Source organism: Urocitellus parryii, chromosome 7 (assembly GCF_045843805.1).
Source record: "Urocitellus parryii isolate mUroPar1 chromosome 7, mUroPar1.hap1, whole genome shotgun sequence".
Classification (NCBI taxonomy): domain Eukaryota; kingdom Metazoa; phylum Chordata; class Mammalia; order Rodentia; family Sciuridae; genus Urocitellus; species Urocitellus parryii.
The window spans coordinates 158,883,332-159,027,510 of NC_135537.1; the positions used below are offsets into that span (position 1 = coordinate 158,883,332).

A 144,179-nucleotide genomic window follows, 5' to 3' on the forward strand; every position below is an offset into this window, starting at 1 on the left:
TTGAGTCATTTGGACAATACCTATTTTTCCTAAATTTCCAGAGGCAGGAATGCTGACCCAGTGTCTTGAATCTGGAAGTGAGAAGATTCCTTAATACCTTCCTGGCTCTTTTCTAATCCACATATTAGAATTTCTAGTAAATCATCTCCCTGGGGTTGCCACCTGATTCTAAGCCCCTTTCTTCCCAATTTGCCCCACTTGGATTAAAGGGAAAAGGCACACTTCCTCTTTCTCCTTTCCCTCTGCACAAGCTACCTATGATCCCCTTCCATTCCTGCTGTTTCCTTCCTTCCCTTTCACAGCCCTCCTTTCCTCTGGTCCTTCTCTGTCTTTCCCCTCTCTCCACACTTTCTTGCTCTCCATTTCTGTGGTTCTGACAGTGAATCCTTTCCTTGGCACAGGCCCTCAACTGCTCACCAGCCCCGGTGGATATCTCTCCTTATTTCTGTAGATTCTTCCAATTATTTCTCTGGCCTCTTTGGGAGCCTTCCCCTCTGGCCACAGCAGCCTCCTGTGATGATCCAGAACTAATTTCCATTAGGGAGTGGGAGTGGGAAACCAGTTTGAATAAACTGGAAGCTGTTTGGCAGTCTGCTCTGCTCTGCTCCGAGGGCCTTACCAGAGTTAGGTGAAACTTAGGGAAGATGACACCATTGCATAGACTATTAAAAGCTACAGGATCTAGTTTTAATGAATGGAGGATCAAAGGCATTTTAGAGTTAGCCAGTCCTTAAAAACAAGGGTCAATGATGGGGAGGATCCGAGGCCCTTACCACAGAAAACAAAGCTGTGACTCAAAGCCATCATCAAGATGTTTCCTTGCTCATCCACGTTCCTGAGTTTAATGTTGTTGGCTTGGGAATTAACTTTGAGGCTTTCCAATGTAGATAAAAATAGAGCTCATAAATGCCATCAGAGGCACTTCCGATAAGGTGGCCTTTTAAGGGAAGACTGGCTCCCAGCAGAGGGTCTGAGTCAAGAAGCCTTTTGGAGGAGTGTTTGGGGCTCTTACAAGCTGCTGACCAGCCTGTGGCTGGCCAAACAATGGATGGATGCAGGAAGAGGAAGCTAAATGGAGGCTTTTGTGGCTGAAATTCCAGGAACAAAGTTCTTGAAAGGAATGTTTATTTCACTGATTCATTTATTCATTCCACATGCATTTATCTGAATACCTTTATGTGCTAGGAATGCTATTTGGTGCTGGAATCATGATAGAGAAAAAGGAGATCCCTGCTCCCAAGGAGCTTACTGCTATTTGAGGAACAGAGGGTGGGACTAGAGCAACTGCAGTGCAGGTGAGATGCAGGGAGGAGAAGCAAGGCAAGAACTAGCTCAGGGTTTGGGGACATCTGATAGCTTCCTAAAGGAATAGCAGAAGGAATTGAAACCTAAAAGATCAGCAAACTATTACAGGGGAGAGGTGGGATGAGGGCAGGGAAAGATGTAAAGAACACTGTTCTGAAGACAGGGACTGGGCTGGGGATGTGGCTCAAGCGGTAGCGCGCTTGCCTGGCATGCGTGCGGCCCAGGTTCTATCCTCAGCACCACATACCAACAAAGATGTTGTGTCCGCCAATAACTAAAAAATAAATAATAAAAAAATTCTGAAGACAGGGACTGTCCTTCTTTCATCAGGAACACCTTGACTTCCCTTTGGGAAATTCTGTCCTCTCTGTTCTCAGTACTGTGGTTTGGCTCCCAGGAGAGAAATACTGTGTGGCTTTGCCCAGTGCTGCTAACCCATCTCAGATGGCCCTCCCACTTGCTCTCCACACTCCAGTCTCAATTAATTTTCATATAATTTCTCAAAAATGCCATGCCCTCTCTGGCCTTAGGATCATTTTCTGAACTGTTTTTTCTTTCCCATTCGCCTTCTCCATCCCTTTTGTCTACTAACCTTCCATCCATGCCTCTAACCTTTGCCCAAGTCTTCTCTGCCATTCCAAGCAAAGTTCTGTTACATATTCATTCAGTAAGAATGTGCGGAGAACCTTCTGCCTATGTGTCAACTGCTTTGTGCTGGGTGTCAGGACATAATGCAGAGCAAAATAGACATGTCCCTGCCCCCATGGAGCTGACAATTTTGTAGGGGAAACTAGTTATAAACAAGGAATACACAAAACAATTACAGATTGTTGTTTGTGTTGTAAAGGAAGTAAACAGAGTTCCATGATAGAAAATAACAGGTCTTTATTTTATTTTATTTTAAGAGAGAGTGAGAGAGGAGAGAGAGAGAGAGAATTTTTTTTTTAATATTTATTTTTTAGTTCTCGGCGGACACAACATCTTTGTTGGTATGTGGTGCTGAGGATCGAACCCGGGCTGCACGCATGTCAGGCGAGCGCGCTACCCCTTGAGCCACATCCCCAGCCCACAGGTCTTTATTTTAGAGTATGGGGGGGGGTGATTAGAGAAGGCTCTCTGAGGATGTAACAATTAAGCTGACACCCGAAAGAAGAGGCAGAAGCAGCCACATGAAGATGGAGGAGAATAAGGGCAGAAGGAACAGTAATAGCAAATGCCTGTGGAGGCAAAGGGCTTGGTGGGTTCTAGGAACAGACAGATAGCCAGCATGGCTGGAGCAAGGACAAGAAACAAAGCAACATGATATGATTGAACATGAGGCCAAGCTCCTGTAGTTAGTGATACAAAGTTTGGATTTTATTCTTCGTACAATGGACATTCAAAAGATTTTAGATGGGCAGCAGCGTGATCTGACTTTAGTTTAGTCAGATTGTCCTGGTTACTAAGTGAAGGATGGATTAAAGTATACAAAAAGGATTAGGGAGACTAGTTAGGACCCTTCTTCTATGAGCAGCTAGAATTTGAATGGGTCAAGAAAGATGGAAAGAAGTGGCTAGATTCAAAAGATACTTTTTTTTTTTTTGGTATTGAGATTGAACTCAGGGGCTCTTAACCACTGAGCCACATCCCCAGCCCTTTTTAATATTTTATTTAGAGACAGAGGTCTTGCTGAGTCACTTAAGGTCTTAATAAGTTGCTGAGGCTGGCTTTGAACTTGCAATCCTCCTGCCTCAGCCTCCAGAGCTGCTGGGATTACAGGTGTGTGCCATCATGCCTGGCTCAAGAGATACTTTGAAACTAAAATTTATAGGAATTCCTGGTGGATTAGATGTGAGGCACTAGAGTAATAGAGAAATCAGGAATGATGTCAGATTTTTTAAAAATATTTTTTAGTTGTAGATGGACACAATATCTTAATTTTATTTATTTATTTATTTTATGTGGTGCTGAGGATGGAACCCAGTGCCTCACCCACATTAGGTAAGCACTCTACCTCTGAGCTACAACCCCAGATTTTAGACGGGCAGCAGCGTGATCTGACTTCAGTTTTAGTCAGATTGTCCTGGTTACTAAGTGAAGGATGGATTAAAGTATACAAAAAGGATTAGGGAGACTAGTTAGGACCCTTCTTCTATGAGCAGCTAGAATTTGAATGGGACAAGAAAGATGGAAAGAAGTGGCTAGATTCAAAAGTTACTTTTTTTGATATTGGGATTGAACTTAATGAACTTAAGATTTTTTAATGAATGGAAAGAGAATCAGGTTTGCTCCACTTGGCCTACCCTATCCCTATTAGACCCCCACTTCCTTGGAACCTCTGAGAAACTCTTCAGAAGCTCAGAGTTTGAGATACCAGCCTCATTTGAAAGTCAGTGGGTTGGAGAATCTCTAAAGTCCCTTCTAGTCCTAAAATTCTTTTATTCTGAACTGAGAAGTCTGTGAATAGGGACAATAGTTCTATTTCTTTTGACTCATCCTGTAGTATCCTGATGGAGCTCTGTACCCAGGGAGCATTCAGTAAGTGCTAGTTGACTTTTCACTTTGGCAGACATCTTCCATAATTGAATTTTAGATTAAATTCCTTTTTAAAAATAGGATTCGAATATAGAGTAAACTTTCAATTGAAATCAATTCACCCTGATAGAGTAGAATCACGGCAAAGAAAATCTAAAATTGTAAAATCCAAGGTAATTCCTATTTGAGTGGAAGCAGAAAAAAAAATGTTTTTTTGATAAACTAATTATCTACAATTAGGTAAATGTTATTTGGGGGCAAATGCCAATAGGTGGGGAATCAATCCCATTCCAAAAACAACTACTGAAAATAATTCACAACAGTGAATACAATCTCTTCTTGATAAGATATTCTTTTTTGAAAACAAATATTAACCTTCTAAAACTTATTTTGAAGTATGACTTCAGATAATTTTTAGACCAGTTTTAAAGGTGAATGAGATGGAGATGGAGTTGCATTGCCAGTCCAAGACAACAATCAAAAGCTAGGATTTAAACTTGCCATTTCTTGTGCTCTCCTGTTCTGCTGCTTTGCCTGCAGCTCCATCCTTCAGCGATGGTGTTTCCCAGCATTTCCCCAGGTCAAAAAATCAGAACATCAATGTCTGTAAGCACATTGATCAAATCTTTGGGTAAGTACATTTCAAACCTTTTGTTTTATTAAAGAGAAAAATAAAATGACAGAATGCTTTTTATATGCCAGGTTCTTTTGAATAAATGTGTCATTAAATGCTGTTTACTGCCTGATGATAAATGGCCCATTTTACTGATTAGATAAGGGGATTGGTGGTCCAGAATCTGACCCACTTTCTGTTTGGGACGAATCCCCTGCTGTAGATAGCATCAATGAGAAGGAAAGCTGAATATCACACTGTGGACACCACCATGGATACCATAGAAGTGAACCTTTCCCTGAAATGGACAGAATCCAGGATTAGCCAACAGGGTGCTGCTGCATATGAGGCACAAAGATGGAGAAAAGAGTAGATATCCTTTGAAGCAGTGGTGATATATCTGATGGTGGCACTTTGTGGCAGTGCCCAACAGTTGGACCTCTCCTGTCCAGCTAAGAAAAGGTTGTTTTTCTTTCTCTACAAACCCTTTGCTCACAGCTGAATTTCCAAGCCTGTTCCTTTAACTCCTGTCAATCTTGGGAGTCAGCAGTACAGTATTTCTTTGGTAAATTCCAGTTCTGGTTGATATAACCAGAGTTGGTGCAGTTCCTGCAACCAGGATCCCTGACTGATGCATGAGGAAATTGGCTCCAAGGTTGAAGAGCTTGCTCATTCAGGAATCATAGCAAGAGAAAGTATTCTGACTGAGAAGTCTTCTGTTTTCCTTGACTCCAGCTTCCCTGGAGAATTCTAAAGAAAGCACAGAGAGGGCTAGGGCTGCAGCTCAGCAGTAGCACGTGCAAGGCCCTGGGTTGGATCCTTACCACCATATAAAAATAAATAAATAAATAAATAGAAAAAAGAAAAAAGGTATTGTGAAAAAAAATTCTTAAAAAATAGCACAGAGACAAGGAATTAGCATGGTGTACAGTAGGAATTGAATACCAGTAAGTTTATGAACATTTACCCCTAAAATCCACATACAATGACACATCCATAAATAAGTGAGTCTCCTCTATGCCAAGGACCATGCTGTTTTCAAATATTATTTTAGTTCATCCTCACGCCAAGGAGATAAGGTGGGAATTGTTTCCATTGTTTCAGTGGAAAAACTAAGTCCCGAAGAAGTTTGTCCAAGTTTACATTACAGTGGTAGTGCTGGGATGAACTTGACTCTCCAGAGAAGAAAACTGTTCATTAATTAATCCACAGCTCCATTATGAAATTTAATCAATCAATAAGAACTTATCCACTGCCAATTTTCTATTAATCCCACTGTGGCCCTCACACAGCTTCATCGGTGTATTCTTGTTCTTTCTTTTTGTGTGGTCTATATCTGTCCCTGGGTGTGTCATTTGACTTTTTTCCTTTAGGCTGGGTGTCTGGACTATATCCCTACTGAGGTCTTCCTTCCTGTATATCCAACTCCAAAATCCACCATAGCAGTCACTGGAGCAGGCACCAATTGAAAGTTGGCCATTGACTGGTCAAGGAAGAACAGTACAGACAGAAAGACTTATCTTCCTAAAGAGTTTACAACCAAAATCGGAGTTTGTACTTATCTTCTGTGCCGTTCTGTTTGCCTCTTCCTCCCCTATAGCTCCCAGAAGAACCATGCCTTAACTTACTAGACTGTAAAATGGAGCAAAAGATCCTTGTTGGCAGAATAAATACCAGACATTTCAGGGTCTTTGGGGACAGATCCCTTGCCCAGACCTGGCTCACGACAGGCCAATGAACACTTCGTTGTTTGTGTTTTGGATTAAGAAAATGAGTTCTGCATGTTTCCTACCATCACAAGAAGCAGCGAATTGAATTGGTGCCATTGTAAGCTTGATTGTTGTTGCATAGATAAAAGCCTCATTAAGTCCCTCATGAGGAGAAAAGAATTTTATTTTGAGGAAAGAGGAGCAAGGAGGGCTTCTTGCTTATTGTGGTTACAACAACAAAACATTAAATTGAGGAAATAATTAAATAACTGCACTTTTTTTACCCTCGTCAAGAGACTGGGTGAGTTTTTAATTAGTGCTGCATTTTCAATAAATCCGTATCTGTACGTGGTGCCGATTCTTTCCTGGATAAGGAAAAGATAATAATGAGAATCCTATTTTTTCAGCTCACACTAAAGGGATGCCTGGTATATTTAATCATGCTGTAGAAATCCTGGCAGCTTTCTCTGAGCCCGGCCTCTGCTCTAATTACATTTCTAGATTTTAGTAAATTGAAAGGGAAAATGTAGGAACAAAATAATTAAAACCGAAGAGGAAGTGCATATTAAAAAGGAGAAGCTGTTTAAAATTCTTCCACATAGTGCTTCCAAGGACATCTACAATCATTTAATCAGCTCCACACCAAATCAAAGTCCTTTGTACAGAGGCTGGTAGGATCATATCTCAGGTGGGCGGTACAGTCCCTTCAGTAGAATGGGAGCCTCATGGCATGGAGCTACAGATGGGGATAAGGACCTCTTCCAGATGGGGATAGGAGCTATAGATGTGAATAGTGTTCTTTCATATCACTGGGGATTCAGACCCAGCCTGGATAAGCTGCTGGCATGAACTCACTTGTCCTGAGGAGCTCCTCCCAGATCCTGGGCAGAGCCTGACTAGGCTGCAGGGATTAGTTTCAATTGTGAGAAAGCTAAAGCAGGTTGTCAGTGTTTTAATTTTACCTCTTTCTGCATTGATACCCACCGCCATGCTCCTTTCTCCAAGGACTACCCTTTTCTTTCTTCCCTGTCTCCCTGTGATCTCTGGTTAAGAGTATAGGTAACTGAACAGTCTCAGGGACATGAGAAGCCAATTGTAACTGGTTATTACTGAGTTACCTCTGGGCCTTTCTGAATTTTCACAGGGACCAAAAACTTTGCTGGCTTTAGCTAGAGGAATGAATGAATATTTGTGGATAATGATAAATGAAATCTTAAAAAAATTAATAAGATTAGTGTAATCTAATTGAAAAGTTTCAAGTGTCAGCCTAATACACATGAACAAAAGCTCTCTTTGTTTTGAAGTGGAGCAGCACACTAACCACATCATTGTAGAATTTGAGATCTCCATCTTTTGGATCATTTTGGCTGAAATAAGGTTTGTGTAAGCTCTAGGAGTTTGGAGTATTTTTTCCATGATTCCTAGGAAGTTTTAAGATGTGGGATTATTGGGTCTACTTTTGCAGCTAAAAGTAAAAGACAGCCTGGCACTATTAGAGGTTTCTCTCCAAACCCCTGTGGCTTTGCTCCTGGGCTGCCAGCCTTCCCTGCTGAACAGGCTCACCAGCCAACTGATGCCAGCACGCATGTGGCAGGAGACAGCAAGCACTGTCTCCTGGAGACTCTCCCATAGGCCTGAGAGGCAGCAGGACTCCCAGAAGTTGTTCCCCAGACAGGGCCCACACTGTTACCCAATGACACACAGGTTGATCTCTTTCATCCTATGCTCTGGGAGTGTGTGTGTGTGTGTTGATACTATCTCAGTAGAGAAGAGGCAATGCAGGATTATTTGGTTTGATTCAGTAAGAATAATTTTTTAAGATTTAAGCTAAGGAAAAGAATCATAATGGGGCTGGGGATGCGGCTCAAGCGGTAGCGCAATCGCCTGGCATGCGTGCGGCCCAGGTTCGATCCTCAGCACCACATACAAACAAAGATGTTGTGTCCGCCGAGAACTAAGAAAACATATATAAATATTAAAAAAAAGAATCATAGCAATAAAATATATCCCATTACTGACATTATTACTCCCATACAGAGATTACTTTTCCCCCTTGCAGGGCCAAGATGCTGCGAGACTTTCTTTTACTTAACCCAGGAATTAGTGATGGTCCTTGGGAGCTAAAATGTGAGGCAAACTGGGGATCCAGGTGTCCAAGACCACAAATGTCAACTGAATCAACTTTCTTTCAGTTAGTTAGGCCACCTGCATACCCTGCCTTCCCCAGAAAGAATGGTCCTTCTTGGTTTTGTTTCGAAATGCTAAATTTTAAAAGATATTTTTAAAAGTCTCTATCATTGAGATAAAGTCCAAAAAATATTTTACTGAGTTGGTTTAACAAAAATGAGTGAATACATGTAAAAGTCATTGGTAATCCATAAACTGCTTTCAAACATAGGTTTTCATTGTGAAATGCCTTTAATATTATATTGCCCACCCCGTCCCTCGACTTGGTGCTCTTCCATCGGGTCCTCGCACCTCCGCGCGGCCTCCAGCACCTTACACAGGACCCCTTCCAAGTTCCCGCCTCTTTCTACTCAGGCCCCACCTTCTCCTTAAATTCCCGGGCCCTGGCGAGGCCCCGGGACGCATGCGCACCAGGGAAGGTAGGCGGAGTCTTGAGGAAGAGAGAGGAGGGGCAGGAGAGCTCAGGGAGGGGAGGGAGGAGAGGGAGAGGAGGAAGAGGAGGGGAGGGGAACAGAGGGGAGGAGGCCGCGCGGGGTGGGGCCCGGCGGGTACGCGCTCGCTGCGTCGACGTGCTGACGCCAGGACGCTCCGGCCGGTGTGTGTCGGTGTGTGTGTGTGTGTGTGTGTGTGAGTGTGGTGTGTGTGGTGTGTGTGTGGTGTGTGTGTGTGTGTGTGAGTGTGCGCGCTCGGAGTGTGTGTATTTGTGTATCGGCGGTCCCGGAGGTCCCGGATGTTGCGGACAGTATGAGGCGAGCGCAGGGGGACGGGGACCAGCAGCTGTCGCCGCCGCTCTCAGGTGAGTGGGGGGAGGAGTGTCGAGGGAGGGGGTTATCCTGCCGGGTGGGGGGGCGCCTCCCTTAAGACGTGACTAACCCCATTACTCCCCCACACACATATTCTCTGCCCCATTTCCTACTCCTTGGTTACTTGGCCTATGAATACCAGAACCTAGTCAACCGTCTCTTCTCCCTATCCCAAGCATTCAGAAGACACAAACGCGCCCCCTGCCTTCAGCCCCCCCAATCATTTCCCAGCCCCATCCCCCTTGCCAAATAGTGAGCTGTCGCCTGCGGCGAGATGGGTGATTGCGCATGCGCGAGTGTGAACGAGCTCGGGGTGCCTGTTCGCTGCCCTTGGGGCGCATGCGCATCACTGTGTTGCAGGGACCTACGGGATAAAGAGCCCCTTCACCACGCGCCCGCCTTCTTCCCAGGCAATGGGCTAGACTTGCTGCCCAGTAGTGACCCTGTTGCTAGTATCTGAGAGGGAGAATTTAAATTATGTGAGTGGCTTAAGGACAAAACACTATTCGCATCTGGTGTTGCCCTAGAGACTCCCTACCACGCCGCCCACAGCCAATATGTCCCATGCTGACCCTTCTTTTGAAACTACCATTGCAACTTCTGGTTCTAAGATTACTTTTCCTCTACTCATGTTGTATCTTTAGTGTAAACTTTCCCTAAATTTAGGAGTAGATGTCCCAACCCATTTATTCTGGCGGGGGATTTTGATAGCTTTGCTAAAAGAAATGAAGGGGAAATTCCTTTTAGTAAAATTCTTAATTACCCTCACAGAATTAGGTAAGGAAGGGCTGAAGAGCACGCACAAAAGCTTAGGTCACAAAAAGTAAATCAAGACTTAAGGATTCTCAGTTACCAGGGCTCCTACTTTGTGTGACCTGTTTGCCTCTTTTTTTTTTTTTTTTTTGTCAAAGATCTTCCTTAGAGCTTTTGTTTTAGCTGTACATTATTAATGCCCTGTGACCATCACATGAAAACAAAGGCAGTCTGAAACACTTGATGAACAATAATTTGTCCAGTGAAGGTTTTAATTTTAAATAATGAGTAAGATGTTTTCTTTCTCATTGGAAAATCATAAAAACAATTTAAAATAAAGAATTTTAAGGTACAATAATGTTCCAGTGAACTAGGACCTGGGTTTCAGTTGGCTTGTTATATTTGGTCCTTTAATTTGCTCCTGTGTTATGACTTTCTTGGATAGTTGGCTGCATCTTACCTCTGCCATCAGAAAGAAAAGATAAACTCTTTCTTAGCAGAAGACTTTGCTGAAGAGTGTTGAAATTGAATAGCTAAATTGTGGGGGGAGCACAAAGGGGAAGGAAGGGACATTTTCTGTTTTTCAGTTATCCTGCCAAACTTGTCTCCTAAGTGGATAAATGGAAATGGAAAGTAAGCCTTTCTAGTCTTTTCCTTTAATATTCTTTTCTCAAAGTCTCCCCATTCTTAAATCTAGGATCTCATGTTTTGAGGCCTTAAAGTATGTATGTGTGTATAAGTATGTAATGTGTGTGTGTGTGTGTGTGTGTGTTTTTTTTTTTCCACTTCCCCATTTAACCCTGGTCTTATTTGGTTCAGCTGTCTTTTGTGTCATTTCCTGTTGCCATAATACTGTTGGAGCCAAGAGATGAAATAAGAGAAACTACAGGGATTTGGGGTACATATATCATTCTGTGTGCTGGGAAAGAGCTAGAGACTCACCTTTTTTCCCCTCATGCTGAGAAGTATATGTTATTGTGACAGCCCCACACTTAGGATCCGAGTAGTTGGTATCCATTTGGTACTTTGATGATTTCTCCTTTTGGAGCAATCTGTATAGTGACTAGTTTTGTAGTTGGAAATACTTAATGTCACCCATGATCCAGACTTGGATCAAGGTTCTGGCAAAATCTAGAAGTGAGGTAATAAATTCTGTCTTCTCGGTAGGCTTCTGTCATCTGGGATGCTTTGTTCTTATCTGGAAACGTTTTATCTAGTGGAATTCATTGAAGCTTTGTTTAAATTTTTGATGGTAAAAAGACATGAAATGCTTTTAGGATTAAGATAAGTATTGTTAAATAATTTGTATTGGTGTAGAGCCTTGTTTAAAAAAATCACTCTTTAAAACAAAATGGGTAACACATGTACATACATATGAAATAAAATTCAGAAAGTACACAAAGAGAATGAAAAGCTTTTTAGCGCCATCCTCCTGTCCATCTAGTGACCCTCCCCAAAGTCAGTATCTTGTTTATCCTTCCAGAGAGAGTCTATGCAGTTTACAAGTACATATGCCTGTACTTTGGTTGGTTGGTTGGTTGGTTTTTGTTTTACACAATGATAGATACTGTACCTGTTATTCTGAAATTTTCCTTTTCACTTAGTTTTGTCTTGGTGATCATTTCATACAGTATATGCAGTATCTCCTTGTTTTTGAAAGATGGCAGGTATTGCATTTTTATAGAGGTATTTCAGCCAATTCTTACTATTGGACATTTGTTTCTAGAGCTGCAATTAATTCTTTATGTGTACTTGGATATCTGATTAAATTCCTAGAGAAGTGATAGATCAATGTGTGTGTGCATTTTTAACCTTAGATATTGCTAAATTGCTTTCTATAGAGGTTGTATGTGCAACAGTGCAAGTCTGCCTGTTTCCTCACCAGTACTGTTTTATCAAAATTTTTAATCTTTTGTGCATTCTTTATGATTTTGAAGTTAATTATGTAGCTTGTTACGCTTCATTACACAAAGGAGTTGTGAACAAATACAGTCACTGTTTTTTTCTTTTTTTAAATTTTTTTAGTTGTAGATGGACACAATATTTTTATTTATTTGTTTGTTTGTTTATTTATTTTATGTGGTGCTGAGGATCAAACCCAGGGCCTCATGTGTGCAAGGCAAGTGCTATACCACTGAGCTACAACACCAGCCCACAGTCACTGTTGTAAAGATCAAGGATGGTAGAAGAAATTGTGCAACTGAAAAATAATGCCATGAGAATGAAGCCATATATTTGGATAACTGCCACATCCTTGACAGTGCTAGGGAGGCATATAAGACCTATATTCTAATTTCTTCTCTTAACTCTTAGATGCTAGTTTCTTTTTTTAATTATTTTTTATTCTAATTTGTTATATTACACAATGCATTACAATTCATATTACACATATAGAGCACAATTTATCATATGTCTAGTTGTATATAGATGCTAGTTTCTTTATGTGAAACTCTTAAACCTTAAAGTGATGTTTTGTGATATCCTTTTGATAGCTGTGATGTGAGATTGATTATCCAAATGAATTGCTGTTCTCTTGAAGAACCAGTTAGTTAAGGTGCTTTACTGAGTGCCTACTGTTGGTATTTGCACTTTTAAAAGTCTGCTCATTACAGATTACTTCAGTATAAGCCATGAAGAAATAGAAAAGAATGAAAAGATGTCTGTGTTTGGAACTTATAATCTTACTAGGAAACCAGATCTACTGAATATATGAAATATAAGAGGACAGTTAGAAAATAGATGTGAATAGGATTATATTGGACTTTGTGCTAAAACAATCTTGCAAGGAAGTGATCAAAGGTATAGGAGAATTTGCTCAGGAGGACTTCTTGGAAGAAGTGCATTTTGAACCTTTTTACCCTTTTTTCTTTTGTAAACAACTGTTTAAGTAAAAATTAAATATACAGAAAAACGGAAAGAATAGTATAGATAACATCTTTATGCCCATCACTTTGATTTAGCTGTTGTTCACATTTCTGCTATACTTGCTTTATCTATCTATATATATACACATATGTGTTTAGATACATAATATGTACATTTTTGTACTGCAGATATCATGACACTTTACCCTTAAATACTTTAGATGTATCTCCTTGAAATACATTGTTCTATTGTCCTTACAGTACTTGTTACAGTTCAGGCAGTTAATAGTAATGCTGATTTTCAGTTTCTTTCAGATTTTCCCAGTTGCCTTGAACATGACATTTTTTTTTTTTTTAGCTGTTTATTTTCTTTCAAACATGTCTCTCTAGTCTTAAAAATACAGAAAAGTTTAGAAACCACACAACATGGGTTTTTTTGTTGTTGTCTTTAAGAAACAAGATCATTTATGTTGTAGCATATACCACTTCTGGAATTTTCCAGTTGTTTCCTAACTATTTAATTTCTTTATCCCTGTATTACCTATAAACTGGTATTAAGTCTAAAGGCTTGATTACATTATCATTAAACATTTTTGGTAAAAAATACTTCTCAGATGTTGTTCTGTTCCTCATGGCATCATATTAGGAAAAACATTAATGTCATAGCCCTGTAATGAATAATGTTAAGTTTGATCATTTGTGTTTCAGGTGATAAATAACAGATCTCTTCATGGTAAAGATGTTTTTCACTTTGTAATTAGCAAGTAATCTGTAGAGAGGTGCCCCTCTGGCACCATACTGTTAATACTTCTCCTGCATCCTTTAAAAGGATGGTCCTTGCCTGAATCAGTTAATTCACTGGTTGTTACAAAATGGTGATATCTAATTGTACCAGACCTTTTTACATTGGTTTTAGATTGGTTTTCAGTCTTCAATGAAGATTTTTCTCATCACTTTGGAATAAATTATAATTTCTACTAAATAGAGGATTTCTTAATTCTTTCAACGCTTTTCTAAGAAGGGAGATGGTCAGCTTTAATGGTGGTAAATGAATTTTCTTTTTCTCTCTTTTAGTATCATCATGAACTCATGGCTTTTAATTTATTGTGTTCTACCAACAATTACAATCTTTGTGATGCACAAGATGTTCCATATTTGGCCTGTGGGAGCCCTTTCAGCTCAGTGTGTGAGTGCTTCCTTGCTTTCTGGCATAAGTTGTTCCTGGCTCACTTTGTATTTTTCCTGTCCCAGATGTGAAACCCTCACTCTACCTTTATATATCTTCCCTTTCAATAAATTAGGTTTTTCATCTCCCTTATGGAGCTTCTGGAACCAAATTCTCAAAACTGAAGGTGCCTTTATTTAACCCAGTGGACTTAGTGTTTTACTTCTGTGCCACTGGCATTGCTGGATTCTAGATTTTAGAACTCACAGCTTCTTTGTCTTAAATATTGAATATTCTTTTCTACCCCCTGTACTGGAGATTGAACCCAGGGCCATTCTACCATTGAGCTACATCTCCAGCCTTTTTATTTTTACTTTTTTATTTTGAGACAGGTTCTGAGTTTCTGAGGCTAGTCTGGAACTTGTGATTTTCTTGCCTTAGCCTTTCAAGTAGCAGGGATTAGAAACATGTGCCACCAGGCTCTGCTCTCTTAAATATTCTTTGTAAAAGACAGGTAGTGTCTCTGAAGATAGCGGTGCTTTCCGCCCCACCTAAAAGTTTAGCTAGAAAGGACATGGGGATTTTTTTTTTTTCCTCATGAGAAACCCTGCTTTTTTCTGAGATAAAAAGTACACAGAATGAAAGAGACTGAAATTTGTATTTATAAGTTTTGTTGGGGGTGTGGCATTTTCATTGTTGTATAAAAACATCTTCGTATGTATATGCATGCATATGTTTTTCTTCTGTTTTCTTCATTTACATGCATTTCTTACATGGTTGGAGTATTATGTAAGATTATGCTGTAATAACACATTTTTTTCCATTATCATTAGATTTTCATCATAAAAAAGGAGTAAGACAAATTGTTCTTAATTAGGGAATAACTTCAGCTAGGTCGTGAACCCTGATATCCAATTGTCCTAACTTGGGTCTGGAACAATGCTGAATCCTGTGAATTTCTTTTGTGTACTGTAGACTCAGGAGAAATGTCAGTGCATCTGCAGTGTTTTCTGAAATTCACCATGCTAATGAAGGTTAATACAAATGAAAAAACAGAACTGCATTCTAAAGCTGGTTTCAGGGGCTAGACTAATTCCTGCCTTAGTTAAAAAAAAAAAAAAAGAGTCTTATTAAATTTTTCCCATGTATAGTGGTATTTTGAGTTTTGTCTTACTGATTTCAAGTTACTCAAAGTCAGATAATAACAGTATTCTGATACTTATCTGAAATTCATTTCTCAATTTCTTTTTTACTCTCTTGTCATATTTACAAGATTATTTATCTTCAACCTGGTTTCATAACATTACTGGCTCCATATTAATTCTGGTTGTGTATTCAGAGAAGCACACCTGTTTCTTGTATTTGTATTTATAAGGCATGGCTATGCTGACACATTTAATAGTAAGATCTAGTAGCTTCTTCCCCCCCCACCCTCACTCAGTGCCAGGAATTGAACCCAGGGCCTCGTGCATGAAAGGCAAATACTGTATCACTAAGCCATATTTTCAGCCCTTTTTTTACTTTTGTTTTTTTAATCCCTCCATATCAGGAAAAAAAAAATCCTTACAGACTCTTTAGGGAATGTAGAGGCTGTCATTCATAAAATTACTGTCAGGATTGGCAAGGAGTTGCCCAAGTGCTCTGTATGGCAGAGCTGGTCAAGGCAGCTTTGGGAGACCTGGGTACAGACCTTAGAGTGGGTGTAACCAATGTGATCCTGCAATCTGTACATGTGGTAAAAATAAGAATTCATACCCCACTTGAATCAAATGTATGAAATATGATATGTCAAGATCATTGTAATGTTTTGAGCAACCAATAAAAAAAATAGAGTGGGAATTAAATATTCAAACAATAACTCTTGTTTGGCTAGGGAGACCTTTGCTCTTGGATATTTCTTGCTACGAAGCTGTTGGCATAAATCTTCATGCTGTGGCGCCATTTACATCAGAACAGCCTGGAGTAGTTTTCTAAAGCCTCTGGTTTCTCCTGTCTGCCTGTTTATTTATTTGTAAGGGGAAAAATATGTGTGTAATCATTTTCTCCTTAAATTGAGATTTATATAATCCTTTACTTGATATCTAGAAATAGGTAAGTCACATAAAGTTTGCTGTAAATAGAAATGATCTTTTTAGTGTAGAACATCATTTGTGCTGTCTTAATTTTTAAAATAAGATGTGTTAAACAGTGGCACATGCCTGTAATCCCAATGACTCCAGAGGCTGAGGCAGGAGGATCTCGAGTTCAAAGCCAGCCTCAGTAAAAGTGAGGCACTAAGCAACTCAGTGAGACCCTGTCTCTAAATAAAATACAGAAAAGGGCTTAGAATGTGGCTCAGTGGTCCAGTGCCCCTGAGTTCAATCCCTAGTACCTTCCCCCACCAAAAAAAAGTAACACATCCTGAGGCATGATGTGCTGGAGAGTGACAGTGTCCAAATTATATTGTTATATTGTGTGCATGTATGAATATGTAACAACAAATCCCATCATGATGTACAACCATAATTGGCAAATAAAAAATGTGGGAAAAATAAATTAATTAGGGCTGGGGGTTGTGGCTCAGCAGTAGAGCTCTCGCCTAGCACGTGTGAGGCCCTAGGTTCGATCCTCAGCACCATATAAAAAAAAGATATTTTAAAAATTAATTAAAGTGCTGTGAAGGAATAGAAAAAATATGTATTAAATATTAAAAAAGACTTAACACTTTTCTGAATTTGGTTTTTATCAAATTCTAGCTTTGCTACAATTCAGTGTGCACCCTATAATTCTGTATATCATTCTTTAATATTTGTGTTTAATATGGTTTTTGAGATTTACTTGGTTTATGTATAACTGGAGTTCATTTTAATTGCTGTATGGTATTTTACTGTATGAATGTATTGTGTTAACCACTTATCCATTTCCTGCTAGTAAACATTTTAAGATATTTCTAATTTTTTGTTATTATGCACAATAACAAACATTTTTATTATATTTCCAACATAACCACTTTAAAGTGTACAATTCTGTAGTTGAAGTACATTCACAATGTTATTCAACAGTGTCTAGAACTTTTTCATCTTGTAATGCTGAAATGCTAAACAATATCCACCCCTCTACTTTCTATCTTTAGGAATTTGACCACTCTAGGTGCCACAGTAAGTGGGATCATATAGAATTTGTCTTTTTGGTGACTTTTTTCACTTAACATAATATTCTCAAAATTCATCTGTGTTGGGACAGGGTTGTGGCTCAGTGGTAGAGCTCTTGCCTAGCATGTGTGAGGCACTGGGTTCAATCCGCCCCGCACCACATAAAAATAATACAAAGTAAAGGTATTGTGTCCAAATACAACTAAAACAAAATTTTTAAAAATTCATCTGTGTTGTAGTATGTATCAAAATTACCTTTCTTTTAAAAGCTAATCGAGGGGCTGGGGAGGTGGCTCAAACGGTAGCAGTAGCGCGCTCGCCTGGAATGCATGCAGCCCAGGTTCAGTCCTCAGCACCACATACAAACAAAGATGTTGTGTCTGCCGAAAACTAAAAAATAAAATATTAAAATTCTCTCTCTCTCTCGCTCTCTCTCTCTCTCTCTCTCTCTCTCTCTCTCTCTCTCCCTCCCCTCCCCTCCCCCCCCCTCTCTCTCTCTCTCTCTCTCTCTCTCTCTCTATCTCACTCTCTCTTAAAAAAAAAAAGACTAATCGATATCCCATTGTATTTGTACACCATATATTGTTTATTCATTCATCAGTTGGTAAACATTTGGTTATTTCCAGCTTTTGGCTATTGTGAGTAATGCTACTGTGAACATGGATTTACAGTATCTCCTCAAGACCTTCCTTTTAATTCTTTTGAGTATATACCCAGTCTTAAAATTTCTAGAATATATGATGATTCTATTTTTAATTTTAACTTTTTGGTACTAGGAGTTGAACCCAGAGGTGTTTTATCACTGAACTACATCCCCAGCCCTTTTATTTATTTTTTAATTTTGAGACAGGGTAAGTTGCTTAGGGCCTAACATTGCTGAGGCTGACCTCAAACTTGCAATCCTCTTGTCTCAGACTCCCAAATTGCTGGGATCACAGGCACGTGGCACTGGCTTATTTGTAATTTTTTTTGAATATTAGTTTTAGGTGGACACAATATTTTATTTTTATGTGGTGCTGAGAATTGAAACCAGTGCCTCACGCATGCTAGGTGAGCGCACTACCACTTGAGCCACATCCCCAGCCCTTATTTGTAATTTTTAAAGGAAACTCCGAGGGGCTCAGGATATAGCTCAGTTGGTAGAGTGCTTGCCTTGCATGCACAAGGCCCTGGGTTCAATCCTCAGCACCACCAAAAAAAAAAAAAAAAAATTTGGGCTGGGGATGTGGCTCAAGCGGTAGCGCGCTCGCCTGGCATGCATGCAGGCCTGAGTTCGATCCTCAGCACCACATACAAAGATGTTGTGTCTGCCGAAAACTAGAAATAAGTATTAAAAATTCTCTTTCTCTAAAAAAAAAGGAAACTCCGCTCTGTCTTCCACAGTAATTGCCCCATTTTACTTTCCCTCCCTCCAACAGTGCACAAGTTTCAAGTTCGGTACATCCTCACTAACATTTTTTTTTGTTGTTTTTTAGTAGCCATCCTAATGGGTGTGTTTTAATTTGTTTTAAGTTTGTCTTTATTATTAAAGTTGAGTTTTAAGTTTTGGCATGATTAGATTTCTTTTTATGGCTTTTTAAAATGTTTTCTTTTTATGGCTTGTGTTTTTTGTGTCTTGATGAAGGAATACTCCATTCTACTGAGGTAACATTTTCGTCTAAAAAGTTTTAGATGGGCTGGGGATATAGCTCAGTTGGTAGAGTGCTTGCCTTGCATGCACAAGGCCCTGGGTTCAATCCCCAGCACTACCAAAAAAATAAAAAAAATTAGTTTTGCTTTTCACATTTTAACCCCTAATCTACCTGGAAATAATTAATTAATTAATTTTTTTTTAATAATTAAGGCATTTCAGTGATTTTTTTTTTTTTTTAATATTTATTTTTTATTTTTCGGCAGACACAACATCTTTGTTGGTATGTGGTGCTGAGGATCGAACCCGGGCCGCACGCATGCCAGGCGAGCGTGCTACCGCTGAGCCACATCCCCAGCCCTAATTAATTAATTTTTAAAAAGACTTTTTAGTTGTCAATGAACCTTTATTTTATTTATTTATGTGCAGTGCTAAGAATTGAACCCAGTGCCTCCCACATGCTAGGCAAGCACTGTATCACAGAGCCAAAACCCCAGCCCCCTGAAATTAATTTTGATGTTCAGTGTGAAGTAGGAATCAAAACTTTTTTCCCCCTCTAATATTAACCCTGAAGTATGGTTCTAAATTTCTTTTCTTTTTGTTTTTCATAAGGATAATCCAGTGACCCAGCATCATGTATTCGGTAGTCCATCTGCTTCGTTCTACTTTGTAATGCCACTTATATGTTTCCATACATAAAAGCGCTTGCATGTGTTTTGCCTCTTTTCTGTACCATTAGTCTGTTTGCTTTATTGTGCTGGGTGCTGCCTTAATTATCAGAATTTTATAATAATTGTTCTTATTTGGTAGAGCAAAATTCAGTACCTTTTGTTTTTCTGTTTATCAAGCTCCCTAAAAACCTTTGTCAGATTGGTACATTTTAATGAAGCCATTTGCTATCTAAATACATTCACATAAAAAAATAGGCTTGCCTTATCTAATTAGCAACTGATTATTCTGAATGAGCCTACAGTTTCCACTCAATTTTTAATTTTGTTGGAGTGATTTTCATTTTTACTTAGGAATATGATTCTTCAAATGGAAGATACCAAATAAAACAGTTTGGTATTGAGGTTTATGATGTTAAAGCTTTCTTGATCTTAAGAAAATGGAACCTATTTAAACTAGCTCATATAAAAAGATTTATCAAAAGGAAATATTAATTGTAGAATGCAAGGCAAAGTTGACCAACCAGATTTTCAAAAGAGCTGGAACGAAAACAGTTCCATAGACTTCAGCAATAAGAGCTGATGGAGTCTTGTTCTCTGCTATAAATAAACTTTAGTTTCTATGAGACTTTATTCAGATTCTTGAGGGAGATCTAATTTGGTCAAACTAAGACTTGATTTCCTCCAGGTTCACCCCAGTTGTGGAAGGGGAGAGGTAGATTTGGTACATACAGCAATTTGGGGGTTGGCTAGACTCAGAGACAGATATTCTTGAAGCAGGGATCTCAAACATTATTGGTCATAGGACTGTTTACACTCTTAAAAATTGAGTACACTAAGCTGGGTGTGGCAGCATATGCCTGTAATCCTAGTAACTTTGGGTGCGAAGGCAGGAGGATTACAAGTTCAAGACCACAAGACCAGCCCCTGTCTAAATATAAAAAGGACCGGGGTTGTAGCTCAGTGGTAACATGCCCTTCAGTTCAACCCCAAGTATCAAAAAACAAGAGCTTTTGTTTGGGTTATATCTGTTGATTTTTATCAAAGTAGAAATTGAGATGGAAAACATTTACAGAATATTTATTATTTAAAAATAACAATAAACCCATCTCATTAATGTAATATTCTTATGAAAAATAACTTCAAAAAATGAGTAAAAAGGGTGGTGGCACTTTTTCATTTTTGCAAATCTCTTAAATATCCAGCTTAATGGAATACCACTCGATTCTCATATCTGCTTTTAGATTCAATCTGATGTGATAGGTGGTTTTGATTGAGGTATTTAAAGAAATATGACTTCAAAGGATATGTAAAAAGTATATGAAGAAAATATGGCCTCAAAGTATAGTTGAAAAAGGGAGAAGTTTTTTGTTTGTTTGTTTGTTAGCATTTTCAGACAGTTGTGTACATTCTCTGATACCATACCAAAACTTGACAAGTGTTTCTTATAAGTTAAGTTACATTGTGGAATCTGAAATTGTATCATGTTATTGTTAAATTCAAATTCATTAGTCTTGTGTTGTGTTTGAATGCATTATTTATTTAATTTTTTCAGGAATGGGATCTCACTATGTTGCCCAGGCCAGCCCCAAACTGTTGAGCTCAAGTAAACCTCCTGCCTCAGCCTTTTGAGTAGCTGGGACTACAAGTGCATGGCTAAATGGATCTTTTACCCATACATGATTTTATAATAGTAGGCATTGATCATTTAGGAAATTTAGGAGTTAAGCAGATCTTCCATATGTTTAAACATTACACAATGCAATATTATTTATTTATTTGTGTTATTTAATTTTATTTACTTTTATATGGTGCTAAGGATCGAACCCAGTGCCTCACACATGGTAGACAAGTGTTCTGCCACTGAGCTACAGCCCCAGCCCCACAACGCAGTATTTTTAAAGTTCACATTAGTTAATATTACCATTCCATTTCATGAGAAAAGTTTGCTAGTACTGGGAAGATGTCAGGCAACTGTAAGTTTTCTAAAATTGTAAATTTTTTCATTAAGGCTCGGGTTTTATCATTGGCAACAAATACTGTCAGTTGTTTTCCTTTATGTGGCAGACTCCATTTTCAAGAAAATGTCTGCTAAATATTCTTGTCTGAATAACCAGTTTGTTCTTTGTTCCAAGAAAAAGTAGCATTCCATAGAAAAAGTGACCAATTGAGCTGACAACCCAGTCTTAAGTGCTTTTTTGAAATTATTGTGCTTGAGTATCCTGTGAAGTGCTTTCTTTCATTACACAGAATATTTAAAAGACCTATATTCAAAGGTTCAGATTTGATAAAATAATTTTTATTACTTCCATCAAGAAAGTCCTAGCTGGGTGCTGTGGTGCATGCCTGTAATCCCAGTGGCTTGGAAGGCTGAGGCAGGAGGATTGCAAATTCGAAGCCAGTTTTAGCAACTCCATGAGATCCCATCTCAAAATGGAAAATAAAAATGCCTGGGGATGTGGCTCAGTGGTTAAGTGCCTCTAATTTCAATCTGTGGTAGGAAAAACAAAACAAAAAGAAAGTGTTAGCACAATTGGCTCCCCACCCCCCATCACCTATGCATGGTGGTAATTCTAGTGCAGTTTGAACAATCAAAAAAAGGCAAGATTTTTTAGTATTACTATAAAATATTTTTGACTTAACAGACCTTTTAAAAGGGAATTTCAGGGATCTTTGGGGCATATTCTAAGAACTTATAGCCTTAGGAGAGGATGTGGTGGGGAGAAAAGGTCTGTACTTAGATATAACAAGCATTTCATATGTAATTTTAAAAAATATATTTATTTTTTAGTTGTAGTTGGACACAATACCTTTATTTTATTTATTTATTATTTTTATGTGGTGCTGAGGATGGAACCCAGGTCCTTGCATGTGCTAAGCGAGTGGTCTACCATTGAGCCACAACCCCAGTCCCTCATAATGTAATTTTACTGACTTGTTAGTGAAATCATTTAGCACACTTAATATGTCAAAATGAATGGAATATTTTAAAAGAGCATAAAAATCTTGAAATGTCAAATTGAATAGAAATGCATCCCTAGGAATTAATGTTTTCAAACACCAGAGTTTTAAGATTTTCAACCACGTAGTCTTTTTTTTTTTTTTTTTTTGAATTTTTTTTAACATTTATTTTTTAGTTCTCGGCGGACACAACATCTTTGTTGGTATGTGGTGCTGAGGATCGAACCCGGGTCGCACGCATGCCAGGCGAGCGCGCTACCGCTGAGCCACATCTCCAGCCCTCAACCACGTAGTCTTTCAAGTCTATAATAATATTAGAATAAACTGTCTTAATAAACATAAAATTTGTGTTATGTAGTAGTGCATAGAGTTTAACATTTTCCTATCTGCCTCTTTCTTCCTTCCTTCCCCCTCCCACCCCTTTCTCTCTGACAGGGTCTTATTATGTTGCCCAGGTTGCTCTTGAACTCCGAGCTCACATGATCCTCCTATCTCAGCCTTCCAAGTAGCTGGGACATAGAGGAACATGCCACCACACCTGACAATTTTACATATATATATATATATATATATATTTTTTTTTTTTTAATATTTATTTTTTAGTTGTAGTTGAACATAATACCTTTATTTATTTTATTTTTATGTGGTGCTGAGGATTGAACCCAGAGCCCTCTACTTGCTAGTCAAGCGCTCTACCGCTGAGCCACAGCCCCAACCCCTTAAGTATATTTTTTTAAATTGCATTTGAGAAAAATTTCTCTAAAAATTGTATTTAGGAAAGTAATACCTTTTCAGAAAACACATAAAAGAAGAAAAGTCCTGAAAGGAAAGTCGACCATACCAGCTTTATTATACCTTTTGGTCATTAAAGGGTCTTGCTAAAGAGAAACAGCCCCCACTTCCTTCCAACTATTTAAGTATGTTTTGTCACAGATAAGGGAGTAGTGTTGTTAACTGACTTCATTTCAGTGAATATCTATTAGTGACTAGGCAAAAGGTGTTAAAGAAGGTATGTTCTGAAACAGTGGAGCATTAAACCAGCATTATGTATTTGGTGTTTAGAAGAAGAAATCTGGGGTGAGAGGAAAGTCTCTGTGAAGGTTAATTTGCCCTGGGTTTTGAACAACAGGTATTTTGAAGGTTGGAATTTTGATTGCCTGAGATGGAGAAGGGAATTCAGGAAGAAGGTATGTCATAAGCAAAAATGTGGAGGAAGGGAATTTCTGTGTTTGTTAGTAGAGGATTTGTACTGGAAATCATGAGTGTAGTGTAGCTGAGGCAAAAGATATATGGGATTATGAGAGATAAGACTGAAAAGTAAATTGTCTGAGAACATGGAAGGTTTTCTACTATTGCCAGGCACTTGGGTTTAATGTGGCAAACCATGGGGGACATTGGAAATTTTTGAGTCGGGCATGGTGGTATATGCGTGTAATCCCAGGGATTTGGGAGGCTGAAGCAGGAGGATCTCAAGTTGGAGGCCAGCCTTGAAATTTAGCAAGACCCTGTCTCAAAATTAAAAGGTCTGGAGGTATAGCTTAGTGGTAAAGCTCCCCTGGGTCATGATAGCAGTGTACCTTCAGAAAATTTTTTTACTTCATTTATTTATTAATTATTGACTAGTTTTGAATAGTTATTCTGTACCATGTAAGCATGAGCCAAGGTATATATAATGGCCACCTGAACAGAAAATTTCTACTCAGAATTTGCAATTTAGGAGAGGAGTTTCAGCAAATAAACACAACTATAAATTATAAATGGTATGAAGGAATGGGATAAATTACTAATAGGATAATGGGGGAGATTAAATTTAATTTGGGGAGTCAGAGAAAGCTTGCTGAGACATTAAATATTGAGTTCCTACTAGGTACCAGATGCTGTTCTGGGTCCTGGGAATATAGTTAAAGAACAAAGCAGACAAAATCCCTCTCTCATGGAGCTCATATTCAGGCAGCAAATAGGATTCAATAAAGTATGTGGTATGTTAAAATGTGATCACAAGTCCCAAGAAGAGAAATTGATAGGAAATATTGTGTGGGAGTAGGAGTTGCATTGTTAGGTAGAATAGTGAAGGAAGGCCTTTCAAAATCACTACAAAGGTAATGTTTGAGTAAAGGTCTGTAGAAAGAGGAGGAGTGAACTAGCACTCTAGGTAGAGGCCTCAGAGAGGGCAAAAGCCATGAGGCATGTATAAGCCTGGCCTGTTCAAGGAACCAGCAAGTCCAGTATAGCTAGAGTTAAGTGAACAAGGGGAAAGTAGTAGATATTAAATCAAAGAAGTTGACTCCTATATAACAGTGAAGTCCAAATCCTGTAGTGTTAGAATCACCTGTGGAGCTTAAAAACTCATACCTGGGCTGCACTCATACCACTTAAACTAGAAACTGCTGGTGGGACTCAGGAGGTAAGAGATGGAGAGAAGTAGATATATTTGAGAAGTATGTTAAAGAATTAATTATAGATTGAATGTGGGGATTGAGGAAAAGAAAAGTGTCAAGAATGACTCCCAGGTTTCTGGCTCAAACAACTGGATGGGTAGAGGTGTCACTGAGATGGGGGTGGGAGATAAAGAGGAATAGGAGAAGTAGGTGTGGGATTTGGAGGGAAGATCAGAAATCAGGAGTTCAATTTTAGATACGAATAAAGCTAAGTATAAATATGTCGAGTAGGCAGATCTGTGAGTGGAGCTTCAAGTGAAAGCAGAGCTTGAGGTAATAAATTTGTATATCATATGCTTATTGATGGTCTTTAAATTGTCTTAATGACATCATATGGGCTAAATTTGATGGAGAAAGAAGTGGAGGTGTGGAAACTAGCTAGCCTATTCCAGTAATCAGAAGAAGAATTGGTGCTAGCATAAACTAGGATAATGTCAGTGGAACTGGAAATGAAGGAGTAGGTTGGGGATTTTAAGGACCTGTGGAACCTGTATTCAGTGGGGGTAGGCAGTAGGCAAGGAAATAAAGATAACATCAAGATGTCAAGCTTGGATGAATTGATGGGTCTATTAGCAGATATAAACTAGTCAGAATGAGCTGCTGTGGAGAAAAAAGTGCACTTGGTTTTGGATGTGTTGCCCTTTAGGACAGAGATCCCCTCCAGCAGGCAAGCAGTTGGATCTTTCATACTGAATTTTGGGAAAAGGAGGTGAGGTTTGAAACAGCTCTAGAAATTCATTTTCATACGTTGAAAATGAAACTTTTATGTACAATTGATGCACCATGGGAACAGCAAGATTTATGAAAATGACAACATCCACTCTTCATTATGACTTCTTAGGTCTTCTATTGTATGGTCCTTGCCTTTTTCTTGCATAATAGTGTTTCCCTTTGGTTGCCATGTATAAGCTTACTGCCTTTTTATTCTAGTATATCCATTCAAGTCTTCTCTTGGGACTTTTATACTTTTTGTTTTCTCATATTGACTCTTCCCTTCCTCTTGGTAGGGGGATAGAAATGCAGACATAATCCAGAAGTTAGTATCTGGGAAGTGGAGGAAGTCCAAGAGATCCTTGCTGAGGAATTGGAGTATGGATGAGCATCTGAAATGGAATGGCTCTGGAAACTTAGTAAATTGAAATCCAAACCCAAAGACACCAAGTGTTGGGCACCCCAATACTGTTGACTAGAGGTACCAAAGCAGTGGTGGTTCCCTAAACCTTGGTCAACTGTGATGATGTGGTGGTGGTGATGGTTGACATTTGGAATATAATTTGACTTGGTGATGACTTGACTCATTGCCATCTATCATGTTTACCACTTAGGGAAATATCTTCTCCATAAAGTAAAAACTTCCTTCAGGGAAAGTTATCATAAATTATTTCAGAAATTTCTGGCTTGAAGAAACAATATAATGACAACAGGGAATTTAGTTACATATCAGTTTTGACATATTTTTTAGTAGTTATAACTTTTTTTTTATTTTGGTACTGGGGATTAAACTCGGGCACTCAAATCACTGAGCCACATCCCCAGCCCTATTTTGTATTGGAGACAGGGTCTCACCGAGTTGCTTAGCACTTCGCTTTTGCTGAGGCTGACTTTGAACTCATGATCCTCCTGCCTCAGGCTCCTGAACTACTGGGATTACAGGCCTGTGCCACCATGCCCAGTGGGGTTATAACTCTTAATAAGCGAATTTGGCACTCTGAGTGGTGGTGATTGTAGTAAATGGGAGTAATACACTGTATACAGATCTTTAAAAAGAACTGCATGTAATTTAAAAACTTACACTGTATTTTTTCATAATAAAAGTTTTCATTTTCTGATTATAAAATAATTCATGGAAAAAATAGAAACATATAATGAAAAAAGGTAAAAAAAAAAATTGCCCCAAATACAACCAGGCAGTTTCTTTTTTAAAATATTTTTTTAGTTATAGATGGACACAATATCTTTATTTTTACGTGGTGCTGAGGATCAAACCCAGTGCCTCACATAGGCAAGTACTCTACCACTGAGCTACAACCCCAACCCCAGACAATTTATTATAGTTAACATTTTTCTGAATATTATTGGGTATTTCTCTAAATGTGTATTTGCATGTGTTGTTTATCAGTGTATTTTTTCATGCCAGTAAAAAAAGAAAAATCTCTTAAAGTGACTACATAGAATCTGTTGTATGGAAACATCATATTTTATTTGTCCAAGTGCATATTGTGGAACTTCTATAGTTTTTGTTTAAATAAATTATGCTGTCACTTATAGCCTTGTACATAAATCTATATACGCTGGTCAAATTGATTCCTTAGACTTAACTGCTGAAGTGGCACTACTGTGTTAAAGAGTGTGCAACGTTACATTTTTTTCTCAATCATTCCTTAGATTTTTTTTTTTTTTGTATAGGATATAAAGAAAAGTTTATTGTACAAAATTAAGGCCTTTGTATTTCATAGTTCACTAGGGTTAAAGAAAGAGTGGATGAATTTTTTTAAGTCCTTCGCAAAAATTTCACTTTCACTTATCCCCCACCTTGAACCATTAAAACGACTTGACTAAATGTTATCAAAGCAAACACTGTGGATAACATCAAGTCCATTAAAAATGACTATCCCAAGTGTTATTTCTTGGAATAGTTGATCATAGCATGGGATAGAGTGATCTTAAATCACCCCTGGCATCTCCAGCCTGCTTGTCATTTTCAAAATTGACAAAAGCAGTGTCATACCTTCCAAGTATCAGACTGTATTTCCTTAAAACCAGGGAACAGATTAAACAGCATGGATAACATCATCTTCTTCTCTTCTGGCAAATTATTAAGGAATAAAATACAGTTTTGAGGGTAATCAGGAATCTGAGGATTTGGTGTTGAATTTCCTTGGGTGTTAGCTGAATTTGGAATTTCCCGATCAGGCTTTTTGTTTGCAGTTGTTGCAGTCTGTTCCAGTTTTGGCTTTTTTCTTTTCTTTGTCAGCAAAAAGTGCCTCATATTTTAAATATCGTATCAGAATCTGTTTTTGCATACTGGGTTCACATTGGTTTACCATAAAATGGAAATCCTTGTAACTGTCTCAAAGCATTTGTAAATGAGCTCAGTTCCTTAAATAGAGCCCTGCCCTCTCATATAGAGATCTCTTCAGTTCTTAATTTTGTCATTCATATTATTGATATAAATTTATGATTTGGCTTAATATTGAAGTTTGGGTTAGGTTCTTCAAGTAGCTTTAGTGCCTCATCTGCTTCTGTTCAAACAGTGAAGAGGTGGGCCAGCCCAGTAGCCCCAGCAACTGTGAAGTACAAGTCACTCTAGTCCACCTAAGGCCTTCACTCCTTAGATATTATTTATTTATTTATTTTTTAAGTTATACATTGACACAGTATCTTTATTTTGTTTATTTTTATGTGGTGCTGAGGATTGAACCCAGGGTCTCACACGGGTGAGGCAAGCGCTCTACCGCTGAGCCACAATCCCAGCCCACTCCTTAGATATTTTTATAGTTGAAAAGATTTATCATCAGTAAAGGACTTTTTTAATTTTTTTTTTTTTTTAAGTAAAGGACTTTTTTTTGTGTATGGTGCTAGGGATTGAACCCAGGGCCTTGTGCATGCAGGGCAAGCACTCTATCAACTAGCTATAGAAGCCCCAGAAAGAACTTTTTAATAAAGGAAAAGTTACATTCTTATAGTAACTGTTCTTACCATCTGACAAATTGTGTTTTTTCAAAGTACTTATTCCTATGTCTCATTAGATCCATCAAGAGAATTTAAGGCCAGCTGCTATGGCATATGCCTATAATCTCAATGACTCAAGCCAATTTAGTGACTCCACAATTTAGTGAGACCCGGTCTCAAAATAGAAAATAAAAAGGGTTGGGGATATGGGTAAGTGGTAGAGTGCCCCTGGGTTCAATCCCAGTACTCCCCTGCATCCTCTCCTCTCTGCAAAAAAAAAAAAAAAAGAATTTTGGGATAAAGAAAGACATATACCGAAGGATTATAAGTCTGAGCATCCTATGTTCGTTGTCAGCTCATGGGTTCTAAGTAATAATTATTAACTGCTAAGAAGGTGACAGTAAGTATGATTGGAATTCAGAGTGTACTGGGGTGGCAGGGTAGAGCTTGATCTGAATCTGGAAATATAGTATTCAGATAAGAGGTAGGAGGATCTTCTTGGCTTTCAGAGGATATGAATAAATGAGAAAGGGATATAGTAATATGAATGAGCTGACCAACAAGTTAGAGTCAGCTAATTGTGGAGAGGAGAGTTTATGTTGTGATGTAGTGGAAAAGCATGTATGGGAATGAAGTTAGATCCCAGATGATTGCTTTTATTTTTATTTTATTTTTTTAATATTTTCTTATTTTTTTTGTACTGGGGATTGAACCCAGGAGGGGCTTTACCACTGAGTCACATCGCCAGCCCTTTTGATTTTTTTTTTTTTTTAACTTTGAGACAGTGTCTCACTAAGTTGCTTAGGGCCTCGTTAAGTTGCTGAGGCTGGCCTCAATCTTTTGATTGTCCTGCTTCAGCCTCCTGAGCTTCTGTGATTACAGGTGTGCCTGACTGCTTTTATTTTTACAACATCTTAATTTGTGCAGTATGGAACTATAAGATAAAGCAGATGTGTAGATATGGCCTCATTTTAAGCCAACTAGATATATTGAAGTAACTTTTTACAAGAAATGTAGGAGAAGGGTCACTTATTTATGTATTTATTTATTTTCATGCACTGATTTATTTATTTATTTATTTATTTTTACGTGGTGCTGAGGATCAAACCCAGTGCCTCACACATGCTAGGTGAGTGCTCTACTGCTGAGCCACAACCCCAGCCCCTGAAGGGTCATTTATTTATGTGTAAATTATTCAAATAACAAACTGTCCAATAATACGTATTTATTTTACCATGTAATTCAGTAGACATGTTGCAACTTTGTGGATCTTAGTGTCTTCTATAAAATCAAAGAGTTTAGGCAAGGTAGTCTCTGAAGTCCTTTTCTGACACTGAGATTATTACATAACTGTTGAAGAATAATATCTTGATTTTATGAATTAAGTTGGCCTGTGATCAGGTTGGTACCCACTTCTAGCTCTGTAGGTAAAATATAACCCCATATCTGTGGAAGCAAAATCCTCAACTGAATGATTCTGTAATGGCCTTGCAGATTTAATTTGATTCACCTTTGGAAATTCAGTTCTCATCTTTTATTTCTGAATGACAGTTATTCAGTTGAAAGAATGTTATGGCTAAGAGCCACAAGAGAATGCTGTGAAGTCAAGAGGGATTATTACATAATAGTCAGTTTTAACATTATCCTCATGTAAATTATCCCTCAAAATTTTCTCAGGTTGGCTTCCTGTTTTAGGTTCAATTCAGTCCCATGATATCTTTAATGTATGTCCAGACTATGTAAATAATTATTATAAGTTCAGACAAAAGATAATTTGGATGTAAATCTTTAGAAGAAATGACAGTGTATTCAAAAGTAAATTGTGTTAAGGATTTCTTTTTACTATATGTTTTGAATTATTCATATCACTTTTTACCTCCCTTAATACGAATAATTGAGAACTGACTAGTACTTTCTTAAATTCAAGGACTTGCTCTGTAAAGTACATAATCAAAGCTAGTTAATGGCATGCTTTGTGTATTTCTCTCCTAATGTAACATTCTTTTCAATACATTTTACTACTTTTGACCAAAATAGTACATTTTAAAGAGAACTGAGGTAAGGTGTCACAAGGTAACCAACTAGCTCTTCTGACAGGCTGTCTCAGGATGCCATTAACTTGGTGAGATCTTTAAGATTCAGGCTTCATTCTTCAATTTTGTTGGTAACTTCAGTTGCTTCAGTGTCACTAGAATTGATTGGTGTCAGGTAAAATAGCTTATTCACAGGAGCTGACAGAATGTCATTTTATTAATGTATTTAAAAAAAATTTTTTTAGTTGTAGTTGACACAATACCTTTATTTTATTTATTTATTTTTATGTGGTGCTGAGGATCGAACCCAGTGCCTCGCACGTGCTAGGCGAGCGCTCTACTGCTGAGCCACAACCCCAGCCCTTATTAATATGTTTTGAGAGGTAGTCTTTTCCATGGCCTAGAAAATATGTCATTACTGTCCATTCCCTTTCTAGAGTCAAGATACTACTTTAAAAGGAAGAATATCTAATATTTACTGAGCAAGTTACCATGTGTCAGGCATTTACATCTGTGTTGAACTCATTTAATCTTTAGAATAACCTTAAAGAGGAAGATAATCTCATCTGTATTTTATAGATGAGGAGTCTGTGGCACAGAAAGGTTCTTAAGTAATGTTCCTGAGATTTTACAGCTAGGAAACATACTGTACCATACAAATGAACAGATCACTTGGTGGGGCTGGGGATATAGTTCAGTGGTTGAGTGCGTGCCTGCCATGCACAGAGATCCTGGGTTTAGTCCCCATCATGGTGGGGCAGAGTGGGGCGGGGGTGGGAGAAAGTTTATTGGTAAGCATGGAATCTTATCTAAGAGAAATAAAATCCTTGATGCCATTTCATCTGGATCGTGTTAGAATCACTCATTCTTTTTTCAAGCATTTACTATTTGCAAGACACTTCCTAGACACCTGGCTTACCTTGGTTAATATAACATAGCAAGTGCACTCCAGGGACTCTCAGTCTAGTGGGAAAGAAAAATAATTACAACAGCAAGAAATCTACACACGGAGATTGAGAAGGAAGTATTTAATTCTATTTGGAGAGATCAGAGTTTACAAAGATGAGGGAGAGGCATTCTGGGGAGAGAAAACATACTCAAAAGATGTCAGCAAAAAATAGTTCATTCTGTTTGTAGGAATAGAAAAAGAAAATATAGCAATTAAAGTAATACTGCAGTGTGCTAATGTCAGGGACTTGACTGCTTGTGGTTGTGGGATGAAGAGAAATATGGGTTTGGGATGTATTTCTGAGGTAAAATTGGTAAGATGTGATGACTGCATTGTGGGATGGGAAGTAGAAGAGTGTATAGGGAGTGGGGTGGGGAATTGAGGCTGACTCCTAGGTTTCTAGTTTGAACACTTGAATGAATGATAGAATCATTGGAAAAATAATCAGGTTGTGGGAGGAAGTAGGGCTATCATTTTGGACTTGTTGAGTTTCATATGTTTATGGGATAGCCATGTTGAGATGTTTAGTAGTAGAAAGTTGGTTTATGGTACATAAGAGGTACAGAAGAGATAAGCAGGCATAGAAATCAATGAAATGATAATTGAAGAGTGGCTAGAAGGCAGGATCAAAAGAAAAGGACCATTATTTCTTTTCAGTAAATCCTTGCTTAACCTTTTAGATTTTGTTTTGCCTGCTTTTGACTTGGTAGAAATCTTTTCTTTTTAATTCGCAGAACTGTACACCAGAAAGTATAATTTTACTGTATGTAAAATTTTAAATAAACAAGGATATAGCTCAGTTGGTAGAGTGCTTGCCTCCCGTGCACAAGGCCCTAGGTTCAATTCCCAGCACCGCCCCCCCCCCAGAAAAAAAGTAAAAAATGCATCTAGAGTTTTTATCCCAGAATTCTGTGGATAATCTACTCTTTGCACTCTTAACAATATATGGGTAGGTCTTTTTGTAATGCAAAAACCTCATTTTATTTTATTTATTTAATTTTATTTTTTTGGTACTGGGGATTGAATCCAGGGTTGCTTAACCACTGAACCACATTCCCATTTCTTTTCATTTTTTATTTTGAGACAGAATGTCTCTAAGTTGCTTAATAGGACCTTACTAATTTCCTGAGGCTGGCCTCCCAACTTGTGATCCTCCTGCTTCAGCCTCCCCAGTCTCTTGGATTATAAGTGCACATCACAATGCCTGGCAAAAACCTCATTTTAACAAAATTATCTAGGCTTTTCCAACAATACTGTGACCATGTTTGCAAATAAGTAAATGTTGTTTATTTTGTCAGTTTTTCTTTTACTTGGTCATCAGTACTTAAGCAAGCAAGAAAGGACCTGAAGAGTCCTCAGACTGAAAGGCACAGTACTAATTCTACTCTTTTTCCAAACAAATTGTGAATGACTTTACCATACAAATCTGAGTTTTGTTTTATTTTTTTATTTTTTTTTGGAAATTTCCTCTTGAATAAGATTTTTAACATTAGCTATGGCAGGAACTGAAATAAAGATCATAGTTTCATTCCAGAGTAAAGAATAAAAATATCATCTTTTGCCAACTACAATATAAAGACATTGTGAATTAGCTAAATGAACATCAATTTTAAAAGTCAAAGTTTATAGAAGTAAATTATCTATAGAAGTGATTGGGTTAATTACAAGTAATATGAAAGTCTCAAGAATGTTGGACATCAATTTTGAAGCTGAATTTGAAAGTTATTTGCATCACATGATCTGATTGGATAAAATATTCTGGTTGCAATGTCAGTAACCAATAAGTGTGCACTTTGGTTACATGTCTGCAACCAATAATGACCTATTAATGGTTCTCTTTTATGTCATAATAGTTGGCATTTAACATAGCAACCCAACCAAACATTGCTTCAGTTTGTTCTTGACAGTGTAACTGGCAAGCTGTGTATTAAATTGAGTGTCTTTGGATTTGACTTTTGGACTAGTTTCAAGTAGTCATTGGTCCATTGCCACTTTATACTAATCTCTAATCCAAGAAACACATTCTTATGTATCTTGGAAAGAGTGGATAGTGTTGTTTGAGGCTTACCTCTTTTTTGTATGATTGAGATTTTTTTCTTTGGTGTAAAATTTTCACTTGGAAATTCTTTTTTTTTTTTTTTTTCACTTGAAAATTCTTAAAAATGTTATCCACTTACTTGTGTAGTTCAGTCTGATAAACTGGACATTGAACTCTGGTAAGTAGAATTTGTTAGCATCTAGAAGACTTTCATAATTTTTCAGTTACAATCAGTCTTAAAGGGCCTACCCATATACCTGCAGGTAAGGACTTATTTATATCATGGGTAGGACCCTTACCAAATAACCCTTATTTGACTTTTCATCCTATTAATGTCACTTCCTCTCCTTTTCTATTGATATCCTATTGGATGCCTAGAACTATTTGCTGTGAGCCCAATATCTTCAGCTGAGCCCTGACAATAATTTGTGGCATAGTTATAATAAGAGCTAGAAGACAAACCTTCTTTTTGAAAGATATTTCTGGCCTACGATCCTGATTGGCTAGTTTTATGTGTAGGTTTTTAAGGTTGGCCTTGATTCTGAGTGCTTCCTGTTAATGCTTAAAATCATAGGGTTTGTGCTTTAGTGATCACTGGGAGCTTAGTTTTCTCAAGAGATTTATTTATTTATTTATTTATTAGAGGGGAGAGAGAGAGAATTTTTTTTTTAATATTTATTTTTTAGTTCTCGGCGGACACAACATCTTTGTTGGTATGTGGTGCTGAGGATCGAACCCAGGCCGCACGCATGCCAGGCGAGCGCGCTACTGCCTGAGCCACATCCCCAGCCCTTTCTCAAGAGATTTAATATTGGATGCATCTGGTTTGAGTGAGGAAAGAATATGGTGGGAAGTCTTATGAGTTCATAAATTTTATTTTTTCACTTATAAATTTAAAGGAATGTCTGCTGAAAACATACAAATTGGATGTATGTTTCCCTGATTCTGTTTTTGTTTTGTTTGTTTGTTTGTTTTTGAGGTGCGAGTAACTGAAGCTTGAACTCAGGGCAATCAACCACTGAGCCATATCCCAGCCCTGTTTTGTATTTATTTAGAGACAGGTTCTCACTGAGTTACTTAGTGCCTCACCATTGCTGAACTCACCGTCCTCCTGCCTCAACCTCCTGAGCCTGCGGAATTATAGGCATGCACCATTGCACACAGCTCTGTTTTTTTTTGTTGTTGTTGTTTGTTTGTTTGTTTGTTTTTGGAGTGGGGAAGCAGGTACTGGGATTGAACCAGTGGGAGCGTAACTACTGAGTCACATCCCCAGTCCTTTTTTATATTTTTATTTAGAGACAGGATATCGCTGAGATGCGTAGCGCCTCAATAAGTTGCGCAGGCTGGCTTTGAACCTGTGATCCTCCTGCTTTAGCTTCCTGAGCTGCTGGGATTCCAGCTTGTGCCACTGCCTGGCTCTGATTCTGTAATATGCATTTGTTCACATTTCAGTGTAAGGACAAAATATTTTTAAATTTTGCATGATACAGTTGAAGTTGTAATAAATGTAATAGTTACAGGAAAGTAAAATGGGAACTTTGTGTATATTTATTTTGATTTTAGGAGATCATGGGAACCCACCCACACCCACACTCTTAGAGTTGCCTGTTGTTTACATGGTCCTTTGCAAATACTTTCTGTAAAATTAAGATGATAATTTCCAAAGTGGATACTATGAATTAATTTAAAAGTTGTTTACTGGGTATCTACTACATTATAGACGTTGTACCACTTGTTTAATTTAAAAATGTAAAATCATTCTAAGAGCTGCTTCCTGTGTGTTTCATTAACACATTTATCAGGTCTGATATCATGCACTATCCTTTTTAATTTGGGGATAAACAGTTGACTTAATGGGAATCTTGTCAATGACAAAGACAAGGAACTAAATTTACTTTTATGTGTGCTGATAACATTCTCTGAAAGCGGACAGATTATATGTGGAGGAATTTAGCCACTGCTTGTTTGCAAGGTTGTGAATTAAACCCAGGGTCTCAAGGCTGCTGTGCACGCCTTCTACAACTTGCACTACAGCCCCAGCCTGCAATACACCTTATTAAATCCACATTCTGATCTAAGACAGAACTGGACTTTTTGTGGAGTTTCATAGAATTTACAATATAAATTGTTTGCCTATTCTGTGAATAGAAATTTATTTTCTGTCAATATCTTTTTTTACAAGCACCACAAGGAAATATCAACACTTAAATCTTATAAGCAACCAGCAGGCAAGTACCATATATTATGTTTGCTATATTTTTGGTTGGAGTTTGTCAATAAAAGATGTGGCTGTTTTTTGTTTAAGTCTAAATCTCGCTGTTTCTTGTACTTTGCATGTTTGTACCCATTCTTTTTTTTTTTTTAATTCTCTCTGTCTATCCTGAATTTATAGTGAACTAAGAGGTAGATGCTCAGTGGGGAATCACATTAGAAGCATATATTGATAACTTTGGAGGGCAATTAGAAGTATCTATCAAAATAAAGTGTGCAGGCTCTTGGGACTCCTTGTACTTTTTTGTTCAGGTATCTCACTCATGTCTTGCATGGGTGAGGAAACAGGTTCCCATTGGAGGACTGGGCTGACTCTGAAATAAAACCTACGAAAGTAGAACCAAGATACAGCCACAAAAGACCAGAAATCTGTTTTACAGAACAGGGGCAGTGCCAGGTTAAGCCAATCAAAGGGGGATATGGGTTTTGGTGCACTTGCCTTATTTCTAGCGGTATATATCAAGGGTAGATATAAAGTTTCAGTGTGGGAGGAGTCTTCTCTAGGTGCTTGCTTTTTCACAGAAAATAGGATATAGGTGGGGGGGGGGTAAACAGGCTGTTTGGCTCTTAGTAGGTCATGCCCATCTCAAGTGCTGTGCTAGAGCTTAAGATAAAACTAGGCAGGACGCCATGTGAAACAGGCCTTCTCAAACCAGCAGGGTTACTGCTGGGAGTTCCTGATACCAGGCTTTCCTGTCTAGTGCTTCAACAACCACTTGTATTTCATGCACAGGTACACTTGTTTGACACATAGTTTGTGAGAAAAATCTGAAACCACCAGGTGTGGTGGCGCAGGCCTGAAATCCTGGCAGCTGTGGAGACTGAGGCAGGAGGATCAGGAAGCCAGTCTCAGCAAAAAAGCCAGGAGCTAAGTAACTCAGTGAGACCCTGTCTCTAAATAAAATACAAAATATAGCTAGGGATATGGCCCAGTGGTTGAGTGCCCCAGAGTTCAATCCCCAATAACTACCCCTCCACCCTAACACCCCCCCAGGCCCCCCCCAAAAAAACAATCTGGAAACCACACAGCATGGTGCAGTAGAATTCTTTACAACCTTTAGAAAGAATAAGTATATGTATGGCCTACAGGGAATTTGCTGGTACATGCCTTTTTTGTTTGTTTACTTATTTTTATTTTTTTTAATTTTTATTTTTTATTTTTTTGAGGATACAAAACAAACAGTGGTTGTTTTAGGCTTTGGAGGGACTCAGGAGTCAAGGAGGAAACTTATTTTTCAACTAAAGCTTCCTGTAATTTTTGAATTATGTTGTGTGTGTGCTGGTTTTAGTTTTTTAAAAGAACATACAAAGAGAGATAAAATTTTAACAGTCTTTCCAAAGCATTAGAGCTTTAGCACTGGTTATGACTTTAGACATTCTTTTTTTTTTTTTTTTTAAAGAGAGAATGAGAGAGGAGGGAGAGTGAGAGAGAGAATTTTTAATATTTATTTTTTAGTTCTTGGCGGACACAACATCTTTGTTGGTATGTGGTGCTGAGGATAGAACCCGGGCCGCACGCATGCCAGGCGAGCGCGCTACCGCTTGAGCCACATCCCCAGCCCCAAATAGTAAGCTAGACATTCTTATACAGTTGTGCCTTTAATTTACAGATGAGAAAATTTAGATTTAGGGATGGGACTGTGGCTCAGCAGTAGAATACTTGCCTTGCATGGGTGAGTCCCTGGGTTGTATTCTCAGCACCACTGTAAATAAATAAAGATCTATCAACAACTAAGGGAAAAATATTTAAAAAAAAAAAGAAAGAGAGAGAGAGAGAGAGAGAGAGAGAGAGAGAGAGAAAGAAAAATTAGATTTAGCTAAGTATCTTCGAAGATTGCACTAGAATTAAGGTCCCAAGGATAGCAGTAGCTTATGAATGTATTGACTTGTTTTGTTCTTATTCTAAGTTTATTTAACTGATGTCCATTTCTGATGGTAAAGAATTGATTTTGGAAGACCCAATAAAAAGTTGACCTTTGTAAGACAATTCTTAGAGTAACAACCTCTGGCAGTAATGATAAAATGTTAACTCTTCCCACATTTTAGAACATTGAAGTACTCAATACCTTAAAAATGAATTTATGTATGAAATTTTGAAGTATTTATTTGAATGAATTTGTATCTAGAGTCTGGAGATTCCCTGTTTGATTTAAATATCTAGCTGACTATTCTGTATTTTTAAAATTGATTTTTATTGTGTTTTTTTTTCCATCAGTGTCTAGGGGTGAGGCTAAGAAAGTCTTGTGGTATCTAAATGGCTTGCTATTTAAAGGCAAAATTATCTGTAAGAGATGGTGGAAAGGGGCTGGAGTTGTGGCTCAGTGGTAGAGCACTCGCCTAGCACATGTGAGGCACTGGATTCAATCCTTAGCACAACACAAAAATAAATAAAATAAAGGTATTATGTCCAACTATAACTAAAAAATAAAAAAATAGATGGTGGGAAATTGCTTAAAGAAGAAAATTGTATGTATTGAGGAGAAGCTTTCAGTTCTTGAACATATGAAAGTTCTTTTAACTCTTCAAGATTAGAAACATTTTTGCATTCAAACCATCCAAAGAAGTTGGTCATGGGGCCAGGCTTGGGAGGCTAAGACAGAAGGATCCCAAGTTCAAAGCCAGCCTTAGCAAAACCAAGTTGCTAAGCAACTCAGTGAGACCCTGTCCCTAAAGAAAATACAAAAAACGGCTGTGGATGTGGCTCAGTGGGTGAGTGCCCCTGAGTTCAATCCCTGGAACCCCCAAAGATAAATAAATAAATTGGTTATGGTAAGATTGACAGTTAAGTATGGAACTATTGGGGATATAGCTCAGGACCTAGCATGCACAAGGTCCTGGGTTCAATCCCCAGCACCATTAAAAAAAAAAAAGTAAACCTCATGTTTTGGGCTGGGGTTGTGGCTCAGTGGTAGAGCACTCGCCTAGCAAGTGGGAGGCTCTGGGTTTGATCCTCAGCACCACATAAAAATAAATAAATAAAATAAGTATGGAACTGGACATTCAGACTACATTCAATGAATATTTTTTATGATTAATCGAGTTTAGGGCTCAAGCAGTAGAAACCCATTTATTAATGTTAAGATCAGTTGTTAGATTTGAAATTAAAAATCTACTTTTGACTCTTCTACTAGCATAGGTGGAGAAAACATACTTTTCCAAAATTTAATTGATACACAGTCATATCTCAAAATACTCTAAATATATGATAATAATTTGACTAGGCTGACATAAAGAATCTGCTTTGAAGCAAAGAATTTTCAGGAAGTAAAGAAACCTTTCACATATTGAACATCAGAGTCAAATTAATTTTTCTGTGCCGTTTTAATTAGTAAAGGTTTGGTTGAGTTGAGAAGGAGAAAAGGTTGTAGGAGCCAAGAACAAATAGATTTGCAAATTTATCTTTGTAACTCTGTATTCTTAAGAAGGAATCCAGTTTGTATAGCCACTTTAATTTTTTTAAACATTTGTATTTTAGTTGTAGGTGGACACAATATCTTTATTTTTACATGGTGCTGAGTATCGAACCCAGTGCTTCATGCATACTAGACAAGCACTCTACTTCTGAGCCACAATCCCAGCCCCACTTTAATTATAATTTTGTCATGCATGTAGACTGAGCAGTGGAATTGGGTGGCTTAATATGAACAGATAACTTAATTTGGTCACATTAGATAAAACTGGAAAGCTAGGTTGGGGGTATTAATGTTGCATGTATTTTTTGGTTTCTAGTATCTTTTCTGGTAATGCAGAAAATTTGGTTGGTTCCTTGATTCTACATAGTGCCTCACTTATGTCTTTCTTGAATTATTACAGTTTATCTATTGAGCCTGACATCCTTAATTATAGCCTGATTGTATCTCACTAATGTATTATTTTTCATTTTACTCACTTTGAAATTCTTGATTCCTTGGGGCTGGGGTTGTGGCTCAGTGGTAGAGCACTCACCTTGCGCATGTGAGGCACTGAGTTCAGTCCTCAGCACCACATAAAAACAAACAAAAATAAAGATTTTTTTTTTAAAAAAAGAAATTCTTGAGCCCAACATCTCCTTTTTATAGCAAAACTGTGGGGAATGATAGTCTGACTTCTGGTCTTTGCTCTTCTGCATGAAATAAATACATCATTGGGCAAGCCACTATTCTGGTTTGGGGTTCAGTTTCCTGATCTCTAAAACAAAATATAATTCTAGATTTGTTTTATTAATTCCTTTATTCATCAATCATTTATGAAGCACCTTCTGTGTGCCAGGCATAATACAAGATGCTCTGGGTATAGTCCTTGTCCTTGAAGAGTAGTCCAATTGAAAGAACTTCTTTTATTTTATTCACAATACACATTTTTTGGTGGTGGTGCGTGGGGATCAAGCCTAAGGCCTTGTACTTGCCTGCTCTCTACTATTAAACCACATCCTCAGTTCATTTTTTTTACTTTATTCAAATCAGCTTTGTCTTTTACTTCTGGAAAATCATGGGGTATTAACAGTTTTCTTGATTTTTTTACTATAACCCTATAAAATATTTATTTAAAATGGTATTGTTTATATTTTCATCTCTAAAAATACTCATGTCTCGCTGGGCACAGTGGAGAATGCCTATAATCCCCCGGGGGGGGGGGGGTTAAGAAACTGAGGCAGAAGGATTGTGAGTTCAAAGCAGCCTCACAACTTCATGAGGCACTAAGCAACTCAGCAACACCCTGTCTCTAAATGAAATATAAAAAAAGGGCTGGGGATGTAGTTCAGTGGTTTAGTGCTCCTGGGTTCAATTCCCAGTGCAACAACAACAACAAAAACACCTCACCAGAAAAAGAAAAACGTCATGTCTCTACCCTTTTCTATTTGTAAGCCAGTTTCCATTCTGGAAAATAACCCCAGCTCTCTGGTTCCATTATGATCAGGTTTTTTGTTTAATTAAAAGAAAACAAACTATCTATATCCTACAGAATAAGACTTAGTGAGCAAAAAATAGTGATTTTTCTTTTTTCTTTTTTTTTTTTTTTGCAGTACTGAGAACTGAATAGAATAAGATTTAGTAGTCAGAAAAACTAGTGATTTTTTTTTTCTTTTTTCTTTTTTAAAGTTCTGGGGTTTGAACCCAGGGTCTTGTACATACTAGACAGGTTCCCTATCACTGGGCTATACTCCCAGCCCTAAACTAGTGATTTTTTAAGGCAAATAAAAAGTAAAGGCAGAGTCTAGAGATGTGATTTTACAGTGTTCAAAAAGAAAGGCCTGAATAATATTATTGGAGAATTTTCAGATATTAGAGTATGACTATGTTTAAAAACTTTATACTCAAAGGAAAAAGAAATTTTGATAGAGATTCTGTTGGGTGCTAAAAATACAAGACCAGGGAGCTGCTTCTGACTTGATATATGGGCATTATCTTAACAGAGCCCCACTGTACAGGCTCTAGTTCTCAAGTGGGCAGGAATAGAAGTCATTATTTTAAGTGCACCCAGAAGATTATCAGGCTAGACTGTAGATGGTGTAGTGAGTAAATTCATATGAAATAAATTCATAGAGGAGCAGGGTAGTTCTACTAATTTTGATTATAGTCAAAGATGTGACTTTTGAACTGAAGCCTGAATAACAAGCGGCAGCAATGAGAAGATCTAGAAGAGTCTTCCAGGCTGAAGGAAAGAGTGTGTAAAGTCCCTGAGATGGAAACAAGCTTTGCTTGTTTAGAAAAAGGCCAGTAGTGTGTTTGGTCAGGTGAGTAGTAAGAGGCAGGGGTAGGTGATAAATTTGGTATCATGGGACAACTCTTTTATGAGGACCCTATAGAGTTAAAGACATTGAATTTTATTCTAAATGTGGTTAAATGGAGGAGGTACATAGTTTGATTAACATTTTAAAAGCTTCCTATGCCTGCTATGTGGAGAACAGATTGGTGCAAAAGAAGCTGGGAGATCAGTTAGGAACTAGTAAAATCTGGTCAGGTGAGAGAAAACTGTGGCTTGAACAGAAATGGGTAATTGAGAAGCAGCACAGCTTACAAGTCTTGCTGATTGATAGAATATAAAAAGATAGGGTTCTTGGCTTGAGCATCTTGGTTGAAGATAGTGCCAGTTAGAATTTTAGTCATTTTAGACACCTCAAATGAATATAATTAAGGAATTGTGGAAATTGTGCTTTTTAATTCTATAGGCTTATGGCAAAAAAGTGATAGAATCTCTAGGGTGGAAAGACATTGGCTTCTTAGAAACTCAGACTAGAAAATTACTCCAGCATGTTAGAGTACTTTTTAATTAATTAATCTTTTGCAGTAGAGATCGAACCCAGGGGCACTCTACCACTGAGCTACCTCCCCAGGCCTTCTTAATTTTTTTTTTTTTTTTTTTTTTTTTTAGACAGGGTCATGCTAAGTTGCAGGGCTGGTGTAGAACTTGGGATCCTTCTGCCTTAGCCTTCTGAGTTGCTGGGATTATAGGTGGGGCTCCACTGTGCTTGTTTAGATGTTTTATTTTTTAAATTAAAGATGATGTGGTGCCAATGCATTAAAAGCCATTGTAAAAGAATTAGGGCGTAGCTGGGCATGGTGGTGCTCACCTGTAATCCCAGCAACTCAGGAGGCTGAGGAGGAGAATCCCAAGTTTGAAGCCAGCCTCAGCAACTGAGCGGAAACCCTATCTCAAAAATAAAAGAAAGGTCTGGGGGTGCAAGACAGTGGAGGAGTGTCCCTGAGTTCAATTTCTCAGTACTGCAGGATGAGGTTGGGGAGAGGATATAGGGTTTGTTTCTAAGATTCAGTCTTGGAAGTAGGCAAAAACCCATCAATGGTTTTCTGAGGTCTCCATTAATAAGGGTGTTTAGTATTCATTAGAACTAAAAAGCATTTGTAGAGTTGTCACTTGAAAATTAAAACCAGAATTGAAAGCTATATTATATCAATGTGTCTTCTCATATTTTTCCAATTTCTGCATGTTGAATAAAAGACTATACTTAATCTAAGAATCAGCAAATCATAGAATTAAAAAGTACTGGATTAGTAGTTAAAAAGATTTGCATTCTAACCCAAGTCCCTTAATATGCATGTGACCATGACAAATAGAAATCTTTGTTTCCTTATTTGTAAAAATACTTGCTCTGCATGCCTCACAGAACTGTTGAAAATCCCAAATAAGATCATGAATGTGAGAGAACTCTGAAGACCATGAAGCTTTGAAAACAGTGCTACTTTTGAGGGGTGTGTTACACAGCTGCAGCATTTAATGCAAAAGGTCTTTGGAAGGCCTTAGAGGAGACCAGAAGGTTGGGGGTGGGAGTGCACAGGTTGTAAGTCTCCTGTGAATTTTGAGGTTGTGGTTTCCATTAGACTGTAGTACTCAACTGTATAGACATATTCTACATGGCTTTATAATTCTTAGTCAAAGGGATTTGTGAAACAGATGACCCTGAATAAATTTAAATGCTATAAAAATAAAGTGTACAAGTTTGATTTTACTTCCTTATTTGATAGTCAGAAATTTATTTCTAGACATAATGCTAAAATGAAAAGCAGCAAAAAAAGGAGGGGTAGTGTTTTTTACTTTTTAACTTTTTTGCTGCTTTATTTTACCTTCGGGCTGTGGAGTGGGATGTTATTTGGTTTATTTGGGAATATCTTTTCCTTTAAGTGAAAAGTATAAATATGCCAGAGGCATGCTGGCAGTTTAAAACAGTTGGTCATTGAGAGAGGGGAAGAGGAAAAAAATAGTTTGGAACAGGACATGTAAAAGGAAGAGAGAGGACAAAACATATTTGAAAGAAAAGACTTAAATTATTTCAAGAAAGCAAAGGACAAAAAAGTCTCAAGTGTTCTTTCTTAAATCTGTCTTTGAGTTTACAGATACTAAAATTTGAGATGATTAGAGGAGGAGGAATTGGTCCTTACAGATAATTAAATAAAATTGAGGAAAGGGAGGACAAATTACTTTAGGAAGTTAGAATGGTGGAGAGGAAAGAGAAGGTGCTCTGTGGTAACAGTTTCCTTATAAGGATTTACAGTCTCTCCAAAGATCTGTTGGATTGCTTCTGAGCATTATTTTTATTTAAGAAGTGCTTTCTTACTAAAGTATATGAAGTCTCTTTATTCCCTTTGCCTAAGTAACCTCAGTGCTATATAATTCCCATCAACTATAGGAAAAATATTTTACCAACATAGGATTTTCACTAATAAGATAATTTGGACAATTCATTGCCTTTTTAAAATTTTGATTTAGACTACAGTATTGACTGTTTAAAATATTGCTCTCACTGGGCACAGTGGCACATGCCTGTAATTTCAGTCAGTGACTTGGATGAGGCAGGAGGATGGCAAGTTTGAGGGCAGCCTCAGCAATTTATCGAGGTCCTAAGCTACTTAGTAAGACCCTGTCTCAAAAAGGGGGGGGGGCGCTGGGGTGTAGCTCAGTGGTACAGTAGTACTGGCTTCAATCCCCAGTACCCAAAAAAAAAAAAAAGTATTCAATAAAATAAAATATTACTCTGGCTGGGCATTGTGGCACACACCTATAGTCCCAGTTGCTGGAGAGTCTGAGGAAGGAAGATCTCTTTTTGCGGGGCAGTGGGAAGTACTGAGGATTTAACCCTAGGGGCACTTTACCACTGAGATATATAGATGCAAATATAAATATGTAGATATTTGTTTGTTTGTTTTGATACTGGGGATTGAACTCAGGACACTTGACCACTGAGCCACATCTTCAGCCCTATTTTGTATTTTATTTATAGAGACTCACTAAGTTGTTCAGTGTTTCGCTATATTTTTTATTTTGGACAGGGCCTCGCTAAGTTTCTTAGGGCTCCTCTAAGATGCAGAGACACGCCTTGAACTTAAGATCCTCCTGCCCCATTGTGCTTGCCCAGGAGGATCTCTTGAGTTCTTGAGGCCAACCTGCACAATAGCAAAACCCATCTCAAAAACAAAACAAAACAAAAACAGTTCTGATGTTCTGAGTTTTGTTTGTTTTTGACTTACATTTTTTTTTTCCTGGTATTAGGAATTGAACTCAAGGATGCTCTTTTATTCAGTCACATCCCTAGTCCTTTTATTTTTTATTTTGAGACAGTCTTAGTAAATTGTCTGGGCTGGCCATGAACTGGGATCCTCCTGCCTCAGCTTGGGATTCAGGCATGCATCACCATTCCCTGCTTTTGTGTTGTTTTTGAAGCTTTTCTACTTTACCATTTCCCTGAATTCATTGATTTGAAATGTTTTATTAAGTCCAGTGTGGTGGTACATGCCTATAATCCCAGTGGCTTGGAAGGCTGAGGCAGAAGGATTACAAGTTCAGAGCCAGCCTTAGAATTTAGCAAGGCCATGGGTAACTTAAAGAGACCCTGTCTCAAAATAAAAAATAAAAAGGGCTGGGGATGTGGCTTAGTAGTTAGGCATTCCTGGGCTTAATCCCTGGTACCAGAAGAAAAAAAAGAAGACTTCTAAAAAGATAATACAAACATAATTATATATTTCCCCTAACAAATGTGCAACACCTATTTTAATAACAACAATATTGTTGAGGGCAAAAAGAGACAAGAACACTCATATATTCCGGGTGTGGTGTAAACTGGCATAACTGTTACGAGAACCACTTGACAATATATAACATTAAGACTGAGTGCATGCTTCCTTTATACTTCTTGCTATTTTTTTAAGTTTGTAAAAAATTAGCACATTTTATTTTTATAGTCAGAAAAAATATTTGTTTGAAGAATCATGCAAACAAAATATAACTTCAAGAAGAAAGTTCTTTATATTTTATTCTGACTCCTACAGAAACAATAAAAACTTGTTATGTATGCAGATGAAATATCCCAAGAGGGCAACTATGGTTTGAAAAAAATTATTTTTGACTTAAGAACTAAAAAAATTTACAGCAGAGTTCAGAGTAGAAGGGAAAACAAAACTCCATGGTGTTAGTGTTTTAATAAGAATATGATATTATTCTAAATAAAGATTTAAGATAGGAACATTTTTTTCTGCTGCATAAAATGTGGGGATGATATGACAAAGAGCAGGCAACAAACTCCATTCAGTGATTACAGTGGCATAAAGAAGGATCATTCAGTAAGCAAAACTGCCTACTGGGTAACATGACAGGTATGTCTGAGTATACAGATAGCACTCATACCCTTGATGGACTATTTCGTCCACGTTAAAATCAGAGTAAGCCTAGATCCAAAGGAACTTTCTAACCAAAATACTTATGACCTGAGCCATATTTTAAGAACAGATCTGAGAAGAAATACACAGGCATCTAAAATTCTAGTTATATTTATTACTCTGATTTCCATTTTAAGCTCCTACTGGTTGTTTAAAAAAAATACTCAGCATATAAATTCCCTTCAAATTCTTAAAGATAGTTCATATATTCATGAGACAGGTGGCTGCCCAAACTAGTTGTTAAGAAAGGAAGTCCTCCTCAAACACTTGTGCAGGCAGAGTGTGTTATTAGAGAAGAGTAACAGTTTTCATTTGTAACACTTCAGGATTCCAAGTACTGGAAACTCTGAATGGGATCCAGGTTTAAAGGAGTAAAGACATGCAGTATAAAAGTAAAAAATATACTCAACCTCACGATAATGAATAAAGTACATGGATTAAAGACACCTATGAAAAAATTTTTTTAAAATCATTGGTCACTGAAACATATAATCCTTTGAGGATATGTTCCTATCTTAAATTTTTATTTAGAAGAATATGTTCTTCTTGGAACATTAACATCATGGAGTTTTGTTTTCTATTCTGGAAACTGTCATAAAATTTGAACAAAATTTATATGTAATAATTCTAACACAATAACAATGTAAGGCCTATCTTTTAAAATGCTTCCTTTGGCTTAGAATGTTCTAAGAAACTGCTAGATAGCTGTGTCTGAATCATGTTAAGGTGACACAAAAAATCACATGAACTGGATTCTACAGATCACTAAATAGTTTCACAGTTAGTGGGTTAAAATATTATAGGAGTTAAAAAGTAGTAAATGAGGGGCTGGAGATATAGCTCAGTTGGTAGAGTGCTTTCCTCATATATACAAAGCCCTGGGTTCAACCCCAAACCCCCCTTCCCCCCCAAAAAAATTAGTAAATTAAAACTTAGGAAAAGGGGAAAGAAAACTGAAGTTTAAAAAACAGCTATTGTGGGGGCTGGGGTTGTGGCTCAACAGTAGAGTGCTCGCCTTGCACATGTGTGAAGCCCTAGGTTCGATCCTCAGCACCCAATCAATCAATAAATAAATAAATAAATAAATAAATAAATAAATAAATGTAACGGCAACTACATTAAAAAATAAAGAAGTGAAAACAGTTCAAATATTCATCTAAGAAGTAGTAGAAGTGATGAAATATTGATTCTGTGAAGTTAAATGGGGAAACCTAGCATACCCACATAGATTTTAGAAAACAAGAATAAATGAAAACAAAATGACTGCTATAAAATGTCTACATATGTATACATATACACATGTATATATACTCACATAATTCATTATGTACAAATTAAACACATGAAGCAATACATTTTTATACACAGATTCACATACACTGCTCTGGAAGGATACATAAAATTCATTGTAATAAGATTTCTCTGTGGAATAAGAGTGGGAAACAGTGAATAAAGAGGACTTGAGTTCATAGTATTTGTCATAATTGCTCTTTGGCTTTTTAAATAAAGCATTCCTTCTTTTTTTCTGGTATCAGGGATTTAACCCAGGGGCACTTAACTACTGAGCCACATCCTCAGCCCCTTTTCATATTTTATTAGAGACAGGGTCTTGCTGAGTTGCTTAGGGCCTCACTAAGTTGCTGAGGCTGTGTTTGAATTTGTGATCCTCCTGCTTCAGTACCCACCCCCCTCCGCCCACCCTCCTGCCCAAGTTGCTGGGATTACAGGCATGCGTCACTGTACCTGGCTTTTAATTTCTTTTAAATGTGATTTTTTTCCTTTTTTTTTTTTTTTTTGGTGTCTTCTTTCAGAACCTAACAATATATGGTTATGTAGAACTATAATGCATTTTTACTTTATAGAGTTGGCTATTTTCTCTCTAGGAGCAATGTCTGATTGCTATATAGCATTCTACAATGTGAATATACTGTAACTTATCCATTCCGTTAATGGACATGTGAATTATTTCTAATTAGCTGTTATGAAAGAGGCTGTTATGAACATTCTTGCTAACATGTGCTAGTAGTTTTGTATTATTGTACAGAAGTTTCTCTAGGCCATTTGGGAATGGAATTGTTGGATCTTTAATGTTATTATATTATATTATAACATAATATAATATTAAATTGTTTTGTACTCAGCAGGAAAAATGATAAATATTTGAGGTGATGGATGTGTCAATTACTGTGATATAATAATCATTACACGGGGCTGGGGATGTAGCTCAAGTGGTAGCGCGCTCGCCTGGCATGCGTGCGGCCCGGGTTCGATCCTCAGCACCACATACCAACAAAGATGTTGTGTCTGCCGAGAACTAAAAAATAAATATTAAAAATTCTCTCTCTCTCTCTCTCTCTCTCTCTCTCCTCTCTTACTTTCTCTTTTAAAAAAAATATTTTAAAAAATCATTACACACTAAATGTGTTCCACAAATACGTGTAATTATTGTGTGTTAATTAAAAATTGAAAAAAATAATAAACTGTTTTCCAAAGGAGTAGCACCAGTTTGTTCTGTCAGCACAATCAGAGTGGCCTTATTTCTCCTAGTCCTTGTGTCTGTGTATGTGTTGGAGGGGGGTGGCTGGAGATCAAACCCCAAACCTCACAGATGCCTGATAAATGCCGAACTACTCAACTACAGTCTCAGACTCTTTTAACATTGGCCAGTTCATTGAACCTGAAAATGTTAACTCTGGCAAGTTAACTAGAAACCAATACTTTAAGCTTAAATAAAAGAGAGGAAAGAACTAAAGTTATGGGTTTCTGCTTTAAGAATCATAGATATTCAGAGCATTTTTACTTTACAGAGTTGGTTATTTTCTCTGTAGGAGCAATGTCTTATAAGATCTTAAAGGCAGAAGGTCAGGCATCTTGCCTCTTTCACCACTGTCCCCCAAAATACCTTGCATTGTTGGTGCTCAGCAAATACTTGTTGAATGAGTTCCACCTGATTCCTGCTACATTTTTTTGTTTGTTTTTGGTACCAGGGATTGAACTCAGGGGTGCTTTCCCACTGAGCCACATCCCTGCTCGACCTTTTTGTCTTTTTATCTAGAGACAGGGTCTTCCTAAATTTCTGAGGGTCTAAGTTGCTGAAGCTGGCTTTGAACTCATAATCTTCCTGGCTTTGGAGGCTAATCTGCTGTGAATACAGGAGTGCTCACCACTACACCTGGCGATTCTTGCTACTTTTAACTGAACTACTTGACACATTTGTAGGCTTTGTTTTATGGTATCTGATCAAGACTGCCCTGTTTTGGCACCAGTATAGTTTTGGGTGATGGCTTATTCCATTACTGGTTTACCAAAATCTATTATATTCTATAAGAAACTTAATTGTACCAACATACTGGTTAAAGTTGGTGTTTCAGGAGATATTATTTTTTTAAGAACAACTTACCAATGATTAATGCAGTACTTTGTTTTCCCACAAAAGGGAAGACAGTGTCAGAATTTTCTGCCTAGGTTAAGCTCCTAGAAGCCTTGCAACCACTTTTATTTGTTTCTGTTTTGAGTCACCTACTAGGATATGGCAGATTATTAGAGTAGTGGTGTTGTTTAACCAAGATATCTCACTAGTCTTCAGAAGGAACTTTTCTTTCCCTTGTATAATCAGTATACTAGGTGTTTTTTGGGGTGGGGGGGTTACTGGAGATTGAACTCAGGGGCACTCAACCACTGAGCCACATCCCCGCCCTATTTTGTGTTTTATTTAGAGACAGGGTCTCTCTGCTCACTGGTTGCTTAGCACCTTGCTGTTGCTGAGGCTGGCTTTGAACCTAGGATCCTCCTGCCTCAGCCTCCCAAGCTGCTGGGATTAATGGCGTGCACCACTGTACCCAGCACAAGGTTTTAACATAGCCCAATCTTCAGTGAAATCCTGCCCACACCCCATCTTAGTGTGGCAGCTGCTTGTTAAAACCATAGGGTACATGGCTTTGTTTAAATATGTCTTGTTTTGGAGTAATTTAACCATATAGCAATTTTATTTTTTTTTTAAAGAGAGAGTGAGAGAGGAGAGAGAGAGAGAGAGAATTTTTAATATTTATTTTTTAGTTCTCGGCGGACACAACATCTTTGTTGGTATGTGGTGCTGAGGATCGAACCCGGGCCGCACGCATGCCAGGCGAGCGCACTACTGCTGAGCCACATCTCCAGCCCATATAGCAATTTTAAAAATATATTTTTTAGTTGTTGATAGAACTTTATTATTTATTTATTTATATGCAATGCTGAGAATCAAACCCAGTGCCTCACATGTGCCAGGCAGGTGCACTATGGCTAAGCTGCAGCCTCAGCCCCATATAGCACTTTTTTTTTTTTTTTTAAGAGAGAGTGAGAGAGGAGAGAGAGAGAGAGAATTTTTAATATTTATTTTTTAGTATTTGGCGGACACAACATCTTTGTTGGTATGTGGTGCTGAGGATCGAACCCGGGCTGCACGCATGCCAGTCGAGCGCGCTACCGCTTGAGCCACATCCCCAGCCCCATATAGCACTTTTTTAAAGGGGAATTTTACATAAAAACTCAATAGTAATTCTTTCAGCATTTTGTTAGGGAACTGACAAAAATGACCACTCCTCTCTTGTGAATATTGACAGAGGGTAAGTCATTTGTTTTATTTTTGCTGCTCTCATAGGCTAGTTCATTGGAAGAACTAACTTAATATTTTTATTTTTTAGTTGTAGTTGGACACAATACCTTTATTTTATTTATTTATTTTTATGTGGTTCTGAGGATTGAACCCCCACCCCAGGTCTTACACGTTCTAGACAAGTGCTCTACCGCTGAGCCACAACCCCAGCCCCATACTCTTTTTTTTTTTTTTTTTTTTTTTTAAAGAGAGAGTGAGAGAGAGAGAGAGAGAGAATTTTTAATATTTATTTTTTAGTTCTCGGCGGACACAACGTCTTTGTTGGTATGTGGTGCTGAGGATCGAACACCGGGCCGCACGCATGCCAGGCGAGCATACTACCGCTTGAGCCACATCCCCAGCCCCCATAATCTTTTTGATAAATGACTAAAAAATAAGCATTCAGAACTAGTGATGAGATATAAGAATGGTAATTTTGTTTAGTAAATCCTTTTTACCAGTCGTTTCTTTGAAGATAAATCACTTGATTTTTGTGAGCTTTTCCCTTTAAAGGATAGCCCAAGTAAAGACTTATGATTCAGAATCTGGTTAACTCTGATTCATTATCTTTGTTTCCAACAAGATTTCCTGTTAGACAAATTAGAGTTTTTCTACTGACTTTTGACTGAGTGAATTTTAAAAATGTAGTTTAATTTCAAACATAGTTGTGGGGGAAAAGCAGAATGAGATACATAGAAATATTTACCATTGCTAAAAAATGCATATCTTGAGTATAATCTGCTGTTTCATTTCAGTGCAAATGGTAGGTATAGTTGAAGTCATAAGGTAGGCATGTATGATTTTTTTTAATAATAATGAAGCTTTACAGCATTAAACATTTTTTTATCACTGACTTCAAAAAAGTTTTATTATAAATATCCCTACCTGGAATAAACCAGAATTACTTATTCAGATCTTTTCTGGTGGCTACTATATACTGGGATAAGGCTGTACATTGATGGTAGAAGGAAACAAAGATGTTTGGATTTAAAATTTTAATCAATGATTGGTAATACATGATACAGAGGCCTTAGAATAAGATTATTTTTCTCTTTAGAAGAGATCTTTAAGGAAGTTAGAATAATTTATTTTTAAAAAATTATAATGATAATTTATTTTTTAAAAAGATACCTTGAAGCAATGTTATAGGCTTCATTTTACTATATAAAATGAGTTCGATTTTTTTTAATAGACTGCCTTTGGGTATTGTACCTTAATCTTTAAAAAAAAAAATCTTCCCATGAAGATGACTACCACCTTAAAATTTTTACTTTGCAATGTGAGACTTTTACTTGTGGTATGAGATTGGTGTGGAGGGTGACAGTACTGGGGCTTCAACCCAGGAACAGTCTACACTGAGCTACACCTCCATACCTTTTTTATTTTTATTTTGAGACAGGGTCTTGCTAAGTTGCTAAGGGTCTCTTTGAGTTGCTGAGACTGGCCACAAACTTTAGATCCTTCTGCCTCTGCCTTCTGAGTACTCAGAATTACACATGTGTACCATAGTGCCCAGCATGGTATGAGAATTTTGCCTCAAATACTTATGTATGTTTTTATAGTCTTGTTGGATGAAATAGGTGTTAATGCATTTTAATCTTAAATTCTGACACTGTTCATCAGGAGCCAGGAAATTCTGTTAGGATAGACATCCTGTCTAACTTTCCCCTATTTTGTCTGCCTGTGTGGTTTTACTTTTTCCTGGAGTAATGAATTTTGGAAAGAACACCTCAAACTGAGAACTTCCTGCCCATCCTTTGTTCCATTTAGTTTAGTCTACTTAGAACTTTAGCATACAATTCGGCTTATTTTTAATAACTTTAGAAGGGAATTTATTTTCTTCAGATAATTTCCAGGTAAGGCACAATGGTCCACATAAAGAGTAGTCAGGTATCTTCTGTTAAGAACACAAAGAAGAAGATGAAACACTCCCACCCTTATAGTTGGAAGAAGGTCTAGGTATATTTTGTTAAAAATGTGTCTCCACAGAATAGTGAATTCTGTACTGTTAGGTAGTAGTAGTTAATGCCCAACATAATTGGTTTCCCTTGTAATATACTAAATTCTCTGGAGCATGTGAGCCTTTTTAATTTCCAAGTTAATGTACTTATTCCGGATTGTATACCCTAAGACTCATTTAGACTTTTATCCTTGAAACAGATTTCTTGGGCCCCTTCTGTAGCCAAATAATGTTAACAAGAAATATTTTTAAATGGTATGATTAAAGTTTAAATGGCCAAAGAGAGGGCTGGGGCTATAGCTCAGTGGTAGAGCGCCCGCCTTGCACATGTTAGGCACTGGATTCGATCCTCAGCACCACATAAGAATAAATAAAGATATTGTGTCCAACTACAATTAAAAAATATTTTTAAAAAATAGATTAATAAATGACCAAAGAGAAAAACACCTGTTGAATTTGGGTTTTGTAAGACCAGAGAACCCTGAGGGGTTGTGCAACCTCTGCTTATTTTATGAAATGACTCTTTTTTTAATTCTTTGCAGACTGGACATACTTAAATATAGTATTAGAGCCAACACTGTTTAGATTTTATAAGGTTCTTTCTAGTCATAGTTGAAGAAGAGACCATAACCTCTCAAATCTCAAAACAACTTTGGGAATATAAGTATTTAATAAATAGAATCTTCTTAATCATAGGGGGTTTCCCTTACCCCGCCTTTCCTTCTACTCCTCATTTTTATTTATTTATTTTTATTTTTCTAGCTGTTGTTTAAGTGGTTTTTTCAACCTAAAAAATCTTTGACCGGGGGCTGGGATTGTGGCTTAGCGGTAGAGTGCTTGCCTTGCACTGGCAGGACCCGGGTTCGATCCTCAGCACCACATAAAAATAAAGGCATTGTGTTGTGTCCATCTACACCTAAAAAAATAAATATTAAAATTTATTTTATTTTTTTTTTTTAAAGAGAGAGTGAGAGAGGAGAGAGAGAGAGAGAGAGAGAGAGAGAGAGAGAGAGAATTTTTAATATTTATTTTTTAGTTCTCGGCGGACACAACATCTTTGTTGGTATGTGGTGCTGAGGATCGAACCCGGGCCGCACGCATGCCAGGCGAGCGCGCTACCGCTGAGCCACATCTCCAGCCCAAATATTAAAATTTAAAAAAAAAAAATCTTTGACTGCATGTGGGATGTGTTAAAAATCTTCATCTTTCCCAAGTTCACCTTTTGTGACCCTAGAGAATTTTGCCCAAGTCATTCATTGAAATTGACGAATGATTCTGATTTGTGAAAATGGAGCCAAAGCTGGTAGGTTGGTTTTACCTAACCTTATTTCTAAAGATGTATTCTTTTGGAACTGAGACCCACTTTGAAGTGAAATAGCCCCTGCATAATCAGGTTTGTTTCTTGGTTTGAATTCATGTCATTTCATTTTAAACATCTCCTAAGTGATGGATTTTCAAAGTAATATGTGGAGAAGCTTAATCTTGTGAGTTCTCTTTTTTTGCCTTTTCTTTTCCTCCCTCCCTCCTTTCTTCTTTCCTTTCTTTCTCTTTTTTTTTCTTTCTTTTATAGGCTGGTTGAGTTTTTCTTCCCTATAGGGGTTCTGTAATTAACAGCAGCAACACATCACCTGATGGTATTAACTCAGACTTTGTGAAATTTGTGCTTGTTGCAGCCATGGTTATTTGCTGGATCCTCCATCCAAGCAGAGACAGTAATTTTTTTCCTCTTATGTTGTTACGTGGTTGTATTTCTCTTACTAGTCATTTGTGCCTAAATTAAAAAGCAAAACATAAACTCCAGAAGTCCTGTTAACATCTCAGTCCCACAAGATGTATGAGTGGCATCTGTCCCTTTCCAGGACAAGCCTCTCTGCATTTGGAACAAAGATGCATTGCATTCCCTCTTGACATATTTTAGGTTAGAGAATTGTGCTGATATGTCTATATCAATAACTCTTACATAATGGATAGTTTTTAAGGGGAAGGAATGATTCCCTGGTCATTAACTTAAATCAGCAATAAATTTTTCTGCTCTGATTATTTTGCTAACTGAAGAAGTTGCATTGCTACTGGAAAAGTGAGAATTATTCCATGTTCTAACCTTTGAGCTGGCAGCTAAGATCTCCTTGGGGACAAGGACAGTTTGTAGTTATTTAGAATCTGTAAGAAGGACAGCAGTGCTGTAAACAGCCACTAAGAATGGGGGATTCAGTGGAAGCATTCCACTGCTGTCCTACTGCATTCAGTGACTTGAGAATCATGTACCTCCTTGTCATCTCCAGGATGAACCTTCTAGTGAGGCTATTTCTATAAAACACTATCGTATAATGCCTGGGTTGAGAAGAAGGAAAAAAGGCTATTTTTAAATGTACAAAAGCATATCTAAACCTCAAAACCATTTCACAATCTATACTTGCCTAAGAAATATCTGCAAACTGGGAACATCTTAAATGTATTGACTTGCACACTTAATACTATACTTTTATAACAGTAGCAAGAACAATTCAGTTCTTTTTTTTTGAGATCAGGTTTTTGCTTTGTTGCCCAGGCCAGCCTCAAACTCCTGAACTCAAGTGGTTTTCCTGCCTCAACCTCCCAGGTGCACACACCATTATCATGCTGGCTTTAACCCTTAATTAGAGAAGTCTGTGCCAGAAATATGGTCCTACTTCTTAACCTGGCCTAAAAAAACCTTGAGTTATGTGCCTAAACATACTTTTAAAACATGTCTTCATAGATACATGTTTACACATTTGTGTATTTAATGTTAGTTATCTTTCTCCACATGTCATTTTTAAGGGAATCAAACCCAGCATCAGATATTAAAATTATAGGTTAGATCTAAGGAAATGCCAATGATCTGCCTTAATTTGATCAATACTTTGGAATTTTATTATGTAGAATTTAACTTGAAATAACCTGAGATTTAGGCTGGGTTCCTGACAGCTGCTGTAAATAGTACCTTCTGTACTCGGAATTATTCTGAGAAATGTGCTTCTCTCAGTTTTGTCTTGTGGATTCAGGAAGCCCCTTCCCCATGTCTCTTCAAGTTTCCCTTTTCTCCTCAAGTTTTCTGGAATTAATTTTTTTAAATTAAATAAGAGTATAAATAATTTTGGAATGAACTCTTAAGTTCTTTATAATGGGAATGAGATGAACTGATGATTTTCTTTTTAAAATGTTTTATTGTTACAAAAGTATGCCTGGGTTTCTATAGCTGCATTTATTCAGCAACTCCTAAACTTTTAACTTATTAACTAAAATTCACTAAGGAAAAATATATCCTAATGTGGAAAAGTCTAGTTATTCAACGTAAATTTCTTGTAACAAATATTGAGTACCTTGATACCTGTCATTCTAGGCACAGGGAAATTCTGTTCTCCATTGAGTGTAACTTCTACTGGGGAAGACAGTAGACAAGAGAGAAAATAAAAAGATAATTTGAGATAATGGTAATAAAGATGACAATAAAATAAGGTAATATGGAGAAAGGAGCAGGGTAGAAATGGAAGCTACTTCAGATCAATGGTCAGGGAAAGATCTCTCTGAGGATATTACATTTTATAGGAGACCTAAATGATATGAAGATCTGGCTATGAAAAGACCTAAGGGAAAAAAGAACTTTCAAGACTGAGGGAAGGCTGGGGATGTGGCTCAAGCGGTAGCACGCTCGCCTGGCATGCGTGCGGCCCGGGTTCGATCCTCAGCACCACATACCAACAAAGATGTTGTGTCCGCCGAGAAATAAATAAATAAATAAATATTTAAAAAAAAAAAAAAAAGACTGAGGGAAAAGCTGTGTGTTCATAGAATAGAATTCAAGTCCTGAGGACTGCAGCATAGTGATTGAGAACGGAGGTGTGTCAAATCAGGACAAGAAGTTTGATTTTATTTAGATAACAGTGGAAACCACTGAAAAATTCCTATTTTGTCTCTCATGGGTCTGATTTTAAAGCTTTCTTATAACTTGGAAAGATTCATTGTAAAGGCTGCTACAATGCCCTTAAAATTTTTTTTAATTTACTATTTTAATAGGTAATAAATATATTTACATGGCTCAAAACTGGAAAAGACCAAAAGGAATACAATAGAAATTGTTTTTCCCATGGGGTACCCAGTTTCCATCTGAGGAAGTAAGCAGTGTCCGTAGATTGTTGTGTAGCTTTTCAGTGATATTCTATATATTTTTAAAGAAAAACATTTTTATTAAAAATTGATTTTTACAGATGTTTATTATATCATATCTGTCATAATTATTTAATCTATTCACTATTGATGGACTTTCAGATTACTTCCATTTTTGTGTGAATTTACAATTAGTGCCATATTGAAAAACCTTTTATATTTGTCACTTTAAATAAATTAATAAGGATAATTTTTAGAAGTGGAATTGCTGGATCAAAGGGCATGTGCATTTCTTAATAGTTATTGCCTTTCACAGAGATTGTAATGATTTGTACTACAACCAGATTTGTTCTTCTTACCCTGGGCAAACGTTATCAAACATTTTGATCTTTGCCAATTCAGTGGTTGAATCAATGTTTAATTCAAGTTGCAATTATCTTAGTAAGAATGAAAGTGGAATATCTTTCCATATATTTAGAAACATTGATACTGCCATTTCTGTAAACCATTTTTCCCCCATTTTTCTGTTAGGCTATTGGCTTTTTTCTTCTTAATCTCTGGATTCATTTAATATTGTTAAATCCTTCTATAGGTTCAGTGTTTAAGAATTTTTAAAAATGAAATGAAAGACCAGTCATCTTTATTCATATAATTTTACAAAGCATGAAACTGATTAAAAAATAAATAAGGAAACCTTAGTTCTTCCTTTGGTGATTGAGGTCACTCTTCATTGCCCCTAGGTTCATTTTAAGAAGTGTCTCTAATTAGAAAAACAAACATACATACACACATTTAGTATTTTGTTAAATTGAACTCCAGAAGATTTACTCATAATAGATATTCGAAAGTCATTCAAACCTTGCAACAAAGGAAAGTCAGTATGACCTGTAATAACTGTCCTTGAGGTAATGAGAAAGAAATTATTACCTCCTGGGCTGTATATGATTGAGTACACTGTAACAGAAACAAAAAGGAAATGCTCCTCTTAGGTTACATTAGTTTCTCAAAAATGAGTATACCCAAGTCTTTTATAGTTGTTGGTTTTGGTGTTTTTTTTTTTTTTTTTTTTTTTGGTGTTTGTTTTTTTTTAAATCAGTGATCTTTTTTGGCATCTCTGATTTGGAAAATGCAAATGTCTCTCAGGTTTAAAATAGATGCGACATTGGATTTTTCTTTACTTGGAATCTGTACAAGGCTTTAAACCAAAAGATTGAAAAAGAGAGGGATAGGTTTTTTAAAGTCACTAACAAACCATTCTCTGGCAAGAAACTACATTCCCAGCTTGTGCATATTGTGTATTATGTTGTACCACATGAAATTGCCTATATTCAACTATTTTTTTGGCACACAAAACAATAGTTTCATGGTTCAATCTAATAATTTCACAATCTTATTCCTATCATTTTAAAATAAATGGACATAAAGCTAATTCATAGAACTCATATATGAGATACGTGTCTACATGTGTTAATTGGTTGATTTTTTTTTAATTTGGATAAGTAGATTAGATTGATGAGAGGAATGGTCATGGAGGAATCAAAGACAAACAAATGACTGCACAGTATGTAACACTTTCCAGAGAATATTCTAGCCTAGTCTGTATTCTCTATGGGATAAACTATTGGGACATTTCCCTTTTTGTACAAGGAATTTATATATCTTGAAAGAATTCTGATAATATAGGAGTTTAGCCCAAATTAGTTCAAGAATAAAGACAATTATAACCAGTCTTTCTCTTCTTGTAGAATGAAGATAATACTGGGGGGCTCACTTTTATGAGAATTGAGATTGATGTGCCAGGTTAAGAGTTTGGGGCTTTGTAATTTATCCAAAAGAATAAATTAATGTGATCTGGGGTTGTGGCTCGGTGGTAGAGCACTTGCCTAGCATGTGAGAGGTACTGGGTTCAATCCTCAGCACCACATAAATATAAAATAAAGATATTGTGTTAAAAAAAAAATTGATGTGGCTGCATCACTGTAATATGCTAATTTTAAGTCCTTTGGGTATAAACCAAGGAGTGGGATAGCTGGGTCAAAAGATGGTTCCATTCCCAATATTCTGAGGAATCTCCATACTGTTTCCATAGTGGTTGCACCAATTTGCAGTCCCACCAGCAACGTATGAGTGTATCTTTTTCACCACATTCTCGCCAACATTTATTGTTGCCTGTATTCTTAATGATTGCCATTCTGACAGGAGATGAGATCTTAGAATAGTTTTGATTTGCGTTTCTCTAATTGCTAGAGATGTTGAAAACTTTTTCATATATTTGTTGATCAATTGTATCTCTTCTGTGAAGTGTCTGTTCAGAAACAGTGTAATTTCTGTTCAAAGCATTATTTGTGTGTTATAACAGCATCAGTACATTTTATTTTTTATATTTATCTGTCCTCCGGAATTTAACCTTCTAGGTTGAAATCATATTATGTTGATTGACTTAAATCTCTTGTCATGGTTAATGAGGGGCTGGGGTTATAGCTCAGTGGTAGAGTGCTTGCCTTGCACGTGTGAGGCACTGGATTCAATCCTCAGCACCACATAAAAGTAAATAAAGTTAATATATTTAAAAAGAAAAAAAATAGTTAATGACCTCATGGTCTCATAATGCCTGCTAGGAAGCATTCTGTCTGAGAGAGCTATTAGTTGTTAACTGGTACTAATTTAAGTGATATTACAAAGATTGACAAAGATAATTTGAAGTATATTTCTTGATGTAATCAGAAGAGGTCTTTCTTCACAAGTCAAGATTGGTAAGCAGGAAAATAAGTGATGGTATATAACAGATATGTTCAGTCTCAGAGTTGTCAGCATACTAGAAGCTTGGCATTAAGAGAACTCGGACGGTCTTGTCTTAACTTGTTTGAAGCTATGAACAAACATATTTTGGCTCTAGTTGTCTCCTGCAAAGATTCTCAACCTATGACCCTCAAATAAATCTCTCTTTTCTAAAATTGTTTTTCTGCTGGGCATCTGCAGCAATTGGCATGAAGTGCTAGAGAGTTCATGTAGCACCAGGCTACTTTGCTGATGAAAACTTTGCCCATGGTGCCTGCTATAAGTGAAATTAATTAGACTTGTGCTATCCTAGTCAATTTCCCTCCCAGCAGGTTGTATGGTTAGAGCTCCTGAGAGTCTTAAGACTGAGTCTTCAGTTCTACTAACTGCTGGGTTGTACATTTTTAAAAATTGGAAGATGGGTGGTGATACACACACATATGACTTGGCTGCAGCAGAGAAGATGGAGAAAAATAACTAAGACCAAACTAATATTTTTTTTCTTGGTTGTAGTAGTAGACCAAGATTTTGTAGCAATAATTAAAGTAATCTGGTTTTTAAATTTTGTCCTTTTCTTGTGCTTGAGAATTTCTAGATGATTAATTATCAAATAAATTTGAAGTTTACTTTTTTAACAAAAAACTTCAAATTAGAATTTTTATGATGGCTTAGTGTAGAGAGAGTGTGAAGCACGCACCTCCAGAGCCAAATTTTATGCTAACTACTATGTAAAATTCACATCTCATTGCCATCTTACCCAAAAGTGGGACTTTTGAAATTTCATTCTGACCAGTAATGGTAACTGGGATGTGTAAAACTGCATAAGGTATATTTGCTTGTTACTGAACAAATAAGTAGTTCTGTGAGAATGTTTTCTTTCAAATGCAGGCTTACTTTGAAGGTGATAACAATAGTATTTGGTGTTTTGTTTTGTTTTTTATGGGGGATTGAACTCAGGGGTGCTTAACTGCTGAGCCACATCCCCAATAACATGTAAAAGACAACAGTTGAGAGAAAAGGGAATAATTAAGCTATTAGAGTTTTTACAGAGTGAGTATATGATCATATATAAGATGTAAAATAATTAAACAGGCATATGAATCTGTAGTTCTAAGATATAAGTAACAGATTTGTCTTAGGGCTTCCTACTGGCCCAGTAAAGAGGGCAACATGATCAGTTATAATATTTAAATTGTTTGTCCATAGTTGAAAACTAACCAGGTGTTCAGGAAAGAAAATTATCCCTTGGTTATTATAAATCAGACAATATCCTTAAACTGTTGTACAATACCCAAGTACCTGTCATCCCTAACAAATATTTGTATTCTCATATTTGCCTCATGTCATCCTTATTTTAAAACAAACATAACACAGTTGAAGTATCTTATATTCTCTTCTCAATCTTATTCTTTCTCTCCTGTGACCATAAAACTTGTAACTTGTCAGTGTTGTTTTTTCTTTTTTCTTTTTTTTTTTTTTTTTTGCTTCTACTTCATGCATATATCTGTAATGGTACTTAAATCTTAAATTTGCATAAATAATATACTGCACGGCACATGTCATTCCAGAACTTTCTTTTTTCATTAGTTCTGTGATGTCCATGGTGCTATAGATCTAGTTTATTAATTACAAATCATGAAATAATAGTTTCCCATTATGTGGAAATAATCTAATTTAATTATCTGTTTCCCTACTAATGGAGTTTTAGTTTGTGTCTAGTTTTTCACTGTTAGAGTGTCATTTTGAACACTCCTGTCTATGTTTTCTTGTGCCTAAGCATAGAGTTTTCTAGGGCAATGGTTCTCAAATGTGGCTCCAGAAGAAGTACATCAGGATCACCTGGGATCTTGTGCCCAGCCCAAACCTCTGAATCAGAAACTTTGGGGGTGGGGCCAGCAATCTGTTTCAGAGGTGATTCTGAAGAGCTCCAAACTTGAGAACCAGTGCTCTAATGCATACACAGCTAAGAATGAGATTATTAAGGCTTAGGGTACATATTCTTTAAATTTTGCAGGACATGGCCTGATTCCCATATGTAGTATAGTTACTGCTTTACAGCCTTACCAATAGTTTATGAAAGTTCCTATTTTCTCATTCATACTATGGTTAAATATTTTTTTCTTGCTGGTCTAGGAGATATAAAATGTTTAAGAGATATTTTCTTTTTTCTTTCTTTTATTGTTAGTGATAACTTGTACAGGATAGTTGTCCTTTTTCTTATTGACTTTTGTATGGACAATTTATAATTAATTTTTATATATTAATAAAATTATTAATATATGCATTACAAGATTTTTTTCCTTTCCTTCTGTCTTGACTTTGTTTATGTTACTTAAAAATTGTTGCCAAGCTGGGCACAGTGGTATACGCATGTAATCCCAGCAGCTCGAGAGGCTGAAGCAGGAGGATCATGAGTTCAAAGCCAGCCTCAGCAAAAGCAAGGTGCTAAGCAATTCAGTGAGACCCTGTCTCTAAATAAAATACAAAATAGGGCTGGGGATGTGGCTCAGTAGTCAGGTGCCCCCTGAGTTCAATCAATCCCTGGCACGCCTCCCCCCAAAAATTCACCAGTTTTAAAATCATATGTATTTAAGGTATGCAACCTAGTATTTTGATATGTATATACATAGTGAAATGATTACTTCAGTCAAGCCAATTAACTTATTGCCCACATGTGTACATGTGAAAAAAGCACACGAAATCTACCCTCTTAGCAAATTTCCAGTATAGAATACAATACAGAATATATTACAATTAACTGTACTCTTTATATTGTTAGATCTTTAGACTTACTCAGCCTACCTATGTGCAACTTTGTACCCTTTGACCTATATTTCCTTATTCCCTCCTGCCCAAAATTCACCAATTTTTTTTAATGTCCTTTGTATTTAGAAAGGCCTTATCGAGAAGTTTAAGTTGGATTTGCTTTGCTGCTGGAATACTATCCCACTGAGATGTATAGCAGTTATTTGAAAATAGGCTGGGGCTGGGGCTGGGGTTCAGTGGCAGAGTGCTTGCCTAGCATGTGTAAGGGACTACGTTGGGTCCTCAGCACCACATAAAAGTAAATAAATACAATGGAGGTATTGTGTCCATCTACAACTTAAAAAAAAAATAGACTGGGGTTTATGAGAGAGGTAAGACTTAGAGAGATTCGGGAAACATTTGTGTAAGGCCAATAAATTGACACTGTTAAGATGGATAAAATTGCCATAAAGATAATGTAGATTGAGAAAATGATCAAGGATTAAACCATGGGCTGGGGATGTGGCTCAGCGGTAGCGCGCTCGCCTGGCATGCGTGCGGCCCGGGTTCGATCCTTAGCACCACATACCAACAAAGATGTTGTGTCTGCCGAGAACTAAAAAATAAATATTAAAAATTCTCTCTCTCTCTCTCTCTCTCTCTCTCTCTCCTTTCTCACTCTCTCTTTAAAAAAAAAAAAAAAAAAAAAAAAAAAAAAAAAAAAAAGGATTAAACCATGGGAAGCAACAATACAGGAAGAGAATCCAAGAGATTTGAGGAATGATCAGCAACAGAAGGATCTAGAAAATCAGATGGTAACAAATTGTGAGGAGATATTCTCTAATGCCCCTTAGAGAAAGGAGCACATTTAAGAAAGGTGTAAAAATGTTGCCTTTAAGAATGCAGCTAGCAGGCTGGGATTGTGGCTCAGTGGTAGAGCACTCCCCTAGCACACAAGAGGCCCTGGGTTTAATCCTCAGGACCACATAAAAATAAATAAAATAAAAGGTATTGTGTCCAACTACAACTAAAAATAAAATAAAATAAAATAAAAGAATGCAGCTAGCAAAGGTTTGAGGAGTAAAAGATTTCTACTACTTTATCAGCAAGTGTAAGAGATGACGCAAAGTTAGAGCAATATTGCTGGGGATGTAGCTTAGTTGGTAAAGTGCTTGCCTGGCATGTAGTAGGCCTTGTGGGGTGGGGTAGAGGGGTAACAAGGTCATTTTGTGTTAGGAGAGGAACATTTGTGCCCTTAGGGAAGGAGCCAGTGGCAAGTTGGGAAGTATGAAGTTGCATCTGATAATCTTGCTGGCTCCTTTGCAGGCAGCCTTTTCATAGATGTTCTTTATCTACGCTTTGAAAAAGATCATTTGGTAAGATAATATTGAGGACTGTGCAAGGGTTAAGATAGGCTGCTATAACTGAGTAGGAGACTACTTTAGGTGGTCTTCTCTGAGGTAAATATTAAATTTGAGACCTAAGTGGTAAGGAGCCATGTGAATGGTCAGGATAAAGCTTTCCAGACAAACCACAAAATTTCCAGTCTCTAGGAGATCAAACAAAGAATAGTAAACCAATCTAATAAATATTGTTTGTTGGATTCAACCAGAGTGAAGAAAGAACAGAAATCTTTGTTCCCTGACTTTGGAAACCTTGTTTAACCTTCAAACTGGCGATGTCAAGGGTTCCAAGTCCTCCACCTCCGGCAGAAATGTCGAGTGGCCCTGTAGCTGAGAGCTGGTGCTACACTCAGGTAATTTCTTGATTCACCCTGTAAATCTTGCATCTTGGGAGGATTTGATGAACAAATTTTTTTTTGCTTTTCTATGTTGTGTTTCCTGCTTTCTCTGGAACATTTAAAGTGCTTGTCAACCTTGCATTCTTTTCTTGGTTTTTCACATGGAATCTGAATCTCCAAGACTAGTGTTTTTCGATGGTGGTTGAAAGGGGGAGTCTTAGAAACTAGATTTGTTTATATCCCCTTGATGGAAATATGCACTAAGGCTCCCCTGCTGGAGGATCCATGTCTGTCTGAGATTTGCAACCCCAGGCAGTGTTCTCAACATCTCAATTGGAGACTCATTTTAGGTCTGGTATTATCATCTGCTTTCCCAGCCCTGGTTTGATACTGGTCCCTCTGCTCCATGTTTTTTCACTTTCCATCCAGTGTTTCTCAGAAACTCAAAAAGTTATGAAAAAACAATTGGTCAGTGTGAGATTTTTTAAAAATGAGGGAACTAAAGCAAGAAAACGCTGAACCTCCTTGCTAGCCCAGCCATGCTGTCTTCCTAGCGGGCGGGCATCACGTAGAAAGAGGGAGGAGGGAAAATGTTTATCTGATCTTCAGTCTTTTTTTTTTTTTTCCACTTCCTATTTAATTGCTTTCCTGATTTTCTATCAACAGATCAAGGTAGTGAAATTCTCCTACATGTGGACCATTAATAACTTTAGCTTTTGCCGGGAAGAAATGGGTGAAGTCATTAAAAGTTCAACCTTTTCATCAGGAGCCAATGATAAACTGAAATGGTGAGGAAGAATACCTCTACCTGTAAAATTTTTTTCCCTAAGTTGCCTGTTTTGCTTGGTTTTATGGGACACTGATTAGAATGTAAGTTTTTTGGTTTTTTTTTTTAATATTTGTTAGTTGTAGTTGGACACAGTACCTTTAGTTTACTTATTCATTTTTATGTGGTTCTGAGGCTCAAACACAGGGCCTCACACATGCTAGGTGAGTGCTCTTTCGCTGAGCTACAATCCCAGCCCAAGAATGTTAAGTTCTTGAAAGCAGGGACTTTGTTTTGTTTTTACCAAGTCCCCAGTGCTTAGAACAGTGCCTAGCAAACAATAGGTGATCACAAAAATTTGATTAATTCACTGAATTTATTAGAGATCAGCAAAGTCAAGCTGTAGGGTAATACAGATGAATAAAGAGGACCAATGTTAAAAATGATGTCCATACATGGTATGAGTGGTAACTACTTGGCAATCAAGTAGGTATCCTTCTAAAAGGAGCAGAGGCTACTCAACTCAACCAACCATAGCTATCTGAATAAGGGCTGACTATCACCAGATTTTCTGGTTTTCCAAGAAAAGCTAGAAATCTAGCTTAAATAAAATTTTTTTGACTTTTTAATTGCTTATTTTTAAGCAGTAAAAGGGGGGAGGTTATTTGCCTATGGACTGGACTGACCAGGTTGTAGGATGGAATTTAGCCAGCAGGCTAGTGGTTAGAGTAAGGATTCATCTCTCTCTTCTCAGCCTGCTCTCCATGCTAGCTTTCCTGTGCTTAAAGGCTGACTAGTAGTAGCAATGGACATAACCCACTATGTGCCAAGAATATGTCACAGTAGCATTGAATGGATGAGGTCTGAGTTCTCTAAACTAATCCCTATGGCAAGGGCAACGTGATTTGGGAGTGGGGATCAGTCATCATCAACTGTACAATGTTATTTATGTAACTGGACTGAACTGATTTTTCAAGGTTGTTGGCATCTCAGCTTTACCCTTGTTACTGTTCATAAGAACAAAGATGGTGTGCTGTCTTAGTATACATCAACATTGCTTAGGTCAAAATTCTGGCTTTTTCACTATGGATTTTTCAAATAGCATTTGAAAAATCAAAATCATGTGTCATCTTAAAGAAGAGGAGCAGGCACTTAAGGATATACCCATATGCCCATTACAAAGACCAAATTTGGAACCAGTTTGGAACTCTTTGACAACCAACTGAAGAGTTGTTTATTCATTTATTTTAGCTATGTACATTAAGCAGTGAACCACTAGGTATTGAGAGAGCTGTTTATTCTTAGGCATTGTATTTAAATTCATATCTGTAGCATATTGTATAGTGATGTATGTGGCATCTGTACTCCCTAGAGAGGCACTGGATTGGGCCACCTGTTTAAGAGAGGTGTCATAATACTGGCAAGGCCTAAGGATACATATGGCCTATGTATTCTATGTGATAGAAGCAGTGTCTGAACCACATGCAGTTCAGCTAATGACATTTACAACTTAACTCACTTGAACCTATTCAGTTCTGCTTAAATTTTATTTTGATCCATCCATAACAGATTGGTGTCTCTAACTATTTAAAAGTCTACTTTGCAACCCTACCGTGTATAATGGGGATTTACTTTTGTCTGTGCTTCTTCCATACTTCCTTCTTTATTTTCAGAATATTATTGCCAGATTGATAAAATAATCTATAAAAGATTAGGTACCATTTGCATATTTCTCTAGAATACTTTTTCTCTTCCACAGTGATATTAAAGGGTTCACTGGGTTTTGTTTTGTTTTTTGTTTCTCTGTTGTCTTAACAAAATTAAGGGCTGCTGTTCCTGAGAGTGAGGATTGGAATACAGCAAGACTAGGCTGAATTTTAAAATGTTTTAGGGTGAACAAGATGAAAGCCCCTTTATTTTTGTTGTTTACTTTTAAACAGGTTCATCCCCCCTCAAGAAAGGGGTTCAAGAAAGCCCCTTTATTTTTGTTGTTTGATTTTAAAAGGTGACCCAAATTGCTCTAGAAAGGTGGTTCCCAAGTAGTAATTCTACTGAATCATAATCTGATATGAGGCCTAGACTTTTCTTTAAATATCTCCCTCTTGATTCTGATGTTCTGTTACTTCACAAGCATTTAAGGATACTTTTGACACCTTTTTTTTTTTCCCCTGTTTTGGCAAGGTGTTTGCGAGTAAACCCAAAAGGGCTAGATGAAGAAAGCAAAGATTACCTGTCACTTTACCTGTTACTGGTCAGCTGTCCAAAGAGTGAAGTTCGGGCAAAATTCAAATTCTCCATCCTGAATGCTAAGGGAGAAGAAACCAAAGCTATGGGTAAATGTTCTTTTTGTTCAATTCTCACATCCAGTATCTTCATACACTGACTGGTTTTTGATAACCCTAAATATGACTTTTTTTTTTCCCATCCTAGAGAGTCAACGAGCTTATAGGTTTGTGCAAGGCAAGGACTGGGGATTCAAAAAATTCATCCGTAGAGATTTTCTTTTGGATGAGGCTAACGGGCTTCTCCCTGATGACAAGCTTACCCTCTTTTGTGAGGTGAGTCCTTTTACCCTGCTTGAGACTGTCCATTCCCAGACTTCTTGGGCATTTTGTGACTTGTATTGTATCAAGAATGTGGAATGAGAAAAATTCCCAAGTGGAGTAGTACTGTACAAATGTTATTTATGTAACTGGACTGAACTGCCTCATGATTTCAAGGTTGTTGGCATCTCAGCTTTACCCTTGTTACTGTTCATAAGAACAAACATGGTGTGCTGTCTTAGTATACATCAACATTAAGTTGCTTGGGTCAAGATTCTGGCTTTTTCACTATGGATAATTTTAAGATAGCATTTGGAAGGGCTATCATTTCAAGCTGAGGGGGGTGACCAGCAATTAAAAGTATGTGTCTGTTCCTTTAACTTCCTGGCTCCTCCTTAAGTGGGAAGTGCCTGTATATTTGACAGTGCATTACTTTCCCTTTCTGCTATTTGAATTAGGTGACTCCCATTGAGTTGTATGCCTATATGGTTTGTCTTGCTGGAGTCACTGTGAAATAGAAAAGTGGAAGCTACTTTTCCCAGGGTAAAGCTTGCTTACTCAGAGAGAGCTACCTGTAGTTAGGTAACTTTTTCTCACCAAGAACCTAAGAACCTTTTCAGATTTATAGAGGAACCTGTGAAGTAAAATTCCCCAACCAAGAGAAGCTGGTTTCTTTAATGAGTATTGTTTATTCTAATTAGTCATTTCAAGTTGTTTTCCATATATTCAGAAATGCTCACAAACTCATATTGAACTCCAGTTCAACTAGGCCATTAACATTCCTGGGTATCATATGGTCTGGGAACCACTTCCTGAGCAGCACCACTTGATAAGAACAACCACTATACCTTCATGGGGGAAGGTGCAGGCAAACTCCCAACTGCCAAATCCATCTGTCAAATAAGGGGCTCATACCGTGAGTTAATGACAGTTCCAAAGGCATATCACCACCATGTGTCAGGAAAAGTTATCCCTTAGGAATCTTGCCCTTTTGCCAGAGAAGTCTGGCCAGCAATAGCAGGCTTCTGTATTTCAACAGAATGGTTACCAATGATTAAAAAAACTTTGCAGGCATGGTTTATTAAAATACTACACTGAATATGTAAAATAGAGTTTGCATAATAGCTGCTTCGTCTCCATTTTAATTGCTAAGTAAAATAAATATTAGAGTGATAGCATCTATATAAATATGTAAAATGTGGCAGTTGTTTTATGACTGAACTTGAAATTTGAATTCCATATAAGGTCCTATTGGTCACAGATCCTACTCAGTTGTCTGAGTGAAGAAATGAGAACAATTAGGTGTGAGGTTAGATGTTATATATACAGAGCATCAGTTTTAATCTTTACCTATCTTAGAGTCTTGTATTTCAAGAAAACTTTAAAATAGTGAAGAAGTCTAATTTTGTTGGAACCAAAAGCCAATCTTCAAACCATTCTCTGAAGAAAATCTCTACATATTGCATCTGTCATTTAAGGCAGAGCCATCACCTTTATTGCAGCATTTCCAAGTCCACAGTGGATCCAGATCCAGCCTTTTCTCACATTGCTTCCTCCGCTTTCCCCAGTCCATTCCAGCTGCTCCAACCCCTGTATTGACATTCTTGATTTGAAAACCTGTTGGCCTGCCCTCACTTGGCAATCTCTCATCCTATGGTTAACTCTGAGGCTGTGTTCCAGCACTCACTCTCTTCACATCTCCATATGAAATTCTCTTAGGAGAAATCCTGTGGTTAAGTTTAGATTTGCCTTACTGACTTAGAAGGGAAGTGAGATGACACTTTGGAAACGAGGAGATGTTGAACAGGGAAGCGTCTGCTGGGTTCTGCTGATGCCATCGGTTTCTTACCATCGAACCAGGTGTGCCATCTGTTCCTCTCACACTTCTCTGTTGGCCACAGGTGCTGAGTGTTGCTTCTCATACTTGGGCTTGTGCCTAGTGAGACTCGTTTCTGTTCCAAGGCTCTCTGTGGACTTAGTAGCATTCAGCATTGCAAGACGGTTGCGTGGGCGTGTATATTGGATGTGTGGGTTTTAAAAATGTCTTCGACTCATCTAAGTTCTTAGCATTTTTCATAGCTCAATCATTTTTGGTGCAAGTTTATCCCTTTGACCTGTCATTTACTTTAGGCCTAATTAGTATTTTCTTACTATCTAGAGACCTTTATGAAGGTGTTAGCTGCATGGAAATATAGATTTTAAGTGCCCACTATGGCCTTGGCCCCTGACCCTCCTGTGCTGTCCTGATGAAGGAAGTGCAGTTGTTTCAAGGACTTTTTGCTGCTCCCAGAGGCCCAAAGAAGGAATCCTAAGGTGAAAGACTGAGGGTCACACTTTTGTGTACTTGGCCATTATTTTAGTATTTATTGTTACTGAATGTTTAAATTAAATTAGATTATAATTATAAAATGCCAAATGAGTGGTCTTGTTTGTAATGTGCCACATTAGGTTCACTTCCAGTTTTCAGTGATGCTTTGTCTGACTATTAGGAAATGTGGCAATTCTTCCAAGTTGATTTTTCTTAATTAACTTATTTCCATTATTTGAATTGTCCCCTTATTGCAATCCTTTGAGCTGAGTCAAATTCTGTTTTCTTCATTTCGTTTATAGGGGGAGAAGCAGTGTCTCAAGAGGTCAGGTAATTTTTCCTAACATTGTGCAACAAATTAATGTCAGGGCCACGTCAGCTCTGCAGTTCCCATCTCTAGTCGGCTGCACTATGCTAAGTGGAGCTGAACTTCATTTACCTCTGGAAGCATGGGCACTCCCAAGTTTTCTTGACAGAGAGTATTTACTTTTGGTAATGAAAGAAAGACATGAAAGCATGCTTAAATTACACTTTTAATTTTCTCTTTAATAATTTGGACCACCGAAAATCTTCATGAAATTTTTCAGTTCTCTGTCTAGCTATTTATGTTGAAAACAAATGGCTGTTTGCAATAAAGATGCAACATATTCCTCCTTAATTGTACATGCCTTTGACAAACAGAAGATTCTAGTGCCTCTTTGTGATGTTGCAATTAAAAATGAAAAGGAAACACCATTTGAAATATGAAGTACCAAATATCCAGATACTGGTTAACTCTTTCAAAACATCCCATCTAGCAGCTGAGCTTGGTGGCACACACCTACAATCCCAGCTACTCCAGTCTGAGGCAGGAGGATCTCAAATTCTAAGCCAGATTGGGCAACATAGCAAAAGCCTATTGCAATATATTTTTTTTAATTTTTAAAAATCCCATCCATTCCATGATTGTTCTTGACCTACAGAAATGTTGATTTAATATGTAAAATCATTATAGTTTATAATACATGATGATGTAGTAAACCCTACCACCCAACCTCTCCCTGAGATTGAGCTCCCTACTCAGAATGAGAAACAGCTATTTTGAATTTTATGATAATCATTCCCTTGTTTATTATTTGTATTCATGAATAATATATTGTTTAGGTTTGGCTTATTTTTGATCTTTATAAAAATGATGTCATACTATATTTATTCATCCTCTTATTGATCGCATTTATGTTGTTGCTAGTCTTTTGCTGTGAGAAATATTGCTACTATATAAACATTTTGTATGCAGTATCGGTTTATTGTTCCAATTCTTTTAATTCTATAGAATTTAAAAAACCTATTTCCATGGGTTTTACTTTGACTTTATGTATAGATGAAGTGTATAAGAATTGGCACATCTTTAGTCTTTTATGAAATTTTCTCTTTTAAGAAAAGGAACTGACTTTAAAAGTGAGACCCTTTTACAACTTGAAATTTAGGGGATCATACAGTCTTCCTGAGACATTTTCATGCATTCATTTATAAGACGACATAAATGTCACAGTCACATCATCTTCACAGCTGCAATTCTGAATGAGTCTCTATAGTCAACTTTATAGGCATTAAAAAAAAATCTTTAGTTTTTCTCAAAATGGTCTCATTTTAGCATCATCATGTTTGCAGAGAAAAACAATTCCTTTCTAAGTTAAAAGTTTGGGCTCTGAGGACTCATTTGTGAGTGCCATTTAAAATTTATTTTTAATTAAGCGTATTTAATGTCGGTAAGAGGTGCCAGACATTCAGAGCTCTGGAGACTCCAAGCATCTATATATCTACAGAACAAGCCTAGCCCAGACAGTACAGGTACATTCTCCTTCCTGCTGTTTTTTTTTTTTTTTTTTTTTTCTTTTGTGTCCAGAGAAAGGAATTGTTCCAGTGAGAGGTGTCACAGTCTTTGGGCCCCACTCATTACCAAACATATATCTAACCAAGAACATCCAACCATAGTTGATGAGAAATTCAGCTTAGCTTTTGCCAATTCATTTTACTCAGTCTACTAAATTGCCATCAAGTGTTAATGACTTTGGGCTCCTGTCAGCCTGGTTTAATTCAAGCTAGGAACACAGTGCCAAAAGCATTCTCCATGCCCTTCATTGGCCATCCCCAGAGATTCCTGCCTTTCCCTCTGAGGAAGTTGGATTTGTCTTTCCTTTTCCTTTTCCTTTTTTTTTTTTTGTTTTGTTTTGTTTTGTTTTGTTTTAAGTCAGTATTTTAGATCCATGACTGGGAACAGGCAACTTCTACTTTTGGTGTTAATAATATGAGAAAATAGCTGAACTAAGAAATCTTACATTTGGGGCTAGGGATGTGGCTCAAGCGGTAGCGCGCTCGCCTGGCATGCGTGCGGCCCGGGTTCTATCCTCAGCGCCACATACAAACAAGGATGTTGTGTCTGCCAAAAACTAAAAAATAAATATTACAATTCTCTCACTCTCTCTAAAAAGAAAAAGAAAAAGGAAAAGAAATCTTACATAGGACAAGAGAGAATCTCTGTGGGGTGATTTGTGCTAGATCCCAGACTGTTAAAATAATGTTATAATCTACCTCTGATAAATGTGATACTAATGCTAAACACATTCATAACTGATTAATTTGACCATTTCATTGCTCAAGACCATAACATCTAGTTTTAAACAAATGAATAATAACTTTCTCGACTTGATAGTAAATATCTCATTCTGGGAATGCATCTATGCTCATCAGTATATCGTCAATGCACTTTAATATCTCACTTAATATAGAAGGGACTAAGGTCATTTGGATGGGACATTAACTTTGCCTCCAGGTTTATGACTGTGACTAAGGGATGACTTGCATCTTGAAGGTTAAAAAAAAAATCTGGGTCATTAAGGATGTTCCTCAGCTGTCTTTCTCATCTGACCATTAGAAATAGCAGTAGTTGAGCTAATTCTCAAGGTTTGCAAGTTCTGTTTAGATTTAACTTTTTTACCCTAATGTGATGTAGGAGACAGAGCATGACAATCATTGTTAGGTGGATGACTGCTGTGCAGCATCTTTTCTTTTCTTTGGTAACTGACATTTATTTTATAATGTTATGTGATTTATTAACTCCTTAACTTGGTACCCCCACAGATTTTTCTGAATTTCACTGATTGAACTAGAAGTTGGCTTGGTTTCTACCTAGGCCTGAACAGTTAATTCAGCTGGTTAAAACTGCTACCACCGAAGTCATGGTGGGAAGTTGGATCCCTCTGTGAAAGTGGAGTTGTCATTCTATTCCAAAGCTATAAGTGCATGTATAGCTATGGCCAGCCATCCTGTAGTCATTGTCTCAAATGACTGAATATAGAGATGTTAAAATGTGGGATATGCACCCATTTATTCCTACCAGAAAGATCTTCTAAGACCTGTCCTTTCTGGTAGTGGGTCAACAATGTTGATTAAACTATCATTTTTGAGGAAGTACCAGTTAATCACTAGGCCCTTTAGAAACTGCACTTCAGCTGGGTGTAATGGTACATGCCCATAATTCCAGAAACTAAGGAGGCTGAGGTAGGAGGAGTCACAAGTTCAAGGCCAGCACTTAGCAAGACCCTCAATAACTTAGACCTTGTCTCAATAAAATAAAATAAAACAAAATAAAAAAATTAAAAGGACTGGGATTGTAGCTCAACGGTAAAAAGCACCCCTGGGTTCAATTCCCAGCAGCCCCAGAAAAGAAGCTGCACTTTATTTTCATGTTCCAGACCTAATTAAAACAAATGAAGTATCTTTAGATTTAAGTTACTAGATTCTTGGGCTGGGATTGTAGCTTAGTGATTGAGCTCTTGCCTAGCATGTGTGAGGCACTGGGTTTGAATTATAAATAAATAAAATGAAGGTCCATCAACAACTATAAAATATTTTTTTAAAAAAATTACTAGGTTTTTTTCTCTATAGTGTTTTAAGTGGTAGTTTTTATATTAATTCCTTGTATTTAATGTTTTGTCTATGACAGGATTAAATAAATACTTGAAGCTTAACATTTATTTCTGTCAGTTTTTCCCCCTGGAGGCTTTGCCCAGGTTTGAGTGCAGGGGAGGTGGGGCATATTAGAAATTGGAGAAGAAGATTTTTGGGGCTCTCTTGCCATTGCCCTGAGATGGTTTAAAATAAGTATGATTGTGATAAATAGAAAATTACTTGATCCAGAGGATAAAGCCTTGCTTTGTGCAGGTGGTTTCAAGAGACTATGACTGAATGTTCTATGGCAATGAGGTCAAAACCTGTCTCTACTGCTGGGAAAGAAAATACCTGGTAACAAAAACCTTGGATTGTGTTTTCTTGTATTTCACAGGTGAGTGTGGTACAAGATTCCGTAAACATTTCTGGCCAGAATACCATGAATATGGTGAAGGTTCCTGAATGCCGGTTGGCAGATGAGTTAGGAGGGCTGTGGGAGAATTCCCGGTTCACAGACTGCTGCCTGTGTGTTGCTGGCCAAGAGTTCCAGGCTCACAAGGCTATCTTAGCAGGTAGGTATTTATTTATGGGTTGTTTTATAGTTTTGGTGAAATAAACAGTGACTGCGTAATCTCCTTGTGAACAACTTCAACTTTTTAAACTGAGCTACAAAAAGACCTGCAGATAAATACACTTTTATATTATGACATTAGCTCTCATAACCAAAAGACTGATATCCATAAAAAAATGGCATTTCTATTTTTCCTCTCTGTAGTGGACTTAGGCCACCATTTTCAAGGAGTAAAAAATGATGTGCAAAGGTTTTGAATGCATTCGCACCAAGAGTAGTGTCAGGATACTTGTTAGGAGCTGGTATCAGCTCCTAGATAGAGTTCAGATATAAAAGAGAGGATTCTCTACCCAGGATAAGTACCATCTGGCTGAGTCCCAATCCTAGAGGGCATAGCCCTCACTTTGATATAAATGTATGAGAGTGGCATGATTGTCCCTGACAAGGAGGGTCAAGTCTCCATCTAATAGGTCTTTTGCCTGTAAGACAAGAAACACTGACCCAAAAGAGGAACTGACCAGAGAGGACTGATTTCACCACACAAGAAAGAGTAGCAGACAGCCACACACATTTCTCTTCAGACCATAAGATCTGTGAGGAGATAACATGAATTTTAAGGCAGAATGCTTCTTAGGATACTCAGCTTCCTCATGCTAAAGTACAAACCTGGCAAAGCATAATCTACCTAGTCTAACATCTTCCCATTCCCTGTTTCTACTCGATATCTACTAACATTAAAAGATGATGTTAACTCTTAGGTTAGTAACATATCTGCATGCTTAGCAAGGCCCTCAACACTGCCAAAATGTCTTTCTATAGATGCAGAATTCGTTCCCTTTATTTCTTTCAACAATAGATATTTTAGCCACTCTCCTTTAGCCTCCAGCTCCTGTAAGATATCCTTGCCTACTTCTTCCAAGAGAATATCGAAACCCTTTTACAAGAACACCCTTGACTCTTGCCTCTCGCCTACATTCTCAGGGGCAGAGGAGTTCCTCTTCAGGTGGAGAGCAGACTGTTTCTTTCTACTTCTTCTCTGTTCAGATCCTATTTTGCCTTCCCAGAAACCTTACTCTAGCAGTTATTCATATATATTCATTCTCATTCTCTCCCCCCACCCCAAAGCTGAATTTCTTGAGTTAGCACATTCATTCTCTACTTCATTCTTCCCTCTTATCCTCAGTTCACCTCCAGGCTATGAAAGCAGTTTTCCAAAGTTATATGTATGACCTGCTTGTTCCTAAATTTGAGAGACTCTTCAGTTCATATATTACATGATTCCTTTCTTTGGTTTTCTAGCTGCTTCTAATGTGTGGCCTCCCTCTTTTTCAACCATTCCATCAAATATTGGTGAGGTTTAAGCGTGTGCTTCAGTTAGTTTTTACTTGACTCTCCTTGGATGATTTTATGTATTCCCATCGCTTGAGCTGCTGTCTGCCTACTCTAAGACATAGCTACTGCTATGGACCCCTCTCTGTTTTTTAAAATCATTAGTTCTGTAATTTTCAACTATAATGTTTATTAGTACCTGTAGTCTATAAGTCTTCTGATATAAGAACAGTGAAAATTGCTGTGTTTTTGGTGTAGATTAAAATATTGAGGTTCAGAGCGTTAAGTGATTTCCCTAGAAAATGGTGAAGGCTATACATCCTGGGAACAAATTTTTACCCCTCACACATCAGATAGAGCTCTAATCTTTAAGGTATATAAAGAGTTCAACAAGATAAGCACCCCCCAAAAAATGATAATCCAATCAATAAATGGGCCAAGGATCTGAACAGACACTTCTCAGAAGAGGATATACAGTCAATCAACAAATATACGAAAAAATGCTCATCATCTCTAGCAATCAGAGAAATGCAAATTAAAACTACTCCAAGATACCATCTCATTCCAATAAGAGTGGCAGCCATTATGAAGACAGACGACAACAACAACAGTGCTGGTGAGGATGTGGGGAAAAGGGTACACTCATACACTGCTGATAGGACTGCAAATTGGTACAGCCAACTTGGAAAGCAGTATGGAGATTCCTTGGAAAACTGGGAATGGAACCACCATTTAACCCAGCTATTTCTCTTCTCGGACTATACCCAAAGGACCTAAAAATAGCGTATTACAGGTATACAGCCACATCAATGTTTATAGCAGCACGATTCACAATAGCTAAACTGTGGGACCAACCTAGATGTCCTTCAGTGGATGAATGGATTAAAAATGTGGCATTTATACACAATGGAATATTACTTAACAATAAAAAAGAATAAGATCATGCCATTTGCAGGGAAATGGATGGCATTAGAGAAGATTATGCTAAGTGAAGTTAGCCAATCCCAAAAAAACAAATGCCGAAAATCTTCTCTGATACAAGGGGGGTTGGGAGAGAGAGCAAGGAGGAAGATTACCTCTAGATAGGGAATAGAGGTGGGAGGGAAAGGAAGGGAGAAGGGGAATAGCATGGATGGTGAAAGGAGACCCTCATCATTATACAAGATACATGTATGAAGATGTGAATTTGGTGTCAACATACCTTATATATAATCAGAGATGTGATAAATTATGGTATACTGATGTATTAAGAATTGTAATGCAAAAATAAATAAGAAAATGATCAGAAATGTTTTGAGGCCAAAAGTAAAAAAAAGAAAGAATGAAAATGGTGAAAGCTAAAATTAGTTCTTCCTGACAAAAACTGTAGACCAAAAGTTCCCGTTCCCTGCTAGCTCAAAGGCCTCCTACATGTGCCATCTGTTCTTTCACTCTTAAGTAGTGATTGGTAGTCTCAACTTTGACCCATACCCCCAATTGATTTGGAAACATGAAAATTTTGAATTCTTAGCCATTTTATCATTGAAATTAAATTTATTTTTCATGCTGTTCATTAAACTAGAGTGTGCATGGGGTAGAGAATTGGTTTTCAACCTCTTTCATTAACCCTACTCCTAAAGAGAAAAACTAAATTTAAATTCTCCCTAATGAGAGAAATTAAATATGAAAAAAAAATGGTCATTTTATCAGGTAGAGTAAGCTTTTGAAGGGCCATGAACCACTGTGCTATATAAAGCTTTTTTTTTTTTTTAACTTCTTTTGAGGAGGGGATATCTCTGTTAAGAATGCATAGCTTGGAAGAAGACATAAATGAACATGTACTTTATCTGGTTGGTGCATGCTACTGAGCCCAGCTCTTAACTTTCTTGCTGTGTGGTCCCTAGAGGTAGAGAAAAGTACAGTGTCATTGTTCTAGTCCAAAACCTAGGTGTGGGACTGCCTGTTGGACCATGAGGGACCTTCCATTTGTACCCTCCAGATCTGTACAAAGGACATAGCATTGTCATCCAACAAAAGTAACTGTGGAATAATTTCCTTAAAATATGGATGTTTTAAATATTAAGAAAGAAATTTTATAATTATGAAGAAAGGTATTTTATAATTCTGGTATAATTTGAGGCTGAGTCCCTTTTCTATAGTAATGAACCAGAAGGAAAATGATCTCTTGTCATAACTGGGGAGAACCAAGAAATTTTCATGGGATAACTTATATTTGTTCCCCTTTCACTTTGTAGCACGTTCTCCAGTTTTTAGTGCAATGTTTGAACATGAAATGGAGGAGAGCAAAAAGGTATGTTAACAGGACGGAAAAGTACGTTATCCAGGTGATTTATTTTCCTATATACATTTTTTTCTTGCTATTTTATTAAAATGGAACACAACTCCCTGAACAGACACCTTCTGAGAGCAGAGTGAGGTGGTCTGTTAGTATTCCAGGTAAAGTGGACTCATTTAATCCCCAGGCAGATCATATAAACAGTTTTGGGTGAGGTGTGTTTCTACTCATAGTACTCAGGAAAATCAAGGTGGAAAGTCAAAGATACAGTTGTTTTACTACTGTATTTGAGAAAGCAAAGGTGGTACACAGGATGGGAGAAAAACTATTACAGTCTGTAGGACAGGGAGACATTTTCTGTTCATGCTAGGTTTAAAATGATACAAGAGTCTCTCAGTAAAGTTTAAAATCATGAAAATAGTCTAGGAAATTTTTTCTGTTGGAGTGTTTCTCATTTTCTATTTTTCTGACATAGAATCGGGTTGAAATCAATGACGTGGAGCCTGAAGTTTTTAAGGAGATGATGTGCTTCATTTACACGGGGAAGGCTCCAAATCTCGACAAAATGGCTGATGATCTGTTGGCAGCTGCTGACAAGGTGAGATAAGAATAGAAAAATGACCATAGGACTTAGGAATTATTGTGACCTGTTGAGTTCTGTAAATAGGCTTCTGTGTTGCATTGTGGGTAAAATAGACATCTATCCTAGCTTGGCCAGGACAATCTGGTTTATATATGTTTCTTCAAGGCAATTAATAATTTGTTCTCAAAAGCATACTGCCTTGAATGGTGAACTATAGGGTCACCTCAACCTACAGAAAAGAAGGATAAGTACAAGATTTACCTCTCTTCTTTTCCCTACCTCAAATTCAAACGCATTGAGAGTAATGTTTCATACTAACATTTGAACTGTGCTTTATAATTTACAAGATGTTTTACAATTCATTGTTATTTAAACTTTGTCAATGAGAAAATAGTCTTTCACTGTTGAGCATTTTCAGCTTAGTTAAGTAGCTATTATATTGAAGGTATATTGAAGTATACCTTCAAAATTATAAGACAGTTAATAACTTTTTGGGACAAAAGAGATACTGAACTTATCTAAATCAGATTGTTTCCATTTTGCTGTAGTATTTCTCAGAACCTGTGACGTGTTAGTATACACTACAAATTTTCTGAAAAGGAGTATGATAGACAGCATTTCTCCAGTTTAGTTAGCCCTGTCTCAAGGGTCACCTCCGAGGATTAGTGGTCCCTAAAACATACCAAGAAGCTGATTTTCACTGGGTGTGTACATCAGGTGGAGCTCAGTGGCTGGCCGGCCCACCCAGGCCCTGGATACTGTAGAAATGCCACCTATAGGGCAAAGCAGAAGGATCAATATTTGCCATGTGGAAGCTTCTCTTGTGTAGAGGGTAGAAGTGGTTGATGTGACTGAGCTAAAAGGGCTTCTGACCCCAACAGAGAAAGAGGGTGTTCTGTCTGGAGTGCCCCTCTTCCTGCTGTGAGTCTACAACACCCGTCTGAGGGGGAAGTGGGCTTCAGCTGAAGGGTCCAAGAGCTTTCCCAAGATTCATTCAGGGAGATAATGTTCCTTTAAACCTGAGGACAAAGGAAGGTGCCTGGGTTTTCAGTGGAGGTTTTCTCTTTATTGATCAGCTTTTTTGAAATGTTTATAGAGGGTGAGGCATGTGGATCCAGTCAATGCTCCTGATAAGAGATTGGAATAATAACTGTATCCTTCTTATCACCTCTGAAGATTTTATTAGTACAGTTAGCAATGTGAAAATTACAAACTCTTCAAGTGTACCTCAGTTCTGACCAGGGAAAACTTGCTTTCAATGGAGACAGCAAAATTATATTCACTGCCAGTTCTGGAAAGGTAGAAGACACAGCCCAATATCTGCTTTTCATAAAGTTTGTATGGATCTACCTCAGCTGTTATGTGGTTTTCAGTAAAGTAGTCACTTGTGCTTATATACATCAAGTATTTTTTCACCTCATCTTCAATATCCTGTTAAGGATGAGTAGTATTGCAAGGCCCGCTTTTTAGGTTTTGTTTTGTTTTTGTTTTTTCCATGTACTGGGGATCAAACCCAGTGCCTCATGCATGCGAGGCAAGCACTCTACCGCTGAGCCACAACCCTAGCCCACAAGGCCCACTTTTTAAACAGAAATACAGAGGCTCACAGTTGTACATCCTTTAGAGCCAAGGTTAAACTTCTGTGTCCCTCAAGTTTTGGTTCTTATTCCTCAGCCATAAACCCTACTGTCCGCTTACTCTAAACACCCAGAGCAGGGAGATCAGTCTGAACTTCCCAGCAAAGGATGATATTTCCAAGAAAACATATTTTTTAAAAGAAAAAGCAGTTGAATCACAAATGTGTGAATGAGAAATAACTGAAGGGTGTATTTTCAAATTCCATTCAGAATTTCCCATTAAGATGGCCTTCACTCTGATCCTACTTGAAAGTATTTTTACCTTTACACATCCCTATGAGTTTTAGGAAACCAGAGGTAAGAAATCTTTCATGGAAGGATCTAAACATCTAGAATTTACCCAAGAGGCTGAAACAGCTTCTTCTGAGCTTTTTCAGTCTCCTGGGGACATGTGTAATTAGACCAAAAACAAAACAAAACACGTTGGCCAGGCCTGGGAGACACAATTTCAATCTCCCGGGTAAGTACTGCCATTAGGCAGGTTTTTCAGAAGCATAATTAAGAAAAAAAACTTTGTCCCCCAAGGGACAAGAATGGCTACTTTTGTCTAATTATGCAGTAGGGATCAGAGCTATTCACAGTGAAAGTCCTTTTAAAAGAATGTATTAGAAAGGATAAGAGGAGTAGTCCCTGCAGCACTGTATAAAGACTGAAAGTTTACTCAACCTTTTCCAGCCTTTTAAAACAAAAACAGCAGCCTCATTTCTTGCTTGTCTACTGTCATTCCCATTTTCCATGGAAACTGTTTTTCAGTTACTCAAATGTAAAAAATTAAAGTTGCACCAAAACAAATAAAACTCTTCTTGCTGCAGGAGATCAGAGTGCCAGCAGATATGCCTCCTCACCCAGAATTCATAACAATAAAAATTGTCCTGATTTGATTGCCAGGATTCAGCCTGGAGGGGCATCATGTCATTGAGTTCTAAGGCCCTCAAGATGGGACCTGTAAGGAGACTGGATAGCCTTAAAGCAAAACCATTCTCCTGTGAACTGATTAATGACAGTTTATTTTGTGACGCCTTTTATTTCTTTCCTCTTTCATTTCCCTGAAGTTCCTTAGTAAGTTCATAATCTCAGAGAGTAAGTAGTAGAGTTGCATCAAACCCAATCAGCTAGATCAAATGTGCCCCAGCATTAACCTAGACCTTCCATTTCCAGAACATTTATGTCCTTTGCTTAGAAGACAGAAGTTTTTGAACTGAAAGTGGATCCAGGGTCTCTGCTGCTTTGTTCTTTTACCCTGAGAATCTTAACCTCAACCCCAATAAAATGGGACTTCATTCATCCTTTCCTATTGAAAAGGAGGCCCTTGGATGACCCTCATTCAAGATCAACTAGTGCCTGAGATGCTGGTGAAAGTCACCATGGGGCTCCTTTTCACTGCCTGATGGGCCAGTTGGGAGATCCTGCCGAGCTAGGTAGTGACAATGCTTAAGTAGAAGGGACTGTGCTTCACCCTAGTCAGCTCTAAATAAAAGGATTGCAGGAAGCTTAATGTTCCTGTTGGCTTGCAGCATTAATGCCCTTTGTAAGCTAGGTGGCAATGGTTGAAGAAAGACTTTAAACATAGTCAGCAGATATAGTATAACTTTAGGATTCTGTCATTGCCTATTTTTTCCTAACAGGTAGACTTTAGAATTTGAATGGCAGCTGCTCAAGTTATTTTAGCTGTCTTCATTTCAAGTTTAAACAACTAACCTTTAGAGTATGGTTATGTTTTATAATTGCTGTTGTAGCTTTTCATGCTCTGTGTAATTCTGTTCAGGTCTCTGGTTATACAGCAGTACTGCTGAAGAAAACAACTTCAGTAGCAGTCAGCCCAGAGCCATTATGGCTCTGACGACAGTGGTGCTTGTGTTTTACAGTATGCCCTGGAGCGTTTGAAGGTCATGTGTGAGGATGCCCTCTGCAGTAACCTCGCAGTGGAGAATGCCGCAGAAATTCTCATCCTGGCTGACCTCCACAGCGCAGATCAGTTGAAAACTCAGGCAGTGGATTTCATCAACTAGTGAGTTGGCATCTTCAAAGTTCCTCTTTCAGAATAATTGGGATAGCTAAAGAAATGAGAAAGACTTTGAATTAGTGAGTAAAATAGGCAAGTAGCTTCATTAACCTTTTTGGTAGTAAGTATAGAGTTCTCATCCTTTCCTTCAGCTTTATAATGTGGAAAAATAGTTTGCTTTCATGGATTGAATCCTATTGGTAAGTTAAGTGTTTTACTTCCAAATACTGAATGGAATTGATGAAAATGATCACTTGCTTCCTGCAAAGCTGTGTGCCCACAGATGATAGTATCTTTACTTCACCTTCACTGACTTAATAAAAGACATAGATTTCTGGGAGAATAGAAGCATATTTTTTAATGAATTAGTAAAATGTATCTATTGTGGAATGGGAAAAAGAGAAGGGATGATCAGTAGCTGAGACGTAAATATTCTGTTTGGAGAAACATTCAACTAGATGTGTTTTTTTATTCTAAGTGACAGGTGACCTGGCCATAGTGCTTTTGAAAAACTTCAAAGGGGCCACAAGAAGTAGTGACTGCAGTCCATCTTCTCAGAGGGGAAAATTCTGTTCCCTTGCCTGATGGGAAGCAAAGTTAGGGTGGGGAGGCCCTCATAACAGTAGCTCTGGGGTGGGACAGGTCAGAGACATTCCAGGTAGATGAACAAACAATATTTAAAATAAAAAAAAATGCCCAAAGAAAGGAAGTAAGGTCCTCTAGATGTAGTTTTTGTGTGTGTGCTGGGGATTCAACCCAGGGGCACTTAACCACTGAACCACATCCCCAGCCCTTTTTTGTATTTTATTTAAAGACAGTCTTACTGAGTTGCTTAGGGTCTCACAGTGGCTGAAGCTAGTTTTAAACTCGTGATCCTCCTGCCTCAGCCTCTCAAGCTGCTAGAATTACAGGCATGTGCCACCATACCCAGCATAAGATTATTTCTAAGTGGGAGGGAGGAAACCAATAAATGTTAGTACTATTGAGTGTTCACTATGTACTAGGTGTTTTTTTATAAATTAACTCAACCATTGAATGAAAAGTGGTTTATTATTCTCTCTTTTTTGACAAATAGGTAGGCTCCAAACTTATCTGCCCTGAGGTTACAGACCAGCCAGGTGGACGCTCAGAGCTGTCTGTCTGAGGCAACCCTTGCTTCTCTCCTTATTAACATCATTAGTGAATATAAAGAACATTGACAAAGTTAAGAAGAGCTAAATTCCACTTTTTTTTTTTTTTTTTTTTTTTTTTTTTTGATAGTATAGTGGCTCAAAGTCTTGGTATTTAGAATCACAATAGCCACAGTCTGGTCACCAGTCTGCCACTGTCTACCAAGCAAAGTCTTGTGTATATGAAGTCTTTCATTAATACCCTTTACACCAAACCTTGGAAAATTAAGCTGTTTAGGTGGCTGTTCATCTGTCTTGTGCTCACTTCCTTTGATAATCCCTCTCTTTCTGCATTTCACTTATAGTCATGCTTCAGATGTCTTGGAGACCTCTGGATGGAAGTCAATGGTGGTGTCACATCCCCACTTGGTGGCTGAAGCATATCGCTCTCTGGCTTCAGCACAGTGCCCTTTCCTGGGACCTCCCCGCAAACGCCTGAAGCAATCCTAAGATCCTGCCTTTTGCAAGACTCCAGATTTTCCAGAAGCAGCAGCCCCTGTTGCCACTGACCACCAGGTAGACAGCGCAATCTGTGGAGCTTTACTCTGTTGTGGGGAAGAGACTGCATCGTGGCCCCAGACTTTTGAAACAGCACTAAATAACTTGGGGAAGCCGGGGGGAGGGAAAGGCCCAGGACTCGGGGCTACTCAACCTAATGAAAACCCTGTTGCTGCATCACCGTGTTCCCTTTGGCTTGACCAAGTCTGACTCTGGGATTCAGTTTAGGTGCTGGCCCTGAGCACATCCCAGTCGTGGTACTTCGGAGAAACCTGCCTGCATCTGACTGAGCAGAACAAATTGTCAGGTGCCTGGAGCAAAAAGGAAAAAGAAGAAAGAAAAAAAAAGGACATTTAGTTTTAAGAGAAGGGAAAAGGAAAGAAGAGTTTTTGCAGAATTTTTCAAAAATCACTTTGTGAATTCTAATAGTATTTATGTTGAGAGAAGCAAATTTTAGTCCTTCCAACTGTGCTGAAGCTTGGATGTTTGTGAAAACTCCTCACCACCACACAAGTATCAGAAGAGCTCTCTCGTTAGCACTTATTGTTTGCAAGAACAGAATACATCCTTTTATCCTCTTATGAAAGTGACAAGCGAAGGCAAAGGGGGAAGAGGTTATTTGATCTGGAAGATAAGTGTTCTGATGATAGTGGCTTTTGCAAAAATCTTTATTGGTGTTGAAAACTGGAAAAAAAAATTCATCCAGAATTCATGCTGTCTTGACAAGAACTATGGTTCTCTGTTTTTAGATATTGTGGAAAATGTTTTTTGGCATTTTTCTCTGATTTTATTTCTCTTCCCTCCCCCCTCCCTTTTTTCTAAAAAACAAAAACAAAAAAAAAAAAAAAAACACAAGAAATCTGAAAACACACAAAACAAAAACAACAAAAAGAAGAGAAGAAAAAAGGAAATTTTATTATTAATGCTGTGTGAAAAAAGTCCCAGCACAGATTGCTCAGCTGTTCGTACCTGACTTGCCACCTGCATAGGAGCCAGTCCTGTTCCTCCTTCTTAGCCCTCTTCCTACAGGGGAGAACTTCCAAATGTTAATTTTTTCTTTTTGAAAATATAAATAATTACTATTTTGTACTGTGTGGTATCTCTGGTCTTTTGTTTTCACTCACCTGGCTTGTCTCTCGAGTCTGAGTTCCTTGCTTAAGGGATTTTGAAGGCCTAGTTTGATCGTTCATCTTGCAGGGATTATGTTTGAAATGTCTAATAAGCAGAAGGGATTTATTTATTTTTCGTAATCTCAGGTTTCCTTTGTGAGCTATCAGCATCTGCCAATCTTTTGTTCTTGAGTATTGAGAGTCCAAATCCTAATGAAGGACCAGGCCCCTACCTCTGCCAAGGCAAGTGATTGTACTGGGCTTTTCTGCATCCTGTATGTTTTAAGATTTAATCCCCAATCTCTTTTCTCCTAACTAAATATTAAAAGATCCAGGGGACACAAATGTGGAGATCAAATAAAGGGAAATTATTGTCTCTGACTGGTCCTGTCATTGACTTGATGTGTTTCCAGAAAAATTGTCTTAACTCCAGTGAGCTCACAAGAATATTCTAGGGTTCCCTGTTAGCCTGCTTCATAGCACTGTTAAGACAAGCAGGATACACGGGAAAATGAATTGGCTGTTCTGCCAAGGTTTTTTTTTTTAGTTTCAATGGAGCTTCAACCTATTTAATTTTCCATTTCCTTTTGGTGAACTTTAGCCTTTACAAATTTAATTTTCTACTTTTTATTTGTCTCACCAACCCCAAAATGAATAGATATGATCTATTATCAATATAATCAAGGGCAGAATTTGTTTATTAGAAAGCACTGCATTGGGGCTAGGGTTAGGCTCAATGGTAGAATTCTTGCCTGGCACATGTGAGGCACTGAGTTCGATCCTCAGCACCACATAAAAAATAAATAAAATAAAGGTATTATGTCCATCTACAATAAAAAAAAATATTAAAAAGACAAAACATGCATTGCACTTCCCAGGTTCCTTCCTAGGTAACAACTTGTGTAAGGAAGTGCCAAGTTCTCTGTGTGCTAACTGTTGTCCTGTGCCGGCTCAGCCCTGCTTTCCAGATCAGCACTCAGACCCTGAGATCAGGGCAGTTGCAGTCTCCTCTACCTATGTTGTCTCAGATAACTGCACTTGCTCTCTGCATTTCTCAGTTCTCAGTAAACCTTCATCTACAGTATCTCATTTGAACTTCCCAACCACTTGATGAGTTTTGTTGGGCAGGTGATAGATCGCCTCTTCCATTCTATAGCTGGAAGAAGGTGAAACCCAGGGAAGGAACATGCCTAAGGTCACGCAACTATTGAGTGCCAGATCTTCTAATGTCACATCCTGAAGATTACGTAATGAACTGCAGGAAGTTCCATTTCTGGAATGTTAGGTACAAAATTGGAAGTAAGGCTTGCTTCCTCTGGGAATAGCAAGAACAAAGCTTTGGAAAGGTGCCTCTACTGGCCTGTTCAGAGGTTCCAGGAGGTCAAACCAGATTTCTTTCTCTTCATTCACAGAAAGCTCTTGGGTGGGGGACTGTTGGGTTTGGGGAAGGTATCCTCTGGGGGGTAACAGTCCTAGCACCTAGCTTCTGGTAGGATGAAGTTTTCTTCTGGGATCTTGAATATTTATGGAATTTCCAATGTGGACTCTACTATGAGTGTAAAGCTATGAGTATTTCAGGCCAGGTGAAACTGTGTAGTGCTTCTCCCGTGATATTATTTCTGGACATGTTTGTTTTTGTTTTAAATGATACAGTTGAAGCCATCTGGTTATGACAACATCAGAGTCCCAGCATACTGTTCATAAACCTCCCACTGCCACCACCCCTTCCCTTAGCTCCCCCACATCTGAAATTTAATTCAAGTTAACTCCACAATCTGGGGCATGTGCTGTCACTGCAGAGATGTCCGTGCCAGTGGAACAGTTGGAGATTTCAATTCCACAAGGATATGGCTTATTTATCAAAACAGTATTTCAGGCAAGTAGTTTCACAGAACCTTTGGAGTTGCATTTTTGGGTCCAAATAGAGTATCTGGCATCATTGCCGTCTCCCCTCCTCCCCTATTATCAGTCCCCCTATATGTGGCCATCCATGGCAAAACTTTTCCCATTCCCTGTGTAGATATTAAACCTTTCTGTGTTGTGATTAGGTGGCTCGGGTGCCTGTATAGGTTTTGACAGTTTGGGTAAGAGATGCCCCCCTTTTCCTTTTCACTGTAAGGCTGCTGGTCTTTTAGCTTTTAAAGAACTGCTGCTGCTGCTGCATTTTGTTTTTTTAATTCCAGCCAAGGACATGAAGCTCTTCTTAGACTAAATCTCTGGCTTGTCCACTCTGTGCTTTCCCTTTAAAATATAGCTTAAACCTGTTGTGAGATCTCCATATTGTATGAGCCTGTGCAAATGAAAGGAAACAGCTTGTATGTTTATGAGCAGAACAACAAACAGAGGGGGAGTGGAACTGCACTTTGAAACTGACTGTTGCTTTGTTCTGGCCCTTCAACTCCTATAAAAGGAACAACTGAATTCCCCCAACATGGCTGCATTGGATCCTTTGGTTTATCTTTGTCAAAGACAAATTCTTGGCTAGAGCCCAACCTTATTTTCCACAACTAATTATCTTTTTAATCAGCCTGGACCCTGTGTGTTTCCTTTGTCTCATGACTTTTCGCTGAACTCTGCCCTCCATCATTTGGATTCATTTCTGATGGCTTGCTGACTAATCTAACATTCAGGTGAGTAGCATTGGGCTGCTCTTTATGTACGTGTGCATGCAAGGTAGATGTGCTTTTCCCTTTTAATTTCAGAGGTGACTGTGCCACTGTAAATCCTTTGACCCAATAGGTGGACACCTTGTGGAGACAGTAAGCAAGAAAGCAGATGTAGGATGATCAGTCTCTGGGATAATGAGCTGGGAGAACCAGAAGCTCTGACCTCCAAACCAGAACAGAAACTTGAATGTTGTTGACTGATGGGATCTCTACGCCACCAAGCCATTAGCAAGATGATTGCGCCCCCTCTGTAAATCCCGTAATGCTAGAGTAGAAAGTGACATCTGGAATGCTGTTTGGTGCTGATTTCTGCAGCTCTGAGGAAAAAAAAAATTAGACTTGAGGGAATTCAATACAAGCAAGAGAAATGATTAAGGAGTTGAAGTGGATCAACTCTAGGGAAAAAATATTATGAAGATATAGTATCTTCATGTGACTTCAGTATGGGATGTAGCACCAGTACCTGCAGTTGACAGATGTCACAGGCATTCTGAACACTTGAGGGCTTGTCTCATACAGCTCCCCTTCATTCCATTTGTGTGGCTTGGGGAGGTGGTACTGTGACTTCCTCAAGATCACTCAGCCTGGCCCAGAGCCAAGAAATAACAGAAGGCAAAGGAATTGTAGACCCGGGGAGCAAAAAGAAGGTGAAAATCCAAGAGCTTTCCTGGCATTGACCTGGACTGGTCCACTAGTAATGCTCAGTTGAAATGGGGAGAGTTTTAACCTCTCAAAACCTTTAAAGGTGAGCTCTTCACAAACAAGGAGAAGGAGGAGCCTCATCTTGTTCACTTCCTGTTCATGTAAACAGACATACAGGGAAGTGGGGTGACATACTCAAGGTCACAGATTAAACTCAGGCTACTGATTGAGCAATTGCGGAGCACTTAGAAGACCCCCAGACATTGTGTAAGATTGAGCCTAGGACAGAGGATAGGATTTCTGTTCTACTAACTAATGGAGATGGCAGAAATAAACCAGAAAAGCCACAGAACTGACAGCTGGGAAGAAGCTGTTGAACTTAGCAGTACTTGGTCATTGGTTATTTTAGAGTAGTATCGATCAAATGATAGGGGGAGAATACAAGAATGTGGAGGAAAGCAAACAAATTGAGTAAAAGCTTAGAAATTTGGCAGGGAGTGAGGAAGGGAACCTCTCCAATTTTTAAGAATTTATATATCTTGTCTAACAATAATGGTGTACAGATTATTCCATAAATTATGGACACTTTTAATAACTGATACATGTAGTGAGACTACAAACTCAGTTTATGGAATAATTACATAAGCATGACTATAATCATGAGAAAGAACAATCAGGGGTTGGGGTTGTGGCTCAGAGATAAAGCGCTCACTTAGCATGTGTGAGGCATTGGGTTCAATCCTCAGCACCACATGAAAATAAAATATATTGTGTCCACCTATAACCAAAAAAATAAATATTAAAATCAACTTCAACCCTTACACTATTTTTTTAATGTTTTTCTTGTAGTTGTCAATGGATTTTTATTTATGTGCGGTGCTGAGAATCGAACCCAGTGCCTCAAACATTCTAAAAAGCAAGCACTCTACCACTAAGCCACCATCCCAGCCCCACCCCAGCCCCCCAGCCCTTACACTATTTTGAGAATGGTTTTGTAAAGACACATTTCTGTCCTTCTTTAACCTATCTATCTACTTTTTGTTTTTTTGGAGGGAGTGGGTAAAGAGAGTTGAACTCAGGAAAACTCAACCACTGAGCCACATCCCCAGCCCTATTTTGTATTTTATTTAGAGGCAGTTGCTGAGGCTGGCCTTGAACTCTCTATCCTGCCTCTGCCTCCCAAACTGCTGGGATTACAGGCGTGTGCCACTGCCCCTGGCCTAATCTATCCATCTTGTAAAAGTTTACTTCACACTAAGATGTTTTCATGGACCAGGGGTCTGGTTCAGTGATATGCTACTAGAAGTGTACCATTTGGTTCCCCAACATGGAATCCCTGATTGGTAGCTTTGCCAGTTCCCGTGGTGTAAATACTCCCATCAGGGATGATTTCAAATCATCAAGGTGACCTTATCAGACATTGGGAGATCTGCACAGTACACCATTATCTAGTATATCAAGCACACAGATGCAGTGGATGCAAATGACTTCATGAGCAGAGATAATAGTAAAATGTAAAATTAGGAAGAGATTAATTTTGAATATCTATTACCTTTATTAGTCATATGGTAATATAATTTTTAAATGTTTATTTAGTTATAGGTGAACACACAGTATCTTTATTTTTATGTGGTGCTGAGGATTGAACCCAGTGCCTCACACATATGAGGCAAGCACTTCACCACTGAGCTACAGCCTCAGCCCTTATAACTTAATTCTTAATAATGGCTGCTTTACAAGCAGCTCACAGAATTCCTGAAAATTTAGTAGTTGGCTGTAGAGAATCAGTGAACCAGCTCCAACACACCACGGCCATGGTTTCAAATTGTCCTCTGATGTTTCTGTGCCTCCTTATTTCCTATTATCCCACAACACTTTTTAAAATATATATCTGTTTTTAGTTGTAGTTGGTTGGACACAATACCTTTATTTAATTTATTTTTTTAATATGGTGCTGAGGATCGAACCCAGCGCCTCGTTCATGCTAGGCAAGCACTCTACTGCTGAGCCACAGCCACAGCCCCCCACAACACTTTAAAATGCAGTTATGTAGTTATAATGGCAAAATGAAATACTGCCTTTGTATTCATCTGCATTTACATTAACACATGAACCAATTGTCATATTACACATTTTAATCTCTGTAAATTAACACATTTTTAATTCTCCCTCTTGATAGTGTGTGTGTTTTATTGGACCACTAATGAAAAACAGACCTCACCACTGACAATTAGCCAACATAATCTGAGTCCAGGGCTGTGGTCTCTAGTGCATCCTTCATGGCCCCATTGTCTCTAAGCAAGATTTTTAGAAAAGAAAGAAAGGACCATTGCCAATGGGTAAACATCCCCAGTCTGCTCTACTCCACCAAAGGTGAAGAATTCTGCCTTGAGTTGGCCCCTTGAGAATGAATTTTTACAGCATTTATATTTTCTTCACTAATTTTTTATTTATACATTTAGTACACAGTGTGCCAAAAACCGTGCTGGATTCTAGGTAAATGCAGTTAGAAACAGTGACTGCCGCTGCCCTCATGGGAGGTTACAATCCAAAGGAGAGAGTCCTTGATAATCCACAGATTCATGCTGTAAAACGGTGGCAAGTTCCCTGAAAGAAACAAGAGGAGGGGGCCCTGTGAGCCTGGGTCTGGGGTATCCAGAAAGGTTTTCCTAGGAAAGCAGCTTTGGAATCAGGTGCTGACAGATGAAAGCTGCCAGCTTGGTAAAGCTGGGGGAGGCCGATTTCACACAGAGGAAAGTGCACACACAAAATCCCAAGGCTGTGTTCTAGGAGACAAGAGGAGGCTGGGAGCCTAGAGTATGGAGAGCAAGTTAGAAGCAAGGTGTACAGGTCCTTCCTAGGTCACGTTTAGGATTCTGGTACTAAGAGCAGTGGGAAACCCACTGAGGAGTTTTAGGTAGGAGGGGATGACAAGATTGGCATTTTAATAAGTTTTCTGGCTGGTGTCTAAGGAAAGCTAATGTTGGACTTGGGGAGGAAGAAGACAGGAAATACTGGAACTGAAAGAAAGGGAGATGGCAGAGCTGGAGAAGAGTAGATGGAATTAAGAATGTTTAGGGGCAAATTCAGCACAACTTGATGGTTTGGATAGAGTAAGAACAAAAAGGTCTCTGGCATGTGTGATTAGATGGATTCACCAGAAGAGAGAGCAATAGGAAGGAAGACAGGCTTGAGGGAAGTCAGATCATTAATTTTATTTTACTTGATTATGAGATTCCTTGAAAACAAATGGAGGTACCACCATGGATTGTTGAATTTATGAGACTAGAGCTCAGAGGAGAGGTTGGGACTGGAGAGATGATCCGAACAATGCTGGCTTACAGGTGCCATCAAAGTCCTGGGGTGTGTTAGATAACCAAGGAGGAGAGTGAGGAGAGAAGGTGGCCCAGGACTAAAACTTTAGGAATTCTTATAAGGCTCCTAGGAGCTGGGATGTAGCTCAGTGGTAGAGCATATGCTTAGCATATAAAGGCTTTGAGTTTGATTCCCAGCAACACACACACACACACACACACACACACACACACACACACACATACACACACTGGTTAGTAAAGAAGTGGTGGCCAGAAAGCTATGGGAAGGAAATATAAAGTCAAGAGAGGGCTGGGATGTGGCTCCATGGTAGAGCGCTTGCCTTGCAGATGTGAGGCACTGGGTTCAAGCCTCAGCACCACATAAAAAATAAATAAAGATATTGTGTGTCCATCTACAACTAAAAAAAATATTTTAAAAAATAAAGTCAAGAGAACCAAGGGGGGAAAAATAAAATGTCAACACATGAGACTTTGAGGGACATTTCAGATCCAAACCATAACAGGGCCCCAATTGGGGTGAGGTGAGGAGTGGATAGAAGGTGAGGAACCGGAGACAGTAGAGGCAAGTCTTCCAAGTCTGGCTGTTCAGGGAAGGACAAAGGACAGCCACTGGAGGAGGCAAATGAATCAAGGGGGGGGGGGGATGGTGTTGTTTGTCTACAGGATAAAAGAGACATGAGCATGTTTAAAACTGGTGGGAAGTGCCCAACAGAGAGGAAGCGGTTGACGCCCCAAGGTCCAGAAGAGAGGACAGTCAGTACTGTGAGCCTCTCCCCCTTCTCCCAGTACTGCTGGGAGAAGGGGGAGAGACTCAGGCAAGGAGGCAGCCCAACTTCTCTCTGCAAGAGGAGAGTCCTGCAGAAACAAGCAGGCTTGTCTCACAATGGGAAGGTGAGTGAGTTTGCACCTGGTGGCTTGGATGTTTCTCAGTGTTGAGTAAAAATGAGGTCAATGGAGAGGACTCTGGGAAAGGGTAGGGTCTGCAGCAAACTTGGGGGAGGCGGTGCTGAGAGGCCAGCCAGTTAGTGTTCAGGATGTACAGCATCTGGAGTCTGGTAACTTGGCTCTCACCTCCTGTGGCCACTTACAACCCTGGCTAGTACTGGCCTGAGTGAGCCTTTGCTTTCTTATCTGTAAAATGGGCATATTGCACAGGGGTCCTTGTGGGGAGTTAATGAGAAAGTATATGCCATGTCCTTAATGTGGTCACTGGATATAGGCTCCATAAAGGTAAACTGGAATTGCTATGTCATTATTTCTGTTTCTAACCTAAGCCTTACATGGCCTTTGGAGTCCATTTCCTTTTGGGATTTCTTGGATTGAAAGGTAAGTCTTTGATGAGGCACTGAAATGGGCACCAGGGGCCCATGGGGATCTTCTGCAGCAGAATGTGCTCAGGAAAAGCATCCTGAGGAGACCCGCTGGTCTGATGTCCTGCCAGGCTCCTGCTCCCACTGCAAGGAGGAGGCTGGGCCCACTGAGGTCCTAGAAAAAGCCCACGCCAAGTCTTTCAGGCATCTGGAAGTCCCTCTTCCATTCTTCATTTTTGATCCTCACTGTCAACACTGTGATCCTCTCCAGAGGTTGAGAGGAGGCAGGCCAGAAGCGCTTTGCCTTCTAGGTGTAGAATAGGTTGGGAGAGGACGCGATGGCGCGGAGCCTGGTTCTTGGACTGTGGTGCTCAGCTGGGGAAGGGGGGACCGTCTGCTGGATCGAGCCTTTCTCCCCCACAGGGCTTTCTTCTTTTCTCCTTTCTTTTCTGCCGGCTGTTCCTCCCTCCTCTGGAGCATGGAAGCTTTCATTTATTTCTTCCCTGTTTTCCTAGACATTTCTCTCTCCATCTCCACTCTCGCTCACTAGAGTGACATCTTGAGCCTGATCCTGCCGCATTAAAAAAAAAAAAAAAAAGCCCTCCCGTTCTCATCTCCTCGGAGATGTGGCAGATGGCAGAGCCTGGCTGAGCGGCAGCAGCCCCCATCCCAGCCAAGGAGCTGCCAGGACTGGTGAATGGGACAGTGACATGCCTTTCCACACTTGTGGACCCCCTCCTACCCCCGACCTGGGGTTCCCCCAAGCCAAATCGCTCTCGGGTACTGCAGAAGCAGCGTGGGAATGTGGCTGCCTCCCGAGCTGGGTCTCCCTGTCTCTCTTGTGCATAGCGACTGAGCTTCTGGGTCAAGGCTCACTGATGGGCCCCTGAGTATGTTCCTCATGCACATAGCCCTTCTCAGGAAATAAAAGAAACACGGCACACAAGGCCTGTCCTCAGGGAACTCACTGAGTGGCAAATGGACATGACTCTCACCATCAAGGGTGCAGCCCAAGACAGGGGCACATTTCACACACCCACTCACAGAGGAACCAGCAAGGGGCTCTGGAGCCAACCAGGCCGATGAGAAACTCATCAGTGGGTGGATGGAGGTGGTGATGATGGGCGAGGAAAGGACGGAGCTGGATGTGAATGGAGGGTGGCTGCTGGGGTAGGAGGATGCCCCAGGCCTGGACACTGGCTTGGCTGACTGCTCTATGGGAGTTGAGCTCAGTGCTTCTGGAGCTCGTGTGTGTTTATGGGTAAAGGTCCGTGGGCAGTAGACAGAGGAAACCTCTGGGTGCACTGGAGGGCTTCTGGAAGGCCTGCAGAAGGGGATTCTGGGCCCAAGAGCATTAGGAATTTAACAGATGCCTGATTCCTTATCCAGAATACGAAAGGCCACAGTAGAGTTCTTTTTTTTTTTTTTTTCCCCTTTTTACCGGAGATTGACCTTGACCATTGAGCTACACCCCCAGCTCTATTTTGCATTTAGAGACAGGGTCTCACTGAGCTGCTTAGCACCTTGCCATTGCTGAGGCTGGCTTGCGATCCTCCTGCCTCAGCCTCCCGAGCCATTGGGATTACAGGTGTGCACCACTGTGCCTGGCATAGATTCCTTTTTATTTGACATATTTTGTAAACATGACAGACTTCTGGCCTTCTCTAGGTTTCCCCTTCCCACCCCTCACACATTCTCCCAGTAGCAAGGAATGATGGAGCACACGACCACTGCTCTCCCTCCCTCCCTTGTAGGTGTGGCCAGGGTCGGGGGTGTGGTGTGGGGCTGTGATCCAAGCAGCTGGTCTTGGAGCACTTCCTTTATGCCCAACACAGTGCCAGCTGTCTTACTTATACCAACTCATGGCAAGCCTCTGAGAGGTAGAGAACATTTCCATTTTACAGATGAAAAAGTTGGGGCACAAAGTTGTTTGGTCACTTGCCCAAGGTCTATAATTAGGAAGTGGCCTGGCAAGGATTTGAATTGAGGCCTCCATTCTCTCAACTTCTGTTCTAAGAGGAAAGAGAAACCAGCACTGTCTGACCCTCCCTGGACTGCCAATAGGATCCCAGGGGCTGGGGGAGCCAGGTGGCAATAACCCGGCACTGACATGATACCATGGATAGCACCAGTCTGTCCCTCTCAGGAACCATGTGGGCAGATGGGGCAAGAATTGTCACTCAGGGTCCAGAGAGAAAAAAGGACTGAATTAAGTAAGGAAGATTCAAACCCAGATCTCTTCAAACATCCTGGCCTTGTTCTGGCCCTTGTGTGAGGGGAGTCCAGGCTCCGTAAGACCCGGTAGGTCATTCTTCCCAAAACCATGAAGGCATCTGGGGTGAAGATTCCTGGCTTAATGGGAAGAGAAGTTACTAGATTAGGGGCCAAGAGGCTGTGGGTTTTTCTTCCAATCAGTGGTCCTGGGCGAGACCTTGCCCTGCACTGTGCTCCAGGAGCTCACCAAGATCTCTGAAGATCTTTCCAGAGAAGACGACATCCACTGACGGAGGAGTGTGTGCCAGCACTGACATGCTGCCCCTCCTCTTCTGCCTGCACCCTTCCTGGAGGGCCTGGGAATGCGGGAGTGTTAAGGGTGCGGCAGCTCATCATCCTGTTGCCACTTCCTCTCCCACTGGTGGCGTGAAGGCTGTGATCATGTGGCAGAGTGATTATCCAATGAGGCATAGCAGGGGAGGCCTCCTGTGCAGACTTGGATGTGCCAGGGCACCTGCTTTCAGGGAGCTGGTTGACTACACCCCGAGGAAGTGCCGTCTAGCCCCACCAGACAGGCCATACGGCCCCTCCCGCCAGGAGCCTCCAGGCTGATGGGGAGGATAGTTCCTGTTCCCATCTCTGGTTAGTCTAGAGGGGACAACCCCATTTCCTGCTCTGAGAGTCCCTCAGGGGGCTAGTGCACAGCACTGTAGATGCAACCAGACTTTGGAGTAGGAGCAGCTCTTTAGAGGCTGGGGACGATGAGGGTGACAGCAGAGAGGAAGGGGCAGGAAGGCAGGTACACAAAGGCCTACATTTTGGAGGGCTCATTCCATAACATTCAGAAGCTCCGGAGCAGTAGCTTGGGAAAGGAAACTGGAGGTGGGGAAGGGCTGGGCCTGGTGGTTCCCACCCGCCTCAAACTTCTCCCTTCTCTTGGGTCTCTTGCTTCAGTTCCAGCCCATGATGTCACATGGACCCCCCAGTAGTACATTCTCTGTAAGGTGACGGACGGCTCCAGTGTGAACCAATACCTTTCTCCCTGGACTACTGGCCCAGTGGAGACCAGCTGGAACTTTCAGAGGTTTCATTAAACAATATTTGTTGAGTGAATAAGTACTAAGGGAGAACAGAAGGGGTATTAACGGATGATGTCCACAAGGCCTAAAAATAGCCCAGCTCACGAGTCTGGATTTCTGAGTCTGTCCTTGCCAGGGCTTGGCAGGCTCTGGCCAGGCGGGGCTCCTTCTGCCTACACAGGGAGGAGGTAGTTGAGGCCCTGCACCACAGGGGACCTTACAAGTCCCCCAAAACCCACATGACCCATCTGTCACCCCCTTTCCCTCTCTCCCTAGAATCCTGACCCCTTGAGGAAAGAGGCAGGGCTTTTCTTTAGTGGGTACAGAGGTGCCCCTGTTCCTTGAGCCAGGTCACTGAAGAGAAGTCAGTCACAGCTGCTCTTAGCCAGAGTGCCCTGGTCAGGGAGTGCCAGGGTCTCAGGCGCCCTCACACCTGACCTTAAACAGGTTGGTTGGTCTTGCCCCAGCTCAAAACAAAGACTGACAGCTTTAGATCCAACAGCCTGATGCTCTCTTCCCAGGGGCTGGTTTACTCCTCCCAGTGCTTAGCTGTACCCTGTAGGCCAGACACACTGGCTGCTCCATATGGTTTGAGGCCACCAGGGTGGGCGAAACTCCTCGCAAGCCTGGGCTCCCTGAGTGCTTAAAGGGCAGCTGCCACTCTGCCCCTTTGACAGTTCCCCTTCCATCACAGGCCCCCTCCTGCCTTGGACTTCCAGAGCTGTGTTGTTGCAGGTAATTAAAGGGTTTTAATTAAATTAGGATCCCATCTGGCTGGGATCCGTCAGGCCCTTAACGAGGATTGTGTGTCACCAACATCAGAATGTGGATGGGGACTTAGACATGTGGGTTCTGAATTGGGGAACTAGAGGCCCTTCAGACAGGGGTAGAGGATCCTCTGAGCCCCTCCCAGGCTCCTAGCACTGCAGCAGCTTATTCTACCTCCAGAAATGGAGGCCATGTGCCTTAGCTGGCACAGGGGCCAAGGAAGACCAGAAATTTCCCAAGTTCATGTTTGCCTGTGAGTCTCTAGACCTGTCTGGCGTGTGGTAAGATGTGGGCATCATCTCAGTTCTACAGAGGACGAAACTGAGGTCCATAGGAACAAGGTGCAGTAACACCGGTGAATCACGTGGAGGTAGAGACCCAAAACACAGTGACTTAAATAAATGTAGATTTTTTTTTTCTCAGTTAGACACTGTGGCTGGTAATCCCAGCTATTCAGGGAGCTGAGGAAGAGGACCTCAAGTCTGAGATCAGTCTGGGCAACTTAGAAAGACCCTGCCTCAAAAAATAAATGGGTTGAGGATGTAGCTCACTGATAAGGAACCACTGGATTTGATCTTCAGTTCTGCCAAATAAAGAAGAACTTTGATTTTTCTCTTACCCCAAAGGCTGAAGGTAGGCCGTGTGGGGCTGCTTTGGCATTTCTATTAAACAAATTTTCGGAGACCAAGATTTCTCCCAGCTCACCACTGTGCCATGTCTAAGGTGCAGCTTGTGTCCCCATAGTCTAAGATGGCAGCTAGAATTAGCAGTCACAGAATTCCAGGCAACAGGGTGGAAGATGGAATAAAGAAGGAGCCAAGAGTATACACCGACTGCCTTAAGATTTCTGGAACTTGACATATAACCACTTGGCCTAAATGTCATTTGCCACATCTTAGTCACATGACCACAGCTAGGTATAGGGAGGTATTTCAGTCACGTGCCCAGATAACAACTGAGGATCTCATTACTATGGAGAAAGGGGAAATAGATACTGGGGGACGATGGGCTCTCTCTGCTATGTATACCACAGGGCAGCACCAGGACAGGAACCCGGGTCTCCTACCTCCAGCCTGGGGCCCTTTCACTTATTTTTGGTGGGGAGAGGTTGAACTCAGGGGCACTCGACTACTGAGCCACATCCCCAGCCCTATTTTGTATTTTATTTAGAGACAGGGTCTCACTGAGTTGCTTAGCACCTTGCTTTTGCTGAGGCTGGCTTTGGACTGGCGATCCTCGCCTTAGCCTCCTGAGACACTGGGATTACAGGCGTATGCCACTGCACCTGGTTCCTTTCACTTATTTTTCCAGGAACTGAAATCAACACAACTTTATCTCCAACAGTAAAGAGAGGAAATAGCATTCAAGGAGCATTTTATTTTATTTTCCCAACAGGTCTCCAAGGAGTAGAACCTTAGTTTTCATAGAAAGGGGGCTACAGGAGATTGTGTCTTTTGTCCAAGACTGCCCAGCTAATAAATTACAGGCCCAGGACAAGGACCTTCCTGGACCTCCTGTACACCCATGATACTTTTTCATTGATTCAGGAGGAGCTGTCTTGTCCCTTGGAACCACCTAGCCAGGTGGCCCTGCAATGATGCAGGAAGAGCCCTTAAACTAGGCATCCTTGGTGGGACTTATTATTGGACCAACCTTTGAGCTCAGCAGGCCAACAGGAAACAAGATCCCCTGTAGAACAAGGACCAGCCCCCAGGTCTCCTCTGGTATTTGTGCCTTGGGGATGGTGTCAGCTGCCACTCCAGGACTTTGGCATAATCAGCAGGTACCACCCCCACCCCATCTTGCCTCTGCCTGGTGGGGCTGATGGTGCCTCTTGTCGCCTGTCACCCCAGCCTCCGATTCTCCTGGCAGCACCGCAGGACTCAGAGTCTTTGGAAGTAACATTTCTCTCTCCCACTCCCAACCATGACATTGGATCACTTCCCACAGAGCAGAGCAACTGGTTCATTGTGTCTCCCTCATCTCCCTACACTGGGTGATCCCATCCTTGGTCATCCTATGACCTTCAGTTAACTCCACCCCCATAGTCCCTTCCCCCAGCTTCCCCAACCACCCACCCACCTCTGTGCCTCTGAGCAATGGGCCTCTCTGCAGGAGTCTGCCACATGCAAGGTCATCAGCTTTCCTGCCAAGGATGGGGAGGGGGTGACTCAGTTCCTGCTTGCTCATCTCAGGGAAAGAGAATGGAGGGACCAGACACCCATTCACTTTTGCCTTAAGCTCCGTCAAGAGGAGGACTCAGCATCACTGCCAGTTGACCTGACACGTGTTCGTACCCGCTTGCTGGCTCTGCAGACTGCTGAGAAGGTGCACCCTGTAGACGGGAACAGCGAGGCCCAGGCAGTGCCTCTGTGCAGAGCTGAAGGGCAGAGGCAGCCTCCAGGTGTCCTGTTGCTTAGAAAAGAGAGAGAGGTTCTCCCTTCCTCCATAGTGAGGTTCTGGGCATCGAAGGGGGGACTCCAGCATGATGAGGGAGGCCTGGCCTCCACCCGGGACCCTCAGTAGGAAGGGTCCCTGCCCTCAGGGAGCACTCAGTCTGATGAGGGAGGCACAGATGCTGGCCTCAGGAATTTCAATCTAATGAAGGCAGCCCAGCCCCTGGCTCTAGGTGCTCCCCAATTTGATGGGGTGAGGGATGCAGTCATATCTTCAAAAAAGAGCCCCGAGTCTGGTAGGCTTGCTTCAGGGGCTCCATTCTGATGGGGGAGACTGAATGGATGTGGGAACAGGACTGGACCAGCAGAATGGAAGAGTCCAAGGAGAGTTCAGATGGCCCTGAAGGGCATCAGGTGGGGTGGGGGGGGGGTGGAGAAGCCACAGGGTTGGGGTGAAGGTGGGCCCTGGACTCTTTCAATGGGGAGAAAATGAGCTCCTTCAAGAGGAACCAACATTCCCATAAATGTGGGAATGGCTAGGGTGGGAGGTCACACCACTTCATGGGCCCCTCCTATGACCTGGCACATGTCCCTGAGCCTTTCTGAACTCCAGCTGGGGTCCATCTGGGTGGGGGAAGCCATAGACTTTGCCCGCAAGGACAGAGGTAGCTGCCTTCTTAGACCTGGGAAGTTGAGTGGACCTGTTACTCGTGTGAATATACGAGGACTCAGGATATGTCTGGCAAGAATAGTAGCGACCAGAGGCCTGTTCCAAAGAATTAAGATTGAGAAGGAAGTCTGTTAGCAAAATTCAAGCTAGAAGAACAGCGTGGTTGCCGGGGAAGGCAGGAAAGGAGGAATGAGGCAGCAGTGTGCATGAGGGTGAAATGAAGTTATTAAAATGAACCCACCCCCTGTGCAGGCAGAACTGTGTGCCAGGAAGGCCGAGCCCTCCAGCTGTCGGCAGCATCTGGCTCTCTGCGGGAGCAGAAGAGCAGGAGGGGGTGGGTCAGAGCGCCCCCAGGTCCTGCTGAGAGTTCAGCCGCCACACAGGACCCAGAGCTGGGGACAGCCCCACCGCTCCTTCCTGTCTTCCTCCAGACCCCACAGCATGATGCGAGGTCCTCCTTGGTGTCTGGAGGGCATCCGTAGGTGGAAGTACCTCCAGATTCCAGCAGCACCAAGCCTCCTGACCCTGAGCCTCTCTGAACTCTCAGTACCTGGCCACAGGGTAGAGAGGGAGAAAGAGGCTTGGAGGGGCTTGTGTGTCTCAAGTTGGCTCAGGAGAGGCGGCCCCAGGAAGCAGGGGGCAGGGGAATGCTGGAATGGGAACATGAGCTCAAGCCACTTCTTTCTGGGTCACTTCACACAAGGTGGGTTTGCACCAAGGTGGCTCTTAAGCCCCCATGGCTCTGTGCTGCAGTGTGCAGCAGCTAGGTGCTGCTGGGCAGGAGCAAAGGCCAGAGGTGGTGGGTCCATGCGTCCTTGTACAGGTCTTTCCCCACTGTGATGACGCTGCCAAAAGGGATCCAGGGAACCTGAGCACTGACCTCCCAAGACAGCAGACCCAGAATGACCTCCAGAGGGACAGGGGACAGGGTGGAGTGGGGTGAGGCTCTAGCCTTCCCCTCACTGATCCCCTAAAGGGCCAACCAATTTCCTGGTAGGGAGTCATGGGCAACCATCCATTCTGAGGCTTGCCGGCTGGGAGAAGGGAATGGCTGCTTTCAGTCCCCTTTGTCCTTCACTCCACCCCAACCTTAGGACCGAGGAATCTGTGTGGTCACAACCTTCTAGGTAATCCGGATGCCTACTCACATTTAAGAACCCCTGGTCTGGGCAGACCTCTCCTGTTAAAACTGAAAGAGACCAGAGAGGACAATGAACAAGGCCACACAGAAAAGTAATGGCAGGGCTAGGACCTACTGGTCCTCTGACACTAGGGCTGGCCTGGGTGGCAATTCAGGGAGGACAAGGTGTACCTGATTTGGCCCATCCCACCCACCAGCTCTTCCTCCTTGAGCTGCTCTTGCAGAGGCCACCCCCAGCCCCAGGAGCACCAAGCATGGGGTAGTCACTCTGGTTCCGGTGCTGGGTCTGATGGCCTGGAAAGGGGCCTGGAGAGGGCAACCCTGGAGCCTCAGCGAACACCAGCTCCAGCAGCTGATGGAGCCTCGCGGCTCTGCTGCCCAGCAGTGTCCTGCCCTTGAGAAATGCTGACCAGACCAGGGACTCTTGGGGACCCCTCCCTGGACAACTCAGAATGCAGTGTCCTGGGGGAAAGCTTTATTCCCTGTTCCAAGAACAAGACTCTGCACACAGAAGTTGACAATCAGGTGATTTCACGAGACTTCCCGCCCCGCCCCCTCCCCCCCCCCCCCCCCCCCCCCGCCCACAGACAGACACTAGGGAACAGACCCAGCATGCCCTCCGTCCTACCCCAGGCTCGTCCCTATCAGGAGAGGTGCAGTCTGACAGGTGGGGCTGACTATTGAGGGACCACTCTCAGAAGGGGGTGCAGTGCAGGAGGGACACAGCACACAGGTGGTCTTCCACCCATGGCCTTAGTGCTAGGAGGACCACCACTGTCCTGTCTCAGTTTGAGAATGGTGTACTATCAGCAAGAGGGTGGGTGAGAGAGCAGAGTGCTGGCAGGAGAGGGCACTGTGGAAAGGGGTGGCTGGCTGGAGGCCGATGGTCTATTTGTCCAAACCTCAAAGCCCTCCAGGTGACTACTTGAGTCTCCCGATGTTCTCTGTGCAGGAAAGGGGCTAGAGCTGCCTACCATGGGCTCCAAGGAAGCCTTGCCTCAGCCAGCCAGCCCAAGCTATTACTTGGTGCATCCACTGATGAAACCCCCCTGCCTGATGCTGTCTTCTCTCAGGATGGCCAGGAGGGAGCCAGGGTCTTCTTCATGACTTGATCTGGGGCCATCCTGGTCTGCCTACTCAGGGCCTGGCATCTGCCTTGGCTCAATGGGAAGCCCTGTAGGGTGCCCAGAGCCCACTCCTCCTCCAGTGCTCCTGGGTTCCAGCAGCTCCACAACCTCGGGTTGGGGCCAGCACTGGGGACCCTTCCCCTCCACTAGAGACTTGGTCCTGGCCCCACCTGGCATCTCCTTCTCTCCACCCCACTCCCTGCCTTGAGGCCCATCCCTTTCCCTGCCCAGCGTCCAGACAGATGGCCTCCTGCACCGGCAGGCCTGTCCTTCCAGCCCTGGCCTGGCCTCTGTGGCCTGCCCAGGGTCACCCAGAGGGGTAGTAGGGGGTGTCGCTGTGGTAGTTGTAATCAGGGCACACCTTCTGGACCAGTCGGTAGTCTGTGCTGTAGAAGGCAATGTAGACGCAGACGACTTTGAAGGGCTGGGAGCAGCTCCAGGTGGCTGAGCTCTGCGCATGGTCTCGGGAACAGGTTTTGGCTGGGTCGTGGGTGCAGAGGGAGGTCCGGCGGCCCCGCTCTACCTTCTCCCACTCCATCCGGCAGTTGAAGATTTTGGATGCCTTGGCTTCAATGAAGATTTGCTGTTCCTGGTGGAACTCCACAGCTTTGCTGGGGGGCACAAGGCTGATGGAGATGTTGCCCTGACCCGTGGCATTGTGGCGGAAGTGGACGCTGAAGGTCCCGTTGCCGTGGTCCACTATCTTCCCCGTGACGAGCAGGTTCAGGGCCACTGTCTTGATGTTGGAATAGAAGTCACCCCAGCCAAATATTTTCTTCACCTTGGCTGAGGGTGGTGGGGTGTGGTTTGGGCGGTTGGGGTGCTGCCCAAGGACCCCCCAAGCCTCCCCAGGTGGAACCAGCAGCCCTAGGAGAGTGGAGTTGGCCATGGGGCGGGACTTAGGTGAGATGTGGCCCCGCTTCCGAGGCACCCGGGGCCGGGGCTGGCCCTCATGGTCATCATGGTCAGAGTCCTCTGAGCCAGGGGGACCATCATCCTGGCCACAGATGACCTATGAAAGGGAGTTGGAAAGAGAGTGAGAGCTCTGTACCCGAAGGACCCAGGAGTTCTGGTCTGCCACTCCCTACCACAGTGTTATCTCTGTCCCTGTCTTTTCCTTCGACTCTGACTCAGGCTGAGGGGCTCCTGCAAGGTGCCCACTTACGCTGGGGTCAGCATGACTGTGGCTTGAAGGATGGTCGCATCTCTTGTTTGGACACTTAAGTCATTCCCACAACCTGTCCCCACTGTCCTGCCTTCAAATCTGGAAGGATTGTCAGAAATTCTTTCTAGTGGATTATGGCACCAGAGACCCAAGGCCCTGTCCTAGGCAGTCCCACTTTGATGGGGGAGACTCAGCTGCTGATCTTGGAAAAGTCCCATCTGATGGCGAAATCCCCTAGTCTGATGGAAGAGGTACAATGCCTGCTGGCCTCTGTGAAACACCCAGGCTGGTCCCAGAGGCACATTCTCTGCCCTCAAAGAGCCCCGAGTCAGCTAGGGGAGCCCCTTACTAACCTAGGGTCTTCTAGTAGACAGGAGAACAGTTCCTGTCTTTGGGGACTTTCCTAGCCTGTTGGGTAAGACACTGTCCCTAACCTAGGATAACTGCTACTCTTCAATGCAAAAAGAGCCAACAGTCAGTGAAATAAGATCACAGAATCCAGTGAAATTCTCTGTCAAGTACAAATAAATGCAGCGTAGGTTTTGGCAGGAGGACTAGGGGGAGACGGGAAGGGAGTGCCACACCCAGGATGGCCTAGGGTATGGAAAGCCAAACACTTCTCTGGGGAACATTGATGATGACATGCCAAGATGTTACTTGCATTATGAGTAGGAGTTCTGATTATTCCCATTTCACAGAGGACATCAGGGCTCAGAGGTTACATCAGAGCAAACAAGGCTAAGGTCACATAGGGTCAGCCTTCCTATTACGCCATGTATTCCCAGCCTCACAGACCAGATGTCTTTTAAAAAAGAATTTTATCCAAGCCCCATTCCCAGCCCAAATGTCCTGTAAAACTCTGCCAGGCCTGGAACTGCCTCTGTGGGCTCAGTTAGGTGTCAGGCAGCACCCAGGGAGGCTTCCTGGAGGAGTGATGAGAGCCAGCAGAGCGGGCCTGACCCAGGTCCTTGGCAGCTCTGCAGGGCCTCACTCAGGAAGGTTAGAAGATTTCCTGAGGGCAGTGGCCTGCTTGTGTATTTGTTTAGTTTTTGAGAGTTCTCACCCATTTGCCTGCCACCAGCCCCAGGGACACCAATTCAGCCGGCAATGTGTGGGTCTGATGGTGATAATGGATGGGGCAGCTGGATGTGGATAGCCAAAGGAGTTTGGGGGTTTCGTACCCCTTGTTCTGGCCTTGGAAGGGCCTGCCACTGTGCTGTGGCCAAGCCCATCTCTGCCCCAAGGCCAAGGCTGGCCTGCCTGGAAGGCCCCCTGGTGGGGTTCAGGAACATCCGGGAAGGGAGACTCCAGGGGCTTGGTTCAGGGCTGCTCACCTGTATGTACTCGACCCTGGGGGTCACAGCTGAAAGGGCCGCAGGTAAGGACTAAGCAGGGAAGGGCTCTTCCAACAGTGGAACGAGGGTGCTGGGCAGAGGGGATTATTGTTTTGAGAGAAGAGGCAGATCCAGATGTGCAGCTGAGGCTTCTCCAGGATGGATTTGGGGCGGGGTGGGGCGGGGGGCGTCGGGCTAAGAGTGGCAGGGGAGTTAAGCCCTGGGTTGGGGTCGGGGGGTGGGGTTCTCTGCGTCCTGGGCCGCCGGGAAGCCGTGAGACAGCGCCCGGGGAGCGGGTTCAGGGCGCTCCACTCATCTACCGCGAGCGCCCGGGGCGGGAGCCGCCTGCCCAGGTCCTGTGGGGCTCCGGCTGCGCGCAGCCAGGAGAGGAGAGGAAAACAACAGGCGAGGAGGGAGGGAGCGGGAGGGAAGGCGGCAGGGAGGGACGCGGGGGCCGCCCCCTGCCTGGACCGTCTCCGCGCGCTGGAGCACCCAGAGCCCAGGGCTCTCTAGGTCCCAGAGGTCAGGGGAGAAACCCGTGTCCCCTGACCTGGCAGGTCACCGGCTCCACACCTACCCCTCCATCCTCGTTCCGCGCGTCTCAGGGTGCCGGGAAGGGGTCGGATAACCCTTGGCGACCCGGCTCCAGGCCTTTTCCCTAGTGCTAGTCGCACCTCCGGCCACCAGCCGCGGAGTGGGTGGGCCAGTCAAGCACCCTCTCCCCGCCCCTATTAACCCTATCTGTCCAGTCTCCGGCCTCGGACCCGCCCTCTCCCCCAGCCTCCAGTCTTCCCCTCCATCCCTGGGATACCGGGGGAAGGGAGAAACTTTCAGGGCTCAGAAGCTTCCCGCGCTCTCCCCCGATCCTCCGGCCCCCGCCCCTCCGCGCAGCTCCCCGCGGACCACTCACCAGATAGAGGCTGCCCTGCACTAGGAACACGAAGCAGCAGCGAGTCAGTTGCATCGTCCTCTTCTGCTCTTGTCCGCCTTCCTCTCTTTTTCCTTTCGGGGGTCCCAGGCCCCTTTCTCCCCTTCCTGCTCCTTTAGGCGCGCCGTCCCATGCTCCAGTCCTTGTCGGCTCGCGGCCCTCCCCTCAGCCAGTCTCCCAGGACCGACCCCGCCCCCTTCGGTCCAGCTGTACAGCCGCCGCCCCCCACACCGAGTCCAGCTGTGCCCGGCGCGTCCCCGCTCGAGGTCCCAGATGTGTGCCCCGAGCGCCTCGAAGGGCTCCACCGGCTCCGCGGCTCTAAATATGCGCTCCGCGCCCCTCTCGGTTCCAGCGGCTCGGCTCTCGCCCAGATGTGCTGGGGACCAGCGCGCGCGCCCGTCCCCGGTGCTAATTCCCCAGACCAGACGGCCCCTCCCGCCCCGTCGCAGCGCGCCCCCTGGCGGACGCCCCGGGCTGCGCTGAGCCTCGGCCGCCCGCTCCCCGCGCTGCGCCCCGCCAGACTGGAGCGCTCCTGGCGCCCAGGCGGCTCCGGCTTCCTCGTCCCTCCCACTGGCGGCGGCGGCGGCGGCAGGTACGGTGAGCCCAGTCGGTACCTCCGGAGTTAACTCCTCCCCTGCCGGCCCACAGCTCGGGGACTGAGGACGCTGGCTCTCCAGCGAAGGGGGCAGGATGTGGGGCGGAGTAATTGGGAAAGGAACAGAGAGGGTGATAACAAGGCATAAGGGCTCTACCTTTTCAACCCCTCTGTCAGGATCCTGTTTTCCTGAAGCAGGCATCAGAAACTGCTGCCCTACCCCCAACCCTGAGTCCTGGAATTTGGAAAGATAATTTTTTCCAAACCCATTCTAAGAGGACATCTTCCTATTGTAGTCTTCTAAGTGTCTAGCCTTCACTCCTTTTGTTATCACGGTACATTCCGTTTCTTCTTAGAGGACCTGGGAGTATCACTAGACCGTAATAATAACTGAGGAGCGTTTGTCTGGGGTCCTAATCACTAGGCACTAGGTTGGATCTGGGACAGGGGGCAAGGCTAAACCTCCTGAGAAGTAGGGGAATGAGGTGGGCAAGGCCTCCCGGGAGGCTGTCCCTCTGTTGTTCACTACTTACCCTCTCTGTGACACAGAGGGGTCACCAAGTTGAGAGGGATTCCCGAGGCTCTAGTTGGATCTCTGGTCTCTGCAAAGGTTTGCAGAAGGACAAGAAGGAAGAACAAGACCCTCATATTAGATTCCCAAAGGCAGGGGCCTATCCTCCATCACCCCACTGCTTGACATTTAGGGCTTCTTTAGTCTTTAGAAAAATAAAAGGTCAAGCCCTGGTACCTCTTGGAGGCTGTGAGGGTGAGGAGGTACCCAGCATTTGGAGTGGTTCCAGCCTGGGCTGGGTTTCGGGGGCATGCCCTGTGGTCCTCTGAGGTCCAGCTTGGTCCCTGGCTGCAGCCCCCAGCACACACCCAGCCTCCTCCCCCACCATCTGCCAGGCGGGTGCACGGGGAATGCAGATGAATCTTAATACCAGCCTGGGCCAAGTTTGAAGAGGGAGACAGACTCTGCAGAACCAAGACAGCATCACAGAGCCCCCTGTGTTTCCAGGCACCCTAGGTTCCTAGGCAGCAGCTCTTCCTGGCGGTGGTGGGGGCCTGTGTACATCTAGCCAAAGACCCCCAAAGCCAGGGGAGGAGGGAACAGGTAAATCCATGTCTGGCCTCTCAGCCTCTAGTCCGGCTGAAAGGAAGAAGCTGTCAGGCTGAGCGTGGGCAGCTAGTTCCGGTGCTCAGCTAGGCAGAGGCATAGCTGAGCCCACTCCTTGTCCAGTTCAGAAGGTCCCGTCCCCCCAGGAGAGCAGTGTGGCTGAGCAGAAAGAGCTCCGTTTTCAGGCCAGACAGTTCTAAATTCCACTCCAGACCAGGACCTGCTGTGTGACCTTGGGTAGGTTACTTTGGTTCTCTGATGCCAGTTTCCTGATCTGTTGTTGCAAGAACAAAATGAGATGAAATGTGCAAACAAAGTGCAGGCGCGTTGGCTGGCGGGTAGTCGTAGGAGTGCAATAAATGGAAGTTCTCGCTTTTCTACTTCCCACACATGTGCTTGGGCTGCTTCTCCTGCTAGGCTTGCCCTCGCTCTCCTCTTGGTCATTTCTGGCTCTCACTTCCTTCAAGTTTCTGCTCTGCATTCATCCATCAACCACCGGCCCAGCCTGTCCTCAGTGCCAGGCACCAGGCCAGGGGCTGGGATACAGAGATGAATGGGACACCATCCCTGCCCTCAAGGATCTCATTGACTGGTGTGGAATAGAAACATGAAAATTAATAGGTATAACCCACTGTGGTGAATGGAATACCAGATCCTCGCACAGGGCATTATACGGATCACTAAGGCAGGGAGGGATGGGGCAGGAAGGTGAGGGGCAACTTTCTGGAGAAGGTGTCATGAGATTGTGGGGAGGTGTCTTGGCCAGGCAAGGGCTATTCCTGGCAGGGGGCATTGAGCGATCACAGGTCTGGAGGCTAGACCTGGAAGCAGCCTGCTTGCTGTTCCTAGAGCCCCGAGGGAGGAGGGGAGGCAGGTCAGATGATGAGGAGCTTACGTGTCAGGTCAAGGGGTTGGGACCCTGGTCCATGGGGCACCTTTGAAAATGTTTAAGTAGGCTGGTGATAATACCAGATTCGCATTTTAGAAAGTCTTTTTTTTTTTTTTTGAGAATTCATTAGAAAGAGGAGAGGCTAGAGGAAGAAAGAAGGGGAGAGACTCAATCAGGAGATGCATGCACTGGTCTGGGGCAGGTGGGGAGGTGGAAGACATCTTTTGGAGGCAAAGAGATCAGACTGGGTTGATGCTGAGGTGGGGGAGGGGAGAGAGGGAGTGAAGCCTGCTGCCCACTTCTGTGGCTTGGGTGACAGGCTGGATGATCAATGAGGGGGCACCACAGGCGAAGGAGGAGGGTGGGACCTGGGGAGGGGGGTGAAGGAGTCAGCTTTGATCATGCCAATTCAGGTGCTTTGGGCCATTCAAGGGCAGGAGAAAGCTGAGCCTGGAGTATGGAAGATGCCAGAGGAGCAGCAGGCCTGGATGGAGGTGCCCTGGGTGTGCTGGCATTTAAGAGATGGGCAGAGGAAGAGAACCACCAAAGGATCCCAGGAGGAGTGGGTGTCCAGGGGCAAGGAAGGCAGGTGGGGTCGATTCAGAAACTCCAGGAGGGTCTCATGCTGGCATGAGTGTGCCCAGCAGAGCAGGCACAGTGCAGGGTGAATGCCATGCAAAATCTAAGGTGCCACCTCCATGGAGGTGGGGACCTAGGACTTTGTGTTTTTATAGCCCCTGCCCCACCCAGGGGATGTGGGATATGGATGGAAGTGGCCTCTGGACCTTACCTCATTGTGGTAAAACCCCAGTGTAGGGAGTGTCAGGAGTGAGCCATGGCACAAAGGAGCGGAGAGACCCAGCAAGGGAGAGACAGAAAAGTGACCACCCACCGGGTGTAGTTGAGATTCCTTCAGCCACTTCGCCCAACCTTGGTCCCTCCAGCTGCTCCCAGGGCAGGAAGAAAGACTGCAGACACAGTGCGCTGTGTACCAAGCAGGATCACACAGCTCTGCCGGTGATACCCAGGGTGTGCCTGCCTTTCAGGCTCACCATCCTTTGTCCCCCAAGCCCCTCCCCCACCATGCAGTTCACACAGTAGGAGCTCATCTAAAGAGGGAGGAATGAATGCACTAGTCCCACCCTGTATCCACTAGGGTTGGCTGGGGCATTTGCTTAGCATCTCTGATGCCTTCCCCTGCTTCTCTCATGGCTGGAAGAATCCTGCCTATGTGGCTTCCCTCCTCCCTGCCTCCCCAGTGCTCCTGAAATGAACACAACACAGTGGGCACCTGTTCAGTGCTTAGCCAATGAATGGGAAATGGGGTTCCCGATGGTTTGAAAGGCAGAGAGTAGATGCCATTGAGCCAGCCGGAGAGGAGAGGTCTGGGGAGAGGGGCGGGTGAAAGAAGATCATTATTGTTGATAATCTCTCATGTTTAGCTGGCAATTTGCAATTTTAAAGTGTTAGGATAGAGCACTGTGTATAGGTATTAGGGAGGCCTAGAGGGAAACCCTAATTCAAATGAAAGGCCAAGCTCAGATCCCAGAGAGATTAGTCTGAAATGATGTGTGGATCAGCTCAGGTGGGAGGGGAAGGAAAGAACCTTCCAGGCAGAGGAAGCAGCTCATGCAAAGGCCAGAGATAAAAGCAAGCCTGGGAGTGGGGTTCTGAGGTGGATGGGATGAAAGACTCATTTGTTCCACAAATAGTTATCAAGTGTCTACTTTTATGTCCGGTCCTGGGCTGGGTGTGGGGTGCAGCTGCCAACGGTCTCTACTGTTCTGCAGTCCTTATTTGCATGGAGACTTTGGGCTGTGAAGGAGACAGAGATGAAATAGCAAAGCACATGAAAACATGAGCTCTGAGATGGGCAAGTGGTACAAAGGAAGAAGAAAGGCAGGTTCCAGGAGAGAAAGGAAGAGGGGTCCTCACTGACTCAGGCCTAAAGGATGAGGAGGCCTGAGTCAGCCAGAGAGCAGAGTGGCGCCTTGCAGCAGAGGGAACGACCCGGGTGGAGACCCTGACCCCAGGGAGTGCTTAGTACTTTGGAGGAGCTGAAAGAAGGTGAGCATGGTGAAGACAGAGAGAGGACATAAGGCCACGGGGCGGGGGGGGGGGGGGGGGAGGGCTTGAGAACCCAGGGCTTTATGGGTCGGGGTATGGATTTGGGGTTTCATTCTGTGATTAAAGGCATCTGTTTTGGTTGTGATTGTGAGTTGCAAACAGGATCAGATGTTTCCTTTATAGAGGGATCACCAGAAGGATGGTTCTGGCAACAGTGGAAAGGGTGAAGCTGAGAGGTAAAACTGGAGGCTGGGAGGTGATGGCAGTCTGAATTAGGACAGAGACAGCAGGGGTGTCAGGGAGCAGAGGAGACAGGAAAGGATGGCCCTGAAAGATGTCTACCAGGTGGAAACACAGGACATGAGAGTTGAAGGGTCAAAGCTGGCCCCCAGCTCTCTGGCCCAGGGAACACAGGTGTGGGGGAGAATGTGTAGCCCCATCCTGAACAGGTGCAGAGTGGAGTTCAGCCTGGAGGGACAAGACTGGCCAGTGTGGAAGCCTGGAGAGTCGTGCAGGGTGAGGTGGGAAGAGCAAGCAAAAGCCAGCCCAGCAGGGAGTGTGCAGTAGGCCACCATAGCCATCAGAGGGAAGGGGAGGGGAGACACCCCAGTGGGGGACAAGGGAACCAGAGGGGCAGCAGGGAATTCCTGGCTTGGAAGGCCCGGAGGGAAGCTGTTAACATCCCAAATTGCGCACACCTCAGTCCTGAGAGGTCATTTTTATATCCTCATGTCTGCACAGGACCTCACCAGCCAGAGGGGGGACCTTCTCCTAGAAGTGGAGTCCTGCAGCCCTGCATTAGGGGTCTGGCTCTGAGATCCACTCCAGTGATTTGGGGCAGTCTCTCCTCTTCTTGGGCCTCAGCTTCTCCATCTGCAAAGGGGGATCATCCTGCCCATTTCATGGGGTGAGGATGTGGGAAAGGTAAGAGAGTCAGCACTCTCCTGGGCACATCCCACTCCCTGGACTTTTGTCTGGATGTAACTGGTGGAAAGCGATTTGTAAACAGCAAAGCACGGAACAAAAGGAGTCATGCCCGTTCCTTCCTGTTACATTTCAGCATCTTGGGAGATGAGAAGCACACGAGGGAGAAAACAGGGCCTGAGCGAGGTCGCTAGACAACAGGGCACCTGGCAGGGAGCCAACACCTGGCACCAGGTCAGTGGCTGCCCCCTTGGCCACCTGTCGGCTGGATCCAAGTCGCTGTGGTCAACAGCAGCTGTGCAGGGGGCGACCGAGAGATGGTGCGGGTGTGGTGGGCGGAGGGAAATGGGGTCAGTGCGCCACCTGCCGGGCACTTGAGAGAAGGCGTTGCGCGCTCCTTTACCCGGCGGAGGAGCGTGGGGCTGAAGCCCTTCCTGCTTGCCCTTGACGGGCACACAGTGGGGCTTCACAAAGATTCTTCAAGAGTGAAGGGTGTATCCGGGCGCGGTTGGCGCACCAAGCCCAGGGACTCCGGGGCCTGAGGCAAGGGGATCGCAAGTTCGAGGCCAGTCTCAGCAAATTGGGGAGGCTCAAAACAACTTAGCAAGACCCTGTCTCAAAAATTAAAAAAAAAAAAAAGATGCCTCCTACTCAGAGGCTCGGAGGCCTTGTTGTGCACTTGAGCTCTGGAGCCAGATTACCTCCTCCCCGTTGTAGATTTGCCAGGGTGTCGTAGGCAAAATCACTTAACTTCTATGTGCCCCCATGTTGGTAATAATAGTAACCGCTGCGTTGGCTATTGTTATACTCACATTCATGTACTAATTCAGATTTCCTAGTGTCGCCTTCCTGCCCTGGCGCACCTAGGGAGGCAGCTGTCAGTGGAAACAGGTTTGGCGGGAGGGGGACAGGGGTTCCTGCAACTTGGCTCCCTGAGCCTCGGGTTGTTCATTTGTCAAAAAGGTCACGACAACCATCTTCAGCCAGAAGTTCCCGCTTGCGGTGCACTGAGGACACCCAAAGGGGGCGCAAGGTGGGCCGAGAGGAAGGGCGCCCCTGGTGTTCGCACGCTCTCCTGACCGGTGGCCACCGGCTTTGCCTCAAGAGGGGCAGCCACACCAGCCCGAATTCAGGTCGCACTTGTCCTTCTTTTCCCGATAGACATTGAGCCCATAACGCCAACTGGCACATGTCTCCAGGGCGTCTGGGGCCACCTACCAGGCCTCCCCAGGCTCTGCAGCTGCTCGCAGGGCAGACTGTCCCCGGGGCGTCCGGACGAGCCTAGCGGCGCTTCCTATTTCCAAGCTAGTAGTGACGCCTGGCGGCCCACAGGAGAACAGCGACCTGCGCTCCACAGGCTTCCTGCCTACCAGGAACCCCATCAAGCACGGTGGGCGTAGAAGGACTCCCCATAGCAGCACTGACCTGGGCTTCTAGTGGGGAAATGGAATCTAGGAACTTAAAATGCCATCAGAGACGGGATAGAATCTAGGAGCTTTGAGGAAGAGACAGGGCTGCGGTGGTAGAACAACAGGGGGTTCAGAGGGAAGGCTCTCCTGTTTTCTCCCTCTGAATTATTTGAGGTCCTGATTGATCCTCTTTGGTGCCCCAATCCCCAGAGTTCTTAAATGGGGGAGAGGGGAAGGGCCTGAAATCAGCCCTAGCCTGGGCTGCTCCTTGGTGCGGTCAGCTGCCACAAAGAGCCTAGAAGAGGGAGAGGCAGCAGGAAGGATGCCACTTGGATAATGCTTTTCTGCCTCTGGCTCACCCTGGGCCACTGTGGGAGTGTGGCTGCCCACACCTACTCATGCAAACTCAGCCTTGCCTGCTTCAGGGACTTACAGGCTCATGGGAGGCCTGACTTCAGCCAGGGTACTAACTTTTCATTCCTGAAAGCCAGGTCTGAAGTCCACAGCCTCCAGACACAGTCCTAACTCAAGATAAGCCAAGTTATACTTGTCATATTCATTCTTACAAATCTGTAGACCCCTGTGTTCCACCCCAGGGAGGGCCCCACCTGCCCTTCATGAGAATCTCCTCTCCAGCTTTGTCTCTGTTCTCACCCCACCTCCTCCCTCATATCAACTGCACCCTCTCCTCCCCAGTGCAAGCTACAGGACTCCGTATTGCTTATTTGGATTAGTCTCTCCCAGCCCTTTAAGATCCACCATGGGATTCTAGATGGTGTCTCTCCCCGGGTTCAGTTGCTTTTAAGTCTTTCTGCAGCCCAAGGTTGCCAGAGCAGATTCACTAAACAGTGCTCAAATTCTGTCATTAAACTGCACAGCCCAATGAGGCTGGTTCTATTATTGCCACATTTACAGAAGAGAACTGAGGCTTAGAAAGATGAGAGACATTCCCAAGGACTCACAGCTAGAACTCCCCAGAGCTGGGACTGGAACCCAGGCAGCCGGGTCCCCAGAGCCCTGGTTCTGCCAAGCCTGTGTTTCCTGAAGTGAGGTATGTGTGACTTGGCTAGAAGAGTCCTTTTTAAATAATACAGATGGAAATTTAAAATTTTAATAGAAACATGTTTCTTTTTAAGACTTTTCTTCTATTTTATTTATGGCAAGGGATGCTGATTTTCCATTTATGACACGAAGTGTCCCTTTAAAGTAAATTTATTTGGGGGCAATAGTAATTGAAAGAAAAGTACTAAGTACCTGATGGCACGGTGGGGTGTGCATGTGGGAACAGGGTGGTGGCCTGTTGATGGCAGTGTGCTGCTTCTCACGAGACACTAAACTCTAGCACATTTATAGGTGCTCTGGCCCTGCTCACCCTAAGGCCCTCTCGTTTTCTTTCCTCACCCCCTATTTGGGCTCTGAGTCATTTGCAGCCCCCTCCGGCCTTCTGTGCCTTTGGACATGCTGTTCCCTCCTCTTCCTGCTGCTTGGTTTTCTCACCATTGGAGGCTTAACCCAGCTCAGGCATCACTTCCTCCTGAGGTTTTTCTAAAATGGAATGGAAAACCCTCCCACCATTGTACCTCGAGTCACCTGCCCTTAAGCTTATACACACACACACATACACACACAATTTTTTTTTGGGGGGGGGGGTACTAGTGATTGAATCTAGGGTGCTCTACCACTGAGCTACACTCCCAGCCCTTGTACTTTTTTATTTTATTTTATTTTTGAGACAGGTCTTGCTAAGTTGATCAGGCTGACCTCGAACTTGGCCTCCCAAGTTGTTGGGATCACAGGTGTGCACCCCCACCTGGCTCCCTAAACTATATCATACTTTGTTCTCCTCTCACCACTTCTAGGAGTTCACCCAGACTGTGAACTCTGGGAATCCTGGGATTGTCTGCTTTGATTCAGCACCTGACACACAGGAGGGGCTCAATATTTACATGTGCAATTAATAAGTTCAGTGAGAAGCCAGGTGAGAGAAAGGTTGGTTCCAGATGGGTGGACAGGAGACAGATGGCTACAGCTTTTGAGAAGGTGGATGTGGGTTTTTGAACTGGATGTTGAGGTAGCATAGAGAACCAGGGATGATGGTCACCTGGAAACAGTCAGAGATCTTTGAGGGAATCATCTGTCCAAGGGGAAGTGTCAATTTACTTAGTAAATGATGCTGTTTTATCAGTGATCCATCTGGAAGAAAATAAAGGTAAATCCTCCCCTCGCTTCTGACACCACCTACAAAAGAGATCCCAGATGGATTTAAAAAAAAACTTAATTATATTAACAGAAACTAAAAATATTAGAAGATAATTTAGAAGACTAACTCTTTAACATGGGGATGAGGAAACTTTTCTTAAGACAGGGAACTGAGAAGTCATAAAAGAGAGATGGATTTGGTTATGAAAAATTATTTGTGTGACAACAGGTTCCATAAATAAAATAAAAAATAAACAATAGACTGAAAAAATATTTGCAATATGTAACAAAGAATTACTATCCCTTCTATAAAAAATAAACTATGAACCAATAAGACAAAAAAATAACAAATAGGTTATGGCATAAACAAGCGGTTACAGAGAAGATATATGTGAAAAGAGATTCTGCCTCACTGGGAGTCAGGGAAATGCAATTTAAAACAACAATGAGTTGTGTATTTTTAAAAATTAATGGACGTTATTTTCGAGAGCAGTTCTACAATTACAGGAAAAAAAATCTGAGCAGATAGTACAGAGAGTTCCCATCCACCACCCACCCCCAGCTTCCCCTATTATTAACAACATATATCAGTGTGGAACATTTGCCACAATTAAAGAGTCAATATTGATATATTATGATTAATTAAAGTTCATAGTTTTTCAAATTTTCTTAATTTTTACCTAGTGTCCTTTTCCTGTTCTAAGATCCATTACAGGATACCCCATGACATATAGTCATCATTCTTCCTGAGTATCCCCCTTGTGTGTGACCCTTTCTCAGACTTCATTGTTTTTGACGACCTTGACAGTTGGAAGAGTATTGGTCAAGCGTATTGTAGGATGCTGCTCTATTGAAATTTGTGTGATATTTTCCTCATAGGCTGGGGCTATGGATTTGGGGGATAGGTAGAGTGCCACTGTCAAGCGTTATATCAAGGGTCCATGCTGTTAGAGTGACTTACGATTCTTGATGTTGACTTTGAACACCTGACTGAAGTACTTTGTCAGATTCCTCTGCTTTAGCACAGTACCCTCCACTTCCACAGGATACTCTCTAGAAGGAAGTCATTATTGAACAGCCCACAGTTAAGGAGTGAGGAGTTATGTTCCCCTTCTTTACAGTAAAGTATCTATATATTTGGAATTTTGCACAGATTCATCTCTTCTCCCTCACCTATTAATTTATTCAATTATGTAGGCATATCAGCATGAACTCATGGATATTTATATTCCACTTTGGGTTCTATAACCCAAAGTTACTTCATTTTTGGTGTTTACCTCGTTATGAGGTGTTTTTTACCCTTCAGATTGGAAAAAGGAAAAGATCTATTCCAAAGCAGGGCTGCAGCCCAGAGGGTAAACAGCTGCCACTTTGGGGTTGGAGCTGCATGTTCTGACCTGAAAGTTCTGGAAGAACAAAGAACAAAAGCAGAGCAATTTGTGCTGTCTACGCCCATTTTTATTTAAAAAGAAGGAATCTACCTATTTATCTATCCATCCAACTATCTAATTGGTCTCCTGGCAGCTGCTACTGCTCCATTCTCTATCAGTTCTCTACCCAGTGGACACCTGAATGTCCTTGGGCAACACATGCATTAGAGATCCCCTCCTTGCCCACATGGCTTTCCTGTGTCCTTAGACTAACCTTGAGAATCCTTATGATGGATCACAGCGCCCTCTATCGAGGCTCCACTCAGTGTCACTGTTGCGGAGAGCCCTCCCCTGGTAACCTTACCTGAAGCAGCCTGGTCCCTCCCCCAGGCCACATCACTGCCACCCATCAGCCTACGGTTTCCCCCAGAGAATTCATCTCTGTTTAATGTACCCCCCGCCTCGCCCCAGATTCTAAGCCCATGAGGGCAGGGCGGTGGCCACCTTGCTGTTGACTTGTTTGCTGTTGAGCAGTGGCCCAGGGAGAGGCAGAAAACTGCTTCTCAGTGCTCCTGGCCCCGGGCAATGGGGAGAGGGGGCTGGGAAGGGAGAGAGGAGATTATCAATTTTGTCTTTAGATACCTCTGGTTTGTTTAATGGGTTACAAAGAACATGTAGTACTACGGTTTATAATTAAAAAGAAAATCCAATAAAGTTAATTAAAAAAAAAAGAAAGAAAGAAATTAAAGTTTTCATTTCCCCAGGACAGAATAAGAGGGACGCAGAAGACTTCAAGAGAGAATTTGGTTGGTGTGCCAGGGAGGCAGGTGGTCTCCTGAGGCTGGGGATTGGAGGTGGAGATGGTGGAGACCTTAAGGGATCAGTGGGGAGACTTGAGGTCCCAGAATAGTTAAGAGACTGTAGTAGAAGCAGCAGGGCGGGAGGCACAGGTGGGGACTGGGGGACCTAGAAGCTGTATTTGTGCAGCCGGCTCCATGTGGGTTTTTCTGGGGTGGTGGTAGGGAGCATGGCTGGTAGGGGTGGCTAAGATCCGCTGACCCTCGCTGAAATTTGGACAGCCCAGTCTAGTCCCTGGCCCCAGCATTTCCCGTCTTAGCATCAGTTTTCCCCGTAATAATATAGGGGTTAACACAGGAGTCCCCAATATTCCTCAGCTCTGATATCCACTTCGGTGGAAGCTGGTTCCTGGGGTCCCTGGGAACGCCAGGATCCTGCAGAAGCCAGGTTTCCCGCAGCCCCTTACAGAGGCCCCGAACAGGAGGCTTCCGCCTCTGACCAACAGAGGGCGCTGTGGCGCCGCCGCCGGGAGGTCAGCGCGGCTCAGGCTGGTTGTTTGAGGCTGCTAAAGCACGAACTGCGCCCCAAGTTTCCACTGCCTCCGGTTCATGGGGTCCCTCTCGGTACCGCCCTGGTCGCGCGAGTGTCCACAGGACTCGGGTGTCGGGTTCTCCAAGCCTGGGTCGAAGACATAAGGCTGGATCGGGAGCCAGAAGTCATTCCTTCCATGCCCCTGCCTCCAGGAGGTTTCTCGGGGAAGTCCCTGCTGCGGATGAGTGTGGGGCTGCTCTTCTCACAGGGCATGTCTGCACTTCTGATGCCCGACTCTCTCTCATGACAGCTGAAAACCTCAAGGGCTGTTTTCAGAGATAGGGAAGTTGATGCTGAAGTCCCCAGAGGGGTGTGGGGGGTGGTGAGAGTGCGGTCAGCCTCTATCCTCAGCATCTTCGAGGCTTCCCCTGCCCAAGCCTAAGAGGGTGGCCAGCTTCCTGTGCATGCTCAGGACTCACCTCCTCTGCCCAAGGCTAGACCATCCCTGGACAGCCTTCCTTGTGCAACAGCGTCCCCTAGCAAGGCTTTCCCAAGTCTCCCTGTCCCAAGTCACCCACTCCAACTCCTTCCATGGCCAGGGCTGGCTGGGCTCCAGTGGGGACATCCCGGGGCAGGATCAGCTCCAACCTGCAGGCCTCTCAGTCTTGTATCTTGCTTCCTCCTTCTCAGTCTCATGCTTCGCTGACTCTGCCATCCCAGGCCTGGCAGGCTCTGGGATGTCCAAAGAACAGAGGAAGCTCCACAGCCTCTTAGTCACCCAGTTTGTCCCTCTTGGAATTCTGGTCATCTGGGCTACCCTCCTTGGAGTGGTCTGGGTGCACAGCATGGGACTAGGTCCTCATAGAACATTCTGGGACCCTAGCCAGCTGATGGCCAAGCCCCCTGGAGGGTCAGGGAAAGGAAACTCCCTCTGACGTGGCCCAGACTGTGAGTTGGAGGAGCCACAAACTGGCTTCATTGTCCAGATTCCAAGGGGAAATCCACGTGTCCTTGGAGTAAGGGCTCTAGACCCTCACTTCCCTCACGGCTCTCCTTAGTAGGATGGAGGGACCACATTAGGTTTTTGGCCCAATGTGGTCCAAGTTCTTGGTGGAAGTGAACTTGGGCCACTGGGCTGCTGAGAAGCACACTCCAGGCCAGCCTCCTGGGAGGGATGCCTGGCACTCAGTGTGGCTTGTGGAGTGGAAAGTATCTAGAGCAGGGCCCTCTGGCCTGAGATGCTGAATGGATGTGCTGGAGGGGGCTGAGCGACCAGCACCCTGGACCAGTGTGGACAAGAGTTCTGCCTCCCGCCACCTTGGCCCGGCTGGCCCTCCCCTTGTGCAGTCCTGTTCTCAGGGTGATACCGTGAACCCCTGTTGGTCATGGGAACTGGGCCTATGGAAGCTGCTTCTCAGGATGTCCCTCACTCCCATCAGTTGCTGATTCCAGGTAGAGCACAGGCCTGTCTGCTACAGAGACACAGTGAATATCGTGGATATGTACAAAGAGGCCATATCAGAAAATATTTGACTGGACATTTGCCCATGCCCAGAGCTGTCCCCATGTTTGGCTGACAGGAAGGCAAAGTGGTTAAGATCTTGCCAGGTTCAAATCTGGATTCTAATACTTGCTTACTCTAGCCCTTGGCAAGAAAGACCCTAAACCTTCCTAGCATTGCTTTCCCCACTTGATGTAATAGCTGAGAAGGTCCTCACCAGAAGTGAGCTGAGGTGTGTGTCATACCCTGGAACCTACAAAACTAAGCCAAATAAACCTCTTTTCTTTTTGAGTTAGGCTGTCTCAGGCATTATGTTATAGCAACAAAATACAACTAAGAGCGGGCTCAGTGGCACACACCTGTAATCCCAGCAACTTGGGAGGTTGAGACAGGAGGATCACAAGTTTGAGATCAATCTGAACAACTTAGCAAGGCCTTATCTCAAAATAAAAAAAATAAAATGGCTGGGGGTGTAGCTTAGTGGTAGAGAACCCTTTGGTTCGATCCCCAGTACTGGGGAAGGAAAAAAAAAAGCTTATATATCACCCAAGGAAGCCGCATTTAGGGAGTGAGAGCAGGAAACTTGAGGAAGGAATAACAGTGGAGATGAGATGGGAACAGCAGGCTAGAGACAAAGCTCTGACCAGAGAACTGCCACTCTGACTGGAATTCCAGGGACCCACTGGTGGTAAAATCTCTGAAGTAGCTACTTGATCAGTCACTCACACAGGACAGCTACTGCTGGACCTGCCCAGGTCGGGGTCTGGGAGGGATCTGCCACTTGGAGCACCTCACTGGCAGGCAGGCCAAGCACATGGGTCACGTACAGACCCCAGGCTCTGTGTGAGGCTGAGTTGTAGGTGCTTGTGCATCGTGTAAAATGCACTAGAGGCTCTGGGAGTGTGTGGATACGAGTGTGGACAAAGGAGTGTGAATTTTGAGCATGTGTGTGAAAATACTTAACTATGGGCGTCTGTGCAGCCACATATATGTATATACATATATGCATCAGTGTCTGTCACCACGGGGTCTGGGGTTCCTTTTTGCATATGCACAGAGCTGTGTATATATTCTTGTACATGAACTCAGTAAATATAGGTGTATGTAGGAACAGGACTGTAAGCATCTGTGTGTGTGAGAGAGAGAGAGAGAGAGAGAGGGAGGGTGGGAGTACTGATTCTTACTAGGCATCTTGGTCAAGGGGCTATGGAGAGAAGCAAGACCCCAGAAAAAGGTGTCAGAAAAGCTTGGGCACCCTGTGAAACTGGAATTCCGTGGTTGCTTAGAAATGGCCAACCGGGAAGCATATGCAAATCAGATAAAAACAATATGCAAATGAGCAGACTTTTCTTTCCTGGCCTGTGCTGGGAAGGGGGAGTGGAAAGTGGGGACCCGAGCTCCCTGTCACCTTGGTTCCTTCCAGCTTGTGGATTAAGGCTCAAAACCTCACAAGACCCCACGCCTACCATGAGACCCCATGGGAGACTTTCAGCTGCCACCGAGCCTAGTTCCCAGCTGTGGTAGGGTAGAGGAGGAGGGGCAGGAGCTGGGTGGGAGCTCCCAGACCCCACCACGGAGAATGGATGTCACAGTGACAGCTGGCCCGGCCTTCATTCACCAGCCAAGCCCAGTTGCTGGGGCGCCAGGGTGAGGAGGGATCAAGGGCAGACGGAAGGCCTGGGGATGGGCATGCAGGGCCTCCTGGGATTCACTGGCGCCCAAGTCACAGAAGCGGAGAAGCTGGTAGCCCTTGACCTCCTCCCTGCCTGCAGGGGACTCTAGGTGGCCCAGCGTGGAGTCACGGGACCAGGACTATGCCTAGGCTCGCAACTCTAGGCTTGTCCCTCTGCCAGGCAGGGTGCCTACTGCGTATGTGCCGCATGCGCAGTGCACACCACGCCTGTGCCTCACACCCCGGAGGCCAAGCGCACAGAGCACCAGCACCCAGGACCCGACCCTGGCACAGCGCAGCTCCTGGAACACCTCCCTCCAAGAGCTCAGGCCTCAGGGGGCCTTTCTTCCTTTACTCCCAGGCACATGTCTCCCCACAGGCTGGCCAGGGGTGCATGGCTTCCCCGCCTCCGTGGGCTCCCCGAACACACTATGCTTGAGCCGTCTCTGCTCCCCATAGCTCGTGATCCACTTTCCCTGATGCAGAGGCTGTGACTCCTCCCTTCAGCTAAGAGCCCTGAAGGCAGGAACTGTGTTCCCCTCCAGCTAAGAGCTCCTGGAGGGTGGGAACTGTCCCCAGTCTCCCGCTCTCCTGCAGGTGGGTGTGTCTGCCTCGGCCCCATCAAGGCTGGGATCAGCACAGTGCCAATGGTCTGGGGTGAATGGACAGATAAACGGCTTTGCTTCATGCTTAATAGAAGGTCAAGGGTCAAACCTCATGAGGACCAGAAAGGGAAACCCCATCTGAATCTCTGGAGAGCCAGCCTGCCCAGGATAAAACCCTGCTGTGCTGCCATGGCCACAGTCCTTCCTGCCGTCCAGCCAGATGAGCCCTGGAGTTCCCCAACACAGGGCCTGTTCACAGGTTCATATCCCTTTCTCCCAGGAAGTCCTTCTGAGTGTCATCCTTAAATCTCCTGTGTTGTGGCATTTCTTCCCTGTGGTTTCAGGAGACTCTTATCTGGGGTAACTCCCAACGCTTAGTTTTTCCAAAGTGTATTGTCCCTGTGGAACAATGTGAGGGCCTGGAGAGGTCTCCATGACCATTCCAGGGTCATCACCTCATGGGTAAATTCAGGCCAGCTGAATGGACAGAAAAAGCCCACAGGAATAGAAGGCAGAGGCCCCCCAGCCCTTGCTTGTTCCTGGGCACATTCTGCAGCACTCCCCAGTCTCCGCCCCAGGACCCCTCCTAAAGGTGAGAGTGAACTTCAGGCCTCTGTCCAGTGCCTCTTGAGCCCCTCAGCAGTCTCCCTGGCATTGGCAGCGGGGTGAGCTTAGGGCTGGGACTGGGGAGGGCCGTGGGGCGAGGGCTGAGCCCTGGTGGGGATCCTCTGGACCTCCCGCCTGACCTGCTCACACCCAGGAGAGAAGCTTCCGAGATAAAATGGCGACCTGCTGCCCCAGAGCAGGGAGCTGGGTTCAGGAAATGGAGGGCGTCTGGTGAGTGTTTCAGGATGACATGACCCACTCCCTTTGGTCCTGGCCCCTCAGGAGGTTGGGGAATGGGCAGAGTCTGGCCGCCAGACCACAGTCCCGGCACTGGCAGGAAACAGACCTCTCTGGGGAGTCCTCTGTCCTGGGAGCCTGGTGCTCTGACCTCAGGCAGCCCAATGCGAAGGAGGAGGCATGGCCCCTGCCCTCGGGGCTCCAGGTTGAAAGCAGGCAGCCCCTGGCCCCCTCTCCTTTAATAATTCATAGCCCTCCCATTGCAATGAGTTTAATGTCTGCCTGTCCCGCGGGCTAGGATCTCTGTAAGACCGCTCCTCTGGTCCCCGCTGTCTGAACCCAGCTCAAGGCCTGGCCTGGGCTGGCTGGGCACTGAAATGCGTAGCATGGACAGGGAGCCACAGGCCAGCTGCCAGGGAGAAGCCAGTGTTTTTTCCCCGCTGCAGGTCCCATCAGGCCCCAGAAGCTACTGATTTTCCTCCTAAACATGGACTTGACCTTCCCTGGGCTCCCTGGCCCTGGAGACCCAGCCATTCCATTCCCTTCTTACAGAAGCCAAAGCCAAGCTCCCCAACCCACATGGGAACTGCCCCCTCGTGTGGCCCCAAGCCTCCCATGGCTCCCCACTGCCCCTCACCTGGCATTCTTGGGCCTTTCTCACCCGGCCACACAGAGCCACCCTGGAACCTTCTCTCAACAGCCCTGTCCCTCCTCTCCGTCACCCACTGGGGGCTGCAGGACTCCTGCTGTGCTCCTGTGGCTTTGGGTTCTTGGCCTCTCTTGGTGTCTGTCCATTCACCTTTAAATCTGTCTCCCAACGTGCCCCAGAATGCAGGCGCAGAGCTCAGTAAAGGGCTGCTCTCTGGACACTGGAGCCACCAGCGCTGCCTCCTCCCCCAGCCTCCTCTTGACTTCCTCTGTCACTTGTCACATCAGGGATGGTTTTGTCTGCTGATGTGCTTGTTGTGTGTCCAACTCCTGCCTCGCCAACTGCAGCGTGAGTTCACGATGGCGCTGATGTCACTACCTGGAGCATGATGGCATCTACTACTGTCACCAGCAGCCCTGGTAGAGCAGGTCCTCCCTTCCTCCACCCTCCCGGTATCACATGCTGTAGCGTCTGCGCCCACTGTCACCTTTCAAACAGGAGGCAGTAACCCAGTTACCCGTCCAGGGTAACTGTGACTCATGTGACTCATGTGATTCCTGTGACTCGTGTGACTCGTGGGTGGGGAACTATGCTGGTCGCCCAGGCTTCGCCACTGCACCCTGCTGCCTCCAGGCCCTGCCAGGCCATTTCTCCTGCTCCTACTCCTCCTGGACCCACTTCCTGTTTCTCTGAGGGGAGGTTGAGGGCAATTGGAGATCTGATGTGAGGACCACTGGCCAGAGGGGGGCAGTCAGTATCTGCCATAGAGATGGACTACAGTGCCAGAGTCAGAATAGACAGGCGCAAGGTCAGACAATAAAAAGAACTTCCAGATCCTCGCACCTTTGAGGGCAAAACCTGTGTCTTGTTTTTGTAAACCAAATGAATATGTGAACCAGAAGCAAGGGAGGACTCTGTCTAGACAGAGGAGGCTGCAGAGGTGGTTGAGGGCTGGGGACAGGGGGATGGCAGCGATGAATTCATAGGGACAGAGTGGGGAGGAGACATGCTGGGAGAGGAGGGGCTAAGCACCCCTCCCGGCTGCTTGCTCAGGCCTCTGACCACGGGTGCTCTGGCTCAGGGAGTGGAACCTGTTTGAGACGTCCCCTCTTTGTCCTCCTGCCCGGGTTATTGGCAGGCCTGTGGCTGTGGGGCTGTCTGGGGCTGTGTCTGGCGCAATGGGGTGTGAGAACATCTGGGGCTGGGTGAGCAGAACAGGGAAGACATGGGACCGGGGGACGGTGGGGCCTGCTGAGGTCGGCACAGCAGGGCAAACCACAGGGGACTCCCGCAGCCGGGAACCCACTGTGGTGTCTGGCTGCGGGTCTCTGTACCCTGCAGGTTGGCCGCGGGCTGGGCGCTTCCCTTCACAGGGTGAGGCTTGGAGGGATGGATTCTCAAAGCAGGCAGCCAGGAGTCTGTGCTGGTGGCCTTGTTGGGAGAGAGAGGGAGAATCGGAGACAAGGAGGCCACCTTCGGACCGAGCGCGTCGTGGCCAGCGGAGAAGTGCTGTGCCCCCCTTACCACCTTCTTTCCTGGGGTGTGGTCCAGAGGCACCACCTCAGCCAGGCTGCATCCTGACACCACCCCGCGCCCACCGAGGACTCGCCACTAGGTCAGGTAGCCGGTGCTTTGATTTACAAGCCCCGATTTTTTTCCTTCCAGTTTATATTCCAGATGTCATTGACGGTCTGGTTAGTGGCTGTGTCCCCACTAAGATCCCTGAGGTCCCCTACTCTGCTGATTCAATAAAGCATTCCCAGTGCCAAGCTCAGAGAAGGAAACAGGACTTTCGGAGGTGTCCATGACAAGATATCATCATGTCCTCCCCGCCCCACAAATGCTCACAGCTGCCCATGCCCCCAGCTACTCGCTGGCCTCCGTCGGATCTCTCCATCTGAGGCCCTGCAATCAACAGCGACATTGTTCACCAGATTAGCTTTGCTGGGGCTGCCTTTTTGCTAGAACTGTCCTTTCCCCTCCCCACCCCCACCACGGTTGCCTTCAAAATCCCACCAGGCGGAGCTCAGAGCACCCCAACTCTTAGATGCTTTCCCAGAGTCCCCGAAGGATCTAAGGTGACTTCTTCATTTGGGGTCGCCCTTCCCCTTGCAGATGGGGGTCCCAGAGCCTCATCAACCTGCCGTACCCTGAGCGTGCCTGGGGGACGCTCAGTAGCCCTTTGTTGGGTCAAAGGTGAAGTAAGGGTCCACACCCAGCCCCCACCCTGGCCTGTTGGCAGGTCTCTGTGACTGATGGCGGCAGGAGTCTATAGAAGGAGGGGTAGTAAGGTGACAAAGCCCCTTAGTGGGATGGTATGGCAGAGGCATGTGAGGTGACCCCCTTCCTATAATCCTCTCCCCACCAGTGGAGGCAGGACATGTGACTAGCTTCTAGTCAGCAGAATAAGTCAAATGTGCAACGAAGGCCCCAGATCAGCTGCCTTTGGGTTGTCAGAGGGAGGGTGCTCTGGGTGGGCCTGACTTCATCAGGTGAAAATTCTTAAAAGAAGGACTGAGGCCCTCCCTGAGGTCAGAGTTACCTACTAGGTGGAAAGAAATAACCTTCCCTGTGGTGGGAGGGCCTGGGAGAGGCCTTGAGGAGCCAAGAGCAGCCCACAAACCTGAACCTCAGTTCCTCATTGAACTGTGGCCAGTACCACATGACTTTGGTCCCTTGAATTCCAGAAAGGAATGCATCCTGGCCAACTCCTTGACTGCAGCCAGTGAGGGCCTGAGGACAGCACCCAGACGTGTGGCCCCGGAACCTGGGAGACATTGATGTGTGTGTGCTGGCTGAAGGGTTGGATGCTCAGAAATGGACAGGGGAGGGAGGCCTGAGAGGAGAGGCCCCAAGGGAGCCAGGGTGGGGCAGAGGCATGCGGGGTGCAAGGACCCCTGGGGGACAGGAGGCTGAACTCAGGTCTTCACGCACCCACCTGCGCCTCTCCTGGAGTCACCCACCTGCTCATCTCCTGGAGTCACCCACCTGCTCATCTCCTGGAGTTACCCACCCCTGCCAACCCCCAGTGCTTGGCTCAGTGAGCCCATGTGAAATCTACCTGGCCTCAGTGGGTGACTAGGGGGTACACCGTTTGGGGGTCCCAGGCTCGGGTCTCCTTGAATTCAGACCAACATCAGGATAACACTAAACCGATCCCAAACACACACCCCAACACTAACACCAACTGTAAGCCCCAAATTACCAGAGAGGCAGGTGAAACACGGATCCCCAACCCTCACCACCCCCCTACTGGGCCCTGGCGCCGCCTGTGGCCCAGACGGCCCCCCGAGCGGACAGCTGCTGCTCCCCTCAGCTCTTCTCCGGTTATTGTGACCAGGCAGGCTGCAGGGGGAAGAGTTCACAGTCAACTATGGCGGGTCAGCAGCTGGGGCTCCAGATGTGGGGGAGCCCAGAGCCCGGGATAGTGTTACACCCAAGTGGCTGGTCTGCTTTCCCAGGAGGGACAGGGATGTGAGGGTGGCTGGGGATGGAGTGGGGGGTTCCTACCCTATCCTCACCCCAGCTCTGCTCTTGGGCCCCTCCTGGGTGTGGGCAACCTGCCGCCCACTGAAAGGGAAGGAGAGCTGGATCCTCACTCAATAGGGGTGCAAACCACCACCCGCTTTGGTTCCCTCCTGCCCTTGAAGGGAACCAGACCCAGATGTCCCAAGGCCTTGCTGGAAGCCTCCAGCCAGAGCAGCTGGTGGGAGGAGGCTGACCCCTCTGCAGCCCCTTCCTGTTGTTCAGAGTGAATACACCAGGATTCAGTTTCTCCACTGACCCCCTCCCCTGCCAGCCCCTGCCCAGGGCTCCCGTCCATCCTGTCTCCGCCAGAGCCTCTCCAGGATCTAGACAAAGAAGCCATCTCAGGTTCCCTTGTGAGGCGCCTGCCCTTTGATCTGCCCCTCCTCCTGCTCAGGGTTCTGGGGTGCCCCAGGGTGGGGGAGCTCCATCCAGGGACAGGCACCCAGAGATAAGATCTGGGATGGGAAGGAGCCCAGGATAAAAAGGACTTGAAAGGGTGCCGACAGGCCCCACTTCTCCGGCCTTCCCTCTGCCTGCCCACCCAGCTTTACCCCATCATCTGCCCATTGTCCTCTCCCCAGGCCCTGGGCTCCCGTCAGGAACCTGGCTGGAAGGTTCTCAGGGCACTGACTTCCAAGGCCCTCCAGCTTCCCAGAGACTCTGTGGGGGAAAGATACCCATTGCATGGAGCAGAGCCGCTCAAAACAGAGTCCCAGGATACCTGCTGCAATGGGGTCACCTGGGGGCTCAGGGCCCTGCCCTGTCCCACACCCACTGAACCCGTTACAGGAGGGGCCCGAGCATAAGCACATTCAGCAAGTTCCCAGTTGATACCACAGGACCCCTCTGTCTTCACTCCCAGAATCTTCAGGGACACAGCAATGGATCCATCATGAGCCACCTCCTCGCCCAGGTCTTGGCACCATGCAGGGACTGGGTGGGAGCTCTGGACTCCTGCCAGACCTCCAGGGCCTAGCCCCTTACATCACAGGGGCTCTCCTTTCCAGGAGACCCCAGATCTGTCCTCTTCTGCTGCTCCCCTTGGGGGCTGCAAGCCTCAGACAGTGTCCAAAACTGGATGGGGCCCCAGACAGGCCCCTCTCTCCTTTTCACGAATTGCCAGGTCCTCAGGGCAGGCAGGGTGGCAAGCAGTTCCGAGTTTGTGCTCCAGGCCCAGCCCCAACCTCAGCATGTACCCGCTTGGAGCCTGGGGTGACCCCCGGGTCTCCCTTGGTTTCAACTTCTGAGATCTTCTCTGAGTCCCACCCCTCTGCCAGCTCCTCTTCTCTCTAGCCATGGAACTTTTTCTCCCTCAAGTTCACTTTCTTCTATTTTTTACTCCCATGGCCCCAACACCCCCTGCCTTGGGCTTCCTCCCCTTCACTCTGCCACAGACGCCCTTGCTCTCTTGCACCCTGGCAGTCTGACCCTTCAGGGAGGAGACCTGTGTGGGTCAGGAAGACCAGGAAGAGGTCCTCATTACCTGCAAGACCCAGGCTGCTGCTCCAAATGGAGTAATTGGGACTGTATTTGTCCCCTCTTCAAAACAACTGAGACAGCCAGAGGGAGTGTACCAAGGAGTGGTTTCAAGAGACTGGACACCTGGCAAAGAAGAACAGTGGTCCCCTAGAGAGGGGGAGCCAATGAGCTGAGCCCCAAGAGCCTCCCACTGTGGCACAGGGAGGGAACCAAGGCAGAGTGGAGAGGGGGTGCCCAGAGAGGAGGAGATGGAGGAGAGAGTCAGGGGGACCTCGGTGACTAGAGTCAGCAGGCCGGAGTCCTGGAGAGGAGAGGCCTGGAGAGCGGCCAGCCCTGGATGAGCAGAGGGTGTGCGGCAGAGTAGTGCTTAGCGTGTGTGAGGAGACCTCCCTCTGCTGGAAAAGCCGATCCCAGAGGATTTAAGAACAGGGCCTGATGTTCACCAGGGGCTGGGAATTGTGCCTGTTTCCACCAGCCGGACTGGAAAAATTCATCATTCAAGTGGCATTGTGCAGAATACTCAGGAAAGTTTTACTTTAATCATGGGGAATAATGAGCCCCAGACCCAACACTGCTCTGGACCTGTTTTTGAAAAAGAACAAAGTTGGACAACTAACTCGACCTGGTTTCAAGACTTATTATAAAGCTATAGTAATCAAGACAGGATGGTGTTGGTGTATGGACAAATAGATCAATACCGGAAATAGATACCTGCACACTGGCCACTGATTTGGGACAAAGGTCTGAAGGCAGTTCAGAAGAGAAAGGAGAGCTAAAAAGAACGGTGATCCATATATCTCAACCATACACAAAAATAAACTCAAAGAAATTCAGAAATCTGGGGCTAGGGTTATAGCTCAGTGGTAGAGTACCTACCTAGCATGTGTAAGGCACTGAGTTCAATTCTTAGCACCACATAAAAATAAATAAAATAAAGGTCCAGCAACAACTAATTTTTTTTTTAATTAAGAGATTCAAATGCAAAACTTAAAATTATGAACTTTCTGGGGCTGGGAATGTGGCTCAGGCGGTAGCGCGCTCGTCTGGCATGCGTGTGGCCCGGGTTCAATCCTCAGCACCACATACAAACAAAGATGTTGTGTCCGCCGAGAACTAAAAAATAAATATTAAAAATTCTCTCTCTCTCTCTCTCTCTTTAAAAAAAATAAATAAAATAAAATTATGAACTTTCTAGGAAAAAATATTTGTGAAGCTGTAACATACACTTATAATCCTAGCTACTGGGGAGGCTGAGGCAGGAAGATCTCATTTGAGGCTATCCTGGGCAACTTAGTAAGACCCAGTCTCAAAATAAAAATTTAAAAAGGGCTGGGAGTATAGTTCAGTAATAAAGTGTCCCTGGGTTCAATCCCCAGTAAAACTATTGTGACCTTGGACTAGGCAAAGGTTTGTTAGATATGAGGCTGAAACCAGGATTCATGAAAAAGCAAGTTGACAAATTGGACTTCATCAAAATAAGCCTCTTCTTTTCCACCGACACTGTTAGGAACATGAAAAGACAAGCCACAGACGAGGAAAAATATTTGCGAAACACATTTTTGGAAAAAAAGAATTGTATTCAAAATACACAAAGAACTCTAAAGATCAACAAAAAGAAAACAAACCAATTAAAAAATAGGCAAAAGATCTGAACAGACACTTCCCAAAGAAGGGACACAGATGGCAAATAAGCATGAGAAGAGTCTCAGCATTATATGTCATCAGGGATGTGCAAATTAAAACAGAAATGAGACACAACTACACACCTATCAAAATGGCCCAAAGTTCAAAACTGACAATGTCTATTGCTAACGAGGACACAGAGCAAAAGGAATTTTCATCCATTGCTGGTGGGGTACAAAACAGTGAAGCCACTTTGTTTTATTTTCTTTTTTGGGGGGGGGTGTACCGGGGATTGAACTCAGGAGCACTCAACCACTGAGCCACATCCCAGCCCTATTTTGTATTTTATTTAGAGACAGGGTCTCTCTGAGTTGCTTAGCATCTTGCTTTTGCTGAGGCTGGCTTTGGACTTGTGATCCTCCTATCTCATCCACCCTGGCCAATGGGATTATAGGCGTGCTCCACCGTGCCCAGCCACAGTGAAACCACTTTGGAGGACAGTTTGGTAGTTTGATATAAAGCTAAATCTATGTGACTCAGCAGTCAACGCTCCTAATCCTTTACCTTGTTTTTAGCAGCTTTTGTTTTTTAATTTGTTCTAATTTGTTAACATGACAGTAGAATGCATTTGGACACATCACAAATAAATGGAGTATAACTTCTCATTTGTCTGGTTGTACATGATGTAGAGTTATGCAGGCCATGTGACCATATCTGCACCTAAGGTAATAATGTCTGACTCATTCTACTATCATTCTTACCCCCATGCCTCCTCCCCTTGCATCACTCCCCTCTGTCTATTCCAAAATACCTCTATTCTCCCCTCACTTATTGTGAATTAGAATCTGCATACCAGAGGAAACATTCGGCCTTTAGTTCTTTGGGATTGGCTTATTTTGCTTAGCATAATATTCTCCAGTTCCATCCATTTACTGGCAAATGTCACAATTTCATTCTTCTTTAAGGCTGAGTGATATTCTATTGTGTATATGTACCACAGTTTCTTTATCCATTCATCTGTTGAAGGGCACCAAGGTTGGTTCCATAGTTTAGCTATTGTGAATTGAGCTGCTATAAACATTGATATGGCTGCATCACTGTAGTACACTAATTTTAAGTCCTTTGGGTATAAACCTAGGAGTGGGATGACTGGGTCAAATGGTGGTTCCATTCCAAGTTTTCTGAGGAATCTCCATACTGCTTTCCATAGGGTTGCACCAATTTGCAGTCCCACCAGCAATGTCTAAGTGTACCATTTTCCCCACATTCTCACCAACATTTATTGTTTTAGCAGCTTTATTTGTAATTGCCTCAAATTGGAAGCAACCAAGATGTTTCCAGAAAGTGAGTGAATATACAAACTGTGTACATCCATCCAGGGGAATATGATTCAATGACAAAAGAAAAGACATGGATGGATTGTAAATGCCTATTTCTAAGTGAAAGAAGGGTGGGGATGACCAGAGAGAATGCAGAATGTGACCATCCAATCTATCACAGAGGTACAAATGACCTCCCTAACGGAGGGAAGGAGAAAAGTGCCACCCAGGTGAATGTGGAAATAAGCAGCGTCTGTGAGATTAAAGTCAAGAGAGATTATGCTAAAGCTACACTCCAGTCGATCAAGACAGTTCCCACAGTGTATGGGTAGCATTCTGACATTGCCCTACGTGTGCCCTCGAGGTAAACAATCAAGTCAACGGTGGGAGCCAGGTTTCTCACTATTCAGTGGTAGGTTACTGGTGAGCAAGGAAGGAGGGCAAGAAAGACAGAATGATCTACGGATTAGAAATGAAGACATCAGTGTAAACTCGTGTTTGGCCTCCTAGAGATAAAGATGGGTTCATGGATTTCTTTGCTCTGTCAGCTGAGAAGGCCTAGAAGCACCCATGCCCTGTTGGAAATTAGCCTACCTAGTGCTTGTTAGAAACCTATTTGGTTTCTTATTTCTTTTCTTTTTGGTACTGGGGATTGAACCCAGGGGTACTTAACCACTGAGCCGCATCCCCAGACCTTTTTATATTTTTATTTAGAGACAGGGTCTCGCTGACTTGCTTAGTGCCTCGCTGTTGCTGAGGCTGGCTTTGGACTCACAATCATCCTGCCTGAGCCCTTGGGATTAAAGGTGTGCACCACCACTCCCAGCCCTATTTTGGTTTCTTACAAACAATTCCAACGTGGAATCCTTGGAGAAATGACTTATTTTAGGACTTGGACAGGAAACACACAAGATGTGCCTAGAGCATCTTGTGGTGGCAGAGAGCAGGGGTGAGCATGTGCTCAAACAAACAACCCCCCCCCCACCCAGTGATGGAGATAAGTCAAGGGAACACGGGGAACTAAGGAAAGAGCTTCTACAGAGAGCTGCTGGTGGTAGAGCCCTTGCCTGGCATTCTCGAGCTCCCGGATTCCATCCCCAGTGCTGGGGGGAAAAAAAATTCCCCAAAAGCCAAAGCTGGAATAATTTAAGCAACAAAATAAAGGAGTATTGGGCTAAAACTCAGTGTATAAAATAAAGATCTGTGAGTCCACGCTGATGTCAGTAAATGTTTGAATAAATTAAATAAACGGGGGAGTGGAGACCAACCTCTGCTGTGGAAGAATTTCAAGCAATACGTGTCTACAGTCTGCCCTTCGTACCCGTAGGTTCCACATCTGTGGATTAAACCAGTCCCAGATCAAACGGATTTGCAAGAATTGTGTCTGAACTGAACACATGCAGACCTTTTCTTGCCATTATTCCTTAACACAGCATAACAACTATTTACATGGCATTTACATTGTTGTTATGGTTTGGATGTCATGTGTCTCTCAGAAGCTCGTGTGTGAGACAATGCAAGAAGGTTCAGAGGAGAACCTTGGGTTATGAGAGCCTTAACCCAGTCAGTGGATTAATCCCCTGATGGGATTAATTGAGTGGTAACTGAAGGCCAGTAGGGCGTGGCTGGAGGAGGTGAGCACTGGGGGCGTGTCTTTGGGGTATATATATGTTGTATCTGACCCGTGAGCCTCTCTCCCTCTCTGCTTCTTGATCATCACATGGGCTGCTTCCCTCTGCCACACTCTTCTACCAAGATGCTCAGCCTCACTGCAAGCCCAGAGCAATGGACCTGGCTGTCTGTGGACTGAGACCTCCGAAACCATGAGCCCTCCCATAAACTTTTCCTCCTCTACAATTGTTCTAGTCACAGTAGCAAAAAAAAAGATGACTAAAGCAATAATATTAGGTATTATAAGTAATCTTGAGATGACTTAAAGCTTACAGGAGGATATGTAGGTTGTGTGCAAATACCAAGCCATTTTATATATGGGACTTGATCATTCTTGGGTTTTGTTATCTATGCGGTATCCTGGAGTGTTCCCCATAGCTATCAAGGGGCAAATGGACTCCACTCCTGAGGTGGAGCACAGCTTTCTGCTCTCCAGCGCAAGCTTCTTCCAAAGAGTACGGTATGGAAAGGGGGAAAGGAGTAATTTTGCATTGGAAACACCTGACAAATACCTCAGCCAGGTGATCAAGGTCAACATCAACAGTGGAAAGCACTGTTAGCAGTATGTACTCTGAGTATGATGTGATAAAAAGGGAACTTCCTGAAGGGCACAGCAGTTCAGAAGGCTAAGGCAGGAGGAGCTGAGTTCAAAGCCAGCCCCAACAACTTAGCAAGGCCCTAAGTAATTCAGCATGACCCTGTCTCTAAAATAAAAATACAAAAATGGGCTGGGGATGTAGCTCAGTGGTTAAGTGCCCCTGGGTTCAATCCCTGGTACCAAAAAATAAAACAAAAATAAAAATTTTACTTCCTTCCCCAACCTCATAGCCCCAGTCTAATCATGAGAAAAACATCAGACAAATCCCACTGGAGGAACATTCCACAAAACCAGTACTCCTCAAAACTGGCCAAGGTCATCAAAAAACAAGGCAAGGCTGAGAAACTGTCACAAAGAAGCCTCAGGAAAGATGACTACCTATTGTAATATTTTGAATAGAAAAGCAAAGGAAAAACCTTAGGTATTTAATCTAAATAAAGCATGGACTTTAATTAATACCAATGTACCATATTGGTTCATTACATCAACTAAACAAATGAACAGTATTTTTTTAGTTGTATATGGACACAATATCTTTATTTTATTTGTTTATTTTTATGTGGTGCCGGGGATCAAACCCAATGAGGATGCATGTTAGGCAAGCACTCCACCACTGAGCCACAACTATGGCCCCCCAAATGCACAGTATTAATGTAAGATGTTAATAATAGAGAAAACTGGGTATGGGTTATATGGGATTTACTGTCTTTGTGATTTTTCTACAAATCTATCACTTATCTAAAATAAAAATCTTATTTTATTCTTTCGTTAGTAGAGATTGAACCCACTTAGGTAAATCCCCACCCCACCCCCCTTAAAAATATTTATGTTTTGGTTGTAGTTAGACACAATACCTTTATTTTATTTATTTATTTTTGTGTGGTGCTGAGGATTGAACCCAGGGCCTCACATGTGCTAGATGAGTGCTCACTGCTGAGCCACAACCCCAGCCCCCAGTCCTTAAAATTTTTATTTTAGACAAGTTCTCACTAAGTTGCTGAGGCTGGCCTTGAATTTGCAATCTTCCCGGCTCCAGCCTCCCAAGTCACTGGGATTACAGATGTGCACAACCACATCTGTCTTAAAATAATGATCTTATTTTTTAAAAATGAGATGAGCTGTATATATATATATATATATATATATATGTATATATATATATACTATAAATTCTATATACACATATATACTATATATACATATATGTGTGTACATATATACATATGTATATATGTATATGTGTGTGTGTGTATATATATACACACACACACATAAGATATATAATTTTTTTTTGGCACAAGGGATTAAACCCAGGGATGCTGAACTACTGAGTCACACCCCTAGCCCTTTTTTATTTTTTATTTTGAGACAAAATCTTTCTAAGTTGCTTAGGGTCTCACTAAGGCTAGCTTTGAACTTGTGATCTTCCTGTCAGCCGCCTCAGCTGCCTCAGCAGCAGTGATTTCAGACATGTGCCACTGTGCCTGGCTGAGAAATAATATTTTAATAATATTTCATCAATATATAGAATATATAAAAAAATTTCAAAACTCAACCATATGAGACAATCATCTCATATTAATTGTTGACTTACTTAATCACTTTACAAAATATACATGTATCATTATTATTGTGTACTATACTGTTTTGTATAGTACAAATATATACAGTTTTTATTTGTCAATTATACCCTCCCAAAAGATAGGGGGAAATAAAATAAAAATTCAGACACAGAAAAAATATTTTTAAATAAGTCAATAAGAAGTGGGCAAAACCAGGACTGGGAGCACAGGTCAGTGGTAGAGTGCTCACCTTTCACTGGGTTTGATCCCCAGTGTGGAGGGGGTGGAATATTCTCGAACAGACATTTTACTAAGGAAGATACACAGCATGTTCTCATGCAATAAGTATAAGAAAAGTAGCCCAGCGTGGTGGCCCATGCCAGAAGCTGAGGAAGGGGCTCCTAAGTTCCAGCCCAACCTGGGCAACTTAGTGAGACACTGACTCCAAATAAAAAAATAAAAAGAAATATAGTTCAGTGGTAGAGTGCCCCAGAGTTCAAAAAAAAAAAAAAATGAAGATGATCAACACCATTAGGGAAACATCAATTAGAAAAACACTGACACCACTACCCAAATGTTAATGATGAAAACAACACACAGAATAATTAATTGTACGGAATGTTGGCAAGGATGTGGAAGAATTGGGACTTTCATGTGTCGTTGGGAGGGTAGTCAACAGGACATGAAGGGACATCTGCGGGGGTGAGGGATGGGTCTCTGTAATCCCAGGGACTCTGGAGATTGGGGCAAGAGGATCCCATATTCAAGACCAGCCTCAGCCATTTAGACAGGCCCTAAGCAATTTAGTGAGACCCTGCTTCAAAATAAAAAATAAAAAGGGCTGGGGATGTGGCTCAGTGGTTAAATGCCCCTGAGTTCAATCCCTGGTACCAAAAATAAATAAATGAATGAATAAATTGGCATAATCACTTAGGAAAATAGATTGACAGTTCTTTTTTTTGGGGTGGGGGTGGGGGTGGGGGGGAGTATCAGGGATTGAACTCAGGGAGCCACATCCCCAGCCCTATTTTACATTTTATTTAGAGACAGGGTCTCACTGAGTTGCTTAGCATCTTGCTGTTGCTGAGGTTGGCTTTGAACTTTCGATCCTCCTGTCTTAGCCTCCTAAACCACGGGGATTACAGGTGTGCGCCACCACACCCGGCTCTTTTTCTTTCTTTTCTTTTTTTTTTTTTTTAAGTTAAATATATACCTACCTTATGACATAACCATTCCACTCCTGTTTATCCAAAAGAAAAGAAAACATGTATGTCCATGGAAAAACAACATGACTGTTCATAGCACCTTCACTTGCTTGCGATCGTCAAAATCTGGAGACAACACGAAAGTTTCACATGGCAACAAGTGAATGAGTGACTCATTGGTGACACATCCATACAACAGAATACTGTTCAGCAAAAAAAGGGAATAAACTGTTGATAAGGGCCACACAGCCTGGATGAAATTCAAATAAGGAAAAAAAATGCAGAGGGAGAGAAGCCACACCAAAAAAAAAGTGCATGCTAGATAATTCCATTCATAGAAAACTCCAGAAAATAAAAACTAGCTCGTAGTAACAAAGAACAGCTCCGTGGTTGTGAGGGGAGGAGAGGAATTACAAAGTGCTTGAGAAAACTTTTGGGGGTGACAAATATATTTCCTATTCTGATGGTGGTGAATTTCACAAGTGGATACATATGTCAAAACTACTGAATGATAGGGCTGGTGGTGTGGCCCAGTGGTAGAGCACTTGCCTAGCCTGTGCAAGATCCTGGGCTCAATCCCTAGCACCACACAACAAACAAAACTGTCAAATTGTATACTTTCCGTGCAGTTTATTATGTCAATTGTAACACAATAAAGGAAAAAAATAAAACTCTCAAAACTCAAAAAATCCGGGGCTGGGGTAGTGGCTCAGCCGTAGAGCATTTGCCTAACATGTGTGAGGCCCTGGATTCGATCCTCAGCACCACATTAAATAACAAGAACAACAAGAGAAAAAAAAATCCTTCAGTTGAAACTTCTAATTAAAACAATTCATTGAAACTTTTTGTTTTACTTAAGTAACGAATGCGTTTGGTTAGAAAATTGAATAGCCCAGAAGGGATTAAAGTAAAAAACAACTCCCTGTCCCATCTGGCATCCAGCTCCCCAGGGAAAACTTTTAACCATTTTTATTTTTAGAAATTTTGGTGACTGGGGCTGGGGTGGTGGCTCAGGGGTAGAGCGCTCGCCTAGCATGCTTGAGGCACTGACTTCGATCCGCAGCACCACATAAATGCAAAATAAAGATATTGTGTCTACTTAAAACTAAAAAAAATAAATATATAAAAAAAGAAATTCTGGTGATTGCCTTCTTATCTCTAATTTTTAATACAGTTTAAAAAATATTTTATTTACGTCTCTTCCTTGACTTGTCAGCTTTAGACCTCTATTGACTGACTGCCTTTTAGGATTGAAGCGTTAGCTCTCAACAACACCCCCCCTGTTCCAGACCCTCTGCTTCTCACTCTTGCAGCATCACAGCAAAACCTCCATGTCTTGCTCAGCCCACCTTCAACAGTATCTCTTTAATCTTCACCTTGGAGGTAAGGGGGTCCCGGTCTCCCTTCTCTCCCTACTTCGTCCCAGCCACGGTGAGTTGTGCTTTTGACACCAAGTCATTAACATTTGCCTTCTAGAATATAACCCTGCACGCATCTCCTGTGATTTGTTCACAAGTTGACAGTGGGTCCTCCCTAAAAATAAACTTAAAAACAGCATTAAACCATGTAAATGTTCACTGCAGAGTCAAGCGATATGCTAGCATTACGACCCACACGACTCTCACAACTAATCCTCATCATTCTGTGGTTGGGGAAATTGAGATCAAAGAGGTTCAGAGTCTCATTGAAAAACATAGCTTGAAGCCAAGCACACCTGTAATCCCAGAGATGCGAGGGGCTGAGACAGGAGGATCACAAGTTCAAAGCCAGCCTCGGCAATGGTGAGGTGCTGAGCAGCTCAATGAGACCCTGTCTCTAAATAAAATACAAAATAGGGCTGGGGATGTGGCTCAGTGGTCGAGTGCCCCTGAGTTCAATCCCTGAGAAGGAGGGAAGGAAGGAAGGAAAGAAAGAAGAAAATAAAAGAAGAACACACAGCTTGAGATTGGCAGGGATATAAAAACATTTTGAATCTCATTATGGTGTGTCCCAAAAGCTCACATGTGAGACAATGCAAGAAGGTCTGGAGAGAAATGATTGGGTTATAGCCTTAACCTAATCAGTAAATTAATCCCTGGTGGGATTAACTGAGTGGTAACTGGAGGCAGGTGGGGTGTGGCTGGAGGCAGTGGTTCATTGGGGGCGTGGCTATGGGGTATCTATTTTGTATATGGAGCATGGAGTCTCTCTGTTTTCTGATCATCATATGAGCTGCTTCCTTCTGCCACACTCTTCTGCCACAATGTCCTGCCTCATCTTGAGCCCCTAGGAATGGAGCCTGCTGTCTATGGATTGAGACCTCTGAAACTGTGAGCCCCCAAATAAACTTTTCCTCCTCTACATTTGTGCTAGCCGGGAACTTTTAGTCACAGCAGAGAAAAAGCTGATTAAAACATTCCCCAAACCCAGCTTCTAAATCCTCAATTACCTTAGTGGGAGGGAGACTTGAATCAAGGTAGTTCTCATTTGGTTTTCAGTTTTAGGTAGGGGAGAGGGAGAGTCAATGATAACCAAGATTTTGAGCTTGAGGGGTAACAGTCTCATAAACTAAGAACCGAGTACTAAAGAATAATAGGCCTGTATCTTCTAAAGAAATTGGATCAATAATTAATAACCTTCCAAAATAGAAATCACTAGGCCCTGATGGGTTTACTCGTGAATTCAACAAAACATTTGAGGAAGAAATTATACCAGTTCTCTACAGTGTGCTCCAGAAATAGAGGGAATTATAATTCTAGAAGTAGAGGGAATTATTTCTAACTCACTGTAATAACAAAACCAGAAAAAAAGCATTACAAGAAAAGAAAATTTACAGACCAATATCTTTCATGAACATAGATGCAAAATTCTAAACACTGTATTAGCAAATTGAATCCAAAAATGTATAAACAATCTAGTGGGATTTATCCCAAGGATGCAAGGCTGGTTCCACATTTGAAAATCTGGTTTTTGTTATCAGTGTTTTGGCACAAATGGTAAATAAAAGATGTTCATAAGAAAAGATCTTCAAGATCATGTTTCATTAGGGAAATACATATTAAAACCGTAACGAGATACTACACATCTCAAAATTTAAAAACACTGACAGCATCAAATGCTGTCAAGGATTAGAGCAACAGGAATGCTCATTCACTGCTGGTGGTAATACAAAAATGGTACAGCCACTTTGGAAAGGTGCTTGCTAGGTTATTACAAAACAAGTTGCACTCCCGCCATATTATCCAACCAAGTGAACTGAAAACTTACGTGCATACAAAACCTGCACATGAATATTTAGAGCTGTGGTTTTTGTTGTTTTTATTTTTATGGTACTGGGGATAGAACCCAGGGGCATTAACCACTGAGCCACCCCTAGGCCTTTTTATTTTTTATTTAGAGATAGGGTCTTGCTAAGTTGTTTAGGGCCTCAATAAGTTGCTGAGGCTGGCTTTGAACTTATGCTCCTCCTGCCTCAGCCTCCTGATCCTCTGCAATTACCGGTGTGCACCACCACAACTGGCTGTTTATAGCTGCTTTATTCATAATTGTCAAAACTTGGGAGCTACCAAGATATCCTTCAGTAGGTGAAGGGTAAGCTATAATACATTCAGACAATGGGATATTATTCATTGCTAAAGAAATGAGCTACCAAGTCATGAAAAGACATGGAGGAACCTTAAATGCTTATTACTAAGAGACAGAAGCCAATGAAAAAAGGCTCCATACTGTATGATTCCAACTATATGACATTCTGGAAAAGGTGAAACTACAGAGGCAGTCAAAGGTTGGCAGGGGGAGGGAAAGAGAGGTAAAGAAGTATGGCGGTGAAGCACCCATGCTCCGTAGGGCAGCAAAACCATTCTGGATGATACTACAAGGGGGTTCAACTCACTGTGCATTTGTATAATGTACTTCCTGCTTCATTTTGCTGAGCCTAAAACTGCTCTTGAAAAATAAAATTTGTTAAAAACACAACCACTGGGCTGGGATTGTGGCTCAGTGGTAGAGCACTTTCCTTGCTTGTGTGAGACATTGGATTCAATCTTAGCACCACATAAAAATAATTAAACAAAATAAAGATATTGTGCCCATCTACAGAGAGAGAGAGAGAGAGAGAGAGATTAAAAAAAAAAAAAAACACAACCACAGATCACCAAGGGAGGAACTTTTGTTATTGTTTTGCTTTTATAGGGGTGATATAGATAAAGCATGAATTCTTGTGGCATATGGAACATGTTGGGTTTAAGGTGTATGTAACAGGTCACCAGAAAATCAGGTCTAGGGGAGAGGTGGTGTCCAAGTGTTGGGCTTGGGAGCCATCTGGAGTGAGGATAGGGGTTGCTGGGAGTGGATTAGTGTTACCCAGGAAGGCAGTATGGCCCAGAGGGACTAAAAGGCCAAGAAGGGCATCCAGAAGCTCTGGCTTTGGGGCTGTGGGCAGAGGAGCAGATGGAGAGGTGACTCTGTGTCCTGGTGGCTTGAGAGGGGAACACGCGGGCCTCCCGGGCCACCCAGGCTGCAGGCTGGGAAGGAGGCTTAGGAGCCATAATGGGATCCCACAAGGAGAGGGCCCAGCTTTGGCAGGGAAGGGGGTGCTGTTGGTTGAGAGGGGACAATGGGGTGAACCTCTTTTCCCCATAATCTGGAGTTTGGCAGTCCAGGCAAGATGACAGAAGTTTGAGAGTGCAGGGCTTAGGAAAGGTGTTTATAGGATGAGAGAAGTGGGATGGTGTTTATAGACTGACGGGGAGGGAGTCCTCGGAGGAGCCAGAACGCAGGTGGAAGGAGTAAGAGGCTTTTTCATGGATTACTTGGATTTATTGTAAAAAATGTATTACACTATTAAAAAAAAAAAAAAGGAAAAAAAGAAAGGGTAAGAGAAATTGAGAACACCCATAACTCCATCTCTCGACCTGCTCAATGGTTCGGTTTTACGCTGATGTCAAGTTTTTCCTGGCACAGAAGGGAAAGGAAATCCAAGGAGGTCCGCCTGGGCCCCACCAGGAGGCACGGGCAGTGGGCAGGCGGGGCGCTGAGGATCGTCCTACCCCTTCCAGGGCCTGGCTCCGGGTCTGTTCCCCTCTCCGTCTCCTCTCTCCCCTCCGGCCACCCCTTCTCTGGGACCCACCCTGACCCCCGCGCGTGGAGGGGGCGGGGAGGGCCTCGACGCAGCGCAAGTGGGGGAAGCGGGAGTAATTGAATCCAGGGACCTCGAGACAGGCAGAGGCCGATGGCTTTTCCCGGCCTAATTAGGGGGATTTTTTTTTTAAACCCAGGAAACAAATCCATATGGTCTGCGATTCTTTTCTCAGGCTCTTTACCCTCCTGAAGTCGTAAATGTCGTGGGCTTTTTAGCACCGGGGGATTGGGAAGGGGGAGGGCCCACAGGCTAAGGTTTCTCCACTGGAGCCGGGTCCAGGATCCCGGGCTTCCAGCGCCAGGGTCGTCTTTACCCCCTACCCCCACCCCAGCCCCTCAGCTCCCCCTGCTAGGCCTGGCAGGCAGCCTCTGTCCCCCACCCACGCAAGCCTCCCCTCTCCCCAAGGCCTCTCCTCAAGCCAAGAACTCTCCCCTCAATCCCGCCCTTCTTCCCCTATCCCCACTTTGTGGTTGGTACATGTCACCTTCCCTTGGTCCCTACCCCCAACCCCAGCCTGCACTGATGCCCAGCCTCTGTCTCTGTCCCCTCCTCCATGTGTGACCTGTTTCCACCATCAGGAGCTGATCAGAGACAAAAATTCATGTCTTTCCCACCAGTTTGGGGGACTTAAAGGTTGCTTAGAGCAGCGATTACTTGCTGTAAATAGCTGAAGGCAGGAGGTTAGACCTGAGGCAGGTAGAAGGGAGTGTGCAGAGCTCTGTCATTTCTATGGGGGTGGCTCAGAGTGCAGGGAGGACCTGGGACCAGAGCCCTGGGCTCCAGGATGCATGGCTGGCTGGAGGCACCTCCAGGCCTGGCTCTTCTGCAGCACAGGGGCAACCAAAGGAGATGAAGAGTTGGGCTTTGGGGTAAAACCCCTGAGAGGCTTCTCTGGTCAGTGACTAAGTGAGTTTGCTCAGAGCTTTTTCTAAGCTAGGAGATCACTTCTGGAAACCTAGGGATGCGCACGAAGTGAGGAGTGTGTCTTCTTCCCAATTCTGAGTCCTCCAGAGCTAGCTAGCCAAGCCTTATGAGTTGTCTGCAGAGTATCTTGCTCCTGAGACCTCCCCTGCCACCCAGCACACACACGATGGCATTGCGAGAAAAATCCAGAATATAGTGGTCTCTAGGTATCCATAGAGGATGGGTTCTAGGACCCCCTGCAGATACCAAAATCCATGGATCTTAAGTCTCTTAGATAAAATAGAGTGGTATTTGCATACAACCTATATAATCCTCCTGAATACTTTAAATCCTCTCTAGATTACTTATACCTAATGCAATGTAGATGCTAAGTAAATGGTTGTTATACTCATGTCATTTAGGGAATAATGCATGTTTTAGGGAATAATATTTAGGGCTTATGAGGTTGTTTTGTTTGTTTGTTTTTAATTTTCAATCTGTGGTTTGTTGAATCTGTGGATGTGGAACTCATGGACATGGCCGGCCGACTATTTCGAGATCCAACTGCTCAGTGGGTTCCCACCCCTGTTGTGCATCCCATGATGACGCCTTGGGAGAGTCACTGTGCTTCTTTGAGCCTCAGCTCCCTCATCTGTGCAATGGGGTGACTTATCAATATCATCCGTGAGGTGCAGCATTTAAAGTGGAAGATTAATTACTAAGAGCCAGTCCCGGGGTCTCAGGAGTTGGCATGGAGTACAGGTGAGGTGCGGTGGGGACTTCTCTACGAATCTGAAGGGGGTTGGAGCAGCGCGTCAGGGAAGAGCCACGCAGAAGGCAGAAGGCAGACAGGTGTCTGAGGCATTAGCCTCCAGCCCTGTCAGCTGCACCGGCTCAGCAGTCCTCCCCTCCCCTCGCCCCAGCCCCAGGCTTCCTCCAGCTCCCGCCTGGAGGCCCAGGCTGTGTCTTTCTCACAAATTGGTGCCTGTGGGTGGCTTCTTCTCCATGTCAGCCAAGAATGGGGGAAGGCGCAAGCTGCTGGCCTGGCTGGAGCCGAGGGACAACCGTGAATGGCTTTTGCCAAACCGTGTCAGGCTGGATTAAGTCACAGGACTGCTCGCCACCCCCCTCGGTTACTAGGCTTTTAGCTTTCTGCTGTCCCGCTTTCTTTATTTGTCTATCAGAGCACAGTGGGGCCTGGATTCTCCTTGAAAGGCAATGCTTAGTCTTCCCGGCTGACAAAGCCCTCCTATAGTGAAGGCTGGGGTGGAAGTGGGACCCAGCAGGCAGGAGGGAGCTGGGCTGAGCTTGTTCTCTGTGGAAGAGGACAATTAGCATTCCCAGGCTTCAGAGCACCTACAGAGCCTGGGGCACTGGGTGGGGGGGTTCTGGGGGTGGGGAGGCCACAGAGATAAGTTAGCATGTAACTTAATAAAAGATAGAAAGCTAGGATCCAAAATAGACTAGAATCCTTTCTATGCAAAGCACTAAGGAGGTCCCAGAGGCCAAGTGAAAGTCAGACCCAGGAAGGAGGAGTGGCAGAGCTGAGGTGGCTGCCATCTGGGAGATGTGACAATAAAGGCCCAAGAGGGGAAGTGTGGGACTGTGCTCAGGGAGCCCTGTCACCCAGACTGGCTGCAGTGAGGGGTCAAGGGAGGGCAAGGGGACCTCTCGTGTAGGGACCTCTCATGCCAGGATGGGATGACAGTGACTCAAGTATAATTTAAAATGATTATACTAATAAATATAATTTGATGGGGTTGTGCTAGATCTAATCTCACGAATACAGTATTAGCTTTAAGCTTCACAGCAAATTGCCAAGGTAGCTCCTCTTTATCCCCATTTTACAGCTTAAGAAATAAGGACTCAGAGAGGATTTGTGACCCCCTTGCCCAAGACCCCAGATCTAGTAAGTGGCAGGCCCTGGCTTTGAGTCCAGTACTGTGTGGCTCTGAGGTCCACACAGTATCCTGTATTCCCCTTGTGTCCTGGGTGGTGGTGGTGGTGGTGGTGGTGGATGGAGCCAAAATGACCAGCAGGGAGATGGGAAGAGTGTTCTGGAAGGTGGGCCTGGAGACCTCTTTTCAGGGGTCTGGGGAGGGTCCCTGTGAGGCTGGCTACCCAATAGGATCTAGCCTTGACCAAGGGTGGAGGGTCTTGAAAAGGCAGATTTTAGAATCCCCAAAGAAGGTCTCAGGCACTGGGGGACACTATGGGCGGGCAGAGTGGCAGGTGGCTGAGGGTGCGAGGAAGTGTCTCCCAAGGAGTTGAAAGGTTGGAATCGAGTGGGGTCTACAGTGTGGCCACAGCAGTGCTGTCCTCTGGCCCTCCCCACTAGCCTGGCCTTGGTGGCTCTGTGCCAGGATGTTAGGCTCCTGCAGACTGGGGAGAGGGCTAGGAGCAGAGGGGAGGGGGTGCTGGTAGAGGCATCAAGATTAAGGCGCTAGGCCCTGAACTGGGATCCCCTTTCTTCTTCCCCTCATGGGTTCCAGCTGTCCCTGCCACTCTGTTTTGGAGGGGGCAGGGGACCCTGGAAGGGGAGAAAGAGCCTTTGGCAAAATTGAAGGAGGGTCAGTTTATCTTCAACCTCCACCCGCTTCCTGAATTCCAGTCCTCACCCCAGGCTCCCCACTGCCCTGGTCAGCTGCTCGCCCCCCCATCTTTACCCCACCTA

The 144,179-nt window shown here is 42.9% G+C and overlaps 2 protein-coding genes, 1 long non-coding RNA gene, 1 other non-coding gene and 1 pseudogene across 5 annotated transcripts in view; 2 read left to right on the forward strand and 3 right to left on the reverse strand.

The window, feature by feature from the left end:
- The window catches only part of LOC113181525 (uncharacterized), a 2,294-nt gene extending 1,282 nt beyond the window's left edge, over positions 1-1,012 (reverse strand). Inside the window, exons 1-2 of the long non-coding RNA XR_003300596.2 lie at positions 774-1,012; positions 21-71 (exon numbers count right to left, since the gene is read on the reverse strand). This is a non-coding gene — a long non-coding RNA (uncharacterized LOC113181525). The remainder of the gene's footprint in view (positions 1-20; positions 72-773) is intronic.
- Positions 1,013-8,875: 7,863 nt separating this feature from the next.
- On the forward strand, positions 8,876-84,245 carry Spop (speckle type BTB/POZ protein). Of its 2 annotated transcripts, XM_026386992.2 has the most exons (11): positions 8,876-9,124; positions 13,823-13,934; positions 63,703-63,846; positions 64,498-64,619; positions 66,779-66,930; positions 67,028-67,155; positions 73,773-73,950; positions 77,513-77,568; positions 78,029-78,151; positions 81,639-81,781; positions 83,250-84,245. In XM_026386992.2, exons 3-11 carry the CDS (start codon positions 63,769-63,771, stop codon positions 83,392-83,394), a joined length of 1,125 nt encoding a protein of 374 aa, XP_026242777.1. In that variant the 5' UTR covers positions 8,876-9,124; positions 13,823-13,934; positions 63,703-63,768; the 3' UTR covers positions 83,395-84,245. The 2 variants fall into 2 exon arrangements, with proteins under 2 accessions (XP_026242777.1, XP_026242776.1); XM_026386991.2 differs by lacking the exon at positions 13,823-13,934.
- Positions 18,723-18,795, forward strand: Trnaa-ugc (transfer RNA alanine (anticodon UGC)). Its single transcript has one exon. It is a non-coding gene; the product is annotated as a tRNA-Ala (tRNA).
- Positions 27,362-27,865, reverse strand: LOC113181430 (U2 small nuclear ribonucleoprotein B'' pseudogene; annotated as a pseudogene).
- A 17,125-nt stretch (positions 84,246-101,370) lies between the features above and the next one.
- On the reverse strand, positions 101,371-105,512 carry Nxph3 (neurexophilin 3). The gene is made up of 2 exons (XM_026387006.2): positions 105,312-105,512; positions 101,371-102,914 (listed from the first exon to the last, which is right to left on the reverse strand). The coding sequence occupies exons 1-2, from the start codon at positions 105,363-105,365 to the stop codon at positions 102,210-102,212; spliced, it is 759 nt and encodes a 252-aa protein (XP_026242791.2). The 5' UTR covers positions 105,366-105,512; the 3' UTR covers positions 101,371-102,209.
- Positions 105,513-144,179: the final 38,667 nt, after the last annotated feature.

What these genes read in the sequence shown, in the direction of transcription:
- Spop (XM_026386992.2), top strand. Translation starts at nt 63,769, where the DNA reads ATGTCAAGGGTTCCAAGTCCTCCACCTCCGGCAGAAATGTCGAGTGGC. An exon ending in AGCTTACCCTCTTTTGTGAG is followed by an intron (nt 67,156 to 73,772) that starts GTGAGTCCTTTT and finishes TGTATTTCACAG; the next exon opens with GTGAGTGTGGTACAAGATTC. An exon ending in GCAGTGGATTTCATCAACTA is followed by an intron (nt 81,782 to 83,249) that starts GTGAGTTGGCAT and finishes TTTCACTTATAG; the next exon opens with TCATGCTTCAGATGTCTTGG.
- Nxph3 (XM_026387006.2), bottom strand. Translation starts at nt 105,365, where the DNA reads ATGCAACTGACTCGCTGCTGCTTCGTGTTCCTAGTGCAGGGCAGCCTC. An exon ending in TGCAGGGCAGCCTCTATCTG is followed by an intron (nt 102,915 to 105,311) that starts GTGAGTGGTCCG and finishes TCCCTTTCATAG; the next exon opens with GTCATCTGTGGCCAGGATGA.